This window comes from Somniosus microcephalus, chromosome 28 (genome assembly GCF_052327205.1).
Source record: "Somniosus microcephalus isolate GS21.2 chromosome 28, FLI_Smic_1.0, whole genome shotgun sequence".
Classification (NCBI taxonomy): domain Eukaryota; kingdom Metazoa; phylum Chordata; class Chondrichthyes; order Squaliformes; family Somniosidae; genus Somniosus; species Somniosus microcephalus.
The window spans coordinates 47,158,793-47,299,064 of record NC_141014.1 but is presented as its reverse complement, the minus strand read 5'-3'; the positions used below and the strand labels follow the sequence as shown (position 1 = coordinate 47,299,064).

General features: G+C 47.6%; 9 protein-coding genes across 10 annotated transcripts; all 9 read left to right on the top strand.

The window, feature by feature from the left end:
• The first annotated feature begins 25,028 nt into the window (after positions 1-25,028).
• Positions 25,029-99,134, top strand: LOC147099771 (ferritin heavy chain B-like). Of its 2 annotated transcripts, none has more exons than XM_085969142.1 (3): positions 25,029-25,168; positions 98,073-98,219; positions 98,981-99,134. In XM_085969142.1, the coding sequence occupies exons 1-3, from the start codon at positions 25,067-25,069 to the stop codon at positions 99,116-99,118; spliced, it is 387 nt and encodes a 128-aa protein (XP_085825268.1). In that variant the 5' UTR covers positions 25,029-25,066; the 3' UTR covers positions 99,119-99,134. The 2 variants fall into 2 exon arrangements, with proteins under 2 accessions (XP_085825268.1, XP_085825267.1); XM_085969141.1 differs by lacking the exon at positions 25,029-25,168 and adding an exon at positions 97,178-97,350 and having other exon boundaries at positions 98,981-99,133.
• On the top strand, positions 31,157-34,220 carry LOC147099778 (ferritin heavy chain B-like). Its single transcript, XM_085969162.1, has 4 exons — positions 31,157-31,222; positions 32,926-33,072; positions 33,315-33,440; positions 34,191-34,220. Exons 1-4 carry the CDS (start codon positions 31,157-31,159, stop codon positions 34,218-34,220), a joined length of 369 nt encoding a protein of 122 aa, XP_085825288.1.
• On the top strand, positions 44,381-47,226 carry LOC147099777 (ferritin heavy chain B-like). The gene is made up of 4 exons (XM_085969373.1): positions 44,381-44,551; positions 45,893-46,039; positions 46,435-46,560; positions 46,907-47,226. Exons 1-4 carry the CDS (start codon positions 44,450-44,452, stop codon positions 47,057-47,059), a joined length of 528 nt encoding a protein of 175 aa, XP_085825499.1. The 5' UTR covers positions 44,381-44,449; the 3' UTR covers positions 47,060-47,226.
• On the top strand, positions 50,944-53,997 carry LOC147099776 (ferritin heavy chain B-like). Its single transcript, XM_085969161.1, has 4 exons — positions 50,944-51,009; positions 52,731-52,877; positions 53,083-53,208; positions 53,968-53,997. Exons 1-4 carry the CDS (start codon positions 50,944-50,946, stop codon positions 53,995-53,997), a joined length of 369 nt encoding a protein of 122 aa, XP_085825287.1.
• LOC147099775 (ferritin heavy chain B-like) lies at positions 64,287-67,107 on the top strand. Its single transcript, XM_085969372.1, has 4 exons — positions 64,287-64,446; positions 65,772-65,918; positions 66,305-66,430; positions 66,779-67,107. Exons 1-4 carry the CDS (start codon positions 64,345-64,347, stop codon positions 66,929-66,931), a joined length of 528 nt encoding a protein of 175 aa, XP_085825498.1. The 5' UTR covers positions 64,287-64,344; the 3' UTR covers positions 66,932-67,107.
• LOC147099774 (ferritin heavy chain, oocyte isoform-like) lies at positions 71,368-73,916 on the top strand. Its single transcript, XM_085969160.1, has 4 exons — positions 71,368-71,529; positions 72,615-72,761; positions 73,004-73,129; positions 73,887-73,916. Exons 1-4 carry the CDS (start codon positions 71,428-71,430, stop codon positions 73,914-73,916), a joined length of 405 nt encoding a protein of 134 aa, XP_085825286.1. The 5' UTR covers positions 71,368-71,427.
• Positions 79,463-82,259, top strand: LOC147099773 (ferritin heavy chain, oocyte isoform-like). The gene is made up of 4 exons (XM_085969370.1): positions 79,463-79,603; positions 80,933-81,079; positions 81,463-81,588; positions 81,935-82,259. The coding sequence occupies exons 1-4, from the start codon at positions 79,502-79,504 to the stop codon at positions 82,085-82,087; spliced, it is 528 nt and encodes a 175-aa protein (XP_085825496.1). The 5' UTR covers positions 79,463-79,501; the 3' UTR covers positions 82,088-82,259.
• LOC147099772 (ferritin heavy chain, oocyte isoform-like) lies at positions 86,171-88,342 on the top strand. Its single transcript, XM_085969158.1, has 4 exons — positions 86,171-86,227; positions 87,175-87,321; positions 87,553-87,678; positions 88,050-88,342. The coding sequence occupies exons 1-4, from the start codon at positions 86,171-86,173 to the stop codon at positions 88,203-88,205; spliced, it is 486 nt and encodes a 161-aa protein (XP_085825284.1). The 3' UTR covers positions 88,206-88,342.
• An 18,249-nt stretch (positions 99,135-117,383) lies between the features above and the next one.
• LOC147099770 (ferritin heavy chain B-like) lies at positions 117,384-119,331 on the top strand. Its single transcript, XM_085969369.1, has 3 exons — positions 117,384-117,546; positions 118,270-118,416; positions 119,178-119,331. The coding sequence occupies exons 1-3, from the start codon at positions 117,445-117,447 to the stop codon at positions 119,313-119,315; spliced, it is 387 nt and encodes a 128-aa protein (XP_085825495.1). The 5' UTR covers positions 117,384-117,444; the 3' UTR covers positions 119,316-119,331.
• The last annotated feature ends 20,941 nt before the right edge of the window (positions 119,332-140,272 follow it).

The following is a 140,272-nucleotide window of genomic DNA, read 5'->3' as shown; positions in this document are numbered from 1 at the left end:
AGTTCATTCATTCCCTTTAGATGAACTATTTTTGAACAGCTTTAATGGATGTTTAATTTGTGGATTCTTCAGGAACACTCAGAAACCACCACACACTTTGTGGGTTAAGGGCAGTCTTTTGGAACAGTTGTGGCCATTAGCAATATACCGAATGAATTATCGAAAATAATCTAGCTACTATTTGATCCGAATTAGCTAGTGGATCCCTACTGTCTTGTTTTGCACACTTTGTACAAAAATAATAAATTGCAGGACAACGGATTATTACAATTTAAACTCTTTTAATGAAGCATCAAGTCTGTAAGCTTTCTCAATCAATACAGCACCGTGTGGACAAGATGGAGTTCGGACCCCTGGGTCTTCGGAACAATAGCAGTCCTTACAGATGCCTGCAGGCCAATGACAACGCAACATGTGATCACGTGAATACAATAGGTATTGCTTCGATGCCTGCGGGCCAATGATAATTCAGTATGCAAATGTTACACTTACAACAATGCTGCAGCAATAGAAAGTAAGCTCGTTTTTGGTAGGATTGATATGATTGTGGCAGAGAGCACATAGGGACAGTAACACAATTCACTATGTATAGGCAATGTTATCGCTCCACGTTATGTACGGAACTTGGTTGGGTTATCGGAGCAGGGTCCCTTTAAGAGTCGTCGATTGTGTGTCGATGTCGTAGCCCTGCGACGAGGCCGAGTCCCTCAGTCCATGCGGAGAGTTAATAAAGCTAACACGTGTTTTTCTTTGCTGCTATGAAAGTCTCGCACTCTATTTCCAGTGACTCCTACATGATTACTGATTTAGCTTCACTTTACCCAACACCAACAAACTCCCCGTAGGACACACTACTGCTCGATTCAGACTAGTGCTTTACTTAATCCCCACATCAAGTATTGCCGTCGGTGGGGCTAGAAAAAGAAAGTAACCTGGGAATGAAAATGATAAACAGCAATGATCCTGCCCAAATGGAAGTTTCTAAGATGGCCAACGCTGTACTGTGTACACATGTCACACAGCTTTGGCAATCTAGTGCGTGACTTGTGCCATCAGTCAAATGTAAAGACAGCTCAATAGCAGATCATTCCCCCACCTTTACAGGTAAAAGTCTGAAGCAAGACACCAGGCATGTACTCTCCCTTCTCCTGACTGAAGAGTCACTACTGTCAGCACTAATTCAACCCCCTTCACCCTTGCCCATTTCTTTGTTTTAAACCACCACAGCTTAATGACTGTTTGCTGGCAGATGTTATAAAAAACCCTTTTCAGCAGGAACTGTTACCGAGAGCTCAGAAAACCATTAGAATCCTCTCCAGTGATGATTTGAAGATGTGGGCACAGCCATCCTGGGAGTGACTTCTGTATTTTTAACTTGGATCATATTACACAGCTGTGTATTGTGCAGTGGGATCTTAACCAGATCAGCTATTTAATTAAACAAAGACAAACCAGTTCAATGATGAATAACCTTTATTTCCATGTACTGTGACAGTTAGATGAGAAAACTGGGAAATAATGACAACCAAAGTATTCACCACCAGAAGTTGGTCACACTTCATTTCCAACCTGTATAGAACTAATGGTTCAAGAATCCCATTCAACTCAGGCTGTGCTTGTCAAACAGGTACTCTCCCATGCCATTCTCAGGGGCTCCCAGTCTCTTCAAGTTGGTGATGTGATCTCCAAGCTTCTTGATCATCTTCACTTGCTCATCCAAGTAGTGGGTCTCCAGGAAGTCACACAACTGAAAGTGAAAAACAAAGCACAATTAGCTCAGAGGAGACATCATCAAAGGCCTTCTGAGCTTCACCGCCCATGGAGATGGTCCTTTATCTTCTACTGGATGGGGTAACTGGTACAAGTGCTGCAGAGAAATAGGTGGATTGGACGTCAGATTAGATTTACTCCAGGAGTAATGCATTTACCAATTTAAAATTGGAAAGCAGAACCCCCTTCAGTTACAACTTCTCCTTTGGTGTCCCAATTTCAATCTGCTTTATGCACTGGCCTCATCTCAGTGAGATCCTGATGTTGAAGTCTTTTGTGAAAGATCATCAGAAACCTATTGGGCATGGAGATATTGCTAAAGATCAGTGATCAGATTAAGCTCCCCAGATAGCCTTCAACTCACCCAAAACATGGCAAGTGTCAGCCATGGCTTACTGGTACCACTGCCAGTCAGAAGGCCCTGGGTTGTCCCATTTCAGAGAATTGAGTGAAAACCAACACTTCACTGCAGTACTGAGGGAGAGCTGCAATGTCAGAGGTATTGTCTTTTGGATAAAACAGTACACAAGGTCTTGTCTGCCCACATGGTACTATTTCAAAGAAAACAAACTGGAATGTCAGTGTCCTGGCCAATATTTATCACTAACCAACTTAATAAAACAGACTATCTGGTGATTTCTCTCATTTCTGCAGCAGGATCTTGGTGTGCAGATTGACTGCCATGTTGCAAACATTACAATAATGACACTTCAAGAAGTACTGAATTGGCTGTAGTGTTTTTGGACACCGACGACAAGGAAGGCACTGTAGATATGCAAATCTTTCTTTAAATGAGACATTAGGAACTTACATGAGGGTCAGTGTTCCCAGTGGAGAGTTGGTGTAGATCCAACAGACTCTGGTTGACATCCTTCTCCAGCTGCAGAGCTCTCTGCATCACCACTAGGCCATTGCTCCACTCATCCTGCTCTGGTTTCTGAGAGTTTGTAGGGGTGGGGTATAGAGTAACATTGGAAGAAATTAGTTAACAGACTTGAACATTTCAGGAGTTAGTCAGATCACAACTCAATGTCATTCTTGATATTCTAAGCCAGGATTTTAACCAGACAGTTCATCAAGAATTCTCTTTGGAATGAGTTATTTGACTTGAAATCACAGCACTATAGGCTCTAAAGTGAGATCACCTAAAATGGAGCACAATATTCCAAATGAGGTCTATCTAGCAGTAATTGCAGTAACACTTCCTTGCTTTCTATTCTATGCCAGAACATGAAGCCCACCTTTCAATCAGCCTTTTGTCTCTGCAAGCTAGCTTCTAAATGACATCTGTACTGGGACACACCCCAAATCCCTACACTCTTACATCTGATGTGAACATCAACCACTTCCTTCCAGTCAACCCCCTAGCCAGTCTCCAATTTTGCCCTGGAGCTCACTATAGACCCTAGCTCAGCAGATCACTATTTGCACATTTAGATCATATGCACTAGTCACCATCCAGTGGTCTATTTTATACCAACTGCCTCCTACTCCACCCAGTTTTATTGGGGTCACAAGGTTGCTTCTAATGCACTTCCAATTTCTGCCAGCAATCTCCTGCCTTCTGAAAATCCATGCATACAACAATCATTGAGCCTCCTCTTGGAACAACTTCCATGACTCAGATAATCTAGTATGAGGTAACTAGCCTACTTTTCACAAAACCATGGCAATTCTTCAAAGTTTGCTGAATCTAACCTTGACATCCTCCAGGACAACACGCCCCCCACGCATATTCTGGAATTTCAGCAGTTTCTCAGCATGCTCACGTTCCTCATGTGACTGCTCCTTGAAGAACTCGGCAAAGTGACGCAGGGCAACATCATCCCGGTCAAAGTAATACGACTGCAGGTAGAGAGAAAAATGGAAAAGAGACAATTGAAATCTAGATCTGATCCATGGCCAACTCAAATGGTAGCAACACCAATACTTTCCAAATCCTTTTTGAATATGTTGGAAGCTCCTCATTGAAGTAGCTCAACAGAATAGGAGGTTATGTTACTAGAAAATATTAGCGAGCTTTAATGCTTTTTGGAATAAAGCTCTCAACTACACTTGGTCAAAATATCTGTGGTATCTTCTTTTGTTCCCAGATGAAAGTCTAAAAGCAGAGAAGGAAAAGAGCCAAATCTTTAAAATTAAATAGTTTAACACCATCCTCAGGTGAGAAAGACTAACAGGATTCACTCAATTAGAGGGGGATAAAAACTGGCCAGAACCAGCCAATGTTTCACTAACTAGTCACCCAATTCAATCTAATTGTTGCCATCCAAGTTGGAAGTTGACTAGTTTTAGTGAATCTTCAAGATGAACCCTCCATTACAAACTTGATGAAACCCTGGAGTTAGTTTCAAATATAAACACATCAGAATAGGACAGAGCTATTACAGAGCAGGAAAGAGTCCTTCTGCAAGATCACTGTCTTAAGAGCATTCACTGGATTAAGACTGGGGAGGGCTATAGAGAGACCCTCTAAAGCCCATTCATTGACCTAGAGAAATTCTACCTGCTTAGAATAAAATAACAGCCTTAATTTTGAAATAGGACCCCAAAAATACAAAACTCACCATGGAGAGATAAACATAGGAGGAATAGAGCTCCATGTTGATCTGCTTGTTGACAGCATCCTCACAGTCCTTGTGATAGTTCTGACGCACTTGGGAGGCCATCTTAACTCTTCCTGTTGCAAAGCACTGAGCTCAAACTCCACTGTAGTAACAACCTAACCTCTACCCTCACAAGCTCCTGCATTTCAACAGGGTCTGGCATGATCAATGATGATTGACAATCCCTGTGAGCCAGTCAGGATCTTCCATCAATCCAGGCACCAATTAACAAAGGAGAGGGGGCGGTGTGTGATACCCAGAGCCAATCAGAGCTTTGGAATACAGAGGTTTGGATGATTATTCTGTGATGTCATTGCTGTTGGTTTCTTTGACTTTCCTCAAACTGAATTTGAAAGCGTCTCTGTTCTCAGAATCAGAGTTTCACAACATATCTCAAAGAGCTCGATGAAATTCCACCCTACAGATGGTGTCGAGCACAGCCGGCTCTAAGTTAACCCGTCTCTCGGAGAATTGATGGGCATCTCGGTGGCTCCAGAATGAGTCCGTGATACCAAGGTTCACAATGTTGACCACAATAGATTGAAAGAGACTGACCTACACCAGTCAGTCTGCAGTGGATCTGCAAAGCAGCCCACAACGAGTTGGGGAAATGGAAAGTGGATCAGTGGGGAGCTTCAGACAGAATCTGTTGCTCCGTCACTGTAAAGTGCGATGTGGACTTTTATCCCCATGAAATTTAAGAGCTGTAAAGTCCTGTGGTTAGTTTGCACTGTTTCCTCATCTCCTGCAAACCCCGGGTCTGTTTTGAGGAATGGTTTTATACCAGAAAGGTCAAGTGTCTCGTGTTTTCTCGACCGATGCTGCCTGACCTGCTGAGTGTCTCCAGCGTTTTCTGTTTTTCTTTGAGATTTCCAGTATCATAGAGTCATAGAGTAATACAGCACGGATAGAGGCCCTCGGCCCATCGTGTCCGCGCCGGCCATCAAGCCCTGTCTAATCTAATCCCATATTCCAGCATTTGTTCCGTAGCCTTGTATGCTATGGCATTTCAAGTGCTCATCCAAATGCTTCTTAAATGTTGTGAGGGTTTCTGCCTCCACAACCCTTTCAGGCAGTGAGTTCCAGACTCCAACCACCCTCTGGGTGAAAAAGTTCTTTCTCAAATCCCCTCTGAACCTCCCGCCCTTTACCTTGAATCTATGCCCCCTAGTTATTGACCCCTCTACTAAGGGAAAAAGCTCCTCAGCATCCATCCTATCTATGCCCCTCATCATTTTGTACACCTCAATCATGTCCCCCCTCAGCCTCCTCTGCTCCAAGGAAAACAAACCCAATCTGCCCAGTCTCTCTTCATAGCTGAAGCGCTCCAGCCCTGGTAACATCCTGGTGAACCTCCTCTGCACCCTCTCTAACGCGATCACATCCTTCCTGTAGTGTGGCGACCAGAACTGCACACAGTATTCCAGCTGTGGCCTAACCAGTGTTTTATGCAGCTCCATCATAACCTCCTTGCTCTTATATTCAATGCCTCGGCTAATGAAGGCAAGTATCCCATATGCCTTTTTTACCACCTTATCCACCTGTTCCGCCGCCTTCAGGGATCTGTGTACTCGCACACCCAGATCCCTCTGACCCTCCGTCTTGCCTAGGGTCTTTCCATTCATTGTGTATTCCCTTGCCTTGTTAGTCCCCCCAAAGTGCATCACCTCGCACTTTTCCGGGTTAAATTCCATTTGCCACTGTTCCGCCCATCTGACCAACCCATCTATATCGTCCTGCAGACCGAGGCTACCCTCCTCGCTATTTACCACCCTACCAATTTTTGTATCGTCCGCGAACTTACCGATCATACCCTTTACATTCATATCCAAGTCATTAATGTAGACCACAAACAGCAAGGGACCCAGCACCGATCCCTGTGGTACCCCACTGGCCACAGGCTTCCAGTCACAAAAACAACCTTCGACCATCACCCTCTGCCTTCTGCCACTAAGCCAGTTTTGTATCCAATGTGCCAAGGCACCCTGGATTCCATGGGCTCTTACCTTCTTGACCAGTCTCCTGTGCGGGACTTTATCGAAGGCCTTACTGAAATCCATCTATACCACATCCACTGCGTTACCCTCATCCACACACCTAGTCACCCCCTCAAAAAATTCAATCAAATTAGTCAGACATGATCTTCCCTTGACAAAGCCATGTTGACTATCCCTGATTAATCCTTGCCTCTCCAAGTGGAGACAAATTTTGTCCCTCAGAATTTTTTCCAATAATTTTCCTACCACTGATGTTAGGCTCACTGGCCTGTGGTTCCCCGGTTTTTCCCTACTACCCTTCTTGAATAATGGTACTACATTAGCGGTTCTCCAGTCCTCTGGCACATCCCCTGTGGCCAGAGAGGTCCTGAATATATGTGTTAGAGCCCCCGCAATCTCTTCCTTTGCCTCACCCAGCAGCCTGGGATACATTTCATTCGGGCCTGGGGATTTATCCATTTTTAGGCCAGCTAAAACCGCCAATACCTCCTCCCTCTCGATGTTAATATGTTCGAGCATATCACAGTCCCCCCGCCCTATTTCTATGTCTACATCGTCCTTCTCCATCGTGAAAACAGATGCAAAAAATTCATTTAGAACCCCTCCTACATCTTCCGGCTCCACACACAGATTGCCACTTTTGTCCCTAATGGGCCCTATTTTTTCCCTAGTTATCCTCTTACCCTTAATATACTTACAAAACATCTCAGGATTTTCCTTTATTTTGCTCGCCAGTGTTATTTCATGGCCCCTCCTTGATCTCCTAATTTCTTTTTTAAGTATCCCCCTGCACTTTTTGCACTCCTCGAGGGCTTCCTCCGTCTTTAGCCTTTTGTATCTACCAAAAGCCCTCCTTTTTTTCCTAATCCATTCTCGTATATCCCCTGACATCCAAGGTTCCCTGTGGTTTTTGGAACCACTCTTGACCTTTACGGGAACATGTTGCCATTGTATGATCTCAATCTCCCATTGCTCCGATGCGGATTTTCCTACAAGTAGCTGATCCCAGTCCATTTTGGCCAGATCCTGCCTTATCCTATTAAAATCGGCCTTCCCCCAATTTAGAACCTTTATTTCCGGCCCATCCCTGTCCTTTTCCATGACCACCTTAAATCTTACCATATTATGGTCACTATCACCAAAGTGCTCACCTACTAGCACTTTTTCCACTTGGCCGGCCACATTCCCTAGAATTAGGTCCAGTACCGCCCCCTCTCTTGTAGGACTTTCTACATGCTGGCTCAAAAAGCTCTCCTGGATGCACTTTAAGAATTCTACACCCTCTGAGCCTTTCACACTCTGACTATCCCAGTTAATATTGGGGAAGTTGAAATCCCCCATTATTATTACCCTATTATTTGCACATTTCTCTGAGATTTGCCTACATATCTGTTCCTCTATCTCCCCCTGACTGTTTGGAGGCCTATAGTACACTCCCAGCAAAGTGCTTGCCCCCTTTTTGTTTTTAAGCTCCACCCATATGGCCTCTTTAGAGGAACCTGCTAATATATCACCCCTCCTTACTGCAGTAATTGACTCCTTAATTAATATTGCGACACCCCCTCCTCTTATACCTCCCCCTCTGTCTCGCCTGAAGATTCTGTACCCCGGAATATTGAGCTGCCAGTCTTGCCCCTCCCTCAACCATGTCTCCGTGATAGCAACAATATCATACTCCCATGTGTTTATCAACACCTTCAGTTCATCCACCTTATTTGCAAGACTCCTTGCATTAAAATAGATGCCATCCAGCCTTGCCCTCATATATTTGCCCTGTCTACCAAGCTGACTTGTTTTTTTCTCTATAATTGGCAGCACATCACCCCCTATTTCAGCTCCCCTCTGTATCCCATCCCCCTGCCAAGTTAGTTTAAACCCCCCCCAACAGTGCTAGCAAACCTCCCCGCAAGGATATTTGTCCCGCTCTGGTTCAGGTGCAACCCGTCCGACTTGTACAAGTCCCACCTTTCCCAGAAGCAGGCCCAGTGATCCAGGAAAGTAAAAAACCTCCCCCCTACACCAACTCTTTAGCCACGCATTCATCTGCTCTATCCTCCCTTTCCTATACTTACTAGCACGTGGCACTGGGAGTAATCCAGAGATTACAACCTTCGAGGTCCTGCTCTTTAATCTGTTACCTAGCTCCCTAAATTCTTGATGCAGGACCTCCTCCCCCTTCCTTCCTATGTCGTTGGTCCCAATGTGGACGACGACCTCTGCCTGCTCACCCTCCCCCTTAAGAATGCCCTGTAGCCGCTCAGTGACATCCCAGACCCTGGCCCCAGGGAGGCAACAAACCATCCTGGAGTCACGTTTGCGGCCACAGAAATGCCTATCTGTTCCCCTTACGATAGAATCCCCTACCACTATTGCTCTCCCACTCTTTTTCCTCCCTTTCTGAGCAGCAGAAGCGTCCCTGGTGCCAGGAAGCTGGCTGCTGCTGCCTTCCCCTGGTGAGTCATCCCCCTCAACAGTGTCCAACTTGGTATACTTGTTTGAAAGGGGGATGTCCGCAGGGGTTCCCTGCATTTCCTGCCTGCCTCTGTTGCTCCGCCTGATGGTCACCCGCTGTGCAGCCCTACCCTGAGGCGTGAACAACTCGCTAAATGTGCTATCCATGACCCTCTCAGCATCACGCGTGCTCCAAAATTCATCCACCCGCAGCTCGAGCGCCGCAATGCGTTCGACAAGTAGCTGCAGCTGGATGCATTTCCTGCACACATGGTCGTCAGGAACACTGGCAGCGTCCCTGATTTCCCACATGGAGCAAGAGGAGCAGAACATGGGTCTGAACTCTCCTGCCTGACTTACTCCTTTAACTAATCTAAAAAATTATTCAATACCCCAGTTACAGGTATACTCTAGGGCGCTTTATTTACCAACTGTCCCCACTACACCAGAGACCCTAGAAATTTAACACCACAGAAGTCAAGCTTGTATTGAAAAGAAATACTCACCAACCAATCACTTACCTGCTCCCTGGTGACGTCACACTCTGATTACTTTTTACCTCTCTCCTCTGCTGTTGCTTTGGTATGCCTCAGTATCTGCAGTATTTCGGTTTGTGTTCCTATCCTGTTGTAACTCTGGTCCAACTACCAGGCATTTAATAGGACCACAAAACTGTTATGTTCATTAATAACTAGTTGTTTGTATTAAGAACAGCTAGCTTTTGCTAGACACTTTATTGAGCACATGTGGACTAGGTACAGTATCTGTAGAGGCCTCCATCTTGACTGCTGCCTTGTGGGTGGCCTAGTGCATTGTGGGTAGCCCACTCTTATATACATACAGCACCACCTAGTGTATCATTCCAGAATGACAGGTTACTGATCATTACATACCCCTTTCTTTGAGGCTAAACAAAACCAGTATCAATCAATATCAATCAATAACAACATAAACATCTTCAACAGTCAATACATTTTCAATGTAGTTTTCTTTGTACTCAAAGATTAAGTCTATCAGGCTTTTTCACTTCTCGTGTGGATCTTCTCAGCACAGGTAAGTCTGATGTTTTTTCATGAGAGCCTGTAAGTGTATTTGTGTTAGATTTTTCTGGTGGTGAGTGACAAGATTCAGTTGCGGCATTGTCATCGATTTGCTCTTCGATAGTCTCTTGTGTTTTTAGGAGGGAACGGCGGTTCCTCCTGAGAATATGTCCTTCCTCAGTTCTAACAGTGTATGACCTTGGTCCTACTTCCTCAAGAACTGTAGCTTTCCTGTTCCATGCATCTGGATCCTCAGTCCTGACAACATCATCCCTTGTCAATGGTTTCAGAGTTTTGGATGACTTGTCATAGTATGATTTCTGTTTCAGCTTTAACAGTTGAAGTCTCTGTCTCAGTTCCTTACTCTGCTTTTCTTTTGCACAGCAGGGTAGCGTGGTACGCAACTTGCGACCAATTAGGAGTTCAGCAGGTGAAGAACCAGAGTCTAAAGGCGAGGCTCGGTAGCTCAGCAGGGCGAGATAAGGATCAGACTTGCTTTCTGTCGCTTTCTTCAGTAGCTGCTCGAGAACTTGAACACCATTCTCTGCCTTACCATTCGACTGAGCGTACAAAGGACTGGATGTGATGTGTTGAAAGTCATAATGTGCTGCAAACTGTTGCCACTCCTTACAGTTGAAGCACGGACCATTGTCGCTAACGGCAATCCTGGGAATTCCATGTCTGGCGAAGATGGATTTCACATGCATTATGACACTGCTTGCTGTGGTGCTTGAGAGCAGCGCCATCTCAGGATAGTTAGAATAGTAGTCAATCACTATTAGATAGTCTTTACCATTTAAGTGAAAAAGGTCCATACCAACCTTTTGCCATGGTGCTGTTGGTATGTCAGCTACTATCATTGGTTCCTTTGCTTGTTTGTTTTGGTGTTTCTGACATGTCTCACATTTGCCTATCATGTTCTCAATGTCCTTATTTATACCAGGCCAATAAACAGTGTCTCTTGCTCTCCTTTTGCATTTTTCAATTCCGAGGTGTCCCTCATGAATCCTTTTGAGCATGTCTTGACGTAAAGCCTGTGGAATGACTATTCTGTTCTGTTTTAGTAATAGTCCACTTGCGACACTCAATTCTGACCGTATGTGAAAATATTTTGGACAGGAACCTTTTGGCCAACCATGATGAATGTTCTCTATTACTGTTTGTAATACTGTATCTTTTACTGTTTCTTCTGCTATTTGCTTTGATTTTGTGTCTGACACGGGCAGCGCAGCAGTGACCATACTCACATGAACATCCACGTCTTCTTCAGTAGAGCTCACATGACTCATTGTGGGTGCTCGGGATAGTGCATCTGCTAACACTATGTATTTGCCTGGTGTGCAGATCAGTTCAAAGTCATATCTTTGCAGCTTCATCATGAGTCGTTGAATCCTTGGAGACATCTCATTCAGGTTCTTTTTCATGACGGCAACCAGTGGGCTGTGGTCTGTCTCAACTGTGAAGGTGGGAAGTCCATATATGTAGCCATGAAACTTTTCTAGTCCAACTACCAAGCCTAGACATTCCTTTTCAATCTGGGCGTATCGACACTCAGTATCAGTCATAGACCTGGAGGCATAGGCAACAGGCTTCCAATCTTCACCCTCTGCTTGTAGCAAGACCGCACCTAGGCCATCTTTTGATGCATCTGTTGACACTTTGATTCTTTTTGTTGGGTCAAAGAAGGTGAGTACAGGTGTGGTTGTCAGCACTGTTCTGAGGTTGATCCACTCTCGTTCATGTCTTTCTGTCCATGCGAACTCATTTCTTTTACGTAGCAGGTCTCGCAGACAGGCTGTCTTGGCTGACAAGTTAGGAATGAACTTTCCAATGAAGTTTATCATCCCCATGATGCGTAGCACTCCTTTTTTGTCAGTGGGTCAGTGCATTTTGAGTACGGCGTTTACTTTTTCCATATCTGGCTCTGTTCCTTTACCAGATAGATTATCTCCTAGGAAAGTGACTTCCTGGATGCCAAACTGACACTTGGCTTTGTTGAGCTTCAGTCCATTCCGGCATATGCTCTGTAGCACTTTAGTCAGTCTCTCATTGTGTTCGTTCAGTGTGGAGCCCCAGATGATGATGTCATCAATATAGACCCGAACTCCTTCCAGACCTTCAATTACGTGTTCCATCGCTCTATGAAAGATTTCAGATGCAGATATTATCCCGAAAGGCATTCTGAGGAAACAGTACCTGCCAAATGGTGCGTTGAAGGTACAGTATTTGGTGCTCTCTTCATCCAGTTTTAGTTGCCAAAATCCTTGTGACGCATCGAGCTTTTTAAAGTATCTGGCACCTGACATTTCACTGGTGATTTCTTCTCGCTTGGGAATCTGGTAGTGTTCATGTTTTATGTTTGCATTTAAGTCCTTTGGATCCATGCATATTCTTAGATCATTGTTCTTTTTCTTGACACATACCATGGAGTTAACCCAGTCTGTTGGCTATTCGACTTTCCTGATGACTCCTAGTGTGGTCATTCTGTCCAGTTCATTCTTGAGCCGGTCATGCAGGGGTGCTGGAACACTTCGTGGAGCATGTACCACTGGCTGAGCATCCTCCTTTAGCTGGATCTTGTAAGTGAATGGTAGAACTCCAAATCCTTTAAACACATCCTGGAAATTATTCACTACAGAATCCACCGAGTCATCTGGTCTGCTTATGGCACAGTTTATACGGTAGACTCTCTTGACCAGTTCTAAGTCCTCACAAGCTTTGTCACCCAGTAGTGAATCAAGTCCTTCAGCCACAACAGAAAACATGAGATGATGCACTTTGTCTTTGACTGTCACTTTAAGTCTGCATACACCTAAGCTATCTATTTTCTGTCCATTATAGCCCTTCAGTAGTACTGACTTTTTCTGTATTTTGGGCTTTTCTTTCATATTGTTAATGTCACTCATACTGATTAAGTTTGCTTTTGCCCCAGTGTCTAGTTTCAATGTAACTAATGCTCCATTTACCTGCAGTGGGATCATCCATTTGTCCTCTTTTACTGCATTGACGTTATGTTCAGCATTGTTTATTCCTGAGGGCTGCACATTTTCTGTATCCTTTTCTATATTGTCACATGACACCATTCCTACAAAAAATGTCTCACTTAAATCAGTGTCCTCAATCACATTAACTCGGACTTGTTGCCCTTTCTTTGTTTTAACTTTTGAAAAGCATTGTTTGGCAAAGTGATTCTTTCCATGACATTTTGTGCACATTTTCCCAAACGCTGCACATTGTTTTAACTGGTGTTTGTAACCACAGCGTTTACAATTAAAAATTCCTTCCTCCGATTGCTTTTCACTTCTGTTCTGCCCATGTTTCTTCCCCTTGTAGGACACAGCACCGACAGCAGCACTTACTGCAATCGCATCATCATTGATCTCACTGAAAGTCTTGGCATGCTTTTGAGCTACCTCGCTAGCTTGGCATATTTTCACAGCAATTTCCAATGTCAGTTCGGTTTCTCTCAACAGACGTTCCCTGAATTTTTTTGATCATGAATACCAAACACATCTGGTCACGAATCATGGATGCTTTCAGCTCAGAGAAATTACATGTCTGTGCTTTCAGTTTCAGATCAGTCAAAAAGCTATCAAAAGTCTCATTTTGCTGCTGTGTCCGAGAACGGAAGATGTACCTCTCGTAGGTTTCATTCTTTTTGGGAGAACAATGTGTATCAAACTTCTTTAGCGCATCGTCTAATTTTTCTCTGTTCTCCTCTGGATTAAATACAAATGTATTAAATACCTCTATCGCCTGTGGGCCTGCAACCGTGAGCAGCAATGAATGGAGGAACATGTTCGAGGGGCTCAATGGCCGCCTCCTGTTCCTATCCAGCTCATGTTGTTTATTCTCAACACAAGCAGTGGTCCTAATCCCATGTGGCTGCCCTGTTCCTATACCATGGCATCTAATCTCGTTTAGGTACGTCATTGGAGAGAGGTTCAGTTGTAACTACAGTGGTGTTTGAACTTGGTTCCCACCAGCAGTAAAAGTGAAGGTGGTCTCCCCAGAGTGTCAGAACAATCATGGGTGTGCAAGACACGTGACGCATCAATCAGCTGAGCCATTACAAATGTCCAAAGAGCTTTCATTTCCCTTGTGGTGTGGAAAACCAATGTATTTTCCAGTTTAACTCCTAGAAACAGTCCAGCCAACATTTTATTATGAATCAGTCTATCCATGTATACTCGCTCAGTGCTGGAGAGAATATTTAAAGGGCCCTTGTGGCTTGGTATTTTCAAATGGAGTTCATTCATTCCCTTTAGATGAACTATTTTTGAACAGCTTTAAAGGATGTTTAATTTGTGGATTCTTCAGGAACACTCAGAAATCACCGCACACTTTGTGGGTTAAGGGCAGTCTTTTGGAACAGTTGTGGCCATTAGCAATATACCGAATGAATTAGCGAAAATAATCTAGCTACTATTTGATCAGAATTAGCTAGTGGATCCCTACTATCTTGTTTTGCACACTTTGTACAAAAATAATAAATTGCAGGACAACGGATTATTACAATTTAAACTCTTTTAATGAAGCATCAAGTCTGTAAGCTTTCTCAATCAATGCAGCACCGAGTGGACAAGATGGAGTTAGGACCCCTGGGTCTTCTAAACAATAGCAGTCCTTACAGATGCCTGCAGGCCAATGACATCGCATCACGTGAATACAATAGGTATTGCTTCGATGCCTGCGGGCCAATGATAATTCAGTATGCAAATGTTACACCTACAACAATGCTGCTGCAATAGAAAGTAAGTAAGTTTTTGGTAGAAAAATCATTGGCTTGAATAGGATTTATATGATTGTGGCAGAGACCACATCGGGACAGTAACACAATTCACTATGTATAGGCAATGTTATCGCTCCACGTTATGTACGGAACTTGGTTGGGTTATCGGAGCAGGGTTCCTTTAAGAGTCGTCGATTGTGTGTCGATGTCATAGCCCTGCGACGAGGCCGAGTCCCTCAGTCCATGCGGAGAGTTAATAAAGCTAACACGTGTTTTTCTTTGCTGCTATGAAAGTCTCGCACTCTATTTCCAGTGACTCCTACATGATTACTGATTTAGCTTCACTTTACCCAACACCAACAAACTCCCCGTAGGACACACTACTGCTTGATTCAGACTAGTGCTTTACTTAATCCCAGACATCAAGTATTGCCGTCGGTGGGGCTAGAAAAAGAAAGTAACCTGGGAAAGAAAGAGAATGATAAACAGAAATGATCCTGCCCAAATGGAAGTTTCTAAGATGGCCAACGCTGTACTGTGTACACATGTCACACAGCTTTGGCAATCTAGTGCGTGACTTGTGCCATCAGTCAAATGTAAAGACAGCTCAATAGCAGATCATTCCCCCACCTTTACAGGTAAAAGTCTGAAGCAAGACACCAGGCATGTACTCTCCCTTCTCCTGACTGAAGAGTCACTACTGTCAGCACTAATTCAACCCCCTTCACCATTTCTTTGTTTTAAACCACCACAGCTTAATGACTGTTTGCTGGCAGATGTTATAAAAAACCCTTTTCAGCAGGAACTGTTACCGAGAGCTCAGAAAACCATTAGAATCCTCTCCAGTGATGATTTGAAGATGTGGGCACCGCCATCCTGGGAGTGACTTCTGTATTTTTAACTTGGATCATATTACACAGCTGTGTATTGTGCAGTGGGATCTTAACCAGATCAGCTATTTAATTAAACAAAGACAAACCAGTTCAATGATGAATAACCTTTATTTCCATGTACTGTGACAGTTCGATGAGAAAACTGGGAAATAATGACAACCAAAGTATTCACCACTAGAAGTTGGTCACACTTCATTTCCAACCTGTATAGAACTAATGGTTCAAGAATCCCATTCAACTCAGGCTGTGCTTGTCAAACAGGTACTCTCCCATGCCATTCTCAGGGGCTCCCAGTCTCTTCAAGTTGGTGATGTGATCTCCAAGCTTCTTGATCATCTTCACTTGCTCAGCCAAGTAGTGGGTCTCCAGGAAGTCACACAACTGAAAGTGAAAAACAATCTACAATTAGCTCAGAGGAGACATCATCAAAGGCCTGCTGAGCTTCACCACCCATGGAGGTGGTGCTTTATCCTCTAATGGATGGGGTAACTGGTACAAGTGCTGCAGAGAGATTGGGCATCAGATTCGATTTACTCCAGGAGTAATGCATTTAACAATTTAGAATTGGAAAGCGGAACACCCTTCAGTTACATCTTAATCCTTTGGTGCCCCAATTTCAATCTGCTTTATGCAATGGCCTCATCTCAGCAAGATCATGATGTTGAAGTCTTTTATGAAGCCTACTGGGCAGAGAGATATTTCTAAAGAGATGACACTGCCCCCATAGCCTTCAGCTCACAAAACAAGGCAAATATCAGCAGTGGCTCACTGGTACCACTGCCAGAGTCAGAAGGCCCTGGGTTGTCCCATTTCAGAGAATGGAGTGAAGGCCAACATTTTACAGCAGTACTGAGGGAGAGCTGCAATGTCAGAGGTATTGTCTTTGGGATAAAACAGTACGCAAGGTCTTGTCTGCCCACATGGTACTATTTCAAAGCAAAAAACTGGAATGTCAGTGTCCTGGCCAATATTTATCCTCAACCAACTTAATAATACAGACTATCTGGTGATTTCTCTCATATCTGCATGTGGGATCTTGGTGTGCAGATTGACTGCCATTTTGCCTACATTACAATAATGATACTTCAAGAAGCACTGAATTGGCTGTAAAGTGTTTTTGGACACCAAGGACAGGGAAGGCTCTATAAATATGCAAATCTTTCTTTAAAGAAGACATTAGAACCTTACATGAGGGTCAGTGTTCCCAGTGGAGAGTTTGTGCAGATCCAGCAGACTCTGGTTGACATCCTTCTCCAGCTGCAGAGCTCTCAGCATCACCTCCAGACCATTGCTCCACTCATCCTGCTCTGGTTTCTGAGTGTTTGTTGGGTGGGTGGTGGGGGTCATAAGAGGAAAAAAAAAGTTAGTTATCTAGTCAGCAAATAGAGTAACATTGGAAGAAATTAATTAACAGACTTGAGCATTTCAGGAGTTAGTCAGATCACAACTCAATGTAACTCTTGATATTCTAATCCAGGAGACTCCCTCTCCAGATTTTAACCAGACTGTTCATCCCAAGAATGGTCTTGAAGGCGACGCGGGACGACCCGACGAGCAGCGCCAGCCCCGACCATCTGTCGAGGGCCAGCCGGGTCCTGTGACGACCCTGGCACTTGGCCACAAAATCCCGGAGTTCCCTGACGGAAATGAGGGGGGTCCCGGCGAGGGACGGGAGGTCACCCATCGCCTCATCGGCAACGGAATCCCAGTCATCCTCCGCCCCCACCACCGAGTCCCCGTCCTCCTCCGGGGGGTCGCCATCGGCGGCCGACCCGTCCGTCACGCAGTGCTCAGCGAACGGCTCGGCCGCGACGGCCGGCCCCGCCTCCGCCCGGATCCCACCCCCAGGATCGGTAGCGGAGGATTCCTCCCTGGGCTCCTCTAGGGGCGCCGGGCCAGAAGACGGCGGCAGTTCGGAGCCCCCCTCTGCCCGGGCGTCGGAACGACCGGAGAGATCGGTGAGTATGTAAAAACAAACTCCTCCAAGTCGCCTGGCGCCGGGGACACAGACAGAGGGCCTTCCTCTTCCGTGCCACCGGCCTCCGACCCAGCAGATGGGGTAATTTCAGTTAAACCCTCGACGATGTCGAGCAGCACCTGGGAAATGTCCGGGTCGCTTTGGGCGAGCTCATTTTCCGAGGACTCGCCCGACCCGGACCCCAGGTCACCCAACCCGTAGAGGGGTAACGGCACTGAAAGGGGATCGACTTCGGCCGCGGGTTGTTCCGCGACCCCCCCCCCCACTGGCAGGGTCTCGTCCCCATCCCCGGAAGGCACGAGCCGGGCAGACACCTCTGCCTCAGCCTCCCTAGGGACAGGCGACGCCTGCCGTTCGCCCATGATGGTGACAGCGGTGGGGTGGGGCACAGTACCCGCGGCAGGCGACGACTCCCCCTGACCGGAGGGACCTTCCTCCTCCCGGTCCTCCTCCTCATCTAGGGGGTCGTGCCTTCTTTTAAGTGCGAAGGGGCAGAGGGAGACCTCCATTTCTGCAGGGGCCTCCCCTGCTCCCTCCGGTGGAGCAGGCTCATCGGGTCCCCCGGGCCCAAGCCCGGCCGCAGGTCTTAACACTCCCGCCTCAGCGGTCACGGCCACATGCTCGGGCACGAGGTCCCCCCACTGTCGCCCTCCGTGATCAATGCGGTAATGCTCTCGGGTGTCAGGGGCTCCATGTCATGGGGCACGCCCTCCACGGGGGGACCCGCCTTACGGTGTTTATTTTTCCCCCGCGCCTTCTTCCCGGCCGGACGCACTCCCTCCCCCCCGCCGGAGGCCTCAATGACATCGACGACCGCGCCTCGTTAGTATTTGTTTGGGGCGGGGCGCAGCCAGACACGGGGGGAGGAGCGGCGACGGCGCCAGCTTCAGCCACGCCAGACGATCTGGCGGCCTTGGAGGCGGGGCAGTTCTTACGAATATGCCCCACCTCCTTGCAGGCGTGGCACCGCACACCGTCCGTCATCCAGAAGACGCGGTGAAGGGTCCCCTCGTGGAGGATGGAAAAAAAGCCCCGTCGGTATCCTCCTCCCGCGCCAGCTAAACAAACGCCTGGCGCCGGAAGGAGAAGACATGGCGAAGGCTGGCCTCCCGGCATCCGAGCGGGATCGGCGTGATCCCCGACCTCACCTCCCCAAGTCGGTGCAAGTGGGGGAGGAGGAGCTCACCAGAGATAAAGGGCGGGACGTTAGATAATACGACCCTCTGCGCGGTGGCCTCGAGAGGGTCCACCGGCAGGAAGGTCCCGCCCACGGTGTGCCCCTCGGTGACGGCCAGGGACACCGCCCGCTCTGACTCCAGGAAGAACACAGCCTTCCCATACATCTTCGAGGCGGCGAGGATGGCTGAAGGGCCGACAACACCAGCCACGGCCTTCACACACGCCTCGATCGTCATGTTGGGCTGGGTGTAGCTCTTCACCCCAAGCTTCTTCGTGATAAGTCGGAACGGTGACAGGGCAGCAGAAGGAGCGGGAGCAGCCGTGGCTTTGGCTGTCACCGCCGCATAGGTTCTTGCTGGCCCCGTCACCGCCGAAGATGTCGAAGCCATACTGGGGTAGTTTTTTAGGAGCCACACACACCCCAAGTCACAGGCCCTACGGTGTTAAATGGCCTCGGTAAAGGTTTAAGGTCTTCCACTGAGCAGAGGGAGTTTAAAGCTAATGGCCCGCCTCTCCCCTTGGTGGAATTGATCCTCTTTTTGTGAACCCATAAATTTAGACAAATAAAAACTGTAAATAAACTATAAAACTGTAAATAAACCAATAAAACTTCAAATAAACTTTAATAATCAAATTAAAATTTGGTTCTCCAGCCCAATTATGCACTCCAGTCCCCACGGCGCCCACCAGTCACGAAAGTAATCGAGCGCGCCGGCGGACACCGCGTGCTCCAGCTCCAGGGCCACCCGGGCGCGAACATGGCCACGGAAGAGAGGGAGGCAATCCGGCCGGACGACCCCCTTGACCGCCCGCTGCCTGGACCAATTAATGGCTTTCTTGGCCAGGCCCAGGAGCAGACCCACGAGGAGGTCCTCCAGCCTGTCCGCTCCCCTCCGCACCGGGTGACCGTAGATCAAGAGCGTGGGACTGAAGTGCAACCAAAACTTGAGGAGCAGCCCCTTCAAACAATGGAAGAGGGGCTGCAACCTCTCACAATCGATATAAATATGAAATACGGACTCCTCCAGACCGCAGAACAAACATGCGGTCTGGGAGTCCGTGAACCCACTTAAATACCTATTGCACGGGACCGCCCTGTGCAACACCCTCCAGGCCAAGTCCCCAATAGAACAAGGGAGGACTCCCGCATAGAGAGCCCCCCATTGGGGACCTCCGCCTCCGTCGGAAGGTAAAACGGCACGCCACGGCGTGTCCGGACGGCAGGCGAAGATGGCAAAGTTGAAGGTGTGAAGGAGCAGCCCGTACAGGAAACCTCTCCGTGCGGAATGAAAAGGCACGGAGGGTATTTCCTCGAGACGGCTCAAGTTGTGAGGCGCCGGCTCCCGAGGCGGGGGTCGGGGCTGGGCGCCGACAAGGAATTCCGTCCGAACAGGGGAAAGCTCAGAAGGGATTGCCCCACACGCTTGAGCCGCCTCGATACACCTCGTGGTGCCGGGGCGCACTTTCGCCTTTATCGACTCGATGGCATCGGCCGCGAGCTGGACGTTGACCCAGGACATGCGCCTCACCAACTCCTCCGGCGCCATCCAGCCCGCTCCTCCGCCATCGAGCAGGTCCCCGACTCGAGTCACCTTGCCAGCCACAGCTCTGCGCTCCGCCAGCCACCCGAAACTGCGGACGTGGAGGTGCGGATTCCTGAACAGTGGCTCCCGAAGGACAGCCACCATTCCTGTCGGGGGAGAGCTGTGCCTGGAAGCGACCTGGTTCCAAACCCATAGCAGTTCCTGGTAAAAGACAGGCAGCTCTCGCAGGCTGGCACGCGTGCCACCCACTTTCACAAACAGGAGCTGCGTGTCATAATTGAGGCCGCGCAGCTGGCGGAAAAAATACGTCGCCAGCGCACACCATCTTGGAGGATTCTCAACGTACAGGTATCTCTGCAGCGTCTGAAGACGGAAAGTCGCAGCCTGGGTGCGAAGGCACACCAGCGCCTGACCGCCCTCCCTAAGCGGGAGAGACAGAACCGCGGCAGCGACCCAGTGCATCCTGTTGTTCCAGAAGAAATCGACGAGCTTCTTCTGTATCTTGGCGACAAACGCAGGGGGAGGGATCAGAGTAACCAACCGGTACCACAACATGGCGGCCACCAGTTGGTTTATGACCAACGCCCGACCCCTGTAGGACAACACTCGGAGCAATCCTGTCCAGCGTCCTAAGCGAGTGACGACTTTGGCCTCCAACTCGTGCCAGTTCGCCGGCCAGGCGTCCTCGGCCGGGCAGAGGTAGACTCCCAAGTAGAGGAGGTGCGTAGTGCTCCAGGCGAAGGGCCTGAACTCCTCTGGCAGGGAGTCCACCTGCCACTGACCCACCAGGAGTCCAGAACATTTCCCCCAGTTGATCCTGGCGGAGGATGCGTCCGAGTAAATCTGCTGGCATTCCCGCATCCTCCGCAAGTCAACGGGATCCGTGACCATGAGGAGCACGTCATCGGCGTAAGCCGAAAGGACCACCTCCACGCCCGGCCCTTGCAGAGCCAGTCCCGTCAACCTCTTCCACAAGAGGCGCAGGAAAGGCTCCACGCAAATGGCATATAACTGGCCGGACATGGGGCATCCCTGACGCACCCCCCTCCCGAAGCGAAGGGGCGCCGTCAAGGACCCGTTAACTTTAATCAGACACTCCGCAGCAGCGTACAGAAGTCGGATCCGGGCGACAAAATGCGTCCCGAACCCGAATGCGCGCAGAGTCCCGAAAAGATACTCGTGATCCACCCTGTCGAACGCCTTCTCCTGATCCAGGGAAAGGAAGGCGACCGACAGACCAGCCCTCTGGGAATGGTGGACCAGGTCCCAGACCAGATGGATGTTATCATGGATAGACCGGCCCGGGACCGTGTAGGACTGGTCGGGGTGGATCATGCGGGCCAGCACGGTGCCAAGGCGAGCAGACATGGCCCTGGCAAAAATTTTATAATCCGTGCTGAGGAGGGAGACCGGGCGCCAGTTCTTAAGAAGGCGGAGATCGCCCCTCTTAGGCAGCAGGACAATCACCGCCCTGCGCCAAGAGAGGGGCATCTCCCCGGTCGCCAAACTTTCCCCCAGGACCCGCGCGTAGTCGCCCCCCAGGACGTCCCAGAACGCCCTGTGGAACTCCACGGTCAGCCCGTCCAGCCCCGGGGACTTCCCCCTGGAGAGCTGGCGGAGGGCGCCGGTCAGCTCCTCCAGACACAGGAGCATCCAATTTTTCGGCGCCCTCCAGGCCGACCTTCAGCAGGTCCTCCCACAAAACTCTGTGCGCATCCTCGCTGGACGGATCCGGAGAGAACAGAGCCCCGTAATAGGCGCGGGTCTCCGCGCGGATTCCCTTCAAAGTTCTAATTGGCTCTGGGAGTCATCTCCCCTCCTCCCTTTACTTGATCCTCTTTTGGTAAAACCATAAATTTAGACACATAAAAACTGTAAATAAACCATTAAAACTGTAAATAAACCAATCAAACTGTAATAAACCAATCAAACTTCAAATAAACCTTAATAATCAAATTAAAATTTGGTTCTCCAGCCCAATTAAGCACTCCAGTCCCCGCGGCGCCCACCGGTCACGAAAGTGATCCAGCGCGCCGGCGGACACCGCGTGCTCCAGCTCTAGGGCCACCCGGGCGCGAACATGGCCACGGAAGAGAGGGAGGCAATCCGGCCGGACGACCCCCTCGACCGCCCGCTGCCTGGACCAATTAATGGCCTTCTTCGCCAGGCCCAGGAGCAGACCCACGAGGAGGTCCTCCGACCTGCCCGCTCCCCTCCGCACCGGGTGACCGTAGATCAAGAGCGTGGGACTGAAGTGCAACCAAAACTTGAGGAGCAGCCCCTTCAAATAATGAAAGAGGGGCTGCAACCTCTCACACTCTATATAAATATGAAACACGGACTCCTCCAGACCGCAGAACAAACATGCAGTCTGGGAGTCCGTGAACCTACTTAAATACCTATTGCACGGGACTGCCCTGTGCAACACCCTCCAGGCCAAGTCCCCAATAGAACAAGGGAGGACTCCCGCATAGAGAGCCCCCCATTGGGGACCTCCGCCTCCGTCGGAAGGTAAAACTGCACGCCACGGCGTGTCCGGACGGCAGGCGAAGATGGCAAAGTGGAAGGTGTGCAGGAGCAGCCCGTACAGGAAACCCCTCCGTGCGGAATGAAAAGGCACAGAGGGTATTTCCTCGAGACGGCTCAAGTTGTGAGGCGCCGGCTCCCGAGGGGGGGGTCAGGGCTGGGCGCCGACAAGGAATTCCGTCCGAACGGGGGAAAGCTCAGACGGGATCGCCCCACACGCCTGAGCCGCCTCGATACACCTAGTGGTGCCGGGGCGCACTTTCGCCTTTATCGACTCGATGGCATCGGCCGCGAGCCGGACGTTTACCCAAGACATGCGCCTCGCCAACTCCTCCGGCGCCATCCAGCCCACTCCTCCGCCATCGAGCAGGTCCCCGACTCGAGTCACCTTGCCAGCCACAGCTCTGTGCTCCGCCAGCCACCCGAACCTGCGGACGTGGAGGTGCGGATTCCTGAACAGTGGCTCCCGAAGGACAGCCACCATTCCTGTCGGGGGAGAGCTGCGCCTGGAAGCGACCCGGTTCCAAACCCATAGCAGTTCCTGGTAGAAGACAGGCAGCCCCCGCAGGCTGGCACGCGTGCCACCCACTTCCACAAACAGGAGCTGCGTGTCATAATTGAGGCCACGCAGCTGGCGGAAAAAATACGTCGCCAGCGCGCACCATCTTGGAGGAATCTCAACGTACAGGTATCTCTGCAGCGTCTGAAGATGGAAAGTCGCAGCCTGGGTGCGAAGGCACACCAGCGCCTGACCGCCCTCCCTAAGCGGGAGACTCAGAACCGCGGCAGAGACCCAGTGCATCCTGTTGTTCCAGAAGAAGTCGACGAGCTTCTTCTGTATCTTGGCGACAAACGCAGGGGGAGGGATCAGAGTAACCAACCGGTACCACAACATGGCGGCCACCAGTTGGTTTATGACCAACGCCCGACCCCTGTAGGACAACACTCGGAGCAATCCCGTCCAGCGACCTAAGCGAGTGGCGACTTTGGCCTCCAACTCGTGCCAGTTCGCCGGCCAGGCGTCCTCGGCCGGGCTGAGGTAGACTCCCAAGTAGAGGAGGTGCGTAGTGCTCCAGGCGAAGGGCCTGAACTCCTCCGGCAGGGAGTCCACCTGCCACTGACCCACCAGGAGTCCAGAACATTTCCCCCAGTTGATCCTGGCGGAGGATGCGTCCGAGTAAATCTGCTGGCATTCCCGCATCCTCCGCAAGTCAACGGGATCCGTGACCATGAGGAGCACGTCATCGGCGTAAGCCGAGAGGACCACCTCCACGCCCGGCCCTTGCAGAGCCAGTCCCGTCAACCTCTTCCGCAAGAGGCGCAGGAAAGGCTCCACGCAAATGGCATATAACTGGCCGGACATGGGGCATCCCTGACGCACCCCCCTCCCGAAGCGAAGGGGCGCCGTCAAGGACCCGTTAACTTTAATCAGACACTCCGCGGCAGCGTACAGAAGTCGGATCCGGGCGACAAAATGCGTCCCGAACCCGAATGCGCGCAGAGTCCCGAAAAGATACTCGTGATCCACCCTGTCGAACGCCTTCTCCTGATCCAGGGAAAGGAAGGCGACCGACAGACCAGCCCTCTGGGAATGGTGGACCAGGTCCCAGACCAGATGGATGTTATCATGGATAGACCGGCCCGGGACCGTGTAGGACTGGTCGGGGTGGATCATGCGGGCCAGCACGGTGCCAAGGCGAGCAGACATGGCCCTGGCAAAAATGTTATAATCCGTGCTGAGGAGGGAGACCGGGCGCCAGTTCTTAAGAAGGCGGAGATCGCCCCTCTTAGGCAGCAGGACAATCACCGCCCTGCGCCAAGAGAGGGGCATCTCCCCGGTCGCCAAACTTTCCCCCAGGACCCGCGCGTAGTCGCCCCCCAGGACGTCCCAGAACGCCCTGTGGAACTCCACGGTCAGCCCGTCCAGCCCCGGGGACTTCCCCCTAGAGAGCTGGCGGAGGGCGCCGGTCAGCTCCTCCAGACACAGGAGCATCCAATTTTTCGGCGCCCTCCAGGCCGACCTTCAGCAGGTCCTCCCACAAAACTCTGTGCGCATCCTCGCTGGACGGATCCGGAGAGAACAGAGCCCCGTAATAGGCGCGGGTCTCCGCGCGGATTCCCTTCAAAGTTCTGATTGGCTCTGGGAGTCATCTCCCCTCCTCCCTTTACTTGATTGGTGCCCAGAGAGGCTGCCACTTCTGATTGGGTATTGAGGAATGTCACTCATCATCTAGGCGGCTACACCCTGGATTATCCAGCCGTATAAATACTAGGAGTTTAGGAGGTTGGTTAAATTTCAGTTTCTTACTTCAACAAAGCTTAGATTTTTAAAATAAAACTAATAATTAGGATGGCTTCTCAAGTGTGTCAGAACTACCACAAGGACTGTGAGGATGCTGTCAACAAGCAGATCAACATGGAGCTCTATTCCTCCTATCTTTATCTCTCCATGGTGACTCTTGTATTTCTGACCACTTCATAGTGGAGTCTATGTAATGTTACTTTACTAAATTCTGTGCTGTATCTAGCCCACCCCTCAATCTATGCACAGTAAATTCATTTTTAAAGCTATAATTAATATAATGCAATTTATCATCTTGTGCATTAATTAAAAAACTGCCTCTCTGGTCCTTGCAGTAACTGAACCATATTCTGAGTATCTTAATGACTCTCTCTTTCCTGGGCTCTTGTGAGTGTGGTGTTGAAGTTTATATTTGGAATACACTCTGCATTCAAAGTGTGTAAATCAGAATTGTTATCCTCACTTCTAAATCACTCCATGGCCTTTCCCTACTTCGCTTTTGCAATGAGGGGATGTAATCTTAAAATTAGAAGTAGCCCATTTAGGAGGGAAGTCAGGAGGTACTTTTTCACAAGGGTGGTGGAAATCTGGAACACTTTCTTTACCTGCTTTCTCCTCCCCCCACCTCCTAGCTGTGGATGCTGGGACAATTGGAGCTTTCAAGACAGATGGTTTTGTTGGGTAAGGGTCTCGAGGGGGATGGAGTAAAGCTACAGGTCAGCCATGATCAAATTGAATGGTGAAGTAGGCTTGAGTGGCTGAATGGCCTACTCCTGTTCCTAATATTCTTAATCTCCTAGTTTTAAGTATCAGTTTGTGCCCTTCTGTCTTTTCTCTAACTCCCTTTGCTTTAATGGTGGTAAATCCTTCAGCCACTTTGACCCTACTCAGGGGAACTCTCCCTTAACTCCTCTGCTTTCCTACTTCTTGACCTTGACCAAGCACTTCAAATTCTGAAGGCTTATGAACCTTTATTCCTTGGTATCTGGTTCTCCTCTGAAATGCCTTGATTAGTGTTGAAGTTGCCAAATTAATGCTGCTTGTGGTAATTTTAGTTCCATGGGATGAATGTAGCCAGTAAGACTCAGACCAGTGTCTCCTCTTTGATGTACTACATGATCTGTGCACTGTGACTAGACTTTAATGGGTTTGCTTCTAATGCCCCTTGGCAATAGCTCTGGGCCAATAATTGTAAGTTACTATTTAATCTGCTCCCACCACCCTTTTTCAGGCAGTTCATGCACTTGAGTTTGCTCATGTTGCCTCTTTTTTTTGCCATTTCCATTGGCCAGTTTCCCTATTGCTAGGGGTCAGATTGTCCACTCTACCAGGTTAGTGAAGGAAGTAGGCCTGTGCTAATGTACAACAAGTTCAGTGAGACTTGAACCCTTTGAAAGAAAGCAAAATCCAGGTTGGCTTTATGTACAATAACCATGATAGGTCTGCTATGAGATACACAACGACTTTTCTGATCTCTCCATAGTCCTTCCACTTTGACCGGGATGATGTTGCCCTGCGTCACTTTGCCGAGTTCTTCAAGGAGCAGTCACACGAGGAACTGGAGCACGCGGAGAAACTGATGAAATTCCAGAATCGGCGTGGAGGCCGAATCATCTTGGCGGACATCAAGGTTTGGCTCAATAAACGAGTGACCTTCTGTCTGGAACCCCTCGGACTGATTGTTTCAAATACTTTCTAAAGCAATTGGTTCCAATTTATAACAGGCCAAGTGGGTCCATGACAGAGTTTATACTCCACGAACCAGTTCCCACCGTGTGTCATCTAACCCTATCTGTATATCCTTTTATACACCTCTCCCTAGTACATATCTAGCTTCCCCTTAAATACATCTGTTATTTGACTCCGGTAGTTGTGTTGGCTTAATGCAGTAGTTCTATTTTCTTCTAACACATTGATTCATGGTAAGAGTAGACATTTGCACCCCTAATTTCCTTCAATACTAGTTTGTTTAATCCATTGTACAGTGAACTGTCTGTATTTCCCTTTCCAGAAAGCAGAGCAGGATGAGTGGAGCAATGGTCTGGAGGCGATGCAGAGCGCTCTGCAGCTGGAGAAGAATGTCAACCAGAGTCTGCTGGATCTGCACAAACTCTCCACTGAGAGGACTGACCCTCATGTAAGTTCTTGATGCTGTAATGTGGGCATTTGTTAAATTGGAGGTGGTGGAACCTTGAGCCTATTCAAAAGATCTCCATGCCCAATAGCTTTGTGTTGGTGCTTCTTAGGTTTTTGATTGGTGGGAGCTTGGCCTACTGTGGACATTGACTAGTAAATGTGTCCCAGTGATTCTAGGATCTATGCCCCTATTGTGCAGGAAGTTTAATCTAATGATGCAGTAATTCCATTAATCTCAATTGCACCACTGGACTGTCCTGCAGTCCAAGAGGATTAAACACTCAGGGGAAAGCTAGGATGTTCCTTGAAATCTGCTGCTGGACATAACTAGTTTCCCTCTTTTTCCAGTTGTGTGACTTCCTGGAGACCCACTACTTGGATGAGCAAGTGAAGATGATCAAGAAGCTTGGCGATCACATCACCAACTTGAAGAGACTGGGAGCCCCTGAGAATGGCATGGGAGAGTACCTGTTTGACAAACACAGCCTGGCGGAAGAGTGACTGAAGTGACTGCAGGGATGAAGCCTATTGTGTTTAGTACTTGTATTTATAATTGTGTGTGAGACTCCTGTCCTGTAGGGAATGATGGCTTGTGACTTTGTACAAGAGCTGAGAGACCTGGGCTCTTAATGTGAAATGTCACTAACTGTAAATAAACTGTTCAATATTGGACTGGATTTTGACTCTTTGTAAATTTTAGTAGTTTTTGTTCCAGTTAGCATAACTTGGTGACATTTCCAGTATTACACTCGGCTGTGCAGCAGTGTTGTCATGGGATTCGGTCATAGAATGGTTATAGCACAGGAGGCCATTCGGCCCGTTGAGCCCGTACCGGCTCTCTGCAGGAGCATTTCAGCTCATCCCACTCCCCCACCCTTTCTTCCTGTAGTCCTGCAATTTTTTTCTTTCTGGTATTTTCTAGTTCCCTTTTGAAAGCCACGATTGAATCAGCCTCCACCACCCGCGGGTAGTGCATTCTAGATCCTAACCACTCCCTGCATAAAAATGTTTTTCCTCATGTTGCCTTTGGGCCTCCTGCCAATCACCTTCAATTGGTGGCCTCTGGTTCTTGAACCTTCTGCCAATGGGAACAGTCATATGAATTTTTTTTTTGCTGCTGTAATTTGACTATATTTAACTTGGATATTCAGACACAGGTTGAAAGATCTCCTTTCAATTGTAGGTATTTCTTGCAAATACTTCAATCTTGTGTTGCAAACGAAGGGCAATGATTCAGCATCCACAGTGCTCTGGGGTAGAGAATTCCAAAGATATCTTACTAGGAAAGTGTGAATACCCTATTGGGCTTTGTTCTGGGACCCCTCTCCTCCCCCACCATGGTTGACCAACCTGCCAACACTCATGGTCTTGGGTAAGGTATTGAAGGATGAGGAATCCATGTGGAACTGTATTCCCACAAAATATAATCCTTCTGGAAGGAGTAAATGTATTTCATTAAATGAACAAAGTACAACCCCCAAGTTAAATAGATACTTTTCCTGAAATTCTTTTCCCCCCTCCCTGCCTGTTCCATCAATGTATAAACCCAATACCAGCAGCTCCTCCATAAATGTATTGATTGGTATTCAGGCCCATTGTGCAGTTCATACCAAATAGCAATCATCCTTTCCAAATCCTACTGCATCTCCATTTGTGTCCTTCACCCCCAGGCATGGATTCAACTGTTGATGATGCTGCAGCTGCAACACGCCAGTGTTTACACGTTAATTTAGGAACTTAGCTGAGAACTGCACCGGCTGCAATGAAATTGCCGTCTTCAGCCATTCCACGTTGATGTCTTTGCATCTCTGAGGCATTTCTGGGGTATCGGAGTCCCCACATTTCACACGACGATGAGCCACAATTCTACAAGTCGGGATGAGTTTGACGGCTTCATGTTTCAGACAAAACAAAGTCTTCAGCTCACTCGATGTGAAAAACTTTACAGGCGCCCAAGTTTTAAGAATTACATTGAATTTACAGCACAGAAACAGGCCATTCGGCCCGACTGCTCCGTGCCGGTGTTTATGCTCCACACGAGCCTCCTCCTGCCCTTCTTCATCTAATCCGATCGGCATATTCTTCTATTCCTTTTTTAGCAAACTTCCCCTAAAATGCATCTCTGCTCTTCACCTCAACTACTCCATGTGGTAACGAGTTCCACATTCTAACCACTGAAGAAGTTGCTCCTGAATCCCCTGTTAGATTTATTAGTGACTATCTTATATTTATGGCCGAGTTCTGGACTCCCCCACAAGCGAAAGCATTGCCTGCCTCTGTTCCGCGGCTATGTTCGCACCCGGGTGGCCCTGGAGATGGAGCACGCGGTGTCCGCCGGCACGCTCGAGGCCTTCCGAGACCGGTGGGCGCCGCGGGGACTGGAGTGCATCGTCAGCCCGGCCGGTGTCATTCTAATCTAAGTTGATAAGCCTTATTTGACGTTTTCCTTAAATTTGCAGATAAATTGTACAACCAAAAGGAGGGACAACTGATCCCTGGCCGATGTTACTTTAATTTAAGTTGATAAACTTTACTTGACATTTTCTTAAGCTGCAGATAAATTGTGCAACCACAAAAGACCACAAGTGAAAGCATTTTCTTTCCATCTACCTTATCAAAACACCTTCATCATTTTAAAGGCCTCTATTAGGTCACCCTTCAGCCTTCTTATTTCTAGAGAAAAGAGCCCCAGCCTGTTCAGTCATTCCTGATCGATATAACCTCTCAGTTCTGCTATCATCCTTGTAAATCAAATTTCCACCTCCTCCAGTGCCTCTATATCCTTTTTGTAATATTCTCCTTAGAGCAGAGAAGGCTAAGAGGAGATTTGATAGAGGTGTTTAAAATCATGAAGGGTTTCGATAGAGTAAATAAAGAGAAACTGTTTCCAATGGCTGAAGGGTCGATAACCAGAGGACACAGATTTAAGATGATTCGCAAAAGAACCAGAGGCGACAGGAGGAAAAACTTTGTTGCACAAGGAGTGGTTAGGATTGGGAATGCGCTGCCTGATGGGGCGGTGGATACAGATTCAATAGTGGCCTTCAAAGGGGAATTGGATAAATACTTGAAGTAGAAAAAATTCCAGGTTCCTGGGGAAAGAGCGGGGGAGTGGGACTAACTGGATTGCTCTTTGAACGAGCCGGGACAGACTCGATGGGCCGAATGGCCTCCTTCTGTGCTGCACTATTCTATGATTCTATGGAGACCAGAACCGTGCACCGTACTCCAAGTGTAGTCTAACCGAGGTTCTATACCAATTTAACACGTTGAACTCGGGTGCGGTTCGGCTGCAAGCACTCCCCGCACTGAGGTCAGAACGGCACTAATGGTAACTGTTTGCATCTCACAAAATCTATGAGGTCGACGTTCACCCCGCTCCGTGCCGATACATTTCCTACAGTCTGACTACAAAGAAGCACAGCCCTGGTAGCAGCTCCCCGAGTGACGGGCTAGAAAATACACAGAGAAACATAGAAGATTGGAGCATCAGTCGGCCATTCGGCAACTCGAGCCTGTTCAGCCATTTAATGAGATCGTGGCTGATCATCCAAATTCAGTACCCTGTCCCTGCTTTCTCCCCATATCCCTTGATCCCTTTAGCCTCAAGAAATATATTCAAATCCTTCTTGAATATATTTAATGAATTTTCCTCAACTGCCCTGTGTGGCAGAGAATTTCACAGCTTCACCACTCTCTGGGTGAAGAAATTCCTCCTCATCTCAGTCCTAAATGGCTTCCCACTTATCCTTAGACTGTGACCCCTGGTTCTGGACTCCCCGCCATCGGGAACATGCCTGTTTTTCTGGAAGAGAAATTTCTGTCTTTACATTCGAAGGGATTGTGTGATGGGGAGAAATATTTAATGGAAAGTCAAGCCTCATGGGTCCCGGTTCTACAGAATCTGAAAATGTGAAATGAATAATACTCTGGTGTATGTTCCATAACACACAAAGATGTTTCCAATCAATTGATTCCATTTTTAGAATATTAATTCACGGGATGTGGGCGTCGCTGTCAACGGCCAGAATGTATTGCTCGGCGCGAGTCGCCCTGGAGAAGGTGGGGGTGAGCCGCCTTGAACTCCGTGCGGTGAAGGTACTCCCACAATGCTGTTAGGCAGTGAGTTCCAGGATTTTGACCCAGCGACGATGAAGGAACAATTGTAGGAAAATTCATCGATAGCGAAGGATGATTCTCAGCACCTTGAGCTTTTGGAAAGCAGCAAATTGTCATTTAATTCAAATGAGAGCATCAAACAACGAGAGACTTTCCGATTTGAAGAAGGTCAAGGAACCCAAAAGCAGTGACATCACCGAGACTGATCTCCCAAACCTGCCGGTTTTCCATAGCTCTGATTGGCTCTGGGTCTCACCCCCTCCTCCCCCACACCCCCTCTCCTTTGTTAATTGGTGCCTGGATTCAGGAAAGATTCCTGATTGGCTCTCAGGGATTGTCAATCATTCCTTGTTTGAATGCAGGCTGTCCCAGTAGTATAAATACAAGAGCTTGAGTTAGAAAGGGTTAGTTTTTGAACTTTCTAGGTGCTAGTGAGCAGTAATAGTATAACAGGAAATAGTGAAGATGGCCTCCCAAGTACGTCAGAACTACCACAAGGACTGTGAGGATGCTGTCAACAAGCAAATTAACATGGAGCTCTATTCCTCCTATGTTTATCTTTCCATGGTGAGTCTTGTATTCCTTGTTGCTGTATTCTTAAAAGCTGGACATTCTGTAGTTCCATGAACTGGCTTTCAACTATATTTCTCTTGACTTCCTGACCTGGGGAAGCAATCTTTGAGCAGTGAGTACTTCAGGGTGAGCTTGTTGTGTTGATGGCCTGCTCCTTGTAGCAGCTGCACTCTGTTGAGCAGGTTTAATATATGGAACGAGCTCAGCTGCTGCCTGAGTTTGTAACAGAAGAGCACAAACCTGGTCAAGTGACTGTTGGTGCTTGTTGATATGAAACAAAGTTCAGTTTCAGTGGGGTGACTGTAGTGAGTGACATGATGGCAGGTCCTCACTAGCTTTCTCTTTAACTGGAAGTGAAGTTCTGGGAATCCTGGTGTTGAAGCCTTGTTCACTGTGCCTAGATCTCTTTGGCTACAAGGCACTTTGGGAGGTAGTCAATGAAGTCACCTGTTATGTGGGAAATGCAGCAGCCAATTTGTGCACAGTAAGCTTGCACAAACAATGAGACTCATCAGATCATCTGTTTTGGTTGAGGGATAAATATTGGCCTGGGAATCTGGAGAACTCCCCTGTTCTCTGAAGTAGTGCCTTGAGATCTTTCACATCCACCTGAGGACAGACAGGGCCTCTGTTTAACATCTCATCTGAATGACAGGAAGTAGAGGAGGGACTACTTATCCAGCAGCAGAGTTCAGTTTGACTGGTCATGAAATATAATCCTGAACTGTAGTTTATAGTTTTTATTTGTTGGTTGACTGTTTCATCCTGGTTCTTGGGAGGAGAAGCTGGCCAACATGTTCAGATTAGTGAAGTGAATTGCATTTTGCTAGTTAACCAATGGTATCTTCAGGATCAAGGGAGAAGCCAGGGACAGGGTACTTGTTTGGGTGATCAGCCATGATCTCACTAAACGTTGGAACAGTCTCAAGGGGCCGAATGGCCTACTACTGCTCCTATCTTCTATGGTTCTATCTATTTTTGCAAGATTAAGAACTCACTAGCTAACTAGGGGTAAATATAATCTTGCATTGTATATGAAGATCTAGGTCTGATGAAGCTGTTTAAAATTCTCTCCACAGTCCTATTACTTTGACCGGGATGATGTTGCCCTGCGTCACTTTGCCGAGTTCCTCAAGGAGCAGTCACATGAGAAACACGAGGATGCTGAGAAGCTGATGAAATTCCAGAATCGGCGTGGAGGCCGAATCATCTTGGAGGACATCAAGGTTGGATTCAATAAATGAGTGGCCTTCTGTTGGGTTCCCCTTGTTTCCAATACTTTCTAAAGCATTTAGTTCCAATTTGAATCCATGGTTCTGGTGGCTTAATGCTGTAATTCTATATTCCTGTGACACATTGGTTCATGGTAACATGGATTTCTGGCTGCTTTTCACCCCTGTTTTCCTTGTGCTGTCTTGTGTCTTTTTTGTTTAATTCATTGTAAGTGAACTGTGACTTTCACCTTCAGAAACCAGAGCAGGATGAGTGGAGCAATGGTGTGGAGGTGATGCAGAGAGCTCTGCAGATGGAGAAGAATGTCAACCAGAGTCTGCTGGATCTGCACAAACTCTCCACTGGGAGCACTGACCCTCATGTAAGTTCTTGGTGGGTTTTTGGGTATGTTGGAGGTGGTGGAACCTTGCTGTCCTTGAGCCGATTCAACAATCTACATGCCCAATCGCTTTGTGTTGGGGTGTCTCCTGGGTTCTTAAGGGGGTTGGGGTGAGGATGGGACAGTTGGCCTTATGTGGACATTGAGAATAAGTGTGTCGCAGTGGTTCCAGGATCTAAGCATCTATTGTACAGGAATTACTAGATCATTTGAGCAAATTTACATCATCTCAATTACACCACTTGACTATCCTCCAGTCCAAGAGGATTAAAATACCAACTCTAGAGGAAGTGGGGGGAGCTTGGATGTTCCTTGATATCTGCTACTGGCCATAACTAGTTTCACTGTTTCTTTCAGTTGTGTGACTTCCTGGAGACCCACTACTTGGATGAGCAAGTGAAGATAATCAAGAAGCTTGGAGATCACATCACCAACTTGAAGAGACTGGGAGCCCCTGAGAATGGCATGGGAGAGTACCTGTTTGACAAGCACAGCTTGGGGGAGAGTGACTGAAGCTTATTGTGTTCAGTACTCGTGTTTATATAATTGTGTGGGAGACCCTGTCCTTCAGGGAATGATGGGTTGTGTGACTTTGTACAAAGAGCTGTGAGACCTGGGCTCTAATATCAACTGTCACTAACTGTAAATAAACTGTTCAACATTGGACTGGATTTTGTCTCCTTGTAAATTTGAGTGGTTGCTTATTTTCGGGTAACATTTGGTTGTCTTCAGACAAGAGCTACGCTGGGCTGTGTCCTCTGAGATGGTGTGCGTTGGCGACGTATTTCTTCCACCAGCTGCACGGCCTCAATTACGCCACGCAGCTCCTGTTTGTGAAAGTGGGCGGCATGTGTGCCAGCCTGCGGGAGCTGCCTGTCTTCTACCAGGAACTGCTATGGGTTTGGAACTACGTCGCTTCCAGGCGGAGCTCTCCCCCCGTCGGGAGCGGCGGCTCTCCTGCGGGAGCCGTTGCTCAGGAATCCGCACCTCCACGACTGTGGGTTCGGGTGGCTGGCGGAGTGCAGGGCTGTGCCTGGCAAGGTGACCAGAGTCGGGGATCTGCTCTATGGCGGAGGAGCGGTCTGGATGGTGCCGGAGGAGCTGGCGCGGCGCCTGTCCTGGGCCAACGTCCGGCTCACAGTCAAAGCCACCGAGTCGGTGAAAGTGGCACTGGGCCCCGGCTCCACTAGGTGTATCGAGGCGGCTTAAGCACGGGGGCGATCCCGTCCGAGATTACCCCCGTTCAGACGGAGTTCCTAATCGGCACCCGGCCCCGAAACTTTCCTCGGGAACCGGCTCCTCACAACTTGCGCCGTCTCGAGGAAAGACCCTCCATGCCTTTTCATTCCGCGCGGAGGAGTTTCCTGTACGGGCTGCTCCTGCACACACACTCCACTTGCCGTCTGCTGTCTGCACACGCCATGGCGTGGCGTCTTGCTGACCGGCGGTGGCGGAGGTCCCCAATGGAGGGCTCTCTACGCGGGAGTCCTCCCTTGTTCCATCGGGGACTTGGCCTGGAGGGTGTTGCACGGAGCGGTCCTGTGCAATATGGTTTTAAATAGGTTCACGGACTCCCAGGCCGCCTGCATTTTTTGCGGCCTGGAGGAGTCCGTGTTTCACGTTTACATAGAATGTGAGAGGTTGTAGCCCCTCTTTCATTACCTGAAGGGGCTGCTCCTCGATTTTTTTGGTTGCACTTCAGTCCTACGCTCCTGATCTACAGTCACCCTTGTCGGCCTGGGCCTGGCTAAAAAAGCCATCAATTGGTCCGGGGGGTCGTTCAGCCGGATTGCCTGCCTCTCTTCCGCGGCCATGTTCGCGCCCGGGTGGCCCTGGAGATGGAGCACGCGGTGAACCCGGCACGCTCGAGGCCTCCTGCGACCGGTGGGCCCCGTGGGGACTGGAGTGATTCATCACCCAGCAACCAAATTTCAACTTAATTTGTTAAGTTTCACTTAATGTTTTGAGTTTAGTTAGTCTCTTTGTTTATGGGTTGCTCAAAAAGAGTACACCCAGTGATTGCCTCTCTCTTCCTGCAATCCCCCCAATCCCGTCAGCTTAACTCAAACATCCTTTCCCTGGCGGATAGACCAGACTTACCCCAGTACATGTCAAATACATGGAATGTACTCGTGCAAAAGGTAATATTTAAAACATTACAAAAATACACATACACAGTTAACCATCATTTAAAGCTGGCATAAATCTAATAATGGGGGTGAGGCGGACCTACAAATACAAAGGGATCGGGATAGGTGGGTGGAAAATGGCATATAATGTGGGAAAATACAAAAGAATGAGACTAGGGAAAAGAAAGACTTGAATTTCTATAGCGCCTTTCACGACCACCGGATGTCTCAAAGCACTTGACAGCCCATGAAGTACTTTTTGAAGTGTAGTCACTGTTGTAATGTAGGAAGCATAGCAGCCAATTTGCACACAGCAAGCTCCCACAAACAACAATGTGATAATGACTGGATCATCTGTTTTTGTTATGTTGGTTGAGGGATTAATATTAAAAGAAAGCACAATTTACACTTCATCTAGAGCCATCCTTTGTTTCTTAACCTGTCCCATTACCATCTCCCTTTGCCTTGAATATCTCTCAATGTCTCTTAATCTCTCCTGCCTATCACAGACCGTCCCTTTTGTTCTTTCCTCCCCTCCCCCCTTTCCCAGCCTCTTCACTTGCTTAAGAATCTGTTCCATTTCCGGCTTTTTTCCAGTTCTGACGAAAGGTCATCGACCTGAAACGTTGACTCTGTTTCTCTCTTCACAGACGCTGCCTGACCTGCCGAGTGTCTCCGGCATTTTCTGTTTTTATTTGAGGGATAAATAGGACAACCCAGCCTATCCAATCTTTCCTCATAGCTAAAATTCTTCAGCCCAGGCAACATCCTCGTAAATCTCCTCTGTACCCTCTCTAGTGCAATCACATCCTTCCTGTAATGTGGTGACCAGGACTGCACGCAGTACTCTAGCTGCGGCCTAACCAGTGTTTTATACATTTCAAGCATAACCTCCCTGCTCTTATATTCTATGCCTCGGCTAATAAAGCAAGTATCCCGTATGCCTTCTTAACCACCTTATCTACCTGTCCAGCTAACTTCAGAGATCTGTGGACATGCACTCCAAGGTCCCTCTGATCTTCTGCACTTCTCTGTGTCCTACCATTTAACCCTTGCCTTGTTAGCCCTCCACAAATGCATAACCTCACACTTCTCCAGATTGAATTCCTTTTGCCACTGTTCTGCCCACCTGACCAGTCCATTGATATCTTCCTGCAGTCTTCAGCTTTCTTCATTATCAACCACACAGCCAATTTTTGTATCATCTGCAAACTTTTTAATCATACTTCCTACATTCAAGTCTAAATCATTGATATATACCACAAAAAGCAAAGGACCCATTACTGAGCCCTGCGGAACCCCACTGGAAACAGCCTTCCAGTCACGGAAACACCCTTCGACCATTACCCTTTGTTTCCTGCCTCTGAGCCAATTTTGGATCCAACTTGCCCCTTTGCCTTGGATCTCATGGGCTTTTACTTTTGTGACCAGTCTGCCTTGCAGGACCTTATCAAAAGCCTTGCTAAAATCCATATAGACTACAACAAACGCACTACTCTCATCGACCCTCCTTGTTACCTCCTCAAACAATTCAATGAAGTTAGTCAGACATGACCTTCCCTTAACATATCCATGCTGACTGTCCCTGATTAATCTGTGTCTTTCTAAATGAAGATTTATCCTGTCGCTCAGAAATGTTTCTGTAAAGTCTGTGGGTTGTATAGCGAAGTAATACACAGACTACAAGAGTAACTTAAACAGGACTTTACTATTCGAAGGTCAGGGCGAATCTGCCCAATAAATTCTGCCACAGCACTTATATACCGGTGTGGTCACCGTCGGTATTACAGTATACAGCAGCCAGGATAAAGTAGTGCCACACCTAAAACAGTTCTCTTAAAGGTGGACGGTTACATACAATAGTTCTCTTAAAGGTAGAACAGTTACATACACTACAATCCTCCCTTTTTAGCTTACAACATACTTATTCCCCATTAACATAACATCATAACATATCCAACTTCATGTTACAACAGTTCACAGAGGTAGTCTCTGCGGAAACAGTTTGCAGATTCAGTCTCTGCGGGAAACAGTTCACAGATTCAGTCTCTGATCTTCTTGACTCGGTCCGGACCACGCCTCCGTGGTGTAGTCGGGTCAACTTGCTAGAGGGACTCATCCCATAGTCCTTCCCTAGACTTAACAGCTTTACTTCCATCACTTCTGAACCAGCATTGCTGACTTTTTAAAACAAACAAAAAACAGTTGGATTGCCTTGGGAAATTTTCCTACTTTCCAACTGATTTGGCTCCGTTCGGGGGACCACGTGTGTGATCGGGTAGAGGTAATAATGGTTCAGATGGTTATCATCTTCTGCTTCGTCTTTTCCTTTTTTTGCTTCTTGGAGACTCTCGGGGCTCCATTGTCAGCTGCCAGCTGTAACGCCACCATCTCCCTATGTTCCTTAGACTTTAAGTGATTCATCCTGATTTCGGCACTTTGGGAGTTCTCGGCACAAGCTGGGCAGACCAGGTCCTCGTAATATTCAGTGTCACTCAACAGATCATGGTAATATTCGGTGTCGTCCTGAGCTAGGCCCGCGAGAGGGTCTTCTATTTGCTCCTTACCCAGCTGGACGTTAGCCGACTTTTGTTCCAAATCCCGACATCTGTCCTGAAGAGACTTCATCATGCGTTCAGATTCATCCCGCTTTTTCTGGGCTTCCTGCAAGTCTTTTACTAATGACCTCATTTGTGATTTCAATAATTCAACTTCATTCGGAGATTGATTGATCGGACTATTCAATCCCTCTACTGAAGTAGCTGTTTCAGTATTCTGTTGTTCTACATTGCCGTGCGTCAGCGTACTTTTGGCATCCAAGGGCTGTTCTGCTGCAGACTTCTCAGTCTGGGTTGCCACCTCAGCTCTTCCAATGACTTTTGAGAGCTCCCTTCCCTTTGAAGATTGAGGCTCGTATTTAAGTTTTTCCCATTTTAGAGTTTTATCCCTCAGCATATGAATGAGTTGGCTGACTGTTAACTCTTCTGCCATCATCCCTTTTCCATTAACTACAGGGCTGTTTATAACCTTGCCCTGGACGAGTTGGCTGACTGTTAACTCTTCTGTCCTCATCCCTTTTCCATTAGCTGCAGGGCTGTTTAGAACCTTGTCCTGGGGCTCCTTTGCTGCTTCTACTTCGCCATCATCCGCAGCCCCCATCATTCGAATTTCCACAAATGAATCGTCCGGTGATGCTGCACCCAACTTCAGTAGGAGCTCGGAAGTCATGTCGACCAACTCAGCTTTTTCTGCCTGCAACCTGCTAACCAGTGCCTTCAGTTGCGGCCCATCTTGTTCCACCGGGTTGGAGCACGCCCCTTCAGAAGCCGAATCAGCTTTGATTCGTTTGGCCTCCTCGTGCAGACGGTTTGTGTGCTCCTGCTCCCTTTTCTTCCCCAGCTGCTTCTGTTGTCTTTCCAGATTCTCCCATTCGGTATCATAGAACTTTTTCATTGCTTTCATCTCTTGCTCGAGACGGCAATTCAATTGTTCTAATTGCTGTCGTAATCTGAAATAAGTTTGCGTTCGAGCTCGATGTTCCTCAGTAATATATATGTCTGTAACTTGAACAGACTCAGAATTCTCTGTCAAGCTATGTTGTTGTTGTTCAGAGGAATTCTGTTCTGAAACTTTGTTCTCCTCTGGAGCATAAGCCTTTATGCCCACATTCGTTCTACCAACCGTAGTCAGCAAGTTCATTTTAGACTTGTCTTTCATGCTTGGGCTGGTCTTATCGTCATCCGTTTCAGAGTCTGAGCTGATTGTCTGCCCCGAGTCCTCACTCGTTATTGCTTTGAGGTAGTGCCATTCCATGTCTATTTTCTTGATCCACTCCCGTCCTAGAAGTGGTGGTCCTCCCTCAGGTAGTACGTATAAGTCCATTCCGGGGTGTTCTTTGCCCCTGTCTCTCACCTTGACTCTTATCTTTCCCATGGGGTATACTTTATGCCCCGTGTATGTCTGCAATACGAACTTGGTATCTCTCAAGGGTATATGTGAGAATAGCCGGTTGTAATCCCTTCGATTTATGACTGATAGGGCTGATCCAGTGTCCAATTCCATTCTCACTTGGACTCCGGCTATTTTTAGCATGACCCAGATAGTTTGTAGGTCAGCTTCCTTACTCACATTATGAATTCTCAGACTACCCAGTTCCTGGCCGCTTGGGTCTGAATCCAAATTCTGTTCATCTGAACTCTTCTCAACCACCTTGTGTACTTTGTTGTACTTTTCCTGTGATGGCTTTTTTTTTTTGATTGTTGGTCTTCTTCCCTGACCGGCATACTTTGGCTATGTGACCCAGTTTGCCACATTTCCTACAGTCCTGGTTTTTAAACCAGCATTGGTTCTGGTCGTGTGTTGTCTTCCCACAACGATAACATTTCGTTGCACCCGAAGTAATTTGATCCACACTGAGGACCGCTGCCTTCAGCTGCATTTCCGCAGTTCCTTTCGCTGCGGCTTCGTGTGATGCTGCAATAAGGACAGCCCTATCCAGTGTAAGGTCGTTCTCTTCGAGCAGTCGCTTTTGCGTTCCTTCCTTCGACAACCCGCACACGAACTTGTCTCGCAATGCCTCTGTCAGATTTCCTCCAAACTGGCAGTATTTCGCTAGCCTACGCAGTTCGACCAAGTATTCCGCGTTGCTTTCCTCTTTCCGTTGCGTTCTCGCATAAAATTTGAATCGTTCCGCCAACATCAGCGGTGTGGGGTTCAAGTGATCCTTCAGAACAGCAACAATATTATCGAAGGTTTGATCCGTCGGTTTAACTGGTGCTAGAAGATGTTTCAATAGCCCGTATGTCTTCGCCCCCATCGAGTTTAGCAAGGTTATAGCTTTATCATCATCCTCTATTTTATTGGCCTCACAATATATCTCAATGCGTTCTACATACGTGGCCCAATCTTCTACCTCGGAATCGAAATCGTTGATGTTACCACGCTTAGGCATCTTCACCTCCCTGATAAACAACAACGAAATATTTCTTTAACTCTTTTTTTTTTCCAAGATGGCGGTTTCCCCGCGCTTATCTTCTTTCCCCGCCCCTTTCAAAATGGCGGTTCCCGCTTCTGTCTTTTTCTCCGCCTACTGGCGGCTTCCCGCGGTTTCCCGCGCTTATCTTCTTTCCCCGCCCACTTTCAAGATGGCGGTTCCCGCTTTTCTTCCCCTGGCAGGAGGGGTAAGCTTTTCCCTCGGGCGACAGCCGCTGGCTTTCGGGGTTTGCAGCCTGCGCTTCGGCTTCAGCGCGTTCCCTTCTCTCGGCCGGGCAACCGGCTCTGGGTACAGCTCCTTGACGGCGAACGGTCTCAGCCGCTGGCTGGATCTCGCTCAGTCTCCCTCGCTCGGGCTCTGTCTCTACGGTGCTGGGTACAACCCGTTGACGGCGAACAGTTTCAGCCGCTGGGCTGGATCTCGCTCAGTCTTCCTCGGGCTCTGTCTCTCCCGCTCGCGCGGCTCTCGCTCGGGCTCTGTCTCTCCCGCTCACGCGGCTCTCAATCGCGCCTCCCAGCCCTCTCGCAGTCCGGTGCTTCCCTCCCCGGCTGCGGCTGAGTTCTCCGCGATTTATTTATTTTATCTCTTCCCGCGCCTTACGATCCCGGTCGCAGCGCTTCGTGGCCTCGGTCACTGTCCGACCTTTTTCACCCAATCGTTGCTCCCAGCCTCTCGCAGTCCGGTGCTTCCTCCCCGGCTGCGGATGCGTTCTCCGCGGTTTATTTATTTTTATCTCTTCCCGCGCCTTACGATCCGGTCGCAGCGCTTCGTGGCCTCAGTCACTGTCTGGCCTTTTTCACCCCAATCGCGCCTCCCAGCTTCTCGCAGTCCGGTGCTTTCCTCCCCGGCTGCGGCTGAGTTCTCCGTGGCTTATTTATGTTTATATCTTCCCGCGCCTTACGATCCCGGTCGCAGAGCCTCGTGGTCGCGGTATTTGTCCGGCCTTTTTCGCCGTCGCGGTCTAGTCGTCTCACGACGCTCCCCAGCCCGCTTGTACTGCGGCTTCTGCTCCACGCTGCCCCAGTCTCAGCGCCTCTGGGCCCGACTTCTGTCCGGCTCCTTTCCCCCTTGACCGTGGTCGAGTGCACCGCCCTTATCCTCCGTTTATTTGTTTCTATTTTCCCTTTACTCACAGTCACCGTGGCCGACTTGCTTCTCGTGTTGATCGGCTCACTCACCACCGTGGCAGAAGGGACAATCCGTGCCTGTTGCTGATGGAAGACTTCGTGTTTGAAATCTTCCTCCTTTCTTGGTCTGCAGACTCGAGTTTTCTCTCAGCAAAACGACGAGGGCGGGTGCCTCTTCTCGACGCTCGTTTACTTCTTCAGAAGTATTGTTGCCGCAGGGTAAGATCGAACTCGTCGCCACTGTAAAGTCTGTGGGTTGTATAGCGAAGTAATACACAGACTACAAGAGTAACTTAAACAGGACTTTACTATTCGAAGTCAGGGCGAATCTGCCCAATAAGTTCTGCCACAGCACTTATATACCGGTGTGGTCACCGTCGGTATTACAGTATACCCCAGCCAGGATAAAGTAGTGCCACACCTAATATAGTTCTCTTAAAGGTAGAACAGTTACATACACTACAGTTTCCAATAATTTTCCCAACACCGAGGTTAGGCTGACTGACCTGTAATTATTCAGTCTATCCCATTCTCCATTTTTAAACTTCTTCTTCTTCTTCTTCGGCAGTCCCTCCGAACCGAGGATGACTTGCTTCCACATTAAAAACGAGTTCTCAGGTGACTGATGAGTCCAATGCGGGACCTACAGTCTCTGTCACAGGTGGGGCAGACGGTGGTCGAAGGGGCGGGTGGGTGGGGTGCTTGGGTTGACGTGCGCTCCTTGCGCTGCCTGCGCTTGGCTTCCACTTGCTCCCGGCGAAGAGACTCGATGTGTTCGGCGCCTTCCCGGATTCTTCGACTCCACTTTGTGCGGTCTTGGGCCAGGGATTCCCAGGTGTCGGTGGGGATGTGACACTTTTTCGAGGAGGCTTTGAGGGTGTCCTTGAAGCCTTTCCTCTGCCCACCTGGGGCTCTCTTGCCGTGCCGGAGCTCCGAGTAGAGCGCTTGTTTTGGGAGTCTCGTATCGGGCATGCGGACATTGTGACCCGTCCATCGGAGCTCATCGAGCGTGGTCAAAGCTTCGATGCTGGGGATGTTGGCCTGAGCGAGATCATTGACGTTGGTGCGCCTCTCCTGCCAATGGATTTGCAGGATCTTGCAGAGGCAGCGTTGGTGGTACCTCTCCCGTGCTTTGAGGTGACTGCTGTACATGGTCCCTTTTCAAACATCGGTACCACGTTAGCAGTCCTCCAGTCCTCTGCCAGAGAAAATTGGAAAATGATGGTCAGAGCCTCTGCTATTTCCTCTCTTACTTCTGAGCGCTTGTGTTTGTCACATTCATCACACGCTCTTTCAATTCACCTGACCCGCTTTGCAGACTCACTGATCTGGTTGGATGTTGCCTCAAACCCGCAGATACCTGAAAATGACCAACCCACTGAACCACGCAGAACTATTAAAAAGACACTGACTCGCAAACAACGGAGGATTCAATTAACCCGGGCAAGGTGGCCCCCAACTGGTCCAGGCAGAGCGCGGTCGATGGGGGGGGTATTCGCTCCAGCTGCCCGCCTCCCTTCCGCGGCTACAACCAATGCCTGGGTGTCCCTGAAGAGGGAGCACGCGGTGTCTGATGGTTCCCTTTGAGGCTTTCCATAACCGGTGGGCACCAGAGGGACTGGAGTGCAGAGTGGATCCAGGGAACTCAATTATAATTTTAAAGGTTTTTATGTTGGTTTTGTCATAATTTGGAACTTAATGTTTGTGCCCCTTTAAAAAGGGGCCACTTATGGTTTAAGTGTTTCCGATTGATGATTTAATCGTCCCAATCGATTAGCCTAAAGATAAGCCTGTGATTCCAGATATTCAAACTGTGTTTGAGAAAAGTCAGGGCGATTGGGATCCTTCTTTTTTTTCTATAAATTTAAATTCCCCAGCTGCTGTGGGAATTTAAACCCAGGTCTTGCAGATCATTAGTTCAAGGCCTCTGGATGACTAGTTCAGTAACTTAACCACTAGGCTACCATCCCCTCTCTTTTCATTGGACCCAAATAAAAAAGAAACAATTTCACAAATAAGGTGACAACAACCCAATTACCCTTTTAAATAACCCTCCACCAATCAAATTAAAATTTGGTTGTCCCGATTAACAATGCACTCCAGTCCCCGCGGCGCCCACCGGTCACGAAAGAGCTCGAGCGTGCCGGCGGACACCGCGTGCTCCATCTCTAGGGCCACCCGGGCGCGAACATGACCACGGAAGAGGGGGAGGCAATCCGGTCGGACGACCCCCTCGCTCGCCCGCTGCCAGGCTACCATCCCCTGCCCTTGGGGTCCTTATTGCCTTGTCAGCCAATGACACTCATTTTTCAAAGTTCTGATTGGCTCTGGGAGTCATCTCCCCTCCTCCCTTTACTTGATCCTCTTTTGGTAAAACCATAAATTTAGACAGATAAAAACTGTAAATAAACCATTAAAACTGTAAATAAACCAATAAAACTGTAATAAACCAATAAAACTTCAAATAAACCTTAATAATCAAATTAAAATTTGGTTCTCCAGCCCAATTATGCACTCAAAGTTCTGATTGGCTCTGGGAGTCATCTCCCCTCCTCCCTTTACTTGATTGGTGCTCTGAGAGAGGCTGCCACTTCTGATTGGGTATTGAGGAATGTCACTCATCATCTAGGCAGCCACGCCCTGGATTATCCAGCGGTATAAATACTAGGAGTTTGGGGGGTTGGTTAAATTCCAGCTTCTTACTTCAACAAAGTTTAGATTTAGCAAAAAATAATAATTAGGATGGCTTCTCAAGTGTGTCAGAACTACCACAAGGACTGTGAGGATGCTGTCAACAAGCAGATCAACATGGAGCTCTATTCCTCCTATGTTTATCTCTCCATGGTGAGTCTTGTATTTCTGACCACTTCACAATGGAGACTGTGTAATGTGACTTTACTAAATTCTGTGCTGTGTCTAGCCCACCCCTCAATCTATGCACAGTAAATTCATTTTTTAAAGCTAAAATATAATGCAATTTATCATCTTGTGTGTCCATTAACAAACTGCCTCTCTGGTCCTTGCAGTAACTGAACCATATTCTGAGTATCTTAATGACTCTCTTTCCTGGGCTCTTGAGTGTGTTGTTGAAGTTTATATTTGGATGCAGAGTGTATTCCAATGTGTGGAAATCAGAATTGTTATCCTCACTTCTAAATCACTCCATGACCTTTCCCTACTTTGCTTTTGCAATAAAGGGATGTAATCTTAAAATTAGAAATAGCCCTTTTTAGGAGGGAAGTCAGGAGGCACTTTTTCACAAGGGTGGTGGAGATCTGGAACACTTTTTTTTTTTTTTTTTTTTTTCTTCTTTACCTGCTTTTCCCCCCAGCTGTGGATGCTGGGACAATTGGAGCTTTCAAGACAGATGCTTTTCTTGGGTAAGTGCCTCAAGGGGGATGGAGTAAAGCTACAGGTCAGCCATGATCAAATTGAATGGTGGAGCAGGCTCGAGTGGCTGAATGGCCTACTCATGTTCCTAATATTAACCTTAGTTTTAACTCTCAGTTTGTGCCCTTCTGTCTTTTCGCTAACTCCCTTTGCCGTACTGGTGGTAAATCCGTCAGCCACTTTGACCCTACTCGGGAACTCTCCCTTAACTCTGCTTTCCTACTTCTTGACCTTGACCAAGCACTTCAAATTCTGAAGGTTTATGAACCTTTATTCCTTGGTATGTGCTTCTCCTCTGAAATGCCTTGATTAGTGTTGAAGGTGCCAAATTAATGCTGCTTGTGGTAATTTTAGTTCCATGGGATGAATGTAGCCAGTAAGACTCAGACCAGTTTCTCCTCTTTGATGTACTACATGAATTGTGTACTGTGACTAGACTCTACTCTAATGGGTTTGTTTCTAGTGCCCCTTGCAAATATTGGCCCAGATCTATTGCCAAGTTACTATTTAATCTGCTCCCACCACCCTTTCAGGCAGTGCATGCACTTGAGTTTCCTCCTGTAGCCTCTGGTTCTTTTGCCATTTCCATTGGCCAGTTTCCCTGTTGCCAGGGGTAAGATTGTCCACTTGCTACCAGGTTAGTGAAGTAAGTAGGCCGGTGCTAGTTTCCATGTACCACAAGTTCAGTGAGAATTGAACCCTTTGAATTAAAGCAAAATCCAGGTTGGCTTTATGTACAATACCCATGATAGATCTGCCATGGGATACCCAATGACTTTTCTGATCTCTCCATAGTCCTTCTACTTTGACCGGGATGATGTTGCCCTGCGTCACTTTGCCGAGTTCTTCAAGGAGCAGTCGCACGAGGAACGGGAGCACGCGGAGAAACTGATGAAATTCCAGAATCGGCGTGGAGGCCGAATCATCTTGGAGGACATCAAGGTTTGGCTCAATAAACGAGTGACCTTCTGTCTGGAACCCGTAGACTGATTGTTTCAAATACTTTCTAAAGCCATTGGTTCCAATTTATAACAAACAGGCCATTTGGCCAAGTGGGTCTATGACCGAGTTTATACTCCACGAGCCACCCCCCACTGTGCTTCATCTAGCCCTATCTGCATATCCTTCTATACACCTCTCCCTAGTACTTATCTAGCTTCCCCTTAACTACATCTGTTATTTGACTCCAGTAGTTGTGTTGGCTTAATGCTGTAGTTCTATTTTCTTCTAACACATTGGTTCATGGTAACATTAGATATTTGCACCCCTAATTTCCTTCAATACTTTTTGTTTGTTTATTCCATTGTACAGTGAACTGTCTGAATTTCCCTTTCCAGAAACCAGAGCGGGATGAGTGGAGCAATGGTCTGGAGGCGATGCAGAGAGCTCTGCAGCTGGAGAAGAATGTCAACCAGAGTCTGCTGGATCTGCACAAACTTGCCACTGTTAGGACTGACCCTCATGTAAGTTCTTGAAGCTGTAATGTGGGCATTTGTTAAGTTGGAGGTGGTGGTACCGTGAGCCTATTCAAAAGATCTTCACGCCCAATAGCTTTGTGTTGGTGCCTTTTAGGTTTTTGAGTGGTGGGAGGTTGGCCTACTGTGGACATTGACTAGTGAATGTGCCCCAGTGATTTTAGGATCTATGCCCCTATTCTGCAGGAAGTTTAATCTAATGATGCAGTAATTCCATTAATCTCAATTGCACCACAACACTATCCTGCAGTCCAAGTGGATTGAACTCTTTTGGGAAGCTAGGATGTTCCTTGAAATCTGCTGCTGGACATAACTAGTTTCCCTCTTTTTCCAGTTGTGTGACTTCCTGGAGACCCACTACTTGGATGAGCAAGTGAAGATGATCAAGAAGCTTGGAGATCACATCACCAACCTGAAGAGACTGGGAGCCCCTGAGAATGGCATGGGGGAGTACCTGTTTGACAAGCACACCCTGGGGGAAGAGTGACTGCAGGGATGAAGCCTATTGTGTTTAGTACTTGTATTTATAATTGTGTGCGAGACGCCTGTCCTGTAGGGAATGATGGTTTGTGACTTTGTGCAAGAGCTGAGAGACCTGGGCTCTTAATGTGAAATGTCACTAACTGTAAATAAACTGTTCTATATTTGACTGGATTTTGTCTCCTTGTAAATTTTAGTGGTTTTTGTTCCAGTTAACATAACTTGGTTACATTTCCAGTATTACACTGGGCTGTGCAGCAGTGTTGTCATGGGATTTGGTCATAGAATGGTTACAGCACAAGCGGCCTGTCGAGCCCATGCTGGCTCTCTGCAGGAGCACTTTGGCTAGTACTATACCCTACCCTTTCTGTGGAGCCCTGCTATTTTATCCTTCAGGTACTTGTCTAATTCCCTTTTGAAACAGAGATTGAGTCTGCCACCATCACCCTCTCAGGCAGTGCATTCCACATCCTAACCACTCGCTGCGTTCAGTTTTTCCTCATGTTGTCTTTGGGCCCCCTGCCAATCACCTTAAATCTGTGTCCTCTGGTTCTCGACCCTTCCACCAATGGGAACAGTTGTATTTATTTTTTTGGCAGGGTAATTTTAATCTATTTAACTTTGATATTCTATGTATTTCTAAGAAATTTGTCGATCTTGTGTTGCAAACAAACTGCAATGCTGTAATACAACAGCTTAATGTACAAAGGTGTGTTTAGCCAAATGAGCTAATGGGACCAGGGACCTCTGAAGCTTGGTAAGAAGTAGGTTTTAGAGTCTTAAAGGAGGCAGAGAGGTTTAGGGAGGGCATTTCAAAGCTTGGGCTCTAGGCAGTTAAATAGAAGTACTTGCTGCCATGGTGATGAATATTCCCCCTGCCCTTGAGAGCTTGGAGAGTTATAATTTAGCCACTACAATGAAATACAAGTTATAATAAACACAAGGATGATTTGCTGTGACTGTGTTCTGTCATTTCAGTCCAATGAAGAGAAAGCTCTGGTTTCGCATTCTCTAAGAATTATATTTTCCCTGGGGAAGAGCAGTTTGTATTCAGTAAACTGTTACAGATCCCCATCAGTCATTAGCGGGGGTAACTCCGTTAACAAACTCACCACTGCTGCTATAGCCTTTCTGGGCAGAGAAACAAATAACTGCTGCACAGACCAGCAATGTTGGAGCTCACTGAACTCATGATAAGGGGATTACAATTGATGTGGTGGTGGAGGAGAATCAACAATTGCCATATCGGCTTGCTATCCACATAACCTAATTAGAAGCAGGAGTAGGCCATGCGGCCCTTGAGCCTGCTCCACCATTCAATAAAATCATGGCTGATCTTCAATCTCACCTCTACTTTCCAGCCCGATCTCCATATCCCTTGATCCCACTACAATCTAAAAATCTATCTGAGCCTTGAATATAGTTAATGGTTCAGCATCCACAGCCCTTTGGGGTAGAGAATTTGAAAATATCTTACTGGGAATCTGTGAGTACCCTACTGGGCTTTGTTCTGGGACCACTCTCCTTCCCCCTCCCCCACCATGTTTGACTAACCTGCCAACACTCATGGTCTTGGGTAAGGTATTGAAGGACGAGGAATACGTGCGGAACTGTATTCCCACAAAATATAATCCTTCTGGAAGGAGTAAATGTATTTCATTAAATGCACAAAGTAAAACCCCCAAGTTAAATGGATACTTCTCCTGAAACTCTTTCCCCCTCCCTGCCTGTTCCATCAATGTATAAACCCAATACCGGCAGCTCCTCCATAAATGTATTGATTGGTATTCAGGCCCATTGTGCAGTTCATACCAAATAGCAATCATCCTTTCCAAATCCGACTGCATCTCCATTTGTGTCCTTCACCCCCAGGAATGGATTCATCCGTTGATGATGCTGCAGCTGCAACACGCCAGTGTTTACAAGCTAATTTAGGAACTTCGCTGAGAACTGCAGCAGGTGCAATGAAATTGCCATCTTGAGCCATTCCACGTTCATGTCTTTGCATCTCTCAGAGGCATTTCTGGGGTATCTGAGTCCCCACATTTCACACGACGATGAGCCGCAATTCTACGAGTCGGGATGGGTTTGCGTGCTGACGGGTTTCATGGCTTCATGTTTCAGACAAAACAAAGTCTTCAGCTCACTCGATGTGAAAAACTTTACAGGCGCCCGTGTTTTAAGAATTACATCGAATTTACAGCACAGAAACTGGCCATTCGGCCCGACTGCTCCGTGCCGGTGTTTATGCTCCACACGAGCCTCCTCCCGCCCTTCTTCATCTAATCCGATCAGCATATCCTTCTATTCCCTTCTTTCCAAACTTCCCCTTAAATGCATCTCTGCTCTTCGCCTCAACTACTCCTATGTGGTAGCGAGTTCCACATTCTCACCACTGAAGAAGTTGCTCCTGAATCCCCTGTTAGATTTATTAGTGACTATCTTATATTTATGGCCCTCAGTTCTGGACTCCCCCACAAGTGAAAGCATTTTCTTTCCATCTACCTTATCAAAACACCTTCATAATTTTAAAGACCTCTATTAGGTCACCCTTCAGCCTTCTTATTTCTAGAGAAAAGCGCCCCAGCTTGTTCAGTCATTCCTGATCGATATAACCTCTCAGTTCTGCTATCATCCTTGTAAATCAAATGTGCACCTTCTCCAGTGCCTCTATATCCTTTTTGTAATATTCTCCTTAGAGCAGAAAAGGCTAAGAGGAGATTTGATAGAGGCGTTTAAAATCATGAAGGGTTTCGATAGAGTAAATAAAGAGAAACTGTTTCCAATGGCTGAAGGGTCGATAACCAGAGGACACAGATTTAAGATGATTAGCAAAAGAACCAGAGGCGACAGGAGGAAAAACTTTGTTACACAAGGAGTGGTTAGGATTGGGAATGCGCTGCCTGATGGGGCGGTGGATACAGATTCAATAGTGGCCTTCAAAAGGGAATTGGATAAATACTTGAAGTAGAAAAAAGTTCCAGGTTCCTGGGGAAAGAGCGGGGGAGTGGGACTAACTGGATTGCTCTTTGAACGAGCCGGGACAGACTCGATGGGCCGAATGGCCTCCTTCTGTGCTGCACGATTCTATGGAGACCAGAACCGTGCACCGTACTCCAAGTGTAGTCTAACCGAGGTTCTATACCAATTTAACACGTTGAACTCGGGTGCGGTTCGGCTGCAAGCACTCCCCGCACTGAGGTCAGAACGGCACTAATGGTAACTGTTTGCATCTCACAAAATCTATGAGGTCGACGTTCACCCCGCTCCGTGCCGATACATTTCCTACAGTCTGACTACAAAGAAGCACAGCCCTGGTAGCAGCTCCCCGAGTGACGGGCTAGAAAATACACAGAGAAACATAGAAGATTGGAGCATCAGTCGGCCATTCGGCAACTCGAGCCTGTTCAGCCATTTAATGAGATCGTGGCTGATCATCCAAATTCAGTACCCTGTCCCTGCTTTCTCCCCATATCCCTTGATCCCTTTAGCCTCAAGAAATATATTCAAATCCTTCTTGAATATATTTAATGAATTTTCCTCAACTGCCCTGTGTGGCAGAGAATGTCACAGGTTCACCACTCTCTGGGTGAAGAAATTCCTCCTCATCTCAGTCCTAAATGGCTTCCCACTTATCCTTAGACTGTGACCCCTGGTTCTGGACTCCCCGCCATCGGGAACTTGCCTGTTTTTTCTGGAAGAGAAATTTCTGTCTTTACATCCGAAGGGATTGTGTGATGGGGAGAAATATTTAATGGAAAGTCAAGCCTCATGAGTCCCGGTTCTACAGAATCTGAAAATGTGAAATGAATAATACTCTGGTGTATGTTCCATAACACACAAAGATGTTTCCAATCAATTTATTCCATTTTTAGAATATTAATTCACGGGATGTGGGCGTCGCTGTCAACGGCCAGAATGTATTGCTCGGCGCGAGTCGCACTGGAGAAGGTGGGGGTGAGCCGCCTTCTTGAACTCCGTGCGGTGAAGGTACTCCCACAATGCTGTTAGGCAGTGAGTTCCAGGATTTTGACCCAGCGACGATGAAGGAACGATTGTAGGAAAATTCATCGATAGCGAAGGATGATTCTCAGCACCTTGAGCTTTTGAAAAGCAGCAAATTGTCATTTAATTCAAATGAGAGCGTCGAACAACGAGAGACTTTCCGATTTGAAGAAGGTCAGGGAACCCAAAAGCAATGACATCACCGAGACTGATCTCCCAAACCTGCCGGTTTTCCATAGCTCTGATTGGCTCTGGGTCTCCCCCCCTCCTCCCCCACACCCCCTCTCCTTTGTTAATTGGTGCCTGGATTCAGGAAAGATTCCTGATTGGCTCTCAGGGATTGTCAATCGTCATTGGTGATGTCATTCCTTGTTTGAATGCAGGCTGTCCCAGTAGTATAAATACAAGAGCTTGAGTTAGAAAGGGTTAGTTTTTGAACTTTCTAGGTGCTAGTGAGCAGTAATAGTATAACAGGAAATAGTGAAGATGGCCTCCCAAGTACGTCAGAACTACCACAAGGACTGTGAGGATGCTGTCAACAAGCAAATTAACATGGAGCTCTATTCCTCCTATGTTTATCTTTCCATGGTGAGTCTTGTATTCCTTGTAGCTCTATTCTTAAAAGCTGGACATTCTGTAGTTCCATGAACTGGCTTTAAATTATATTTCTCTTGACTTCCTTACCTGGGAAAGCAATCTTTGAGCAGTGAGTACTTCAGGGTGAGCTTGTTGTGTTGATGGCCTGCTCCTTGTAGCAGCTGCACTCTGTTGACCAGGTTTAATATATGGAACTAGCTCAGCTGCTGCCTGAGTTTGTAACAGAAGAGCACAAACCTGGTCAAGTGACTGTTGGTGCTTGTTGATATGAAACAAAGTTCAGTTTCAGTGGAGTGACTGTAGTGAGTGACATGATGGCAGGTCCTCACTAGCATTCTCTAACTGGAAGTGAAGTTCTGGGAATCCTGGTGTTGAAGCCTTGTTCACTGTGCCTAGATCTCTTTGGCTACAAGGCACTTTGGGAGGTAGTCAATGAAGCCACCTGTTATGTGGGAAATGCAGCAGCCAATTTGTGCACAGTAAGCTTGCACAAACAATGAGACTCATCAGATCATCTGTTTTGGTTGAGGGATAAATATTGGCCTGGGAATCTGGAGAGAACTCCCCTGTTCTCTGAAGTAGTGCCTTGAGATCTTTCACATCCACCTGAGGACAGACAGGGCCTCTGTTTAACATCTCATCTGAATGACAGGAAGTAGAGGAGGGACTACTTATCCAGCAGTAGAGTTTAGTTTGACTGGTCATGAAATATAATCCTGAACTGTAGTTTATAGTTTTTATTTGTTGGTTGACTGTTTCATCCTGGTTCTTGGGAGGAGAAGCTGGCCAACATGTTCAGATTAGTGAAGTGAATTGCATTTTGCTAGTTAACCAATGGTATCTTCAGGATCAAGGGAGAAGCCAGGGACAGGGTACTTGTTTGGATGATCAGCCATGATCTCACTAAACGTTGGAACAGGCTCAAGGGGCCGAATGGCCTACTACTGCTCCTATCTTCTATGGTTCTATCTATTTTTGCAAGATTAAGAACTCACTAGCTAACTAGGGGTAAATATAATCTTGCATTGTATATGAAGATCTAGGTCTGATGAAGCTGTTTAAAATTCTCTCCACAGTCCTATTACTTTGACCGGGATGATGTTGCCCTGCGTCACTTTGCCGAGTTCCTCAAGGAGCAGTCACATGAGAAACACGAGGATGCTGAGAAACTGATGAAATTCCAGAATCGGCGTGGAGGCCGAATCATCTTGGAGGACATCAAGGTTGGAGTCAATAAATGAGTGGCCTTCTGTTGGGTTCCCCTTGTTTCCAATACTTTCTAAAGCAATGCTGTCATTCTATATTCCTGTGACACATTGGTTCATGGTAACATGGATTTCTGGCTGCTTTTCACCCCTGTTTTCCTTGTGCTGTCTTGTGTCTTTTTTATTTAATTCATTGTAAGTGAACTGTGACTTTCACCTTCAGAAACCAGAGCAGGATGAGTGGAGCAATGGTCTGGAGGTGATGCAGAGAGCTCTGCAGATGGAGAAGAATGTCAACCAGAGTCTGCTGGATCTGCACAAACTCTCCACTGGGAGCACTGACCCTCATGTAAGTTCTTGGTGGGTTTTTGGGTATGTTGGAGGTGGTGGAACCTTGCTGTCCTTGAGCCGATTCAACAATCTACATGCCCAATCGCTTTGTGTTGGGGTGTCTCCTGGGGTCTTAAGGGGGTTGGGGTGAGGATGGGACAGTTGGCCTTATGTGGACATTGAGAATAAGTGTGTCGCAGTGGTTCCAGGATCTAAGCATCTATTGTACAGGAATTACTAGATCATTTGAGCAAATTTACATCATCTCAATTACACCACTTGACTATCCTCCAGTCCAAGAGGATTAAAGTCCCAACTCTAGAGGAAGTGGGGGGAGCTTGGATGTTCCTTGATATCTGCTACTGGCCATAACTAGTTTCACTTTTTGTTTCTTTCAGTTGTGTGACTTCCTGGAGACCCACTACTTGGATGAGCAAGTGAAGATAATCAAGAAGCTTGGAGATCACATCACCAACTTGAAGAGACTGGGAGCCCCTGAGAATGGCATGGGAGAGTACTTGTTTGACAAGCACACCCTGGGGGAGAGTGACTGAAGCTTATTGTGTTCAGTACTTGTGTTTATATAACTGTGTGGGAGACCCTGTCCTTTCAGGGACTGATGGGTTGTGTGACTTTGTACAAAGAGCTGTGAGACCTGGGCTCTATGTAATATCAACTGTCACTAACTGTAAATAAACTGTTCAACATTGGACTAGATTTTGTCTCCTTGTAAATTTGAGTGGTTGCTTATTTTCTGATAACATTTGGTTGTCTTCAGACAAGAGCTACGCTGGGCTGTGTCCTCTGAGATGGTGTGCGTTGGCGACGTATTTCTTCCACCAGCTGCACGGCCTCAATTACGCCACGCAGCTCCTGTTTGTGAAAGTGGGCGGCATGCGTGCCAGCCTGCGGGAGCTGCCTGTCTTCTACCAGGAACTGCTATGGGTTTGGAACTACGTCGCTTCCAGGCGGAGCTCTTTTCTCCCCCCCACCCCCCCCCCCCCCCCCCCTCAGGAGCAGCGGCTCTCCTTCGGCAGCCGTTGCTCAGGAATCCGCACCTCCACGACCGTGGGTTCGGGTGGCTGGCGGAGCGCAGGGCTGTGCCTGGCAAGGTGACCAGAGTCGGGGATCTGCTCGATGGCGGAGGAGCGGGCTGGATGGCGCCGGAGGAGCTGGCGCGGCGCCGGTCCTGGGCCAACGTCCGGCTCGTGGTCCAAGCCATTGAGTCGGTGAAAGTGGCACTGGGCCCCGGCTCCACTAGGTGTATCGAGGCGGCTTGAGCACGTGGGGCGATCCCGTCCGAGCTTGCCCCCGTTCAGACGGAGTTCCTAATCGGCGCCCGGCCCCGAAACTCCCCTCGGAAACCGGCTCCTCACAACTTGCGCCGTCTCGAGGAAAGACCCTCCGTGCCTTTTCATTCCGTGCGGAGGAGTTTCCTGTACGGGCTGCTCCTGCGCAGACACCACTTTGCCGTCTGCGTCTGCCATCCGGACACGCCTTGGCGTGGCGTCTTGCTGACTGGCGGAGGTCCCCAATGGAGGGCTCTCTACGCGGGAGTCCTCCCTTGTTCCATCGGGGACTTGGCCTGGAGGGTGTTGCACGGAGCGGTCCCGTGCAATATGGTTTTAAATAGGTTCACGGACTCCCAGGCCGCCTGCATTTTTTGCGGCCTGGAGGAGTCCGTGTTTCATGTTTACATAGAATGTGAGAGGTTGCAGCCCCTCTTTCATTACCTGAAGAGGCTGCTCCTTGATTTTTGGTTGCACTTCAGTCCCACGCTCCTGATCTACGGTCACCCTTGTGGGCCTGGCTTAAAAAAAGCAATCAATTGGTCCGGGGGGTCGTTCAGCCGGATTGCCTGCCTCTCTTCCGCGGCCATGTTCGCGCCCGGGTGGCCCTGGAGATGGAGCACGCGGTGTCCGCCGGCACGCTTGAGTATTTCCGCGACCGGTGGGCGCCGCGGGGACTGGAGTGCCTCGTCAACCCGGAAAACCAAATTTTAATTTGATTTATGTTTCAGTTGAACTTTTGTTAATTTACAGTCAAATTTGTTGTTGGTCCAAACTAAAAGAGTACACTGGGCTGTGTTTACACAGAATGTGAGGTGGCAGTCCTCCTTTCATTATGTGAAAGGAGCTGCTCAATTTTGGGTTGCACTTCAGTCCCACGCTCCTGATCTTCGGTCACCCAGTGTGGAGGGAGCAGGCAGATGAGAGGACCTTCTCGGAGGACTGCTCCTGGGCCTTCCCAAAAAGGCCATTAACTGGTCCAAGCAGCGGGCGGTTGAGTGTTGTTCGGCCCGATTGCCTGTCTGCGCCTGGTTCTCCCTGGAGATGGTGCACGCGGTGTCGGCCAGCATGCTCGAGCCCTTCTGTGACGGGTAGGCTCCGCAGCGACTGGAATGCATCATCGACCCCAGCAACCAAATTTTAAGTTTCATTTGATGTTTTAAGTTGCAGACAATTTGGTTAAACACCCAATCTAGTCTAGTAGAATTGTCCTAATTCAAATCTGGGAGTTCCAACTGGCCTTTATGGGATTCTTTTCTTGGTGAAGATCATTTCTGTTGGTGGGGAGGGGGTGAAGAACAATACTCTCTTCATGGAGTCCCATTGGCTTAGAACCACACTGCACTAGGTTCCTACGGCTAAAGCTGACACTTCTAAGCCTAATGGAGAGTTGGAGAATAGAGCAAGGTAACTATAGGATAAACAATTAGAGACGTGGTCACAGTGTTAGAGCTTTATCTGAGTTTTGACCTTGGGTGAAAATCTGAGGTTATTCTCAACATACCTGTATCACATGAACACGTGTGTCAGTCCACTAGTCCCACTTTTCCTTACTTCATCTTTCATTCAATAGTGTTAGACCTTTGATGTGCTTTCTTAGCCTGTTCCTTCCTGTTGATCCCACAGTGTTGTGGTCCAGACAGGAACACAAGGTATCCATGGAACCCCAGCACCGTCCTTCCCTGACCAGATTGAGGGAAACCTCAGTAACTCTCATCTCAGAATGATTTACAGGACTTCCTGTTCCACCAGAGAAGATTCACCAGTCTCCTCGCCTCTTTCCATTTGTACTTTCCTTCTCGACAGTCAAACATCAAGAGAGATTAATCACTAAAACAAGTCTATAACAGATAGTCTCTTCACATCAGTGGGACAAAGTCTACACAACCAACACTACACACAGTGATTGCCAGCAACTGGGTCCAGGCAGCAGAGGGTCGTTCGGCCGACTGACTGCCGCTCTTCCGTGGCCACGTTCGTGCCCGGGTGTCCTTGGAGATGGAGCACGCGGTGAACCCGGCACGCTCGAGGCCTCCTGCGACCGGTGGGCCCCGTGGGGACTGGAGTGATTCATCACCCAGCAACCAAATTTCAACTTAATTTGTTAAGTTTCACTTAATGTTTTGAGTTTAGTTAGTCTCTTTGTTTATGGGTTGCTCAAAAAGAGTACACACAGTGATTGCCTCTCTCTTCCTGCAATCCCCCCAATCCCGTCAGCTTAACTCAAACATCCTTTCCCCGGCGGATAGACCAGACTTACCCCAGTACATGTCAAATACATGGAATGTACTCGTGCAATAGGTCATATTTAAAACATTACAAAAAACACACATACACAGTTAACCATCATTTAAAGCTGGCATGAATCTAATAATGGGGGTGAGGCGGACCTACAAATACAAAGGGATCGGGATAGGTGGGTGGAAAATGGCATTTAATGTGGGAAAATACAAAAGAATGAGACTAGGGAAAAGAAAGACTTGCATTTCTATAGCGCCTTTTACGACCACCGGACGTCTCAAAGCACTTTACAGCCAATGAAGTACTTTTTGAAGTGTAGTCACTGTTGTAATGTAGGAAACATAGCAGCCAATTTGCACACAGCAAGCTCCCACAAACAACAATGTGATAATGACTGGATCATCTGTTTTTGTTATGTTGGTTGAGGGATTAATATTAAAAAAAAAGCACAATTTACACTTCATCTAGAGCCATCCTTTGTTTCTTAACCTGTCCCATTACCATCTCCCTTTGCCTTGAATATCTCTCAATGGCCCAGTAATTCGGGTCCAAATGCGTGAGTACGGTCTGGGTACTCACGCATCTGGCCGGTGGAAATGCCGGCGTTCAGGAAGCACCGCGCATGCGGGGAACGCCGGCATTTCCAGTCCTCTGAACGAAGGGGTTCAGAGGCACAGCGCGCGCAACTGCACAGGCAGCGCGTGCGCAGTGAAATTCCCTTTTTTTTCCCCAGAGTTGCGCGTGTGTAAAGGCCTCCGATATTTACACACGGAAAAACCACACGTAAGTACTTAGTTTTTCAGGTAAGCGGTCTATTAATACAATTTAGATTTTTTTTTTCCACAGGTTTGTAATTTTTAAGAATTTACAGTAAGGTAAGTTTAGTTTTAGCCCCGATTTTTTATAAAAAAATTTTTTTCAAATTTTAAAATTATTGTTTAAAATAGTTTTTCATAGTTATTTATGGTTCATTTAAGTATTGCAATGTTTTTTTTTAATTTTCTTTCAGGTTTAAGTCGTGTTTTGGGGCCAGCAGTTTTCATGAGTTTGACAGCTCTCACTGTCAAACTTATGAATGAACTTTTGCAACCTCCCATTGGTTGCCCAGTGCCCACGTGATCCCAGCCGGCTCATCGCACTAAGTACGCCGCTGGGTCACGCACGCACAGCGCGGCAGGACCTCAAGCTGGCCAGTCACAGGAATGTCATTGCGGGCCAGATTTCAGATGTCGGCGCGCCGGGTGAGTCCACCTTGGGGCCTTGCACGCGCGGCAATCACCCGAGCCGAATTACTGGGCCAATGTCTCTTAATCTCTCCTGCCTTCCATCCTATCACAGACCTTCCCTTTTGTTCTTTCCTCCCCTCCCCCCTTTCCCAGCCTCTTCACTTGCTTAAGAATCTGTTCCATTTCCGGCTTTTTTCCAGTTCTGACGAAAGGTCATCGACCTGAAACGTTGACTCTGTTTCTCTCTTCACAGACGCTGCCTGACCTGCCGAGTGTCTTGGTAAGTCTGTGTGTTCTAGTTATTGTTAATAAGAATCACTGCACACAGACCACAAGAGTAAATTCAACAGGTCTTTACTAGTCGGAGGTCAGGCTGAACTGCCCAATAAATCATTACACAGCACTTATATACCGGTGTGGTCACCACCGGTATTACAGTATACAGCAGCCAAGATAAAGTAGTGCATCTCTTAAAATAGTTCTCTTAAAGGTGGAACGGTTACATACACCACAATCCTCCCTTTTTAGCTTAACAGTATATATTCCCCATTAAACATAACATAATAACATATATACACAACTTCATGTAAAAACAGTTCACAGATTCAGTCTCTGAGGAGGCCTCCTGATCCGAGACGGATAACGCCTTTCAGGGGTCTCTGGTTCTCGTTGCTGGGGTGACTCATCTAGTTGATCCCCTATGGATAGGACATCATCATCAGGTATATTCACTTCTGAGGTAGATGCTTCAGGTTCACTAACTTCCTCCACGGTTGTCTCTGTCGTAACCATGGGCTCGACCCTTGTTCTCGATCCCACCAGTTGGTCAGCATGACGTCGCATTACATTTTCACCAACATCTACCGTGTACATCAGGGGTCCTTGCCTGGCCCGAATTGTTCCAGATTGCCATTTCTCGTTTTTATAGTCCCTGGCTAACACCGGTTGTCCTATTTCAAAACTCCGAGTGGGCTTGTTATTGATATGGTGGAACTGTTTGTTTTCGACTTCCCTCCGCACATTTGGTTTTAACAAGTCCAACCTGGACCGCAACCTCCTGTTATAGAACATCATGGCAGGACTTTGGTTTGTTGTTGCATGGGTGGCGTTTCGATATGCCAGTAGGAAATTGTCCACCTTGTGTTGCAGTGGAATCTGATCTTCGCTCATGGCCTTTATTGCCTTTTTGAACGTCTGCACAAACCTCTCGGCCAGCCCATTCGTAGCTGGATGATATGGGGCAGAGGTATAATGTTTCACCCCATTCTTCTTCAGGAATTTCTGGAATTCCTCTGACACGAACTGTGGTCCGTTGTCCGAACATATTTGCTCTGGCAATCCATTTCTTGCAAATATCGTTCTTAGCACCGCGATCGTCTTCTCCGAGGTAGTGGTAGTCATTTTAATCACTTCTGGCCATTTAGAATGTGCGTCCACCGCAATTAAAAACATGGAATCCATGAATGGACCAGCAAAGTCAATATGTACACATTGCCATGGGGTTGAAGGCCATTCCCATGGATGCAGCGGTGCAATTGGAGGTGCATTTTGGACTTTTTGGCACCCTGAGCAGCTTTTCGTCAGATCCTCTATCTGTTGGTCGATACCCGGCCACCACACATAAGCCCAGCAAGGCTTTTCATCTTGACTCCCCCCAGATGACCTTCATGTAGTTCTTTTAGAACTCTCTCTCTTAACTTAGGAGGGATAATCACCCTTGTTCCATACATCAATGTTCCCTGACAGATGGACAGCTGTTCTCGTCTTGCTGAGAATGCCGGTAACAGTGGATCACCATGGGCTGGCCATCCCTTTACTGTCAATTCGTAGACCCGGGCCAGTGTCGGGTCATTCCTAGTCTCCCTTTCAATATTTGCATTGGTGACAGGTAAACATTCGATGATGGTCGAGTGAAAGAACTCCACCGGGTCAACCGTCGGTGCCTCCTCCTCAGTAGGTAGTGGCAGGCGCGACAGCCCATCAGCATTACCATGCTGCTTTGTACCTTTGAATTCTATCTGATATTGATGTGCCCCTAGGAAAAGGGACCATCTCTGGAGCCTCTGTGCTGTCATCACCGAAACACCCTTCTTAGGGTTAAAAATGGATACCAACGGCTGGTGGTCTGTCAGCAGTGTAAACTTCTGGCCCTGCAGGTAATGATTAAACTTCTTTACTCCCCACACAAGGCTGAGAGCCTCCCTATCTATCTGAGCATAGTTGCGCTCAGCGGAGGTCAATGATCTGGATGCAAATGCGACTGGCCTTTCCAAGCCATTTGGCAACTTGTGTGAGAGTACTGCTCCAATACCATAAGGAGAAGCATCACAAGCTAAACGAATAGGTAGCGTTGGGTTGAAGTGAGCCAACACTTCCTCTGAGGTGATCAATGCCTTGCTTTTGCGAAAGGCCTTCTTACAGTCCTCGCTCCACTTCCACGGTACTTCTTTCTGCAAAAGAGCGTTCAGCGGGTGCAGCACCGTGATTTGGCAGAAACTTATGGTAATAGTTAATCAACCCTAGGAACGACCTCAACTGGGATAAATTTTCCGGAGCGGGAGCCTTCACAACAGCTTCGATCTTGTCAGGTGACTTGTGCAGCCCCTCCTGGTCAATGACATGACCACAGTACGAGATCCGTTTCTGAAAGAACTCACATTTCTGGCGATTAACTCGAAGTCCATATTCCTTCAATCTGGTGAGCACCAGTTTCAAATTTGCAAGGTGTTCCTCAACGTCATCTCCTGTAATCAGGATATCGTCCAAGTAACATTGAGTGCTTGGAATTCCCTGTAATACCTGCTCCATGGCCCTCTGCCAAATTGCTGGAGCCGAAGCCACTCCAAAAACCAGTCTATTATATCGATACAAGCCTCTGTGCGTGTTGATTGAGAGATACTGGCGCGACTCTTCCTCAACTTCCATCTGTAAGTACGCTTGCGCCAGGTCTATCTTGGTGAAGTGTTTCCCGCCAGACAATGAAGCAAAGATATCGTCAATCCGCGGAAGCGGATATTGCACCGTGTGAAGCACCGGATTAACCGTGATCTTGAAGTCTCCACAGATGCGGACCTTCCCCGGTTCCCCTGGCTTGTTACTCGATGAACGCTTCATGACGGGAACAATGGGCGTGGCCCACTCACTCCAGTCCACCTTAGACAGTACTCCTGAACGTTCTAGCCCTTCCAGCTCAGCTTCCACAGCAGGTCGTATCGCATAAGGTACCGGTCTGGCTTTGAAAAATTTTGGGTTTGCATGTTCTGCAATCATGATTTTTGCCGTAATTCCTCTCAGTGTTCCCAGTCCCTGTTGGAACACCTCTTTAACCTCATCCAATATTCTGGACAATCGTTCAGGTTTGACATCTTTTTTTCCGGAATCTACCGTTATTGCTTTTAGGGAGTGCCAGTCCATATTTATTTTCCTGATCCACTCCCGTCCCAGAAGTGGTGGACCTCCCTCAGGTAGTACATTCCTTGGTGTTCTTTGCCCTTGTGTACCACCTTGACTTTTATCTTTCCGATGGGGTATACTCTTTGCCCCGTGTATGTCTGCAATGCTATCTCCGTATCCCGTAGGGGAATATGTGTGAATAACCTTTTGTAATCTTGCTTATTCATGACCGTCAACGCCGATCCGGTGTCCAATTCCATCTTCACTTGGACTCCTGCTATCTGAAGTGTGACCCAGATGGTTTGTAGGTCAGCTTCCTTACTCACATTGTGAATTCTCAGACTACCCAGTTCCTTGCTGTTGGAGTCTGAATCCGAATTCTGTTCATCCGAACTCTTCTCAGCCACCTTATGTACCTTTCTGCACTTTTCCTGCGGTGACTTTTTGTTGCTGGTCTTCTTTCCTGACCGGCATACTTTAGCTATGTGACCAAGCTTGCCACATTTTCTACATTCCTGATTTTTAAACCAGCATTGGTTCTGATCGTGTGTTGTCTTTCCACAACGATAACATTTCGCTGTACCCAAAGCCATTTGATCTACGCTGAGTACCGCTGCCTTCAGCTGCATTTCCGCAGTGCCTCTCGCTGCGGCTTCGTGCGATGCTGCAATAGTGACAGCCTTATCAAGTGTAAGATCATTCTCTTCAAGCAGCCGCTTTTGTGTTCCTTCTTTCGACAATCCACACACGAATTTGTCTCTCAGTGCCTCTGTCAGTCTTTCCCCAAACTGACAGTATTTCGCTAACTTACGCAGTTCAATTAAATACTCCGCGTTGCTTTCCTCTTTCAGTTGCGTTCTCGCATAAAATTTAAATCGTTCCGCTAACATCAGCGGTGTGGGGTTCAAATGATTTCTCAGGACAGCAACAATATTAGCGAAAGCCTGATCCGCCGGTTTAGCTGGTGATAGAAGGTGCTTCAATAGCCCGTATGTCTTCGCACCCATTGAGTTTAGTAAGGTTAGTGCTTTATCTTCATCTGATATTTTATTTGCCTTACAATAAATCTCTATACGTTCTACATACGTGGCCCAATCTTCAACATCGGGATCGAAATCGTTGATGTTACCACGCTTAGGCATCCTCGCAATCTTCTTGAGAAACAAAAAGAATTTTTTTTTTTTTTTTCAAAATGGCGGTTTCCCGCACTTGTCTTCTTCCCCCGCCTACGAAAATGGCGGCTTCCCGCATTTGGCTTTCTCCCCCGCTGGCTGTAATGGCGATTGCCGTATTGCTGCGTTCGCCCTCCCCAGCGGTTCTCAAATCGTGCCTCCCAGCCCCTCTTGCAGTCCGGTCCTTTCCCCCGGCTGCGGCTGAGTTCTCCGCGTTTTTTTTTTTTTTTTTTTTATCCCACGCCTCGCGGCCTCGGTAGCTGCCCGGCCTTTTTCCCCGGTCGCGGTCGAGCTCTCTCTCGACGCTGTTGCATCTCCCAGCCCGCTTGCAGCCCAGTCTTTTACTCCGGTTGCGTTTGCATTCACCGCGGCTCCCGTGCCTTACGCTGCCCCAGTCTCAGCGCCTCTGGCCCCGACTTCTGTCCGGCTCTTTTCCCCGGCCGTGGTCGAGTTCGCCGCCCTTATATCCTCCGTTTTTCCCTCCCCTACTTCACAGCCAACGTGGCCGACTTGCTGCTCGTCGCTGATCGGCTTACCCACCACCGTGATAGAAGGGATGATCACTGCCTGTTGCTGATGGAAGGCTTCGTGTCAGGATTCTTCCTTGCTCTTCAGACCCGAGTCTTTTCTCAGCAGGATGACGAGGGCGGATGCCTCTTCTCGACGCCCGTTAAACTGCCTTGGATATATCTCTGCCGCAGGGTAAGATCGTCATCGTCGCCACTGTTAAGTCTGTGTGTTCTAGTTATTGTTAATAAGAATCGCTGCACACAGACCACAAGAGTAAATTCAACAGGTCTTTACTAGTCGGAAGTCAGGCTGAACTGCCCAATAAATCATTACACAGCACTTATATACCGGTGTGGTCACCACCGGTATTACAGTATACAGCAGCCAAGATAAAGTAGTGCATCTCTTAAAATAGTTCTCTTAAAGGTGGAACGGTTACATACACCACATGTCTCCGGCATTTTCTGTTTTTATTTGAGGGATAAATAGGACAACCCAGCCTATCCAATCTTTCCTCATAGCTAAAATTCTTCAGCCCAGGCAACATCCTCGTAAATCTCCTCTGTACCCTCTCTAGTGCAATCACATCCTTCCTGTAATGTGGTGACCAGAACTGCACGCAGTACTCTAGCTGCGGCCTAACTAGTGTTTTATACATTTCAAGCATAACCTCCCTGCTCTTATATTCTGTGCCTCGGCTAATAAAGGCAAGTATCCCGTATGCCTTCTTAACCAACTTATCTACCTGTCCAGCTACCTTCAGAGATCTGTGGACATGCACTCCAAGGCCCCTCTGATCTTCTGCACTTCTCAGTGTCCTACCCTTGTGTATTCCCTTGCCTTGTTAGCCCTCCACAAATGCATGACCTCACACTTCTCCAGATTGAATTCCTTTTGCCACTGTTCTGCCCACCTGACCAGTCCATTGATATCTTCCTGCAGTCTTCAGCTTCCTTCATTATCAACCACACAGCCAATTTTTGTATCATCTGCAACCTTCTTAATCATACTTCCTACATTCAAGTCTAAATCTACGCTAGTGTCCCCTTCCTTTGGGATCCTTATTGCCTTGTCAGCCAATGACACTCATTTTTCAAAGTCATGATTGGCTCTGGGTGTCATCTCCCCCTCCTCCCTTTACTTGATTGGTGCTCTGAGAGAGGCTGCCACTTCTGATTGGGTATTGAGGAATGTCACTCATCACCTAGGCGGCCACGCCCTGGATTATCCAGCAGTATAAATACTAGGAGTTTGGGGGGTTGGTTAAATCCCAGCTTCTTACTTCAACAAAGTTTAGATTTAGCAATAAATAATAATAATTAGGATGGCTTCTCAAGTGTGTCAGAACTACCACAAGGACTGTGAGGATGCTGTCAACAAGCAGATCAACATGGAGCTCTATTCCTCCTATGTTTATCTCTCCATGGTGAGTCTTGTATTTCTGACCACTTCACAATGGAGACTATGTAATGTGACTTTACTAAATTCTGTGCTGTATCTAGCCCACCCCTCAATCTATGCACAGTAAATTCATTTTTTAAAGCTATAATAATGCAATTTATCAGCTTGTGTGTTCATCAACAAACTGCCTCTCCTGGTCCTTGCAATAGCTGAACCTTATTCTGAGTATCTTAATGACTCTCTCCTGGGCTCTTGTGAGGGTGTTGAAGTTTATATTTGGAATACACTCTGCATTCAATGTGTGGCATTCAGAATTCTTATCCTCACTTCTAAATCACCCCATGGCTTTTTCCTACCTTGCTTTTGCAATGAGGGGATGTAATCTTCAAATTAGAAGTAGCCCATTTAGGAGGGAAGTCAGGAAGCACTTTTTCACACGAGGGTGGTGGAAATCCGGAACGCTTTCTTTTCCTGCCCTCCCATCCCGCAAGCTGTGGATGCTGGGACAATTGGAGCTTTCAAGACGGATGTTTTGTTGGGTAAGGGTCTCCAGGGGGATGGAGTAAAGCTACAGGTCAGCCATGATCAAATTGAATGGTGGAGCAGGCTTGGGTGGCTGAATGGCCTACTCCTGTTCCTAATATTCTTAACCTCCTAGTTTTAAGTACTAGTTTGTGCCCTTCTGTCTTTTTCTCTAGCTCCCTTTTGCTTTAATGGTGGTAAAGCCTTCAGCCACTTTGACCCTACTCAGTGGAACTCTCCCTTAACTCCTCTGCTTTCCTACTTCTTGACCTTGACCAAGCACTTCAAATTCTGAAGGCTTATGAACCTTTATTCCTTGGTATCTGGTTCTTCTGTGCAATGCCTTGATTAGTGTTGAAGGTGCCAAATTAATGCTGCTTGTGGTAATTTTAGTTCATGGGATGAATGTAGCCAGTAAGACTCAGACCAGTTTCTCTTTGATGTACTACATGAATTGTGCACTGTGACTAGACTCTACTTTAATGGGTTTGTTTAGTGCCCCTTGGCAATAGCTCTGGGCCAATATTTGCAAGTTACTATTTAATCTGCTCCCACCACCCTTTTAGGCAGTACATGCACTTGAGTTTCCTCATGTAGCCTCTGGTTCTTTTGCCATTTCCATTGGCCAGCTTCCCTATTGCTAGGGGTCAGATTGTCCACTCTCTACCAGGTTAGTGAAGTAAGTAGGCCTGTGCTAGTTTTCATGTACAACGAGTTCAGTGAGACGTTAAACCTTTGAAAGAAAGCAAAATCCAGGTTGGCTTTATGTACAATACCCATGATAGATCTGCCATTGGATACCCAACTACTTTTCTGATCTCTCCATAGTCCTTCTACTTTGACCGGGATGATGTTGCCCTGCGTCACTTTGCCGAGTTCTTCAAGGAGCAGTCGCACGAGGAACGGGAGCACGCGGAGAAACTGATGAAATTCCAGAATCGGCGTGGAGGCCGAATCATCTTGGAGGACATCAAGGTTTGGCTCAATAAACGAGTGACCTTCTGTCTGGGACCCGTAGACTGATTGTTTCAAAGACTTTCTAAAGCCATTGGTTCCAATTTAGAACAAACAGGCCATTTGGCCAAGTGGGTCCATGACAGAGTTTATACTCCACGAGCCATGTTTCATCTAACCCTATCTGCATATTGTTCTATCCACCTCTCCCTAGTACTTATCTAGCTTCCCCTTAACTACATCTGTTATTTGACTCCAGTAGTTGTGTTGGCTTAATGCTGTAGTTCTATTTTCTTCTAACACATTGGTTCATGGTAACATTCGATATTTGCACCCCTAATTTCCTTCAATACTTTCTTGTTTGTTTATTCCATTGTACAGTGAACTGTCTGAATTTCCCTTTCCAGAAACCAGAGCGGGATGAGTGGAGCAATGGTCTGGAGGTGATGCAGAGAGCTCTGCAGCTGGAGAAGAATGTCAACCAGAGTCTGCTGGATCTGCACAAACTCGCCACTGTTAGGACTGACCCTCATGTAAGTTCTTGAAGCTGTAATGTGGGCATTTGTTAAGTTGGCGGTGGTGGTACCGTGAGCCTAATCAAAAGATCTTCACGCTCAATAGCTTTGTGTTGGTGCCTTTTAGGTTTTTGAGTGGTGGGAGGTTGGCCTACTGTGGACATTGCCTAGTGAATGTGTCCCAGTGATTTTAGGATCTATGCCCCTATTCTGCAGGAAGTTTAATCTAATGATGCAGTAATTCCTTTAATCTCAATTGCACCACAACACTATCCTGCAGTCCAAGTGGATTGAACTCTTGCGGGGAAGCTAGGATGTTCCTTGAAATCTGCTGCTGGACATAACTAGTTTCCCTCTTTTTTCCAGTTGTGTGACTTCCTGGAGACCCACTACTTGGATGAGCAAGTGAAGATGCTCAAGAAGCTTGGAGATCACATCACCAACTTGAAGAGACTGGGAGCCCCTGAGAATGGCATGGGGGAGTACCTGTTTGACAAGCACACCCTGGGGGAAGAGTGACTAAACTGACCGCAGGGATGAAGCCTATTGTGTTTAGTACTTGTATTTATAATTGTGTGCGAGATGCCTGTCCTGTAGGGAATGATGGTTTGTGACTTTGTGCAAGAGCTGAGAGACCTGGGCTCTTACTGTGAAATGTCACTAACTGTAAATAAACTGTTCTATATTTGACTGGATTTTGTCTCCTTCTAAATTTTAGTGGTTTTTGTTCCAGTTAGCATAACTTGGTTACATTTCCAGTATTACACTGGGCTGTGCAGCAGTGTTGTCATGGGATTTGGTCATAGAATGGTTACAGCACAAGAGGCCTGTCGAGCCCATGCTGGCTCTCTGCAGGAGCACTTCGGCTAGTACTACACCCTGCCCTTTCTCTGGAGCCCTGCCATTTTATCCTTCAGGTACTTGTCTAGTTCCCTTTTTGGAAACAGAGATTGAGTCTGCCACCATCACCCTCTCAGGCAGTGCATTCCAGGTCCTAACCACTCGCTGCGTTCAGTTTTTCCTCAGTCGTCTTTGGGCCCCCTTCCAATCATCTTAAATCTGTGTCCTCTGGTTCTCGACCCTTCCACCAACGGGAACAGTTATATTTTTTGCCGGGGTAATTTTAATCTATTTAACTTTGATATTCTATGTATTTCTTGGAAATTTGTCAATCTTGTGTTGCAAACAAAGTGCAATGCTGTAATACAACAGCTTAATGTACAAAGGTGTGTTCAGCCAAATGAGCTAATGGGACCAGGGACCCCTGAAGCTTGGTAAGAAGTAGGTTTTAGAGTCTTAAAGGAGGCAGAGAGGTTTAGGGAGGGTATTCCAAAGCTTGGGCTCTAGGCAGTTAAATAGAAGTACTTGTTGGCATGGTGATGAATATTTCCCCCTGCCCTTGAGAGCTTGGAGAGTTATAATTTAGCCACTACAATGAAATACAAGTTATAATAAACACAAGGATGATTTGCTGTGACTGTGTTCTGTCATTTCAGTCCAATGAAGAGAAAGCTCTGGTTTCGCATTCTCTAAGAATTATATTTTCCCTGGGGAAGAGCAGTTTGTATTCAGTAAACTGCTACAGATCCCCATCAGTCATTAGTGGGGGTAACTCCGTTAACAAACTCACCACTGCTGCTATAGCCTTTCTGGGCAGAGAAACAAATAACTGCTGCACAGACCAGCAATGTTGGAGCTCACTGAACTCATGATAAGGGGATTACAATTGATGTGGTGGTGGAGGAGAATCAACAATTGCCATATCGGCTTGCTATCCACATAACCTAATTAGAAGCAGGAGTAGGCCATGCGGCCCTTGAGCCTGCTCCACCATTCAATAAAATCATGGCTGATCTTCAATCTCACCTCTACTTTCCAGCCCGATCTCCATATCCCTTGATCCCACTACAATCTAAAAATCTATCTGAGCCTTGAATATAGTTAATGGTTCAGCATCCACAGCCCTTTGGGGTAGAGAATTTGAAAATATCTTACTGGGAAACTGAGTACCCTACTGGGCTTTGTTCTGGGACCACTCTCCTTCCCCCTCCCCCACCATGTTTGACTAACCTGCCAACACTCATGGTCTTGGGTAAGGTATTGAAGGACGAGGAATACGTGCGGAACTGTATTCCCACAAAATATAGTCCTTCTGGAAGGAGTAAATGTATTTCATTAAATGCACAAAGTAAAACCCCCAAGTTAAATAGATACTTCTCCTGAAACTCTTTCCCCCTACCTGCCTGTTCCATCAATGTATAAACCCAATACCGGCAGCTCCTCCATAAATGTATTGATTGGTATTCAGGCCCATTGTGCAGTTCATACCAAATAGCAATCATCCTTTCCAAATCCGACTGCATCTCCATTTGTGTCCTTCACCCCCAGGAATAGATTCATCCGTTGATGATGCTGCAGCTGCAACACGCCAGTGTTTACAAGCTAATTTAGGAACTTAGCTGAGAACTGCAGCGGGTGCAATGAAATTGCCGTCTTGAGCCATTCCACGTTCATGTCTTTGCATCTCTCAGAGGCATTTCTGGGGTATCTGAGTCCCCACATTTCACACGATGATGAGCCGCAATTCTACGAGTCGGGATGGGTTTGCGTGCTGACGGGTTTCATGGCTTCATGTTTCAGACAAAACAAAGTCTTCAGCTCACTCGATGTGAAAAACTTTACAGGCGCCCGTGTTTTAAGAATGACATCGAATTTACAGCACAGAAACTGGCCATTCGGCCCGACTGCTCCGTGCCCGTGTTTATGCTCCACACGAGCCTCCTCCCGCCCTTCTTCATCTAATCCGATCAGCATATCCTTCTATTCCCTTCTTACCAAACTTCCCCTTAAATGCATCTCTGCTCTTCGCCTCAACTACTCCTATGTGGTAGCGAGTTCCACATTCTCACCACTGAAGAAGTTGCTCCTGAATCCCCTGTTAGATTTATTAGTGACTATCTTATATTTATGGCCCTCAGTTCTGGACTCCCCCACAAGTGAAAGCATTTTCTTTCCATCTACCTTATCAAAACACCTTCATAATTTTAAAGACCTCCATTAGGTCACCCTTCAGCCTTCTTATTTCTAGAGAAAAGCGCCCCAGCCTGTTCAGTCATTCCTGATCGATATAACCTCTCAGTTCTGCTATCATCCTTGTAAATCAAATGTGCACCTTCTCCAGTGCCTCTATATCCTTTTTGTAATATTCTCCTTAGAGCAGAAAAGGCTAAGAGGAGATTTGATAGAGGCGTTTAAAATCATGAAGGGTTTCGATAGAGTAAATAAAGAGAAACTGTTTCCAATGGCTGAAGGGTCGATAACCAGAGGACACAGATTTAAGATGATTAGCAAAAGAACCAGAGGCGACAGGAGGAAAAACTTTGTTACACAAGGAGTGGTTAGGATTGGGAATGCGCTGCCTGATGGGGCGGTGGATACAGATTCAATAGTGGCCTTCAAAAGGGAATTGGATAAATACTTGAAGCAGAAAAAAGTTCCAGGTTCCTGGGGAAAGAGCGGGGGAGTGGGACTAACTGGATTGCTCTTTGAACGAGCCGGGACAGACTCGATGGGCCGAATGGCCTCCTTCTGTGCTGCACTATTCTATGATTCTATGGAGACCAGAACCGTGCACCGTACTCCAAGTGTAGTCTAACCGAGGTTCTATACCAATTTAACACGTTGAACTCGGGTGCGGTTCGGCTGCAAGCACTCCCCGCACTGAGGTCAGAACGGCACTAATGGTAACTGTTTGCATCTCACAAAATCTATGAGGTCGACGTTCACCCCGCTCCGTGCCGATACATTTCCTACAGTCTGACTACAAAGAAGCACAGCCCTGGTAGCAGCTCCCCGAGTGACGGGCTGGAAAATACACAGAGAAACATAGAAGATTGGAGCATCAGTCGGCCATTCGGCAACTCGAGCCTGTTCAGCCATTTAATGAGATCGTGGCTGATCATCCAAATTCAGTACCCTGTCCCTGCTTTCTCCCCATATCCCTTGATCCCTTTAGCCTCAAGAAATATATTCAAATCCTTCTTGAATATATTTAATGAATTTTCCTCAACTGCCCTGTGTGGCAGAGAATGTCACAGGTTCACCACTCTCTGGGTGAAGAAATTCCTCCTCATCTCAGTCCTAAATGGCTTCCCACTTATCCTTAGGCTGTGACCCCTGGTTCTGGACTCCCCGCCATCGGGAACTTGCCTGTTTTTTCTGGAAGAGAAATTTCTGTCTTTACATCCGAAGGGATTGTGTGATGGGGAGAAATATTTAATGGAAAGTCAAGCCTCATGGGTCCCGGTTCTACAGAATCTGAAAATGTGAAATGAATAATACTCTGGTGTATGTTCCATAACACACAAAGATGTTTCCAATCAATTTATTCCATTTTTAGAATATTAATTCACGGGATGTGGGCGTCGCTGTCAACGGCCAGAATGTATTGCTCGGCGCGAGTCGCACTGGAGAAGGTGGGGGTGAGCCGCCTTCTTGAACTCCGTGCGGTGAAGGTACTCCCACAATGCTGTTAGGCAGTGAGTTCCAGGATTTTGACCCAGCGACGATGAAGGAACGATTGTAGGAAAATTCATCGATAGCGAAGGATGATTCTCAGCACCTTGAGCTTTTGAAAAGCAGCAAATTGTCATTTAATTCAAATGAGAGCATCAAACAACGAGAGACTTTCCGATTTGAAGAAGGTCAAGGAACCCAAAAGCAGTGACATCACCGAGACTGATCTCCCAAACCTGCCGGTTTTCCATAGCTCTGATTGGCTCTGGGTCTCCCCCCCTCCTCCCCCACACCCCATCTCCTTTGTTAATTGGTGCCTGGATTCAGGAAAGATTCCTGATTGGCTCTCAGGGATTGTCAATCGTCATTGGTGATGTCATTCCTTGTTTGAATGCAGGCTGTCCCAGTAGTATAAATACAAGAGCTTGAGTTAGAAAGGGTTAGTTTTTGAACTTTCTAGGTGCTAGTGAGCAGTAATAGTATAACAGGAAATAGTGAAGATGGCCTCCCAAGTACGTCAGAACTACCACAAGGACTGTGAGGATGCTGTCAACAAGCAAATTAACATGGAGCTCTATTCCTCCTATGTTTATCTTTCCATGGTGAGTCTTGTATTCCTTGTTGCTGTATTCTTAAAAGCTGGACATTCTGTAGTTCCATGAACTGGCTTTCAACTATATTTCTCTTGACTTCCTTACCTGGGGAAGCAATCTTTGAGCAGTGAGTACTTCAGGGTGAGCTTGTTGTGTTGATGGCCTGCTCCTTGTAGCAGCTGCACTCTGTTGAGCAGGTTTAATATATGGAACTAGCTCAGCTGCTGCCTGAGTTTGTAACAGAAGAACACAAACCTGGTCAAGTGACTGTTGGTGCTTGTTGATATGAAACAAAGTTCAGTTTCAGTGGGGTGACTAGTGAGTGACATGATGGCAGGTCCTCACTAGCTTTCTCTTTAACTGGAAGTGAAGTTCTGGGAATCCTGGTGTTGAAGCCTTGTTCACTGTGCCTAGATCTCTTTGACTACCTCCCAAAGTGCCTTGTAGCCAATGAAGCCACCTGTTATGTGGGAAATGCAGCAGCCAATTTGTGCACAGTAAGCTTGCACAAACAATGAGACTCATCAGATCATCTGTTTTGGTTGAGGGATAAATATTGGCCTGGGAATCTGGAGAGAACTCCCCTGTTCTCTGAAGTAGTGCCTTGAGATCTTTCACATCCACCTGAGGACAGACAGGGCCTCTGTTTAATATCTCATCTGAATGACAGGAAGTAGAGGAGGGACTACTTATCCAGCAGTAGAGTTTAGTTTGACTGGTCATGAAATATAATCCTGAACTGTAGTTTATAGTTTATATTTGTTGGTTGACTGTTTCATCCTGGTTCTTGGGAGGAGAAGCTGGCCAACATGTTCAGATTAGTGAAGTGAATTGCATTTTGTTAGTTAACCAATGGTATCTTCAGGATCAAGGGAGAAGCCAGGGACAGGGTACTTGTTTGGATGATCAGCCATGATCTCACTAAACGTTGGAACAGGCTCAAGGGGCCGAATGGCCTACTACTGCTCCTATCTTCTATGGTTCTATCTATTTTTGCAAGATTAAGAACTCACTAGCTAACTAGGGGTAAATATAATCTTGCATTGTATATGAAGATCTAGGTCTGATGAAGCTGTTTAAAATTCTCTCCACAGTCCTATTACTTTGACCGGGATGATGTTGCCCTGCGTCACTTTGCAGAGTTCCTCAAGGAGCAGTCACATGAGAAACACGAGGATGCTGAGAAACTGATGAAATTCCAGAATCGGCGTGGAGGCCGAATCATCTTGGAGGACGTCAAGGTTGGATTCAATAAATGAGTGGCCTTCTGTTGGGTTCCCCTTGTTTCCAATACTTTCTAAAGCAATTAGTTCCAATTTGAATCCATGGTTCTAGTGGCTTAATGCTGTCATTCTATATTCCTGTGACACATTGGTTCATGGTAACATGGATTTCTGGCTGCTTTTCACCCCTGTTTTCCTTGTGCTGTCTTGTGTCTTTTTTGTTTAATTCATTGTAAGTGAACTGTGACTTTCACCTTCAGAAACCAGAGCAGGATGAGTGGAGCAATGGTCTGGAGGTGATGCAGAGAGCTCTGCAGATGGAGAAGAATGTCAACCAGAGTCTGCTGGATCTGCACAAACTCGCCACTGGGAGCACTGACCCTCATGTAAGTGCTTGTTGGGTTTTTGGGTATGTTGGAGGTGGTGGAACCTTGCTGTCCTTGAGCTGATTCAACAATCTACATGCCCAATCGCTTTGTGTTGGGGTGTCTCCTGGGTTCTTAAGGGGGTTGGGGTGAGGATGGGACAGTTGGCCTTATGTGGACATTGAGAATAAGTGTGTCGCAGTGGTTCCAGGATCTAAGCATCTATTGTACAGGAATTACTAGATCATTTGAGCAAATTTACATCATCTCAATTACACCACTTGACTATCCTCCAGTCCAAGAGGATTAAAATCCCAACTCTAGAGGAAGTGGGGGGAGCTTGGATGTTCCTTGATATCTGCTACTGGCCATAACTAGTTTCACTTTTTGTTTCTTTTCAGTTGTGTGACTTCCTGGAGACCCACTACTTGGATGAGCAAGTGAAGATAATCAAGAAGCTTGGAGATCACATCACCAACTTGAAGAGACTGGGAGCCCCTGAGAATGGCATGGGAGAGTACTTGTTTGACAAGCACACCCTGGGGGAGAGTGACTGAAGCTTATTGTGTTCAGTACTCGTGTTTATATAATTGTGTGGGAGACCCTGTCCTTCAGGGAATGATGGGTTGTGTGACTTTGTACAAAGAGCTGTGAGACCTGGGCTCTGTAATATCAACTGTCACTAACTGTAAATAAACTGTCCAACATTGGACTGGATTTTGTCTCCTTGTAAATTTGAGTGGTTGCTTATTTTCTGATAACATTTGGTTGTCTTCAGACAAGAGCTACGCTGGGCTGTGTCCTCTGAGATGGTGTGCGTTGGCGACGTATTTCTTCCACCAGCTGCACGGCCTCAATTACGCCACGCAGCTCCTGTTTGTGAAAGTGGGCGGCATGCGTGCCAGCCTGCGGGAGCTGCCTGTCTTCTACCAGGAACTGCTATGGGTTTGGAACTACGTCGCTTCCAGGCGGAGCTCTTTTTTTCCTCCCCCGCCCCTCAGGAGCAGCGGCTCTCCTTCGGGAGCCGTTGCTCAGGAATCCGCACCTTCACGACCGTGGGTTCGGGTGGCTGGCGGAGCGCAGGGCTGTGCCTGGCAAGGTGACCAGAGTCGGGGATCTGCTCGATGGCGGAGGAGCGGGCTGGATGGCGCCGGAGGAGCTGGCGCGGCGCCTGTCCTGGGCCAACGTCCGGCTCGTGGTCCAAGCCATTGAGTCGGTGAAAGTGGCACTGGGCCCTGGCTCCACTAGGTGTATCGAGGCGGCTTGAGCACGTGGGGCGATCCCGTCCGAGCTTGCCCCCGTTCAGACGGAGTTCCTAATCGGCGCCCGGCCCCGAAACTCCCCTCGGAAACCGGCTCCTCACAACTTGCGCCGTCTCGAGGAAAGACCCTCCGTGCCTTTTCATTCCGTGCGGAGGAGTTTCCTGTACGGGCTGCTCCTGCGCAGACACCACTTTGCCGTCTGCGTCTGCCATCCGGACACGCCTTGGCGTGGCGTCTTGCTGACCGGCGGTGGCGGAGGTCCCCAATGGAGGGCTCTCTACGCGGGAGTCCTCCCTTGTTCCATCGGGGACTTGGCCTGGAGGGTGTTGCACGGAGCGGTCCCGTGCAATATGGTTTTAAATAGGTTCACGGACTCCCAGGCCGCCTGCATTTTTTGCGGCCTGGAGGAGTCCGTGTTTCACGTTTACATAGAATGTGAGAGGTTGCAGCCCCTCTTTCATTACCTGAAGAGGCTGCTCCTTGATTTTTGGTTGCACTTCAGTCCCACGCTCCTGATCTACGGTCACCCTTGTGGGCCTGGCTAAAAAAAGCCATCAATTGGTCCGGGGGGTCGTTCAGCCGGATTGCCTGCCTCTCTTCTGCGGCCATGTTCGCCCCCGGGTGGCCCTGGAGATGGAGCACGCGGTGTCCGCCGGCACGCTTGAGTATTTCCGCGACCGGTGGGCGCCGCGGGGACTGGAGTGCCTCGTCAACCCAGAAAACCAAATTTTAATTTGATTTATGTTTTAGTTGAACTTTTGTTAATTTACAGTCAAATTTGTTGTTGGTCCAAACTAAAAGAGTACACTGGGCTGTGTTTACACAGAATGTGAGGTGGCAGTCCTCCTTTCATTCATTATGTGAAAGGAGCTGCTCAATTTTGGGTTGCACTTCAGTCCCACGCTCCTGATCTTCGGTCACCCAGTGTGGAGGGAGCAGGCAGATGAGAGGACCTTCTCGGAGGACTGCTCCTGGGCCTTCCCAAAAAGGCCATTAACTGGTCCAAGCAGCGGGCGGTTGAGTGTTGTTCGGCCCGATTGCCTGTCTGCGCCTGGTTCTCCCTGGAGATGGAGCACGCGGTGTCGGCCAGCATGCTCGAGCCCTTCTGTGACGGGTAGGCTCCGCAGCGACTGGAATGCATCATCGACCCCAGCAACCAAATTTTAAGTTTCATTTGATGTTTTAAGTTGCAGACAATTTGGTTAAACACCCAATCTAGTCTAGTAGAATTGTCCTAATTCAAATCTGGGAGTTCCAACTGGCCTTTATGGGATTCTTTTCTTGGTGAAGATCATTTCTGTTGGTGGGGAGGGGGTGAAGAACAATACTCTCTTCATGGAGTCCCATTGGCTTAGAACCACACTGCACTAGGTTCCTACGGCTAAAGCTGCCACTTCTAAGCCTAATGGAGAGTTGGAGAATAGAGCAAGGTAACTATAGGATAAACAATTAGAGACGTGGTCACAGTGTTAGAGCTTTATCTGAGTTTTGACCTTGGGTGAAAATCTGAGGTTATTCTCAACATACCTGTATCACATGAACACGTGTGTCAGTCCACTAGTCCCACTTTTCCTTACTTCATCTTTCATTCAATAGTGTTAGACCTTTGATGTGCTTTCTTAGCCTGTTCCTTCCTGTTGATCCCACAGTGTTGTGGTCCAAACAGGAACACAAGGTATCCATGGAACCCCAGCACCGTCCTTCCCTGACCAGATTGAGGGAAACCTCAGTAACTCTCATCTCAGAATGATTTACTGGACTACCTGTTCCACCAGAGAAGATTCACCAGTCTCCTCGCCTCTTTCCATTTGTACTTTCCTTCTCGACAGTCAAACATCAAGAGAGATTAATCACTAAAACAAGTCTATAACAGATAGTCTCTTCACATCAGTGGGACAAAGTCTACACAACCAACACTACACACAGTGATTGCCAGCAACTGGGTCCAGGCAGCAGAGGGTCGTTCGGCCGACTGACTGCCGCTCTTCCGTGGCCACGTTCGTGCCCGGGTGTCCTTGGAGATGGAGCACGCGGTGAACCCGGCACGCTCGAGGCCTCCTGCGACCGGTGGGCCCCGTGGGGACTGGAGTGATTCATCACCCAGCAACCAAATTTCAACTTAATTTGTTAAGTTTCACTTAATGTTTTGAGTTTAGTTAGTCTCTTTGTTTATGGGTTGCTCAAAAAGAGTACACACAGTGATTGCCTCTCTCTTCCTGCAATCCCCCCAATCCCGTCAGCTTAACTCAAACATCCTTTCCCCGGCGGATAGACCAGACTTACCCCAGTACATGTCAAATACATGGAATGTACTCGTGCAAAAGGTAATATTTAAAACATTACAAAAACACACATACACAGTTAACCATCATTTAAAGCTGGCATGAATCTAATAATGGGGGTGAGGCGGACCTACAAATACAAAGGGATTGGGATAGGTGGGTGGAAAATGGCATATAATGTGGGAAAATACAAAAGAATGAGATTAGGGAAAAGAAAGACTTGAATTTCTATAGCGCCTTTTACGACCACCGGACGTCTCAAAGCACTTTACAGCCAATGAAGTACTTTTTGAAGTGTAGTCACTGTTGTAATGTAGGAAACATAGCAGCCAATTTGCACACAGCAAGCTCCCACAAACAACAATGTGATAATGACCGGATCATCTGTTTTTGTTATGTTGGTTGAGGGATTAATATTTAAAAGAAAGCACAATTTACACTTCATCTAGAGCCATCCTTTGTTTCTTAACCTGTCCCATTACCATCTCCCTTTGCCTTGAATATCTCTCAATGTCTCTTAATCTCTCCTGCCGTCCATCCTATCACAGACCGTCCCTTTTGTTCTTTTCCCCCCTTTCCCAACCTCTTCACTTGCTTAAGAATCTGTTCCATTTCCGGCTTTTTTCCAGTTCTGACGAAAGGTCATCGACCTGAAACGTTGACTCTGTTTCTCTCTTCACAGACGCTGCCTGACCTGCCGAGTGTCTCCGGCATTTTCTGTTTTTATTTGAGGGATAAATAGGACAACCCAGCCTATCCAATCTTTCCTCATAGCTAAAATTCTTCAGCCCAGGCAACATCCTCGTAAATCTCCTCTGTACCCTCTCTAGTGCAATCACATCCTTCCTGTAATGTGGTGACCAGGACTGCACGCAGTACTCTAGCTGCGGCCTAACCAGTGTTTTATACATTTCAAGCATAACCTCCCTGCTCTTATATTCTATGCCTCAGCTAATAAAGGCAAGTATCCCGTATGCCTTCTTAACCACCTTATCTACCTGTCCAGCTAACTTCAGAGATCTGTGGACATGCACTCCAAGGTCCCTCTGATCTTCTGCACTTCTCAGTGTCCTACCATTTAACCCTTGCCTTGTTAGCCCTCCACAAATGCATGACCTCACACTTCTCCAGATTGAATTCCTTTTGCCACTGTTCTGCCCACCTGACCAGTCCATTGATATCTTCCTGCAGTCTTCAGCTTTCTTCATTATCAACCACACAGCCAATTTTTGTATCATCTGCAAACTTCTTAATCATACTTCCTACATTCAAGTCTAAATCATTGATATATACCACAAAAAGCAAAGGACCCAGTACTGAGCCCTGCGGAACCCCACTGGAAACAGCCTTCCAGTCACAAAAACACCCTTCGACCATTACCCTTTGTTTCCTGCCTCTGAGCCAATTCTGGATCCAACTTGCCACTTTGCCTTGGATCCCATGGGCTTTAACTTTCGTGACCAGTCTGCCTTGCAGGACATTATCAAAAACCTTGCTAAAATCCATTTACATTGCATCAAATGCACTACCCTCATTCACCCTCCTGGTTACCTCCTCAAAAAATTCAATCAAGTTAGTCAGACACGACCTTCCCTTAACAAATCCATGCTGACTGTCACTGATTAATCCGTGTCTTTCTAAATGAAGATTTATCCTGTCGCTCAGAAATGTTTCCAATAATTTTCCCACCACTGAGGTTAGGCTGACTGGCCTGTAATTATTCGGCCTATCCCTTTCTCCCTTTTTAAACAACGGTACCACATTAGCAGTCCTCCAGTCCTCTGGCACCACACCTGAAGCCAGAGAAGATTGGAAAATGATGGTCAGAGCCTCTGCTATTTCCTCTCTTACTTCTGAGCACTTGTGTTTGTCACATTCATCACACGCACTTTCCATTCTCCTGACCCGCTTTGCAGACTCACTGATCAGTTTGGATGTTCCCTCAAACCCGCAGATACCTGAAAATGACCAACCCACTGAACCACGCAGAACTATTCAAAAGACACTGACTCGCAAACAACGGAGGATTCAATTAACCTGGGCAAGGTGGCCCTCAACTGGTCCAGGCAGAGCGCGGTCGATGCGGGGGGGGTGTTCGCTCCGGCTGCCCACCTCTCTTCCGTGGCTACAACCAATGCCTGGGTGTCCCTGAAGAGGGAGCACGCAGTGTCTGACGGTTCCCTTTGAGGCTTTCCCTAACCGGTGGGCACCAGAGGGACTGGAGTGCGGAGTGGATCCAGGGAACTCAATTATAATTTTTAAAGTTTTTATGTCAGTTTTGTCATAATTTGGAACTTATTGTTTGTGCCCCTTTAAAAAGGGGGGGCACTTATGGTTTAAATGTTTCTGATTGATGATTTAATCGTCCCAATTGATTAGCCTAAAGATAAGCCTGTGATTCCAGATATTCGAACTGTGTTTGAGGAAAGTCAGGGTGATTGGGATCCTTATTTTTTTTTCTCTAAATTTAAATTCCCCAACAGCCGTGGATGGATTTGAACTCAGATCATCAGTCAAATCCTCCGGATTAATTAGTTCACTAAATTTACCACTACGCTAGTGTCCCCTTCCTTTGGGATCCTTATTGCCTTGTCAGCCAATGACACTCATTTTTCAAAGTCATGATTGGCTCTGGGTGTCATCTCCCCCTCCTCCCTTTACTTGATTGGTGCTCTGAGAGAGAGGCTGCCACTTCTGATTGGGTATTGAGGAATGTCACTCATCACCTAGGCGGTCACGCCCTGGATTATCCAGCAGTATAAATACTAGGAGTTTGGGGGGTTGGTTAAATCCCAGCTTCTTACTTCAACAAAGTTTAGATTTAGCAATAAATAATAATAATAATTAGGATGGCTTCTCAAGTGTGTCAGAACTACCACAAGGACTGTGAGGATGCTGTCAACAAGCAGATCAACATGGAGCTCTATTCCTCCTATGTTTATCTCTCCATGGTGAGTCTTGTATTTCTGACCACTTCATAGTGGAGTCTATGTAATGTTACTTTACTAAATTCTGTGCTGTATCTAGCCCACCCCTCAATCTATGCACAGTAAATTCATTTTTAGAGCTAAAATTGCATTATATTAATTAATCATGTGCATTAATTAAAAAAACTGCCTCTCTGGTCCTTGCAGTAACTGAACCATATTCTGAGTATGTTAATGATTCTCTTTCCTGGGCTCTTGTGAGTGTGGTGTTGAAGTTTATATTTGGAATACACTCTGCATTCAAAGTGTGTAAATCAGAATTGTTATCCTCACTTCTAAATCACTCCATGGCCTTTCCCTACTTTTGCTTTTGCAATGAGGGGATGTAATCTTAAAATTAGAAGTAGCCCATTTAGGAGGGAAGTCAGGAGGTACTTTTTCACAAGGGTGGTGGAAATCTGGAACACTTTCTTTACCTGCTTTCTCCTCCCGCCCCCTAGCTGTGGATGCTGGGACAATTGGAGCTTTCAAGACAGATGGTTTTGTTGGGTAAGGGTCTCGAGGGGGATGGAGTAAAGCTACAGGTCAGCTATGATCAAATTGAATGGTGGAGCTGGCTTGAGTGGCTGAATGGCCAACTCCTGTTCCTAATATTCTTAATCTCCTAGTTTTAAGTATCAGTTTGTGCCCTTCTGTCTTTTCTCTAACTCCCTTTGCCGTACTGGTGGTAAATCTGTCAGCCACTTTGACCCTACTCGGGAACTCTCCCTTAACTCCTCTGCTTTCCTACTTCTTGACCTTGACCAAGCACTTCAAATTCTGAAGGTTTATGAACCTTTATTCCTTGGTATCTGGTTCTCCTCTGAAATGCCTTGATTAGTGTTGAAGGTGCCAAATTAATGCTGCTTGTGGTAATTTTAGTTCCATGGGATGAATGTAGCCAGTAAGACTCAGACCAGTGTCTCCTCTTTGATGTACTACATGAACTGTGCACTGTGACTAGACTTTAATGGGTTTGCTTCTAATGCCCCTTGGCAATAGCTCTGGGCCAATAATTGTAAGTTACTATTTAATCTGCTCCCACCACCCTTTTTCAGGCAGTTCATGCACTTGAGTTTGCTCATGTTGCCTCTTTTTTTTTGTTGCCATTTCCATTGGCCAGTTTCCCTATTGCTAGGGGTCAGACTGTCCACTCTACCAGGTTAGTGAAGTAAGTAGGCCTGTGCTAATGTACAACAAGTTCAGTGAGACTTGAACCCTTTGAAAGAAAGCGAAATCCAGGTTGGCTTTATGTACAATACCCATGATGGGTCTGCTATGAGATACACAACGACTTTTCTGATCTCTCCATAGTCCTATTACTTTGACCGGGATGATGTTGCCCTGCGTCACTTTGCCGAGTTCTTCAAGGAGCAGTCACACGAGGAACGGGAGCACGCGGAGAAACTGATGAAATTCCAGAATCGGCGTGGAGGCCGAATCATCTTGGCGGACATCAAGGTTTGGCTCAATAAACGAGTGACCTTCTGTCTGGAACCCCTCGGACTGATTGTTTCAAATACTTTCCAAAGCAATTGGTTCCAATTTATAACACGGGCCAAGTCGGTCCATGACAGAGTTTATACTCCACGAACCAGTTCCCACCGTGTGTCATCTAACCCTATCTGCATATTCTTTTATACACCTCTCCCTAGTACATATCTAGCTTCCCCTTCAATACATCTGTTATTTGACTCCGGGAGTTGTGTTGGCTTAATGCAGTAGTTCTATTTTCTGTTAACACATTGATTCATGGTAACAGTAGACGTTTGCACCCCTAATTTCCTTCAATACTTGTTTGTTTAATCCATTGTACAGTGAACTGTCTGTATTTCCCTTTCCAGAAACCAGAGCAGGATGAGTGGAGCAATGGTCTGGAGGCGATGCAGAGAGCTCTGCAGCTGGAGAAGAATGTCAACCAGAGTCTGCTGGATCTGCACAAAATCTCCACTGAGAGGACTGACCCTCATGTAAGTTCTTGATGCTGTAATGTGGGCATTTTGTTAAGTTGGAGGTGGTGGAACCTTGAGCCTATTCAAAAGATCTCTATGCCCAATAGCTTTGTGTTGGTGCTTTTTAGGTTTTTGATTGGTGGGAGCTTGGCCTACTGTGGACATTGACGAGTAAATGTGTCCCAGTGATTCTAGGATCTATGCCCCTATTGTGCAGGAAGTTTAATCTAATGATGCAGTAATTCCATTAATCTCAATTGCACCACTAGACTATCCTGCAGTCCAAGAGGATTAAACTCTCTGGGAAGCTAGGATGTTCCTTGAAATCTGCTGCTGGACATAACTAGTTTCCCTCTTTTTCCAGTTGTGTGACTTCCTGGAGACCCACTACTTGGATGAGCAAGTGAAGATGATCAAGAAGCTTGGCGATCACATCACCAACTTGAAGAGACTGGGAGCCCCTGAGAATGGCATGGGAGAGTACCTGTTTGATAAGCACACCCTGGGGGAAGAGTGACCTGAAGTGACTGCAGGGATGAAGCCTATTGTGTTTAGTACTTGTATTTATAATTGTGTGTGAGACTCCTGTCCTGTAGGGAATGATGGCTTGTGACTTTGTACAAGAGCTGAGAGACCTGAGCTCTTAATGTGAAATGTCACTAACTGTAAATAAACTGTTCAATATTGGACTGGATTTTGACTCTTTGTAAATTTTAGTAGTTTTTGTTCCAGTTAGCATAACTTGGTGACATTTCCCGTATTACACTAGGCTGTGCAGCAGTGTTGTCATGGGATTCGGTCATAGAATGGTTATAGCACAGGAGGCCCGTCGAGTCCGTACCGGCTCTCTGCAGGAGCATTTCAGCTCATCCCACTCCCCCACCATTTCTTCCTGTAGTCCTGCAATTTTTTTCTTTCTGGTATTTTCTAGTTCCCTTTTGAAAGCCACGATTGAATCAGCCTCCACCGCCCTCGGGTAGTGCATTCTAGATCCTAACCACTCCCTGCATAAAAATGTTTTTCCTCAGGTTGCCTTTGGGCCTCCTGCCAATCACCTTCAATTGGTGGCCTCTGGTTCTTGAACCTTCTGCCAATGGGAACAGTCATATGAATTTTTTTTTTGCTGCTGTAATTTTACAATATTTAACTTGGATATTCAGACACCGGTTGAAAGATCTCCATTCAATTGTATGTATTTCTTGCAAATACTTCAATCTTGTGTTGCAGACGAAGGGCAATGATTCAGCATCCACAGTGCTCTGGGGTAGAGAATTCCAAAGATATCTTACTAGGAAAGTGTGAATACCCTATTGGGCTTTGTTCTGGGACCCCTCTCCTCCCTCTCCCGAGACCATGAGTGTTGACCAGCCTGCCAACACTCATGGTCTTGGGTAAGGTATTGAAGGATGAGGAATGCATGTGGAACTGTATTCCCACAAAATATAATCCTTCTGGAAGGAGTAAATGTATTTCATTAAATGAACAAAGTACAACCCCCAAGTTAAATAGATACTTCTCCTGAAACTCTTTTCCCCCCCTCCCTGCCTGTTCCATCAATGTATAAACCCACTACCAGCAGCTCCTCCATAAATGTATTGATTAGTATTCAGGCCCATTGTGCAGTTCGCAACAAATAGCAATCATCCTTTCCAAATCCTACTGCATCTCCATTTGTGTCCTTCACCCCCAGGAATGGATTCAACCGTTGATGCTGAAGCTACAACACGCCAGTGTTTACAAGCTAATTTAGGAACTTAGCTGAGAACTGCAGCGGGTGCAATGAAATTGCCATCTTCAGCCATTCCACGTTGATGTCTTTGCATCTCTCGGAGGCATTTCTGGGGTATCTGAGTCCCCACATTTCACACGACGATGAGCCGCAATTCTACGAGTCGGGATGGGTTTGCGTGCTGACGGGTTTGATGGCTTCATGTTTCAGACAAAACAAAGTCTTCAGCTCACTCGATGTGAAAAACTTTACAGGCGCCTGTGTTTTAAGAATTACATCAAATTTACAGCACAGAAACTGGCCATTCGGCCCGACTGCTCCGTGCCAGGGTTTATACTCCACACGAGCCTCCTCCCGCCCTTCTTCATCTAATCCGATCAGCATATTCTTCTATTCCTTTCTTACCAAACTTCACCTTAAATGCATCTCTGCTCTTCGCCTCAACTACTCCTATGTGGTAGCGAGTTCCACATTCTCACCACTGAAGAAGTTGCTCCTGAATCCCTTGTTAGATTTGTTAGTGACTATCTTATACTTATGGCCCTGAGTTCTGGACTCCCCCACAAGCGAAAGCATTGCCTGCCTCCGTTCCGCGGCTATGTTCGCGCCCGGGTGGCCCTGGAGATGGAGCACGCGGTGTCCGCCGGCACGCTCGAGGCCTTCCGAGACCGGTGGGTGCCGCGGGGACTGGAGTGCATCGTCACCCCGGCCGATGTCATTCTAATCTAAGTTGATAAGCCTTATTTGACGTTTTCCTTAAATTTGCAGATAAATTGTACAACCAAAAGGAGGGACAACTGATCCCTGGCTGATGTTACTTTAATTTAAGTTGATAAACTTTATTTGACATTTTCTTAAGCTGCAGATAAATTGTGCAACCACAAAAGACCACAAGTGAAAGCATTTTCTCTCCATCTACCTTATCAAAACACCTTCATCATTTTAAAGACCTCTATTAGGTCACCCTTCAGCCTTCTTATTTCTAGAGAAAAGAGCCCCAGCCTGTTCAGTCATTCCTGATCGATATAACCTCTCAGTTCTGCTGTCATTCTTGTAAATCAAATTTCCACCTCCTCCAGTGCCTCTATATCCTTTTTGTAATATTCTCCTTAGAGCAGAGAAGGCTAAGGGGAGATTTGATAGAGGTGTTTAAAATCATGAAGGGTTTCGATAGAGTAAATAAAGAGAAACTGTTTCCAATGGCTGAAGGGTCGCTAACCAGAGGACACAGATTTAAGATGATTCGCAAAAGAACCAGAGGCGACAGGAGGAAAAACGTTGTTACACAAGGAGTGGTTAGGATTGGGAATGAGCTGCTTGATGGGGCGGTGGATACAGATTCAACAGTGGCCTTCAAAAGGGAATTGGATAAATACTTGAAGTAGAAAAAATTCCAGGTTCCTGGGGAAAGAGCGGGGGAGTGGGACTAACTGGATTGCTCTTTGAACGAGCCGGGACAGACTCGATGGGCCGAATGGCCTCCTTCTGTGCTGCACTATTCTATGAATCTATGGAGACCAGAACCGTGCACCGTACTCCAAGTGTAGTCTAACCGAGGTTCTATACCAATTTAACATGTTGAACTCGGGTGCAAGCACTCCCCGCACTGAGGTCAGAACGGCACTAATGGTAACTGTTTGCATCTCACAAAATCTATGAGGTCGATGTTCACCCCGCTCCGTGCCGATACATTTCCTTCAGTCTGACGACAAAGAAGTACAGCCCTGGTAGCAGCTCCCCGAGTGACGGGCTAGAAAATACACCCCTGTTTTTCTGTGAGAAATTCCTGTCTTTACATCCGAAGGGATTGTGTGATGGGGGAAATATTTAATGGAAAGTCAAGCCTCATGGGTCCTGGTTCTACAGAATCTGAAAATGTGAATGAATAATACTCTGGTGTAGGTTCCATAACACACAAAGGTGTTTCCAATCAATTTATTCCATTTTTTGAATATTAATTCATGGGATGTGGGCGTCGCTGTCAACGGCCAGAATTTATTGCCCGGCGCGAGTCTCCCTGGAGAAGGTGGTGGTGAGCCGCCTTCTTGAACCGCTGCAGTCCGAGCGGTGAAGGTACTCCCACAATGCTGTTAGGGAGGGAGTTCCAGGATTTTGACCCAGCGACGACGAAGGAACAATTGTAGGAAAATACATCGATAGCGAAGGATGATTCTCAGCACCTTGAGCTTTTCGAAAGCAGCAAATTGTCATTTAATTCAAATGAGAGCATCAAACAACGAGAGACTTTCCGATTTGAAGAAGGTCAAGGACCCCAAAAGCAGTGACATCACCGAGACTGATCTCCCAAACCTGCCGGTTTTCCATAGCTCTGATTGGCCCTGGGTCTCCCCCTCCTCCCCCACACCCCCTCTCCTTTGTTAATTGGTGCCTGGATTCAGGAACGATTCCTGATTGGCTCTCAGCGATTGTCAATCATCATTGGTGATGTCATTCCTTGTTTGAATGCAGGCTGCCCCACTAGTATAAATACAAGAGCTTGGGTTAAAAAGAGTCAGTTCTTGAATTGTCTAGGTGATAGTGAGCAGTAATAGTATAACAGATAATAGTGAAGATGGCCTCCCAAGTGTGTCAGAACTACCACAAGGACTGTGAGGATGCTGTCAACAAGCAGATCAACATGGAGCTCTATTCCTCCTATGTTTATCTCTCCATGGTGGGTCTTGTATGCCTTGTTGCTGTATTGTGAAAAGTTGGAAATTCTGCAGTTCCATGAACTGGTTTTAAACTATATTTCTCTTGACTTCCTTACCTGGGGAAGCAATCTTTGGGCAGTGAGTACTTCAGGGTGATCTTGTTGAGTTAATGGCTTGCTCCTTGTAGCAGCTGCACTCTGTTGACCAGGTTTAATATATGGAACTAGCTCAGCTGCTGCCTGAGTTTGTAACAGAAGAACACAAACCTAGTCAAGTGACTGTTGGTGCTTGTTGACATGAAACAAAGTTCAGTTTCAGTGGGGTGACTGTAGTGAGTGACATGTTGGCAGGTCCTCACTGGCTTTCTCTTTAACTGGAAGTGAAGTCCTGGGAATCCTGGTGTTGAAGCCTTGCTCACTGAGCCTAGATCTTTTGCACTACATTGTAGTGTAAAACTACTGGAATTGAGGAAGTTTCTCCTTCCATGCCCAATGTTAGTTTAGATTTGGAAAAATAAGCATTTATATAGTGCCTTTTGACTACCTCCCAAAGTGCTTTGTAGCCACCTGTTATGTGGGAAATGGAGCAGCCAATTTGTGCACAGTAAGCTCCCACAAACAATGAGAATGATCAGATCATCTGTTTTAGTGGTGTTGGTTGAGGGATAAATATTGGCCTGGGAATCTGGAGAGAACTCCCCTGTTCTCTGAAGTAGTGCCTTGAGATCTTTCACATCCACCTGAGGACAGACAGGGCCTCTGTTTAACATCTCATCTGAATGACAGGAAGTAGAGGAGGTGCTACTTACCCAGCAGTAGAGTTTAGTTTGACTGGACATGAAATATAATCCTCAACATTAGTTTATAGTTTTGTGTTTTTTGCTAGTTGAATCTTTCATCCTGGTTTTTTTATTGGGAGGAGAAGCTGTCCAACATGTTCAGATTAGTGAAGTGAATTGTATTTTGCTAGTTAACCAATGGCATCTTGAGGCTTAAGGGATATGGGGAGAAAGCAGGGACAGGGTACTGAATTTGGATGATCAGCCATGATCTCATTAAATGGCGGAACATGCTGGAGGGGCCGAATGGCCGACTACTGCTCCTATCTTTTTTTATATCTCTTTTTGCAAGATTAAGAACTCTCTAACTAGATAAGCATAATAATCTTGCATTGTATTTGAAGATCTAGGTCTGATGAAGCTGTTTAAAATTCTCTCCACAGTCCTATTACTTTGACCGGGATGATGTTGCCCTGCGTCACTTTGCCGAGTTCCTCAAGGAGCAGTCACATGAGAAACACGAGGATGCTGAGAAATTGATGAAATTCCAGAATCGGCGTGGAGGCCGAATCATCTTGGAGGACATCAAGGTTGGATTCAATAAATGAGTGGCCTTCTGTTGGGATCCCCTTGTTTCTAAAGCAATTGGTTCCAATTTGATTCCATGGTTCTGGTGGCTTAATGCAGTAATTCTATATTCCTGTGACACATTGGTTCATGGTAACATGGAATTCTGGCTGCATTTCACCCCTGTTTTCCTTGTGCTGTCTTGTGTATTTTTGTTTAATTCATTGTAAGTGAACTGTGACTTTCCCCTTCAGAAACCAGAGCAGGATGAGTGGAGCAATGGTCTGGAGGCGATGCAGAGAGCTCTACAGATGGAGAAGAATGTCAACCAGAGTCTGCTGGATCTGCACAAACTCTCCACTGGGCACACCGACCCTCATGTAAGTTCTTAATGTGGGTTGTTGGGTGTGTTGGAGGTGGTGGAACCTTGCTGTCCTTGAGCCTATTCAATATTCCCCATGCCCAATCGTTTTGTGTTGGTGTCTCTCCTGGGTCCTTAAGTGGGTTGGGGAGAGGACTGGACAGTTGGCCTAATGTGGACATTGAGAATAAAGCTGTTGGTGTTCTTAGCATCTATTGTACAGGAATTACTGGTTCATTGGAGCAAATTTACATCATCTCAATTACACCACTTGACTATCCTCCAGTCCAAGAGGATTAAAATCCCAACTCGTGGTTGGGGGGGAGATCATGTTCCTTGATATCTGCTACTGGCCATAACTAGTTTCACCTTTTTGTTTCTTTCTTTCAGTTGTGTGACTTCCTGGAGACCCACTACTTGGATGAGCAAGTGAAGATGATCAAGAAGCTTGGAGGTCACATCACCAACTTGAAGAGACTGGGAGCCCCTGAGAATGGCATGGGAGAGTACCTGTTTGACAAGCACAGCCTGGGGGAGAGTGACTGAAGCTTATTGTGTTCAGTACTTGTGTTTTATATAATTGTGGGGGAGACCCTGTCCTTCAGGGATGGGTTGTGTGACTTTGTACAAAGAGCTGTGAGACTGTCACTAACTATAAATAAACTGTTCAACATTGGACTGGATTTTGTGTCCTTGTAAATTTGAGTGGTTGCTTATTTTCTGATTAACATTTGGTTGTCTTCAGACAAGAGCTACACTGGGCTGTGTTTACACAGAATGCGAGAGGTTGCAGCCCCTCTTTCATTATTTGAAGGGGCTGCTCAATTTTTGGCTGCACTTCAGTCCCACGCTCTTGATCTTCGGTCACCTGGTGCGGAGGGAGCAGGCAGATTGGAGCACCTCCTCATAGGACTGTTCCTGGGCCTTCCCAAAAAGGCCATTAACTGGTCCAAGCAGCGGGCGGTCGAGGGAGTTCTTCGGCTCACCTGCCTTCCTCTCTTCTGTGGCCATGTTTGTGCCCGGTTCTCCCTGGAGATGGAGCACGCGGTGTCTGCCAGCGCGCTCGAGCCCTTCCATGACCGGTAGGGACTGGAGTGCATCATCACGCCCAACAACCAAATTTTAATTAAGTTTCATTTGATGCTTTAAGTTGCAGACAATTTGTTTAAACACCCAATCTAGTCTAGCGGCATTGTCCTAATTCAAATCGGAGTTCCAACTGGCCTTTATGCGATTCCTTTCTTGAAGAAAATTTGTGGGGGTGGCGGGGGGAGATGAATACTCACTTCATGGAGTCCCATTGGCCTAGAACCACACTGGACTATGTTCCAACTGCCAAAGCTGCCACTTCTAAGCCTAATGGAGAGTTGGAGAATAGAGCAAGGTAACTAAAGGATAACCAATTAGAGACTTGGTCACAGTGTTAGAGCTTTGAGTTTTGACCTACCTTGGGTGAAAATCCAAGGTTATTCTCAACATGCCTGTATCACATGAACACGTGTCAGTCCACCAGTCCCACTTTTCCTTACTTCATCTTTAATTCAATAGTATTCCACCTTTGATGCACTTTCTTAGCCTGTTCTTTGCTGTTGATCCCACAGTGTTTTGATCCTAGCGGGAGCACGAGGTATCCACGGAATCCCAGCACTGTCCTTCCCTCGCCAGATTTAGGGAAACGCCAGTAACTCTCATCTCAATGATTTACTGGACTTCCTGTTCCACCAGAGAAGATTCAACAGTCTCCTCGCCTCTTTGCATTTGTACTTTCCTCCTGGACAGTCAAACATCGAGAGATTAATCACTGAAACAAGTCTATACCAGATAGTCTCTTCTCACAAGTGGGACAATATCTACACAACCAGCACTACACACAGTGATTGCCAGCAACTGGGTCCAGACAGCAGGGGGTCGTTCGGCCCGACTGCCTGTCTCTTGTTCGTGCCCGGGTGGCCCTGGAGATGGAGCACGTAGTGTCCCCGGCACGCTTGAGGCCTCCCGCGACCAGTGGGCGCCGCGGGGACTGGAGTGCATCGTCACCCCCCGGCAACCAAATTTCAATTTAATTTGTTAAGTTTCACTTATTGTTTTGAGTTTAGTTACAGTCTGTTTGTTTATGGGTTGCTCAAAAAGAGTACACCCAGTGATTGCCTCTCTCTTCCTGCAATCCCCCCAATCCTGTCAGCTTAACTCAAACATCCTTTCCCTGGCGGATAGACCAGACTTACCCCAGTACATGTCAAATACATGGAATGTACTCGTGCAAAAGGTAATATTTAAAACATTACAAAAACACACATACGCAGTTAACCATCATTTAAAGCTGGCATAAATCTAATAATGGGGGTGAGGCGGACCTACAAATACAAAGGGATCAGGATAGGTGGGTGGAAAATGGCATATAATGTGGGAAAATACAAAAGAATGAGACTCGGGGGAAAAGAAAGACTTGCATTTCTATAGCGCCTTTTACGACCACCGGATGTCTCAAAGCACTTTACAGCCAATGAAGTACTTTTTGAAGTGTAGTCACTGTTGTAATGTAGGAAGCATAGCAGCCAAATTGCACACAGCAAGCTCCCACAAACAACAATGTGATAATGACCAGATCATCTGTTTTTGTTATGTTGGTTGAGGGATTAATATTAAAAGAAAGCACAATTTACACTTCATCTAGAGCCATCCTTTGTTTCTTAACCTGTCCCATTACCATCTCCCTTTGCCTTGAATATCTCTCAATGTCTCTTAATCTCTCCTGCCTTCCAGCCTATCACAGACCGTCCCTTTTGTTCTTTCCTCCCCTCCCCCCATTCCCAGCCTCTTCACTTGCTTAAGAATCTGTTCCATTTCCGGCTTTTTTCCAGTTCTGACGAAAGGTCATCGACCTGAAACGTTGACTCTGTTTCTCTCTTCACAGACGCTGCCTGACCTGCCGAGTGTCTCCGGCATTTTCTGTTTTTATTTGAGGGATAAATAGGACAACCCAGCCTATCCAATCTTTCCTCATAGCTAAAATTCCCCAGCCCAGGCAACATCCTCGTAAATCTCCTCTGTACCCTCTCTAGTGCAATCACATCCTTCCTGTAATGTGGTGACCAGGACTGCACGCAGTACTCTAGCTGCGGCCTAACCAGTGTTTTATACATTTCAAGCATAACCTCCCTGCTCTTATATTCTATGCCTCGGCTAATAAAGCAAGTATCCCGTATGCCTTCTTAACCACCTTATCTACCTGTCCAGCTAACTTCAGAGATCTGTGGACATGCACTCCAAGGTCCCTCTGATCTTCTGCACTTCTCAGTGTCCTACCATTTAACCCTTGCCTTGTTAGCCCTCCACAAATGCATGACCTCACACTTCTCCAGATTGAATTCCATTTGCCACTGTTCTGCACACCTGACCAGTCCATTGATATCTTCCTGCAGTCTTCAGCTTTCTTCATTATCAACCACACAGCCAATTTTTGTATCATCTGCAAACTTCTTAATCATACTTCCTACATTCAAGTCTAAATCATTGATATATACCACAAAAAGCAAAGGACCCATTACTGAGCCCTGCGGAGCCCCACTGGAAACAGCCTTCCAGTCACAAAAACACCCTTCGACCATTACCCTTTGTTTCCTGCCTCTGAGCCAATTTTGGATCCAACTTGCCCCTTTGCCTTGGATCTCATGGGCTTTTGCTTTTGTGACCAGTCTGCCTTGCAGGACATTATCAAAAGCCTTGCTAAAATCCATATAGGCTACAACAAACGCACTACTCTCATCGACCCTCCTTGTTACCTCCTCAAACAATTCAATGAAGTTAGTCAGACATGACCTTCCCTTAACATATCCACGCTGACTGTCCCTGATTAATCTGTGTCTTTCTAAATGAAGATTTATCCTGTCGCTCAGAAATGTTTCCAATAATTTTCCCAACACCGAGGTTAGGCTGACTGACCTGTAATTATTCAGTCTATCCCATTCTCCATTTTTAAACTTCTTCTTCTTCTTCTTCGGCAGTCCCTCCGAACCGAGGATGACTTGCTTCCACATTAAAAACGAGTTCTCAGGTGACTGATGAGTCCAATGCGGGACCTACAGTCTCTGTCACAGGTGGGGCAGACGGTGGTCGAAGGGGCGGGTGGGTGGGGTGCTTGGGTTGACGTGCGCTCCTTGCGCTGCCTGCGCTTGGCTTCCACTTGTTCCCGGCGAAGAGACTCGATGTGTTCGGCGCCTTCCCGGATTCTTCGACTCCACTTTGTGCGGTCTTGGGCCAGGGATTCCCAGGTGTCGGTGGGGATGTGACACTTTTTCGAGGAGGCTTTGAGGGTGTCCTTGAAGCCTTTCCTCTGCCCACCTGGGGCTCTCTTGCCGTGCCGGAGCTTCGAGTAGAGCGCTTGTTTTGGGAGTCTCGTATCGGGCATGCGGACAATGTGACCAGTCCATCGGAGCTCATCGAGCGTGGTCAAAGCTTCGATGCTGGGGATGTTGGCCTGAGCGAGATCATTGACGTTGGTGCGCCTCTCCTGCCAATGGATTTGCAGGATCTTGCAGAGGCAGCGTTGGTGGTACCTCTCCCGTGCTTTGAGGTGACTGCTGTACATGGTCCCTTTTCAAACATCGGTACCACGTTAGCAGTCCTCCAGTCCTCTGCCAGAGAAAATTGGAAAATGATGGTCAGAGCCTCTGCTATTTCCTCTCTTACTTCTGAGCGCTTGTGTTTGTCACATTCATCACACGCTCTTTCAATTCTCCTGACCCGCTTTGCAGACTCACTGATCTGGTTGGATGTTGCCTCAAACCCGCAGATACCTGAAAATGACCAACCCACTGAACCACGCAGAACTATTAAAAAGACACTGACTCGCAAACAACGGAGGATTCAATTAACCCGGGCAAGGTGGCCCTCAACTGGTCCAGGCAGAGTGCGGTCGATGGGGGGGGTGTTCGCTCCAGCTGCCCGCCTCCCTTCCGCGGCTACAACCAATGCCTGGGTGTCCCTGAAGAGGGAGCACGCGGTGTCTGACGGTTCCCTTTGAGGCTTTCCATAACCGGTGGGCACCAGAGGGACTGGAGTGCAGAGTGGATCCAGGGAACTCAATTATAATTTTAAAGGTTTTTATGTTGGTTTTGTCATAATTTGGAACTTATTGTTTGTGCCCCTTTAAAAAGGGGCCACTTATGGTTTAAGTGTTTCTGATTGATGATTTAATCGTCCCAATCGATTAGCCTAAAGATAAGCCTGTGATTCCAGATATTCAAACTGTGTTTGAGAAAAGTCAGGGCGATTGGGATGCTTCTTTTTTTCCTATAAATTTAAATTCCCCAGCTGCTGTGGGAATTTAAACCCAGGTCTTTCAGATCATTAGTTCAAGGCCTCTGGATGACTAGTTCAGTAACTTAACCACGAGGCTACCATCCCCTCCCCCCCCCCTCTTTTTGTGCAACCAAAAAAAGTTAACAAATAAACTAACAAAAATCCAATAACCCTTTAAATAAACCTTCACCAATCAAATTAAAATTTGGTTGTCTAAACTAATTATGCACTCCAGTCCCCGCGGCGCCCACCGGTCACGAAAAAGCTCGAGCGCGCCGGCGGACACCGCGTGCTCCATCTCTCGGGCCACCCGGGCGCGAACATGGCCACGGAAGAGGGGGAGGCAATCCGGTTGGACGACCCCCTCGACCGCCCGCTGCCTGGACCAATTAATGGCTTTCTTGGCCAGGCCCAGGAGCAGGCCCACGAGGAGGTCCTCCAACCTGCCCGCTCCCCTCCGCACGGGGTGACCGTAGATCAGGAGCGTGGGACTGAAGTGCAACCAAAATTTGAGGAGCAGCCCCCTCAAAAAATGGAAGAGGGGCTGCAACCTCTCACACCCCATATATACGTGAAATACGGACTCCTCCAGACCGCAAAACAAACAGGCGGTCTGGGAGTCCGTAAACCTATTTAAAAATCTATTGCACGGAACTGCTCTGTGCAACACCCTCCAGGCCAAGTCCCCAATAGAACAAGGGAGGACTCCTGCATAGAGAGCCCCCCATTGCGGACCTCCGTCTCCGTCCGGAGGTAAAACGGCATGCCACGGCGTGTCCGGACGGCAGGCGAAGATGGCAAAGTGGAAGGTGTGCAAGAGCAGCCCGTACAGGAAACCCCTCCGCGCAGAATGAAAAAGCACGGAGGGTATTTCCTCGAGACGGCTGAAGTTGTGAGGCACCGATCCCCGAGGGGGGTCTCGGGGCAAGGCGCCGATAAGGAATTCCGTCCGAACGGGAGTAAGCTCGGACGGGATCTCCCCACGTGCCCGAGCCGCCTCGACACACCTCGTGGCGCCGGGGGGTAACATCGCTTTCACCGCCCCGATGGCATTGACCGCGAGCCGGACGTTGTCCCATGACATGCGTCGCGCCAGCTCCTCTGGCGCCATCCAGCCCGCTCCTCCGCCATCGAGTAGGTCCCCGACTCTAGTCACCCTGCCAGGCACAGCCCTGCGCTCCGCCAGCCACCCGAACTTTGGTGATAGTGACCATAATATGGTAAGATTTAAGGTGGTCATGGAAAAGGACAGGGATGGGCCGGAAATAAAGGTTCTAAATTGGGGGAAGGCCGATTTTAATAGGATAAGGCAGGATCTGGCCAAAATGGACTGGGATCAGCTACTTGTAGGAAAATCCGCATCGGAGCAATGGGAGGCTTTCAGAAGGGAGATTGAGATCGTACAATGGCAACATGTTCCCGTAAAGGTCAAGAGTGGTTCCAAAAACCACAGGGAACCTTGGATGTCAGGGGATATACGAGAATGGATTAGGAAAAAAAGGAGGGCTTTTGGTAGATACAAAAGGCTAAAGACGGAGGAAGCCCTAGAGGAGTGCAAAAAGTGCAGGGGGATACTTAAAAAAGAAATTAGGAGATCAAGGAGGGGCCATGAAATAACACTGGCGAGCAAAATAAAGGAAAATCCTAAGATGTTTTATAAGTATATTAAGGGTAAGAGGATAACTAGGGAAAAAATAGGGCCCATTAGGGACAAAAGTGGCAATCTGTGTGTGGAGCCGGAAGATGTAGGAGGGGTTCTAAATGAATTTTTTGCATCTGTTTTCACGATGGAGAAGGACGATGTAGACATAGAAATAGGGCGGGGGGACTGTGATATGCTCGAACATATTAACATCGAGAGGGAGGAGGTATTGGCGGTTTTAGCTGGCCTAAAAATGGATAAATCCCCAGGCCCGAATGAAATGTATCCCAGGCTGCTGGGTGAGGCAAAGGAAGAGATTGCGGGGGCTCTAACACATATATTCAGGACCTCTCTGGCCACAGGGGATGTGCCAGAGGACTGGAGAACCGCTAATGTAGTACCATTATTCAAGAAGGGTAGTAGGGAAAAACCGGGGAACTACAGGCCAGTGAGCCTAACATCAGTGGTAGGAAAATTATTGGAAAAAATTCTGAGGGACAAAATTTGTCTCCACTTGGAGAGGCAAGGATTAATCAGGGATAGTCAACATGGCTTTGTCAAGGGAAGATCATGTCTGACTAATTTGATTGAATTTTTTGAGGGGGTGACTAGGTGTGTGGATGAGGGTAACGCAGTGGATGTGGTATAGATGGATTTCAGTAAGGCCTTCGATAAAGTCCCGCACAGGAGACTGGTCAAGAAGGTAAGAGCCCATGGAATCCAGGGTGCCTTGGCACATTGGATACAAAACTGGCTTAGTGGCAGAAGGCAGAGGGTGATGGTCGAAGGTTGTTTTTGTGACTGGAAGCCTGTGGCCAGTGGGGTACCACAGGGATCGGTGCTGGGTCCCTTGCTGTTTGTGGTCTACATTAATGACTTGGATATGAATGTAAAGGGTATGATCGGTAAGTTCGCGGACGATACAAAAATTGGTAGGGTGGTAAATAGCGAGGAGGGTAGCCTCAGTCTGCAGGACGATATAGATGGGTTGATCAGATGGGCGGAACAGTGGCAAATGGAATTTAACCCGGAAAAGTGCGAGGTGATGCACTTTGGGGGGACTAACAAGGCAAGGGAATACACAATGAATGGAAAGACCCTAGGCAAGACGGAGGGTCAGAGGGATCTGGGTGTGCAAGTACACAGATCCCTGAAGGCGGCGGAACAGGTGGATAAGGTGGTAAAAAAGGCATATGGGATACTTGCCTTCATTAGCCGAGGCATTGAATATAAGAGCAAGGAGGTTATGATGGAGCTGTATAAAACACTGGTTAGGCCACAGCTGGAATACTGTGTGCAGTTCTGGTCGCCACACTACAGGAAGGATGTGATCGCGTTAGAGAGGGTGCAGAGGAGGTTCACCAGGATGTTACCAGGGCTGGAGCGCTTCAGCTATGAAGAGAGACTGGGCAGATTGGGTTTGTTTTCCTTGGAGCAGAGGAGGCTGAGGGGGGACATGATTGAGGTGTACAAAATTATGAGGGGCATAGATAGGATGGATGCTGAGGAGCTTTTTCCCTTAGTAGAGGGGTCAATAACTAGGGGGCATAGATTCAAGGTAAAGGGCGGGAGGTTTAGAGGAGATTTGAGAAAGAACTTTTTCACCCAGAGGGTGGTTGGAGTCTGGAACTCACTGCCTGAAAGGGTTGTGGAGGCAGAAACCCTCACAACATTTAAGAAGCATTTGGAAGAGCACTTGAAATGCCATAGCATACAAGGCTACGGAACAAATGCTGGAATATGGGATTAGATTAGACAGGGCTTGATGGCCGGCGCGGACACGATGGGCCGAGGGCCTCTATCCGTGCTGTATTACTCTATGACTCTATGATACTGGAAATCTCAAAGAAAAACAGAAAACGCTGGAGACACTCAGCAGGTCAGGCAGCATCGGTCGAGAAAACACGAGACACTTGACCTTTCTGGTATAAAACCATTCCTCAAAACAGACCCGGGGTTTGCAGGAGATGAGGAAACAGTGCAAACTAACCACAGGACTTTACAGCTCTTAAATTACATGGGGATAAAAGTCCACATCGCACTTTACAGTGACGGAGCAACAGATTCTGTCTGAAGCTCCCCACTGATCCACTTTCCATTTCCCCAACTCGTTGTGGGCTGCTTTGCAGATCCACTGCAGACTGACTGGTGTAGGTCAGTCTCTTTCAATCTATTGTGGTCAACATTGTGAACCTTGGTATCACGGACTCATTCTGGAGCCACCGAGATGCCCATCAATTCTCCGAGAGACGGGTTAACTTAGAGCCGGCTGTGCTCGACACCATCTGTAGGGTGGAATTTCATCGAGCTCTTTGAGATATGTTGTGAAACTCTGATTCTGAGAACAGAGACGCTTTCAAATTCAGTTTGAGGAAAGTCAAAGAAACCAACAGCAATGACATCACGGAATAATCATCCAAACCTCTGTATTCCAAAGCTCTGATTGGCTCTGGGTATCACACACCGCCCCCTCTCCTTTGTTAATTGGTGCCTGGATTGATGGAAGATCCTGACTGGCTCACAGGGATTGTCAATCATCATTGATCATGCCAGACCCTGTTGAAATGCAGGAGCTTGTGAGGGTAGAGGTTAGGTTGTTACTACAGTGGAGTTTGAGCTCAGTGCTGTGCAACAGGAAGAGTTAAGATGGCCTCCCAAGTGCGTCAGAACTATCACAAGGACTGTGAGGATGCTGTCAACAAGCAGATCAACATGGAGCTCTATTCCTCCTATGTTTATCTCTCCATGGTGAGTTTTGTATTTTTGGGGTCCTATTTCAAAATTAAGGCTGTTATTTTATTCTAAGCAGGTAGAATTTCTCTAGGTCAATGAATGGGCTTTAGAGGGTCTCTCTATAGCCCTCCCCAGTCTTAATCCAGTGAATGCTCTTAAGACAGTGATCTTGCAGAAGGACTCTTTCCTGCTCTGTAATAGCTCTGTCCTATTCTGATGTGTTTATATTTGAAACTAACTCCAGGGTTTCATCAAGTTTGTAATGGAGGGTTCATCTTGAAGATTCACTAAAACTAGTCAACTTCCAACTTGGATGGCAACAATTAGATTGAATTGGGTGACTAGTTAGTGAAACATTGGCTGGTTCTGGCCAGTTTTTATCCCCCTCTAATTGAGTGAATCCTGTTAGTCTTTCTCACCTGAGGATGGTGTTAAACTATTTAATTTTAAAGATTTGGCTCTTTTCCTTCTCTGCTTTTAGACTTTCATCTGGGAACAAAAGAAGATACCACAGATATTTTGACCAAGTGTAGTTGAGAGCTTTATTCCAAAAAGCATTAAAGCTCGCTAATATTTTCTAGTAACATAACCTCCTATTCTGTTGAGCTACTTCAATGAGGAGCTTCCAACATATTCAAAAAGGATTTGGAAAGTATTGGTGTTGCTACCATTTGAGTTGGCCATGGATCAGATCTAGATTTCAATTGTCTCTTTTCCATTTTTCTCTCTACCTGCAGTCGTATTACTTTGACCGGGATGATGTTGCCCTGCGTCACTTTGCCGAGTTCTTCAAGGAGCAGTCACATGAGGAACGTGAGCATGCTGAGAAACTGCTGAAATTCCAGAATCTGCGTGGGGGGCGTGTTGTCCTGGAGGATGTCAAGGTTAGATTCAGCAAACTTTGAAGAATTGCCATGGTTTTGTGAAAAGTAGGCTAGTTACCTCATACTAGATTATCTGAGTCATGGAAGTTGTTCCAAGAGGAGGCTCAATGATTGTTGTATGCATGGATTTTCAGAAGGCAGGAGATTGCTGGCAGAAATTGGAAGTGCATTAGAAGCAACCTTGTGACCCCAATAAAACTGGGTGGAGTAGGAGGCAGTTGGTATAAAATAGACCACTGGATGGTGACTAGTGCATATGATCTAAATGTGCAAATAGTGATCTGCTGAGCTAGGGTCTATAGTGAGCTCCAGGGCAAAATTGGAGACTGGCTAGGGGGTTGACTGGAAGGAAGTGGTTGATGTTCACATCAGATGTAAGAGTGTAGGGATTTGGGGTGTGTCCCAGTACAGATGTCATTTAGAAGCTAGCTTGCAGAGACAAAAGGCTGATTGAAAGGTGGGCTTCATGTTCTGGCATAGAATAGAAAGCAAGGAAGTGTTACTGCAATTACTGCTAGATAGACCTCATTTGGAATATTGTGCTCCATTTTAGGTGATCTCACTTTAGAGCCTATAGTGCTGTGATTTCAAGTCAAATAACTCATTCCAAAGAGAATTCTTGATGAACTGTCTGGTTAAAATCCTGGCTCAGAATATCAAGAATGACATTGAGTTGTGATCTGACTAACTCCTGAAATGTTCAAGTCTGTTAACTAATTTCTTCCAATGTTACTCTATACCCCACCCCTACAAACTCTCAGAAACCAGAGCAGGATGAGTGGAGCAATGGCCTAGTGGTGATGCAGAGAGCTCTGCAGCTGGAGAAGGATGTCAACCAGAGTCTGTTGGATCTACACAAACTCTCCACTGGGAACACTGACCCTCATGTAAGTTCCTAATGTCTCATTTAAAGAAAGATTTGCATATCTACAGTGCCTTCCTTGTCGTCGGTGTCCAAAAACACTACAGCCAATTCAGTACTTCTTGAAGTGTCATTATTGTAATGTTTGCAACATGGCAGTCAATCTGCACACCAAGATCCTGCTGCAGAAATGAGAGAAATCACCAGATAGTCTGTTTTATTAAGTTGGTTAGTGATCAATATTGGCCAGGACACTGACATTCCAGTTTTTTTTCTTTGAAATAGTACCATGTGGGCAGACAAGACCTTGTGTACTGTTTTATCCAAAAGACAATACCTCTGACATTGCAGCTCTCCCTCAGTACTGCAGTGAAGTGTTGGTTTTCACTCAATTCTCTGAAATGGGACAACCCAGGGCCTTCTGACTGGCAGTGGTACCAGTAAGCCATGGCTGACACTTGCCATGTTTTGGGTGAGTTGAAGGCTATCTGGGGAGCTTAATCTGATCACTGATCTTTAGCAATATCTCCATGCCCAATAGGTTTCTGATGATCTTTCACAAAAGACTTCAACATCAGGATCTCACTGAGATGAGGCCAGTGCATAAAGCAGATTGAAATTGGGACACCAAAGGAGAAGTTGTAACTGAAGGGGGTTCTGCTTTCCAATTTTAAATTGGTAAATGCATTACTCCTGGAGTAAATCTAATCTGACGTCCAATCCACCTATTTCTCTGCAGCACTTGTACCAGTTACCCCATCCAGTAGAAGATAAAGGACCATCTCCATGGGCGGTGAAGCTCAGAAGGCCTTTGATGATGTCTCCTCTGAGCTAATTGTGCTTTGTTTTTCACTTTCAGTTGTGTGACTTCCTGGAGACCCACTACTTGGATGAGCAAGTGAAGATGATCAAGAAGCTTGGAGATCACATCACCAACTTGAAGAGACTGGGAGCCCCTGAGAATGGCATGGGAGAGTACCTGTTTGACAAGCACAGCCTGAGTTGAATGGGATTCTTGAACCATTAGTTCTATACAGGTTGCAAATGAAGTGTGACCAACTTCTGGTGGTGAATACTTTGGTTGTCATTATTTCCCAGTTTTCTCATCTAACTGTCACAGTACATGGAAATAAAGGTTATTCATCATTGAACTGGTTTGTCTTTGTTTAATTAAATAGCTGATCTGGTTAAGATCCCACTGCACAATACACAGCTGTGTAATATGATCCAAGTTAAAAATACAGAAGTCACTCCCAGGATGGCTGTGCCCACATCTTCAAATCATCACTGGAGAGGATTCTAATGGTTTTCTGAGCTCTCGGTAACAGTTCCTGCTGAAAAGGGTTTTTTATAACATCTGCCAGCAAACAGTCATTAAGCTGTGGTGGTTTAAAACAAAGAAATGGGGAAGGGTGAAGGGGGTTGAATTAGTGCTGACAGTAGTGACTTCAGTCAGGAGAAGGGAGAGTACATGCCTGGTGTCTTGCTTCAGACTTTTACCTGTAAAGGTGGGGGAATGATCTGCTATTGAGCTGTCTTTACATTTGACTGATGGCACAAGTCACGCACTAGATTGCCAAAGCTGTGTGACATGTGTACACAGTACAGCGTTGGCCATCTTAGAAACTTCCATTTGGGCAGGATCAATTCTGTTTATCATTTTCTTTCCCAGGTTACTTTCTTTTTCTAGCCCCACCGACGGCAATACTTGATGTCTGGGATTAAGTAAAGCACTAGTCTGAATCGAGCAGTAGTGTGTCCTACGGGGAGTTTGTTGGTGTTGGGTAAAGTGAAGCTAAATCAGTAATCATGTAGGAGTCACTGGAAATAGAGTGCGAGACTTTCATAGCAGCAAAGAAAAACACCTGTTAGCTTTATTAACTCTCCGCATGGACTGAGGGACTCGGCCTCGTCGCAGGGCTATGACATCAACACACAATCGACGACTCTAAAAGGGACCCTGCTCTGATAACCCAACCAAGTTCCGTACATAACGTGGAGCGATAACATTGCCGATACATAGTGAATTGTGTTACTGTCCCTATGTGCTCTCTGCCACAATCATATCAATCCTATTCAAGCCAATGATTTTTCTACCAAAAACTAACTTACTTTCTATTGCAGCAGCATTGTTGTAGGTGTAACATTTGCATACTGAATTATCATTGGCCCGCAGGCATCGAAGCAATACCTGTTGTATTCACGTGATCACATGTTGCGTTGTCATTGGCCTGCAGGCATCTGTAAGGACTGCTATTGTTTAGAAGACCCGGTGGTCCGAACTCCATCTTGTCCACACGGTGCTGTATTGATTGAGAAAGCTTACAGACTTGATGCTTCATTAAAAGAGTTTAAATTGTAACACCCACGGACGCAAGTATCCCGCTGGATGTCCACCCAGAATTTATAGTTGGAGCTCCGACTCCACTTGCCGGGATTGTCTGGAGTGGGGTTCGAAACCCTATTCCTTCTGGCCCAGCGGCGGGGATGCTTACTCATACGCAAAAGGCCCACTCCGCACAAAAGGTGACACCCATACGTTTCCTGCGCCTTTTCCCTCCCCGTGACTGGAGCCCTATGCTGCCACTTGAAAGACCAAGCTATCATCTGCCCTTTTTGCAGCGCCTTTGACTTCTCATTACCAATGATGAGCAGGCGCTGCGCCTCCACCTCCTTGAGGAGATTGCTGAGGTCATCATCAGTTCAATTGTGAGTTCTTTTAATGCCGTGAATTGTGCTCATTCCAGCCATTTCACGTTGCTAATCGGACTGGGCCTTTGGCATAGCGGTAGGATCCCCGCCGCTGGGCCAGATCAGGGTAGGGTTTCGAACCCCGCTCCAGACAGTCCCGGCAAGTGGAGTCGGAGCTCCGGCTCTAAATTCTGGGTTGACAACCAGTGGGATATTTGCGTCCGTGGGTGTGGGTGGCCCCCCCTCCTTGTATAGCTTGTGGGAGCCCGTAAAACCCTCCCGCCATAGGACTAACCGCCTTAATGGCTGGTTCAAAGATGGTTATGGTCACGGAATGAGCGTTAATCATGGCCAAAAATCCTTCCACCACTTCATACAGTTCCCCAAAGGGAACAGTGTGAAGACACGTATGACGACGACATTGCTAAATAAATACATGGAATTCAAAAAATTCATTTAGGGCTTTTAAAAGTCTTTAAATTGCTTTAATTCTGTTTAAAACTACTTCAGATTCTTCAAAATAATGTAAACGTTTTTAAAATTTTATAAAAGTTCACAAAACATTCATAAAATAGCAGGTAACTTACTTTCCCTGCAGCTGTGTAACTACAAAGTCCTCTGCAGCTGCTTGGAGAGATTGGGGGCGTGTCCTACTACAATGAGACCTTAAGGGGCTTGTCTCACTTGCACTGCACGCTCCAGGCTTCGCGCTGGCTGCACTCCTGGGGGGCGTGACGTCATACGCTGCCCGGGATTCTTCTTTTTGAAACACCAATTCCAGGCGTCCCTGGAGGTGATCGGCAGGAGCGTCGGGTAAGTGCATATACGGGGCTTGCACGCGCGGCAAGCCCCGTTCACGAATTTCTGGCCCATTAAAATGTTGGCTGGACTGTTTCTAGGAGTTAAACTGGAAAATACATTGGTTTTCCACACCACAAGGGAAATGAAAGCTCTTTGGACATTTGTAATGGCTCAGCCGATTGATGCGTCACGTGTCTTGCACACCCATGATTGTTCTGACACTCTGGGGAGACCACCTTCACTTTTACTGCTGGTGGGAAGCAAGTTCAAACACCACTGTAGTTACAACTGAACCTCTCTCCAATGATGTACCTAAACGAGATTAGATGCCATGGTATAGGAACAGGGCAGCCACATGGGATTAGGACCACTGCTTGTGTAGAGAATAAACATGAGCTGGATAGGAACAGGAGGCGGCCATTGAGCCCCTCGAACATGTTCCTCCATTCATTGAGATCATGGCTGATCTGTGACCTCACTCCATATACCCGCCTTTGCCCCATATCCCTTAATACCTTTGGTTAACAAAAATCTATTAATCTCAGATATAAAATGAACACTTGACCGAGCATCAACTGCTCTTTGCGGAAGAGAGTTGGGCCAAACATCCTATTTCTGTGTTGTATGGTTTATGTAATTCACTCTTCTCTGTTCTGGAGGTTTTTGTAATGATCAGTAACCTGTCATTCTGGAATGGTACTCTAGGTGGTGCTGTCTGTATATAAGAGTGGGCAACCCATGATGCACTAGGCTACACACAAGGCAGCAGTCAAGATGGAGGCCTCTACAGATACTGTACCTAGTCCACATGTGCTCAATAATGTGTCTAGCAAAAGCTAGCTGTTCTTAATAAAAACGACTAGTTATTAATGAACATAACATGGTACCAGGATTGGTAAGATCTGCTGAATATTGTGCAACGCGACATGGAGAATTTGAAGCCACCAGAGCGTTTGAAACTCACAGGAAATGTCGACTACAATTGGCAGACTTTTAAACAACAATTCGAACTCTACATTGCTGCCATCGGGTACGGTGCGAAGCCAGGCACAAGGAAAATTGCGTTGCTGCTCACGGTTGCAGGCCCACAGGTGATAGAGGTATTTAATATATTTGTATTTAATCCAGAGGAGAACAGAGAAAAATTAGACGATGCGCTAAAGATGTTTGATACACATTGTTCTCCCAAAAAGAATGAAACCTACGAGAGGTACATCTTCCGTTCTCGGACACAGCAGCAAAATGAGACTTTTGATAGCTTTTTGACTGATCTGAAACTGAAAGCACGGACATGTAATTTCTCTGAGCTGAAAGCATCCATGATTCGTGACCAGATTGTGTTTGGTATTCATGATAAAAAAAAGTCAGGGAACGTCTGTTGAGAGAAACTGAACTGACATTGGAAATTGCTGTGAAAATATGCCAAGCTAGCGAGCTAGCTCAAAAGCATGCCAAGACTTTCAGTGAAATCAATGATGATGCGATTGCAGTAAGTGCTGCTGTCGGTGCTGTGTCCTACAAGGGGAAGAAACATGGGCAGAACAGAAGTGAAAAGCAATCGGAGGAATGAATTTTTAATTGAAAACGCTGTGGTTACAAACACCAGTTAAAACAATGTGCAGCGTTTGGGAAAATGTGCACAAAATGTCATGGAAAGAATCACTTTGCCAAACAATGCTTTTCAAAAGTAAAAACAAAGAAAGGGCAACAAGTCCGAGTTAATGTGATTGAGGACACTGATTTAAGTGAGACATTTTTTGTAGGAATGGTGTCATGTGACAATATAGAAAAGGATACAGAAAATGTGCAGCCCTCAGGAATAAACAATGCTGAACATAACGTCAATGCAGTAAAAGAGGACAAATGGATGATCCCACTGCAGGTAAATGGAGCATTAGTTACATTGAAACTAGACACTGGGGCAAAAGCAAACTTAATCAGTATGAGTGACATTAACAATATGAAAGAAAAGCCCAAAATACAGAAAAAGTCAGTACTACTGAAGGACTATAATGGACAGAAAATAGATAGCTTAGGTGTATGCAGACTTAAAGTGACAGTCAAAGACAAAGTGCATCATCTCATGTTTTCTGTTGTGGCTGAAGGACTTGATTCACTACTGGGTGACAAAGCTTGTGAGGACTTAGAACTGGTCAAGAGAGTCTACCGTATAAACTGTGCCATAAGCAGACCAGATGACTCGGTGGATTCTGTAGTGAATAATTTCCAGGATGTGTTTAAAGGATTTGCAGTTCTACCATTCACTTACAAGATCCAGCTAAAGGAGGATGCTCAGCCAGTGGTACATGCTCCACGAAGAGTTCCAGCACCCCTGCATGACCAGCTCAAGAATGAACTGGACAGAATGACCACACTAGGAGTCATCGGGAAAGTCGAAGAGCCAACAGACTGGGTTAACTCCATGGTATGTGTCAAGAAAAAGAACAATGATCTAAGAATATGCATGGATCCAAAGGACTTAAATGCAAACATAAAACGTGAACACTACCAGATTCCCAAGCGAGAAGAAATCACCAGTGAAATGTCAAGTGCCAGATACTTTACAAAGCTCGATGCCTCACAAGGATTTTGGCAACTAAAACTGGATGAAGAGAGCACCAAATACTGTACCTTCAACGCACCATTTGGCAGGTATTGTTTCCTCAGAATGCCTTTCGGGATAATATCTGCATCTGAAATCTTTCATAGAGCGATGGAACACATAATTGAAGGTCTGGAAGGAGTTCGGGTCTATGTTGATGATATCATCTTCTGGGGCTCCACACTGAAAGAACACAATGAGAGACTGACTAAAGTGCTACAGAGCATATGCTGGAATGGACTGAAGCTCAACAAAGCCAAGTGTCAGTTTGGCGTCCAGGAAGTCACTTTCCTAGGAGATAATCTATCTGGTAAAGGAATAGAGCCAGATATGGAAAAAGTAAACGCCGTACTCAAAATGCACTGACCCACTGACAAAAAAGGAGTGCCACGCATCATGGGGATGATAAACTTCATTGGAAAGTTCATTCCTAACTTGTCAGCCAAGACAGCCTGTCTGCGAGACCTGCTACATAAAACAAATGAGTTCGCATGGACAGAAAGACATGAACGAGAGTGGATTAACCTCAGAACAGTGCTGACAACCACACCTGTACTCACCTTCTTTGACCCAACAAAAAGAATCAAAGTGTCAACAGATGCATCAAAAGATGGCCTAGGTGCGGTCTTGCTACAAGCAGAGGGTGAAGATTGGAAGCCTGATGCCTATGCCTCCAGGTCTATGACTGATACTGAGTGTCGATACGCCCAGATTGAAAAGGAATGTCTAGGCTTGGTAGTTGGACTAGAAAAGTTTCATGTCTACATATATGGACTTCCCACCTTCACAGTTGAGACAGACCACAGCCCACTGGTTGCCGTCATGAAAAAGAACCTGAATGAGATGTCTCCAAGGATTCAACGACTCATGATTAAGCTGCAAAGATATGACTTTGAACTGATCTGCACACCAGGCAAATACATCGGCCTAGAAATTCAGTTGCGTTAGCCAGCTGTTAGCGCCATAAGAGGGGTAGATTTCGAGCGCTAGGCACTTAGCGCCCGGGCGCAGACCGATCTGCGCCTATGCCCAACTTCAGTTGACAGTTAGCGCCGGCGCAAAGTGTTTGCGCGCGCTCAGCTGCGCTCGCAGCTTATGACGTCATTTCGTCGTGCAACGCTGTTTGTGCGCCCCAGACCGGAACTTCAGTGGCGCCCGCCCAATGTGGGCGTGGCGCTGTTAAGAACTGTGAAGTGGAACGCAGCAGAGGCCCTGCGGGCCTCGGGGAGCGCTAATTAAAGGGCACTTACACTGAACTATAAAGGCCAGCCATTTTGCTGCAATGACTTTAGTGCTTTGGATTTCTGGACAGAGACCAAGGAACAGACCTTACTGATTTGGGACAACATAGGAGAGGTATTTTTGGCTTCTGGCCAGAGCTTGGAAATTTGACTCATTGTGATTTCACTGTTTGCATGTATATTATGGGGGCTGCATGGGGTTGCATCCCTCAGTTCCAGCATTATGTGCGAAGAGCTCGCAGAGGCTGTGTGAGAGGGGCAGCCATGCCTAGATGCAGAGGGGCCATCAGGCATCGGCAACGTAGGCCTTACCCACTCAGGGAATACCGGCAGCAGGTGTCCTATCTCACCATGACTGCCGCGCATTGTGTTAAGAGGCTGCGCTTCAGAAGGGAGGTGGTTGCAGAGATCTGCCAGCTGCTTCACAGAGATCTGCGTCCACAGCTGATGTGCAGGACGTCTCTGTCGGTGGAAGTGAAGGTCACGGTGGCTCTGAACTTTTATGCAAGCGGCTCCTTCCAAGCCGCTGCTGGGGACATAGCGAACATCTCCCAGTTCGCCGTGCATCGCTGCATCCGGCAGGTCACCGATGCCCTTTTCGCAAGGAGACACCAATTCATCTCCTTCCCCATGACCCTAGAGAGGCAGGAGCAGCGTGCAGTCGGATTTGCGAGGATCGCCGACTTCCCCATGGTGCAGGGCGCCATTGACTGCACGCATGTGGCTATGCGGGCACCTATCGACAATGCCGAGGATTACCGCAACCGGAAGGGCTACCATTCCCTCAATGTACAGCTGGTGTGTGACCACAGGCAGCGCATCCTAGCTGTCAATGCCCGCTTTCCAGGAAGCAGCCACGATGCATTTATCCTGCGCCAGACTACTGTGGCTGACATGTTCCAGGCACAGCCTCCCCCAAGAGGATGGCTTATCGGGGACAAGGGCTACCCTTTGTGTACATGGCTCATGACCCCGCTCCGCACGCCCAGGACCCCTGCTGAGGAGGCTTACAACGAAAGCCATCAAGCCACAAGGAACATCATAGAGCAAACGATTGGCGCCCTCAAGCAACGGTTCCGCTGCCTGGATCATTCCGGCGGCTCTCTACAGTATTCGCCGGATAGAGTCTCCCAGTTCGTCGTCGTTTGCTGCATGCTGCACAACCTGGCTATCCGCAGGACTCAGGCACTGCCACCTCGCGTTGGACCACCACCTCAGGAGGACGAGCAGGAGGACCATGAGGAGGAGGAGGAGGAGGAGGAGGAGTACCAGCCCAGGAGGGAGCCACAAGATCCAAGGGCCGTCCGTCGGCGGCTTATTGAACGACACTTCTAGGCCCCCTGTCAGGGAATGGCTTGTGGCAATGAACGCACCTGAATGCAGCCGCTCCGCAAGCCCTCAGCCGATTAACGCAACAACCACTTGAAACATCACACATGGACAAGCTGAATAAATAAAAAGCTTTATTTAACAAACTCAGGGCCCTTCCCACATGAAACACAAAAACAGACAAGACCCCCAAAAAACAGTCAAAAACATATCTTACTCCCACAACCTGGGGAGGAATAACAAAACGTGTCCATCCAATTGGCCTTCATCTTCGGCCTTACCAAAATAAACCCCCCCCATAGAGAACACAAACACCCCCATATAAAAAAATATTTGGCAACACACTCTACTTTGTGTGCCGAGAGGGCGAGTCCTTGTGCAGGCTTCTCCGGCCCCTGGCCGACCTCCTGCTCCGCCTCAACCTGGGCCCTGTGGGTGTTGCAAGGCTGGGGGAATGCTCCTGAGGGGCAGAATGCGTGCCGGCAGATGCCTTTGGGGGTCGGCCTAGACGAGTTCCGGCCCTGGAGGGGCCGGCTGCTGACTGCTGCAGCTGGCCAGCATCAGTCTTTCTAGCAGCTCGTCGCAGCTTTGCTGGGGGAGTGGCAGTGGCGGCTTGAGCAATGGGGGCAAGCTGGCTGATGCCAGGTGCTCGCTGGTCACCAGAGACACTGGCAGTCAGCCGGGCTGGCACTGCAGCAAGCGCAGCAATCTGGTGACGGACAGACCACTGTGCTGCAGCAGCGCGGCGGGTGCCCTGGCGATGCGTCCGTGACACAGCGAGTGTGGCAGAAGTGAGTGCCCGTACTGCCCTGGTCTGTGCCCGCATCAGACCAGCCAGTGTCTGCACGGCACCACTCATGAACTCTCGACTCGCCTCCTGTGATGCCTTGAATTCTGCCCGACTCGCGTCCTGTGATGCCCCGAATTGTTCAACACCCCTGGCCTGCGCTGCCACGAGTTGTTCGAAACCCCTGGTCTGTGAGTCCCCGAAATTGGCCACACTATGAGCCAGGGACTCAATGGCCTGAGGCAACTGTGCCACAACCCCCATGAACTCGGTGTGGCGACGCTCCGAGTCCGCAGACATTTGATCAAGGAGGCGCACCTCCTGGGCGAGGACCGTCTCCGGACTGGAGGGCGGACTCTCCCTCTGGGGAGAAGGCCGCCGAGCTGGCCGACCCTTCCCGCGTGGCTGGACGCCACTGGGCCCAGCAACTGCCCTCCCCTGCAACACTTCCCCCCTCTGGGGAGAAGGCAGCTGTGCTGGCCGACCCTTCCTGCGTGGCTGGACGCCACTGGGCACAGGAGCTACACCCCCCTGCAACACTTCCCCCTGGCTCTCCTCCAGGCAAGACGTGTCCCCTCCATTGCCATCCCCTGGAGCGGCTGAGGGTTCCCCCGATGTGCCGCCTTCCTCTTGCTCCTCATCGTCCTCCTCTTCCGAGGGACTGACACCCGCAGCTTCAGGGACCTCCTCCTCACCAGCTGAAAGCAGGAAGGCACAAGAGTAGCTTTAGAGTGAGGACAGGGCGTCAGCGAGGGAGGCATGAGTGGTGGCATTATGCGCATTGGTGGGACAGTGGCAAAGGATGTAGATCTGAAGTGCAAGGGGACTGAGAGAGGTCCAAACGGTCATGTCCTTACCATTGGGGCCCAGCACAGGGTCGGTATCTCCAATAGCAACGGGGCCAATCACCCGGGCACGCATGAGTCGAGCCACGCACTCCTCCAGGTCACTGAGCTCCTGGAACTGGGAACGGCCAACCCCGGTGACAGTCTGGCTCTTCAGATTCTGCGCCAGCTTGGCCTGCAAGAGAAAGGACGGCCTCTAAGTACAGTGTGGTGCCCTGTTGGTGTGTGCACTGCCTCCCATGGTGGAATAGCTTGGCCAGTGTGGTGCCCTGTTGGTGTGTGCATTGCCTCCCATGGTCGAATAGCTTGGCCAGTGTGGTGCCCTGTTGGTGTGTGCACTGCCTCCCATGGTCGAATAGCTTGGCCAGTGTGGTGCCCTGTTGGTGTGTGCACTGCCTCCCATGGTGGAATAGCTTGGCCAGTGTGGTGCCCTGTTGGTGTGTGCACTGCCTCCCATGGTGGAATAGTTTGGCCAGTGTGGTGCCCTGTTGGTGTGTGCACTGCCTCCCATGGTCGAATAGCTTGGCCAGTGTGGTGCCCTGTTGGTGTGTGCACTGCCTCCCATGGTCGAATAGCTTGGCCAGTGTGTAAAGTGCAGAAAGTGCTATTGATGAGTATGCCAGTGCCATAGCTGCTGGAGCAGGGCTGGCCATTAGGCCTTTGAGGTCCCTTTGCCCATAATGTGAGGTGCACATGCAAGGATGAGGAGGACACTGGAAAGGGTACTCACCCTGACCAACCGAGTGAGGTCGTTAAACTTCTTCCGGCATTGGTCAGCAGTCCTGGGGACATCGCTGTTGGCTGTGACCCTCTGGACGATTTCCCTCCAGGCTCTCCTGTACAGCCTCTTGGGAGCCTTCTTGCCACTGTCCGGGCACAAGATATCTCTTCTCTTCTCCAAACCCCTAAGCATCACCTTCAAATCATGGGCAGAGAAGCGCTGCGCTCGCTCACGGGCCCTCTGCATCGTTGCTGGCGCTATTTCTCTCCAGCAGCAGTGTTTAGGCCTAGCTGGAGGGCTGCAGTATCCAGGGCGTGGCAGCAGACCAAGTCGACCCTTCCCCCTTTAAGAGCTGGCCGGCGTCAGGGTGTCTGCTGTCAATCAAAACATGACCGCACCTGCGCTGCGCCCGGCCTCGGCGGTATCACTCTGCACCGCCGGCTTAGCGCCTAAAGAGAGGGGTGCAACGCCAGTTTTAGCGCTCGCTCAAACTCCTTGGCCAAAGCTACTGAATATCGACGAAGTGGCCTCCACTTTCCGGCGGGCGCAAACTTTAGCGCCCGCCCGACTTTACCGCACCAAAAGTGGCTAGATTGAATTTCTAGGCCATAGTGTTAGCAGATGCGCTATCCCGAGCACCCACAATGAGTCATGTGAGCTCTACTGAAGAAGACGTGGATGTTCATGTGAGTATGGCCACTGCTGCGCTGCCCGTGTCAGACACAAAATCAAAGCAAATAGCAGAAGAAACAGTAAAAGATACAGTATTACAAACAGTAATAGAGAACATTCATCATGGTTGGCCAAAAGGTTCCTGTCCAAAATATTTTCACATAAGGTCAGAATTGAGTGTCGCAAGTGGACTATTACTAAAACAGAACAGAATAGTCATTCCACAGGCTCTACGTCAAGACATGCTCAAAAGGATTCGTGAGGGAAACCTCGGAATTGAAAAATGCAAAAGGAGAGCAAGAGACACTGTTTATTGGCCTGGTATAAATAAGGACATTGAGAACATGATAGGCAAATGTGAGACATGTCAGAAACACCAAAACAAACAAGCAAAGGAACCAATGATAGTAGCTGACATACCAACAGCACCATGGCAAAATGGTAAAAACTATCTAATAGTGATTGACTACTATTCTAACTATCCTGAGATGGCGCTGCTCTCAAGCACCACAGCAAGCAGTGTCATAATGCATGTGAAATCCATCTTCGCCAGACATGGAATTCCCAGGATTGCCGTTAGCGACAATGGTCCGTGCTTCAACTGTAAGGAGTGGCAACAGTTTGCAGCACATTATGACTTTCAACACATCACATCCAGTCCTTTGTACGCTCAGTCGAATGGTAAGGCAGAGAAAGGTGTTCAAGTTCTCGAGCAGCTACTGAAGAAAGCAACAGAAAGCGAGTCTGATCCTTATCTCGCCCTGCTGAGCTACCGAGCCTCGCCTTTAGACTCTGGTTCTTCACCTGCTGAACTCCTAATGGGTCGCAAGTTGCGTACCACGCTACCCTGCTGTGCAAAAGAAAAGCAGAGTAAGGAACTGAGACAGAGACTTCAACTGTTAAAGCTGAAACAGAAATCATACTATGACAAGTCATCCAAAACTCTGAAACCATTGACAAGGGATGATGTTGTCAGGATTGAGGATCCAGATGCATGGAACAGGAAAGCTACAGTTCTTGAGGAAGTAGGGCCAAGGTCATACACTGTTAGAACTGAGGAAGGACATATTCTCAGGAGGAACCGCCGTTCCCTCCTAAAAACACAAGAGACTATCGAAGAGCAAATCGATGACAATGCCGCAACTGAATCTTGTCACTCACCACCAGAACAATCTAACACAAATACACATACAGGCTCTCATGAAAAAACATCAGACTTACCTGTGCTGAGAAGATCCACACGTGAAGTGAAAAAGCCTGATAGACTTAATCTTTGAGTACAAAGATAACGACATTGAAAATGTATTGACTGTTGAAGATGTTTATGTTGTTATTGATTGATATTGATTGATACTGATTTTGTTTAACCTCAAAGAAAGGGGGATGTAATGATCAGTAACCTGTCATTCTGGAATGATACACTAGGTGGTGCTGTATGTATATAAGAGTGGGCTACCCACAATGCACTAGGCCACCCACAAGGCAGCAGTCAAGATGGAGGCCTCTACAGATACTGTACCTAGTCCACATGTGCTCAATAAAGTGTCTAGCAAAAGCTAGCTGTTCTTAATACAAACGACTAGTTATTAATGAACATAACATTTTTGTGGTCCTATTAAATACCTGGTAGTTGGACCAGAGTTACAACAGGATAGGAACACAAACCAAAATACTGCAGATACTGAGGCATACCAAAGCAACAGCAGAGGAGAGAGGTAAAAAGTAATCAGAGTGTGACGTCACCAGGGAGCAGGTAAGTGATTGGTTGGTGAGTATTTCTTTTCAATACAAGCTTGACTTCTGTGGTGTTAAATTTCTAGGGTCTCTGGTGTAGTGGGGACAGTTGGTAAATAAAGTGCCCTAGAGTATACCTGTAACTGGGGTATTGAATAATTTATTAGATTAATTAAAGGAGTAAGTCATGGCAGGAGAGTCCAGACCCGTGTTCTGCTCCTCTTGCTCCATGTGGGAAATCAGGGACGCTGCCAGTGTCCCTGACGACCATGTGTGCGGGAAATGCATCCAGCTGCAGCTACTTGTAGACCGCATTGCGGCGCTCGAGCTGCGGGTGGATGAATTTTGGATCATGCGCGATGCTGAGAGGGTCATGGATAGCACATTTAGCGAGTTGTTCACGCCTTAGGGTAGGGCTGCACAGCGGGTGACCATCAGGCGGAGCAACAGAGGCAGGCAGTAAGTGCAGGGAACCCCGGCGGACATCCCCCTTTCAAACAAGTATACCAAGTTGGACACTGTTGAGGGGGATGACTCACCAGGGGAAGGCAGCAGCAGCCAGCTTCCTGGCACCAGGGACGCTTCTGCTGCTCAGAAAGGGAGGAAAAAGAGTGGGAGAGCAATAGTGGTAGGGGATTCTATCGTAAGGGGAACAGATAGGCATTTCTGTGGCCGCAAACGTGACTCCAGGATGGTTTGTTGCCTCCCTGGGGCCAGGGTCTGGGATGTCACTGAGCGGCTACAGGGCATTCTTAAGGGGGAGGGTGAGCAGGCAGAGGTCGTGGTCCACATTGGGACCAACGACATAGGAAGGAAGGGGGAGGAGGTCCTGCATCAAGAATTTAGGGAGCTAGGTAACAGATTAAAGAGCAGGACCTTGAAGGTTGTAATCTCTGGATTACTCCCAGTGCCACGTGCTAGTAAGTATAGGAATGGGAGGATAGAGCAGATGAATGCGTGGCTAAAGAGTTGGTGTAGGGGGGAGGGTTTTACTTTCCTGGATCACTGGGCCTGCTTCTGGGAAAGGTGGGACTCGTACAAGTCGGACGGGTTGCACCTGAACCAGAGCGGGACAAATATCCTTGCGGGGAGGTTTGCTAGCACTGTTGGGGGGGGTTTAAACTAACTTGGCAGGGGGATGGGATACAGAGGGGAGCTGAAATAGGGGGTGATGTGCTGCCAATTATAGAGAAAAAAACAAGTCAGCTTGGTAGACAGGGCAAATATATGAGGGCAAGGCTGGATGGCATCTATTTTAATGCAAGGAGTCTTGCAAATAAGGTGGATGAACTGAAGGTGTTGATAAACACATGGGAGTATGATATTGTTGCTATCACGGAGACATGGTTGAGGGAGGGGCAAGACTGGCAGCTCAATATTCCGGGGTACAGAATCTTCAGGCGAGACAGAGGGGGAGGTATAAGAGGAGGGGGTGTCGCAATATTAATTAAGGAGTCAATTACTGCAGTAAGGAGGGATGATATATTAGCAGGTTCCTCTAATGAGGCCATATGGGTGGAGCTTAAAAACTAAAAGGGGGCAAGCACTTTGCTGGGAGTGTACTATAGGCCTCCAAACAGTCAGGGGGAGATAGAGGAACAGATATGTAGGCAAATCTCAGAGAAATGTGCAAATAATAGGGTAATAATAATGGGGGATTTCAACTTCCCCAATATTAACTGGGATAGTCAGAGTGTGAAAGGCTCAGAGGGTGTAGAATTCTTAAAGTGCATCCAGGAGAGCTTTTTGAGCCAGCATGTAGAAAGTCCTACAAGAGAGGGGGCGGTACTGGACCTAATTCTAGGGAATGTGGCCGGCCAAGTGGAAAAAGTGCTAGTAGTTGAGCACTTTGGTGATAGTGACCATAATATGGTAAGATTTAAGGTGGTCATGGAAAAGGACAGGGATGGGCCGGAAATAAAGGTTCTAAATTGGGGGAAGGCCGATTTTAATAGGATAAGGCAGGATCTGGCCAAAATGGACTGGGATCAGCTACTTGTAGGAAAATCCGCATCGGAGCAATGGGAGGCTTTCAGAAGGGAGATTGAGATCATGCAATGGCAACATGTTCCCGTAAAGGTCAAGAGTGGTTCCAAAAACCTCAGGGAACCTTGGATGTCAGGGGATATACGAGAATGGATTAGGAAAAAAAGGAGGGCTTTTGGTAGATACAAAAGGCTAAAGACGGAGGAAGCCCTAGAGGAGTGCAAAAAGTGCAGGGGGATACTTAAAAAAGAAATTAGGAGATCAAGGAGGGGCCATGAAATAACACTGGCGAGCATAATAAAGGAAAATCCTAAGATGTTTTATAAGTATATTAAGGGTAAGAGGATAACTAGGGAAAAAATAGGGCCCATTAGGGACAAAAGTGGCAATCTGTGTGTGGAGCCGGAAGATGTAGGAGGGGTTCTAAATGAATTTTTTGCATCTGTTTTCACGATGGAGAAGGACGATGTAGACATAGAAATAGGGCGGGGGGACTGTGATATGCTCGAACATATTAACATCGAGAGGGAGGAGGTATTGGCGGTTTTAGCTGGCCTAAAAATGGATAAATCCCCAGGCCCGAATGAAATGTATCCCAGGCTGCTGGGTGAGGCAAAGGAAGAGATTGCGGGGGCTCTAACACATATATTCAGGACCTCTCTGGCCACAGGGGATGTGCCAGAGGACTGGAGAACCGCTAATGTAGTACCATTATTCAAGAAGGGTAGTAGGGAAAAACTGGGGAACTACAGGCCAGTGAGCCTAACATCAGTGGTAGGAAAATTATTGGAAAAAATTCTGAGGGACAAAATTTGTCTCCACTTGGAGAGGCAAGGATTAATCAGGGATAGTCAACATGGCTTTGTCAAGGGAAGATCATGTCTGACTAATTTGATTGAATTTTTTGAGGGGGTGACGAGGTGTGTGGATGAGGGTAACGCAGTGGATGTGGTACAGATGGATTTCAGTAAGGCCTTCGATAAAGTCCCGCACAGGAGACTGGTCAAGAAGGTAAGAGCCCATGGAATCCAGGGTGCCTTGGCACATTGGATACAAAACTGGCTTAGTGGCAGAAGGCAGAGGGTGATGGTCGAAGGTTGTTTTTGTGACTGGAAGCCTGTGGCCAGTGGGGTACCACAGGGATCGGTGCTGGGTCCCTTGCTGCTTGTGGTCTACATTAATGACTTGGATATGAATGTAAAGGGTATGATCAGTAAGTTCGCGGATGATACAAAAATTGGTAGGGTGGTAAATAGCGAGGAGGGTAGCCTCAGTCTGCAGGACGATATAGATGGGTTGGTCAGATGGGCGGAACAGTGGCAAATGGAATTTAACCCGGAAAAGTGCGAGGTGATGCACTTTGGGGGGACTAACAAGGCAAGGGAATACACAATGAATGGAAAGACCCTAGGCAAGACGGAGGGTCAGAGGGATCTGGGTGTGCGAGTACACAGATCCCTGAAGGCGGCGGAACAGGTGGATAAGGTGGTAAAAAAGGCATATGGCATACTTGCCTTCATTAGCCGAGGCATTGAATATAAGAGCAAGGAGGTTATGATGGAGCTGTATAAAACACTGGTTAGGCCACAGCTGGAATACTGTGTGCAGTTCTGGTCGCCACACTACAGGAAGGATGTGATCGCGTTAGAGAGGGTGCAGAGGAGGGTCACCAGGATGTTACCAGGGCTGGAGCGCTTCAGCTATGAAGAGAGACTGGACAGATTGGGTTTGTTTTCCTTGGAGCAGAGGAGGCTGAGGGGGGACATGATTGAGGTGTACAAAATGATGAGGGGCATAGATAGGATGGATGCTGAGGAGCTTTTTCCCTTAGTAGAGGGGTCAATAACTAGGGGGCATAGATTCAAGGTAAAGGGCGGGAGGTTTAGAGGGGATTTGAGAAAGAACTTTTTCACCCAGAGGGTGGTTGGAGTCTGGAACTCACTGCCTGAAAGAGTTGTGGAGGCAGAAACCCTCACAACATTTAAGAAGCATTTGGATGAGCACTTGAAATGCCATAGCATACAAGGCTACGGAACAAATGCTGCAATATGGGATTAGATTAGACAGGGCTTGATGGCCGGCGCGGACACGATGGGCCGAGGGCCTCTATCCGTGCTGTATTACTCTATGACTCTATGATACTGGAAATCTCAAAGAAAAACAGAAAACGCTGGAGACACTCAGCAGGTCAGGCAGCATCGGTCGAGAAAACACGAGACACTTGACCTTTCTGGTATAAAACCATTCCTCAAAACAGACCCGGGGTTTGCAGGAGATGAGGAAACAGTGCAAACTAACCACAGGACTTTACAGCTCTTAAATTTCATGGGGATAAAAGTCCACATCGCACTTTACAGTGACGGAGCAACAGATTCTGTCTGAAGCTCCCCACTGATCCACTTTCCATTTCCCCAACTCGTTGTGGGCTGCTTTGCAGATCCACTGCAGACTGACTGGTGTAGGTCAGTCTCTTTCAATCTATTGTGGTCAACATTGTGAACCTTGGTATCACGGACTCATTCTGGAGCCACCGAGATGCCCATCAATTCTCCGAGAGACGGGTTAACTTAGAGCCGGCTGTGCTCGACACCATCTGTAGGGTGGAATTTCATCGAGCTCTTTGAGATATGTTGTGAAACTCTGATTCTGAGAACAGAGACGCTTTCAAATTCAGTTTGAGGAAAGTCAAAGAAACCAACAGCAATGACATCACAGAATAATCATCCAAACCTCTGTATTCCAAAGCTCTGATTGGCTCTGGGTATCACACACCGCCCCCTCTCCTTTGTTAATTGGTGCCTGGATTGATGGAAGATCCTGACTGGCTCACAGGGATTGTCAATCATCATTGATCATGCCAGACCCTGTTGAAATGCAGGAGCTTGTGAGGGTAGAGGTTAGGTTGTTACTACAGTGGAGTTTGAGCTCAGTGCTTTGCAACAGGAAGAGTTAAGATGGCCTCCCAAGTGCGTCAGAACTATCACAAGGACTGTGAGGATGCTGTCAACAAGCAGATCAACATGGAGCTCTATTCCTCCTATGTTTATCTCTCCATGGTGAGTTTTGTATTTTTGGGGTCCTATTTCAAAATTAAGGCTGTTATTTTATTCTAAGCAGGTAGAATTTCTCTAGGTCAATGAATGGGCTTTAGAGGGTCTCTCTATAGCCCTCCCCAGTCTTAATCCAGTGAATGCTCTTAAGACAGTGATCTTGCAGAAGGACTCTTTCCTGCTCTGCAATAGCTCTGTCCTATTCTGATGTGTTTTATATTTGAAACTAACTCCAGGGTTTCATCAAGTTTGTAATGGAGGGTTCATCTTGAAGATTCACTAAAACTAGTCAACTTCCAACTTGGATGGCAACAATTAGATTGAATTGGGTGACTAGTTAGTGAAACATTGGCTGGTTCTGGCCAGTTTTTATCCCCCTCTAATTGAGTGAATCCTGTTAGTCTTTCTCACCTGAGGATGGTGTTAAACTATTTAATTTTAAAGATTTGGCTCTTTTCCTTCTCTGCTTTTAGACTTTCATCTGGGAACAAAAGAAGATACCACAGATATTTTGACCAAGTGTAGTTGAGAGCTTTATTCCAAAAAGCATTAAAGCTCGCTAATATTTTCTAGTAACATAACCTCCTATTCTGTTGAGCTACTTCAATGAGGAGCTTCCAACATATTCAAAAAGGATTTGGAAAGTATTGGTGTTGCTACCATTTGAGTTGGCCATGGATCAGATCTAGATTTCAATTGTCTCTTTTCCATTTTTCTCTCTACCTGCAGTCGTATTACTTTGACCGGGATGATGTTGCCCTGCGTCACTTTGCCGAGTTCTTCAAGGAGCAGTCACATGAGGAACGTGAGCATGCTGAGAAACTGCTGAAATTCCAGAATATGCGTGGGGGGCGTGTTGTCCTGGAGGATGTCAAGGTTAGATTCAGCAAACTTTGAAGAATTGCCATGGTTTTGTGAAAAGTAGGCTAGTTACCTCATACTAGATTATCTGAGTCATGGAAGTTGTTCCAAGAGGAGGCTCAATGATTGTTGTATGCATGGATTTTCAGAAGGCAGGAGATTGCTGGCAGAAATTGGAAGTGCATTAGAAGCAACCTTGTGACCCCAATAAAACTGGGTGGAGTAGGAGGCAGTTGGTATAAAATAGACCACTGGATGGTGACTAGTGCATATGATCTAAATGTGCAAATAGTGATCTGCTGAGCTAGGGTCTATAGTGAGCTCCAGGGCAAAATTGGAGACTGGCTAGGGGGTTGACTGGAAGGAAGTGGTTGATGTTCACATCAGATGTAAGAGTGTAGGGATTTGGGGTGTGTCCCAGTACAGATGTCATTTAGAAGCTAGCTTGCAGAGACAAAAGGCTGATTGAAAGGTGGGCTTCATGTTCTGGCATAGAATAGAAAGCAAGGAAGTGTTACTGCAATTACTGCTAGATAGACCTCATTTGGAATATTGTGCTCCATTTTAGGTGATCTCACTTTAGAGCCTATAGTGCTGTGATTTCAAGTCAAATAACTCATTCCAAAGAGAATTCTTGATGAACTGTCTGGTTAAAATCCTGGCTTAGAATATCAAGAATGACATTGAGTTGTGATCTGACTAACTCCTGAAATGTTCAAGTCTGTTAACTAATTTCTTCCAATGTTACTCTATACCCCACCCCTACAAACTCTCAGAAACCAGAGCAGGATGAGTGGAGCAATGGCCTAGTGGTGATGCAGAGAGCTCTGCAGCTGGAGAAGGATGTCAACCAGAGTCTGTTGGATCTACACCAACTCTCCACTGGGAACACTGACCCTCATGTAAGTTCCTAATGTCTCATTTAAAGAAAGATTTGCATATCTACAGTGCCTTCCTTGTCGTCGGTGTCCAAAAACACTACAGCCAATTCAGTACTTCTTGAAGTGTCATTATTGTAATGTTTGCAACATGGCAGTCAATCTGCACACCAAGATCCTGCTGCAGAAATGAGAGAAATCACCAGATAGTCTGTTTTATTAAGTTGGTTAGTGATAAATATTGGCCAGGACACTGACATTCCAGTTTTTTTTCTTTGAAATAGTACCATGTGGGCAGACAAGACCTTGTGTACTGTTTTATCCAAAAGACAATACCTCTGACATTGCAGCTCTCCCTCAGTACTGCAGTGAAGTGTTGCTTTTCACTCAATTCTCTGAAATGCGACAACCCAGGGCCTTCTGACTGGCAGTGGTACCAGTAAGCCATGGCTGACACTTGCCATGTTTTGGGTGAGTTGAAGGCTATCTGGGGAGCTTAATCTGATCACTGATCTTTAGCAATATCTCCATGCCCAATAGGTTTCTGATGATCTTTCACAAAAGACTTCAACATCAGGATCTCACTGAGATGAGGCCAGTGCATAAAGCAGATTGAAATTGGGACAGCAAAGGATAAGTTGTAACTGAAGGGGGTTCTGCTTTCCAATTTTAAATTGGTAAATGCATTACTCCTGGAGTAAATCTAATCTGACGTCCAATCCACCTATTTCTCTGCAGCACTTGTACCAGTTACCCCATCCAGTAGAAGATAAAGGACCATCTCCATGGGCGGTGAAGCTCAGAAGGTCTTTGATGATGTCTCCTCTGAGCTAATTGTGCTTTGTTTTTCACTTTCAGTTGTGTGACTTCCTGGAGACCCACTACTTGGATGAGCAAGTGAAGATGATCAAGAAGCTTGGAGATCACATCACCAACTTGAAGAGACTGGGAGCCCCTGAGAATGGCATGGGAGAGTACCTGTTTGACAAGCACAGCCTGAGTTGAATGGGATTTTTGAACCATTAGTTCTATACAGGTTGGAAATGAAGTGTGACCAACTTCTGGTGGTGAATACTTTGGTTGTCATTATTTCCCAGTTTTCTCATCTAACTGTCACAGTACATGGAAATAAAGGTTATTCATCATTGAACTGGTTTGTCTTTGTTTAATTAAATAGCTGATCTGGTTAAGATCCCACTGCACAATACACAGCTGTGTAATATGATCCAAGTTAAAAATACAGAAGTCACTCCCAGGATGGCTGTGCCCACATCTTCAAATCATCACTGGAGAGGATTCTAATGGTTTTCTGAGCTTTCGGTAACAGTTCCTGCTGAAAAGGGTTTTTTATAACATCTGCCAGCAAACAGTCATTAAGCTGTGGTGGTTTAAAACAAAGAAATGGGCAAGGGTGAAGGGGGTTGAATTAGTGCTGACAGTAGTGACTCTTCAGTCAGGAGAAGGGAGAGTACATGCCTGGTGTCTTGCTTCAGACTTTTACCTGTAAAGGTGGGGGAATGATCTGCTATTGAGCTGTCTTTACATTTGACTGATGGCACAAGTCACGCACTAGATTGCCAAAGCTGTGTGACATGTGTACACAGTACAGCGTTGGCCATCTTAGAAACTTCCATTTGGGCAGGATCATTTCTGTTTATCATTCTCTTTCTTTCCCAGGTTACTTTCTTTTTCTAGCCCCACCGACGGCAATACTTGATGTCTGGGATTAAGTAAAGCACTAGTCTGAATCGAGCAGTAGTGTGTCCTACGGGGAGTTTGTTGGTGTTGGGTAAAGTGAAGCTAAATCAGTAATCATGTAGGAGTCACTGGAAATAGAGTGCGAGACTTTCATAGCAGCAAAGAAAAACACGTGTTAGCTTTATTAACTCTCCGCATGGACTGAGGGACTCGGCCTCGTCGCAGGGCTATGACATCGACACACAATCGACGACTCTTAAAGGGACCCTGCTCCGATAACCCAACCAAGTTCCGTACATAACGTGGAGCGATAACATTGCCTATACATACTGAATTGTGTTACTGTCCCTATGTGCTCTCTGCCGCAATCATATAAATCCTATTCAAGCCAATGATTTTTCTACCAAAAACTAACTTACTTTCTATTGCAGCAGCATTGTTGTAGGTGTAACATTTGCATACTGGATTATCATTGGCCCGCAGGCATCGAAGCAATACCTGTTGTATTCACGTGATCACATGTTGCGTTGTCATTGGCCTGCAGGCATCTGTAAGGACTGCTATTGTTTAGAAGACCCAGGGGTCCGAACTCCATCTTGTCCACACGGTGCTGTATTGATTGAGAAAGCTTACAGACTTGATGCTTCATTAAAAGAGTTTAAATTGTAATAATCTGTTGTCCTGCAATTTATTATTTTTGTACAAAGTGTGCAAAACAAGACAGTAGGGATCCACTAGCTAATTCTGATCAAATAGTAGCTAGATTATTTTCGCTAATTCATTCGGTATATCGCTAATGGCCACAACTGTTCCAAAAGACTGCCCTTAACCCACAAAGTGTGCGGTGATTTCGGAGTGTTCCTGAAGAATCCACAAATTAAACATCCATTAAAGCTGTTCAAAAATAGTTCATCTAAAGGGAATGAATGAACTCCATTTGAAAATACCAAGCCACAAGGGCCCTTTAAATATTCTCTCCAGCACTGAGCGAGTATACATGGATAGACTGATTCATAATAAAATGTTGGCTGGACTGTTTCTAGGAGTTAAACTGGAAAATACATTGGTTTTCCACACCACAAGGGAAATGAAAGCTCTTTGGACATTTGTAATGGCTCAGCCGATTGATGCGTCACGTGTCTTGCACACCCATGATTGTTCTGACACTCTGGGGAGACCACCTTCACTTTTACTGCTGGTGGGAGCCAAGTTCAAACACCACTGTAGTTACAACTGAACCTCTCTCCGATGATGTACCTAAACGAGATTAGATGCCATGGTATAGGAACAGGGCAGACACATGGGATTAGGACCACTGCTTGTGTAGAGAATAAACAACATGAGCTGGATAGGAACAGGAGGCGGCCATTGAGCCCCTCGAACATGTTCCTCCGTTCATTGAGATCATGGTTGATCTGTGACCTCACTCCATATACCCGCCTTTGCCCCATATCCCTTAATACCTTTGGTTAACAAAAATCTATTAATCTCAGATTTAAAATTAACACTTGACCGAGCATCAACTGCTGTTTGCGGAAGAGAGTTGGGCCAAACATCCTACTTCTGTGTTGTATGGTTTATGTAATTCACTCTTCTCTGTTCTGGAGGTTTTTGTAATGATCAGTAACCTGTCATTCTGGAATGGTACTCTAGGTGGTGCTGTCTGTATATAAGAGTGGGCAACCCACGATGCACTAGGCTACCCACAAGGCAGCAGTCAAGATGGAGGCCTGTACAGATACTGTACCTAGTCCACATGTGCTCAATAAAGTGTCTAGCAGAAGCTAGCTGTTCTTAATAAAAACGACTAGTTATTAATGAACATAACATGGTACCAGGATTGGTAAGATCTGCTGAATATTGTGCAACGCGACATGGAGAATTTGAAGCCACCAGAGCATTTGAAACTCACAGGAAATGTCGACTACAATTGGCAGACTTTTGAACAACAATTCGAACTCTACATCGCTGCCATCGGGTATGGTACGAAGCCAGGCACAAGGAAAATAGCATTGCTGCTCACGGTTGCAGGCCCACAGGTGATAGAGGTATTTAATACATTTGTATTTAATCCAGAGGAGAACAGAGAAAAATTAGACGATGCGCTAAAGAAGTTTGATACACATTGTTCTCCCAAAAAGAATGAAACCTACGAGAGGTACATCTTCCGTTCTCGGACACAGCAGCAAAATGAGACTTTTGATAGCTTTTTGACTGATCTGAAACTGAAAGCACAGATGTAAAGTCTGTGGGTTGTATAGCGAAGTAATACACCGACTACAAGAGTAACTTAAACAGGACTTTACTATTCGAAGGTCAGGGCGAATCTGCCCAATAAGTTCTGCCACAGCACTTATATACCGGTGTGGTCACCGTCAGTATTAAAGTATACAGCAGCCAAGATAAAGTAGTGCCACACCTAAAATAGTTCTCTTAAAGGTAAACGGTTACATACAATAGTTCCCTTAAATGTAGAACAGTTACATACACTACAATCCTCCCTTTTTAGCTTACAACATACTTATTTCCCATTAACCATATCATTAGAACATATATACAAATTATGTAAAACAGTTCACAGATTCAGTCTCTCTGGAGGTCTCCTGACTCTCTCCGGATAACGCCTCGGTGGCGTAGTAGTTTTCGGTGGGGTAGTAGGTTCTTCCGGCAAGGCCGATTCAGCTTGAAGGACAGTGTCCGGATCATCTGATTCCAGTATTACCAGATCGGAGGTAGGGGCTCTGGGTATCTCTGTTTCGACATTAGCCGTGTAAGGTTGTGGAGTAGGTTGGCTCTTTGTGGATGACCCTATGATCTGGTCAACATGACGCCTTATGATGCTGTCACCAATGTCCACTGTATACAGCAGCGGCCCTAGCCTTTTTACAATAGTTCCAGGCTGCCATTTCTCGGTACGGTAGTCCCGGGCCAAAACTTGTTGACCTGTCTGAAAAGATCTAGTTGGCCTTTCATTCAGGCCCTGGAATTGCCGGTTCTCTACGTCCCTTCTGACGTTTGGCTTAATCAAATCCAGCCGGCGTCTTAGCCTTCTATTGAAAAAGATCCTGGCGGGAGTTTGATTTGTGACCGCATGTGTTGCATTCCTGTACGCCAACAAGAAGTTATCTACCTTATGTTGTAAGTTGATGTTCTCATTACCCATGGCCTTTATGGCCTTCTTGAAGGTCTGGACAAACCTTTCAGCTAAGCCATTGGTGGCGGGATGGTATAGGGCTGACGTGTAGTGCTTGACCCCATTGCTTTTTAAGAATTTCCTGAATTCTTCGGACACAAATTGTGGTCCATTATCAGAACAGACCTGTTCCGGCAGCCCATTCCTGGCAAACATGGTCCTTAATACTGTGATGGTTTTTTCCGTGGTGGTGGAGGACATCTTTATTACCTCCGGCCACTTGGAGTGTGCATCCACCGCTATTAGAAACATTGAGTCCATAAATGGACCAGCAAAGTCGATGTGTACCCTTTGCCAAGGAGATGAGGGCCACTCCCATGGATGCAGAGGAGCTTGTGGTGGCGCGTTTTGGACCTTCTGGCATCCTAGACAACTCTTGGTTATTTCCTCGATGTCTCCATCAATACCTGGCCACCACACAAACGCTCTTGCTAGGTTCTTCATTTTCACTCCACCCAGATGCCCCTCGTGAAGTTCCTTTAGCACCTTATGCTGAAGTTTGGGTGGAATCACCACTCTCGATCCACACATCATGGTTCCTCGGCACACTGACAGCTGTTCTTTCCGTTGTGAAACTGCTGGCAGTGTTGGTTCGCCATGTGCTGGCCATCCCTCCACTGTTAGATCGTAGACCCGTGAGAGAGTCGGGTCATTTCTTGTTTCATTCTCGATCATCGAATTGGTTACTGGTAGACATTCTACTATGGATGAGTGGAACATCTCTACCGGGTCCATTGTAGCCGCCTCTTCTACTACCGGCAACGGTAGGCGCGATAACCCATCAGCATTTCCATGCTGTTTGGAGCTTTTGTATTCAATGTCATATTGGTGTGCCCCAAGTAACACGGACCACCTCTGTAACCTTTGCGCTGTCATAGTGGAAACGGCCTTGTTAGGGTTGAATATGGACACCAACGGCTGGTGGTCTGTCAGTAATGTGAACTTCTTGCCCTGCAGGTAATGATTGAATTTCTTTACTCCCCACACAAGGCTGAGGGCCTCCCTGTCTATCTGAGCGTAATTTCGCTCCGCGGAGGTCAACGATCGGGACGCAAATGCGACTGGCCTTTCCGAGCCATTTGGTAACTTGTGTGAAAGTACTGCTCCAATTCCATAAGGAGAAGCATCACAAGCTAGACGAAGAGGTAACGTTGGGTTGAAATGAGCCAACACTTCCTCAGAGGTAATCAACGCCTTGCTTCTGCGAAAGGCCTTTTTACAGTCCTCGCTCCACTTCCATGGCACTTCTTTCCGTAACAGAGCATTCAGCGGATGTAGCACAGTGGATAAATTTGGCAGAAACTTGTGATAATAATTAATCAACCCCAGAAACGATCTCAACTGTGAAACGTTTTCCGGAGCGGGGGCCTTCACGACAGCTTCTATCTTGTCAGGCGACTTGTGCAGCCCCTCTTGGTCAATGACATGACCGCAGTACGAGATCCGTTTCTGGAAGAACTCACATTTCTGGCGATTAACTCGAAGGCCATATTCCTTCAACCTGGTGAGCACCAGTTTCAAATTTGTGAGGTGTTCCTCCTCGTCTTCTCCTGTAATCAGGATATCGTCCAAGTAACACTGTGTGCTTGGAACACCTTGTAAGACCTGCTCCATTGCCCTCTGCCAAATTGCTGGAGCCGAAGCTACTCCAAAAACCAGTCTATTATAACGATACAAGCCTCTGTGCGTGTTGATTGTGAGATACTGGCGCGACTCTTCCTCGACTTCCATTTGTAAGTATGCCTGTGCCAGGTCTTTCTTGGTGAAGTGTTGCCCGCCAGACAATGAAGCAAAGATATCCTCAATCCGCGGAAGCGGGTATTGTACCGTGTGAAGCACCGGATTAACTGTGATCTTGAAATCTCCGCAGATGCGGACCTTCCCCAGTCCCCCTGGCTTGTTACTTGATGAAGACTTCATGACGGGAACAATGGGCGTGGCCCATTCACTCCAGTCCACCTTACACAGTACCCCTGAACGTTCAAGCTCTTCCAGTTCTGCCTCCACAGCAGGTCGTATCGCGTAAGGTACCGATCTGGCTTTGAAAAATTTTGGGCTTGCATGTTCTGCAATCTTGATTTTTGCTTTAATTCCTCTCAGTGTTCCCAGTCCTTGCTGGAATACCTCTTTAGCTTCGTCCAATATTCTGGACAACCGTTCAGGTTTGACCTCTTCCTTCCCAGAATCTACCGTCATTGTGTTTAGTGAATGCCAGTCTATCTTTATTTTCCTGATCCACTCCCGTCCCAGAAGTGGTGGACCTCCCTCGGGCAGCACATACAAGTCCATCCTTCGGTGATCTTTGTCTTTGTATCTCACCTTGACTTCTATCTTCCCGATGGGGTATACTTTGTGCCCCGTGTATGTCTGCAATACTATCTGCGTATCCCGTAGGGGAATATGTTTGAATAACTTTTTGTAATCATGCTTATTCATGACCGTCAACGCCGATCCGGTGTCCACTTCCATCTTCACTTGGACTTTTGCAATCTGTAGTGTGATCCAGATAGTTTGTCGGTCAGCTTCTTTACTCACATTATGAATCCTCAGACTACCCAGTGCCTTGCTGTTGGAGTCTGAGTCCGAATTCTGTTCCTCTGGACTCTTCCCAGTCACCTCATGTACCTTTCTGTACTTCTTGTGCGGTGACTTATTATTGTTGTTCTTCTTTCCTGACCGGCATACCTTAGCTATGTGGCCAAGCTTGCCACATGTCCTACAGTCCTGGTTTTTAACCCAGCATTGGTTCTGGTCGTGTGTTGTCTTCCCACAAAGAGAACATTTCGTTGTACCCGAAGTCATTTGATCCACACTGAGTACCGCTGTCTTCCGCTGCATTTCCGCCGTGCCTCTCGCTGCGGCTTCGTGCGATGCTGCAATACGGACAGCCTTATCAAGTGTAAGATCGTTCTCTTCGAGTAGTCGTTTTTGCGTTCCTTCCTTCGACAATCCACACACGAACTTGTCTCGCAATGCCTCTGTCAGATTTCCTCTAAACTGGCAATATTTCGCTAGTCTACGCAGCTCGACCAAGTACTCCGCGTTGCTTTCCTCTTTTCGTTGTGTTCTCCCGTAAAATTTAGATCGTTCCGCTAACATCAGCGGTGCGGGGTTAAAATGATCCTTCAGGACAGCAACAATATTCTCAAAAGACTGATCCACCGGTTTAGCTGGTGATAGAAGATGCTTCAATAACCCGTATGTCCTCGCACCCATTGAATTTAATAAGGTTGGAGCTTTTTCATAATTTGCTCTCTTATTAGCCGTACAATATATCTCGATGCATTCTACATACGTGGGCCATCTTCCACCTCGGCATTGAAACCGTTGCTGTTACTATGCTTAGGCATCTTCACACTCTTCCTGAGAAACAACAACAATATTCTTTAACTTTTTTTTTTCAGATGGCGGTTTCCCGCGCTTATCTTCTTTCCCCGCCCACTTTAAAATGGCGGTTCCCACTTCTGTCTTCTTCCCCGCCTACTGGCGGCTTCCCGCGTTTCTTCCCCTGGCCGGAGGGGGAAGCTTCCCTCGGGCAACGGCCGCTGGCTTTCGGGTTTGCAGCCTGCGCGTCGGCTTCAGCACGTTCCCTTCTCTCGGCAGGGCAGCCGGTGCTGGGTACAACCCGTTGGCGGCGAACAGTTTCAGCCGCTGGGCTGGCTCTCGCTCAGCCTTCCTCGCTCGGGCTCTGTCTCTCCCGCTCGCTCGGCTCCCAGTCGCGCCTCCAGCCCTCTCGCAGTCCGGTGCTTCCCTCCCCGGCTGCGGCTACGTTCTCCGCGGTTTATTTATTTTATATCATCCCGCGCCTTACGATCCGGTCGCAGCGCTTCGTGGCCTCAATCACTATCTGGCCTTTTTCACCCCAATTGCGCCTCCCAGCTTCTCGCAGTCCGGTGCTTTCCTCCCCGGCTGCGGCTGAGTTCTCTGTGGCTTATTTATTTTTATATCTTCCCGCGCCTTACGATCCCGGTCGCAGCGCCTCGTGGTCGCGGTAGTTGTCCGGCCTTTTTCGCCGTCGCGGTCTAGCCGTCTCACGACGCGCCCTCGCCCGCTTGTACCGCGGCTTCTGCTCCACGCTGCCCCAGTCTCAGCGCCTCTGGGCCCGACTTCTGTCCGGCTCCTTTCCCCCTCGACCGTGGTCGAGTGCACCGCCCTTATCCTCCGTTTATTTGTTTCTATTTTCCCTTTAATCACAGTCACCGTGGCCGACTTGCTTCTCGTGTTGATCGGCTCACTCACCACCGTGGCAGAAGGGACAATCCGTGCCTGTTGCTGATGGAAGACTTCGTGTTTGAAATCTTCCTCCTTTCTTGGTCTGCAGACTCGAGTTTTCTCTCAGCAAAACGACGAGGGCGGGTGCCTCTTCTCCACGCTCGTTTATTTCTTCAGAAGTATTGATGCCGCAGGGTAAGATCGAACTCGTCGCCACTGTAAAGTCTGTGGGTTGTATAGCGAAGTAATACACAGACTACAAGAGTAACTTAAAAAGGACTTTACTATTCGAAGGTCAGGGCGAATCTGCCCAATAAGTTCTGCCACAGCACTTATATACCGGTGTGGTCACCGTCGGTATTAGAGTATACAGCAGCCAAGATAAAGTAGTGCCAAACCTAAAATAGTTCTCTTAAAGGTAAACGGTTACATACAATAGCTCTCTTAAAGGTAGAACAGTTACATACACTACAACAGACATGTAATTTCTCTGAGCTGAAAGCATCCATGATTCGTGACCAGATTGTGTTTGGTATTCATGATTAAAAAAAGTCAGGGAACGTCTGTTGAGAGAAACCGAACTGACATTGGAAATTGCTGTGAAAATATGCCAAGCTAGCGAGCTAGCTCAAAAGCATGCCAAGACTTTCAGTGAAATCAATGATGATGCGATTGCAGTAAGTGCTGCTGTCGGTGCTGTGTCCTACAAGGGGAAGAAACATGGGCAGAACAGAAGTGAAAAGCAATCGGAGGAAGGAATTTTTAATTGTAAACGCTGTGGTTACAAACACCAGTTAAAACAATGTGCAGCGTTTGGGAAAATGTGCACAAAATGTCATGGAAAGAGTCACTTTGCCAAACAATGCTTTTCAAAAGTAAAAACAAAGAAAGGGCAACAAGTCCGAGTTAATGTGATTGAGGACACTGATTTAAGTGAGACATTTTTTGTAGGAATGGTGTCATGTGACAATATAGAAAAGGATACAGAAAATGTGCAGCCCTCAGGAATAAACAATGCTGAACATAACGTCAATGCAGTAAAAGAGGACAAATGGATGATCCCACTGCAGGTAAATGGAGCATTAGTTACATTGAAACTAGACACTGGGGCAAAAGCAAACTTAATCAGTATGAGTGACATTAACAATATGAAAGAAAAGCCCAAAATACAGAAAAAGTCAGTACTACTGAAGGACTATAATGGACAGAAAATAGATAGCTTAGGTGTATGCAGACTTAAAGTGACAGTCAAAGACAAAGTGCATCATCTCATGTTTTCTGTTGTGGCTGAAGGACTTGATTCACTACTGGGTGACAAAGCTTGTGAGGACTTAGAACTGGTCAAGAGAGTCTACCGTATAAACTGTGCCATAAGCAGACCAGATGACTCGGTGGATTCTGTAGTGAATAATTTCCAGGATGTGTTTAAAGGATTTGGAGTTCTACCATTCACTTACAAGATCCAGCTAAAGGAGGATGCTCAGCCAGTGGTACATGCTCCACGAAGAGTTCCATCACCCCTGCATGACCGGCTCAAGAATGAACTGGACAGAATGACCACACTAGGAGTCATCAGGAAAGTCGAAGAGCCAACAGACTGGGTTAACTCCATGGTATGTGTCAAGAAAAAGCACAATGATCTAAGAATATGCATGGATCCAAAGGACTTAAATGCAAACATAAAACGTGAACACTACCAGATTCCCAAGCGAGAAGAAATCACCAGTGAAATGTCAGGTGCCAGATACTTTACAAAGCTTGATGCCTCACAAGGATTTTGGCAACTAAAACTGGATGAAGAGAGCACCAAATACTGTACCTTCAACGCACCATTTGGCAGGTATTGTTTCCTCAGAATGCCTTTCGGGATAATATCTGCATCTGAAATCTTTCATAGAGCGATGGAACACATAATTGAAGGTCTGGAAGGAGTTCGGGTCTATGTTGATGACATCATCATCTGGGGCTCCACACTGAAAGAACACAATGAGAGACTGACTAAAGTGCTACAGAGCATATGCCGGAATGGACTGAAGCTCAACAAAGCCAAGTGTCAGTTTGGCGTCCAGGAAGTCACTTTCCTAGGAGATAATCTATCTGGTAAAGGAATAGAGCCAGATATGGAAAAAGTAAACGCCGTACTCAAAATGCACTGACCCACTGACAAAAAAGGAGTGCCACGCATCATGGGGATGATAAACTTCATTGGAAAGTTCATTCCTAACTTGTCAGCCAAGACAGCCTGTCTGCGAGACCTGCTACGTAAAACAAATGAGTTCGCATGGACAGAAAGACATGAACAAGAGTGGATCAACCTCAGAACAGTGCTGACAACCACACCTGTACTCACCTTCTTTGACCCAACAAAAAGAATCAAAGTGTCAACAGATGCATCAAAAGATGGCGTAGGTGCGGTCTTGCTACAAGCAGAGGGTGAAGATTGGAAGCCTGTTGCCTATGCCTCCAGGTCTATGACTGATACTGAGTGTCGATACGCCCAGATTGAAAAGGAATGTCTAGGCTTGGTAGTTGGACTAGAAAAGTTTCATGGCTACATATATGGACGTCCCACCTTCACAGTCGAGGCAGACCACAGCCCACTGGTTGCCGTCATGAAAAAGAACCTGAATGAGATGTCTCCAAGGATTCAACGACTCATGTTAAAGCTGCAAAGATATGACTTTGAACTGATCTGCACACCAGGCAAATACATAGTGTTAGCAGATGCACTATCCCGAGCACCCACAATGAGTCATGTGAGCTCTACTGAAGAAGACGTGGATGTTCATGTGAGTATGGTCACTGCTGCGCTGCCCGTGTCAGACACAAAATCAAAGCAAATAGCAGAAGAAACAGTAAAAGATACAGTATTACAAACAGTAATAGAGAACATTGATCATGGCTGGCCAAAAGGTTCCTGTCCAAAATATTTTCACATACAGTCAGAATTGAGTGTCGCAAGTGGACTATTACTGAAACAGAACAGAATAGTCATTCCACAGGCTCTACGTCAAGACGTGCTCAAAAGGATTCATGAGGGACACCTCGGAATTGAAAAATGCAAAAGGAGAGCAAGAGACACTGTTTATTGGCCTGGTATAAATAAGGACATTGAGAACATGATAGGCAAATGTGAGACATGTCAGAAACACCAAAACAAACAAGCAAAGGAACCAATGATAGTAGCTGACATACCAACAGCACCATGGCAAAAGGTTGGTATGGACCTTTTTCATTTAAATGGTAAAGACTATCTAATAGTGATTGACTACTATTCTAACTATCCTGAGATGGCGCTGCTCTCAAGCACCACAGCAAGCAGTGTCATAATGCATGTGAAATCCATCTTCGCCAGACATGGAATTCCCAGGATTGCCGTTAGCGACAGTGGTCCGTGCTTCAACTGTAAGGAGTGGCAACAGTTTGCAGCACATTATGACTTTCAACACATCACATCCAGTCCTTTGTACGCTCAGTCGAATGGTAAGGCAGAGAAAGGTGTTCAAGTTCTCGAGCAGCTACTGAAGAAAGCGACAGAAAGCAAGTCTGATCCTTATCTCGCCCTGCTGAGCTACCGAGCCTCGCCTTTAGACTCTGGTTCTTCACCTGCTGAACTCCTAATGGGTCGCAAGTTGCGTACCACGCTACCCTGCTGTGCAAAAGAAAAGCAGAGTAAGGAACTGAGACAGAGACTTCAACTGTTAAAGCTGAAACAGAAATCATACTATGACAAGTCATCCAAAACTCTGAAACCATTGACAAGGGATGATGTTGTCAGGATTGAGGATCCAGATGCATGGAACAGGAAAGCTACAGTTCTTGAGGAAGTAGGACCAAGGTCATACACTGTTAGAACTGAGGAAGGACATATTCTCAGGAGGAACCGCCGTTCCCTCCTAAAAACACAAGAGACTATCGAAGAGCAAATCGATGACAATGCCGCAACTGAATCTTGTCACTCACCACCAGAACAATCTAACACAAATACACATACAGGCTCTCATGAAAAAACATCAGACTTACCTGTGCTGAGAAGATCCACACGTGAAGTGAAAAAGCCTGATAGACTTAATCTTTGAGTACAAAGAAAACGACATTGAAAATGTATTGACTGTTGAAGATGTTTATGTTGTTATTGATTGATATTGATTGATACTGATTTTGTTTAACCTCAAAGAAAGGGGGATGTAATGATCAGTGACCTGTCATTCTGGAATGATACACTAGGTGGTGCTGTATGTATATAAGAGTGGGCTACCCACAATGCACTAGGCCACCCACAAGGCAGCAGTCTACAGATACTGTACCTAGTCCACATGTGCTCAATAAAGTGTCTAGCAAAAGCTAGCTGTTCTTAATACAAGCGACCAGTTATTATGAACATAACAGTGTTGTGGTCCTATTAAATGCCTGGTAGTTGGACCAGAGTTACAACAGGATAGGAACACAAACCGAAATACTGCAGATACTGAGGCATACCAAAGCAACAGCAGAGGAGAGAGGTAAAAAGTAATCAGACTGTGACGTCACCAGGGAGCAGGTAAGTGATTGGTTGGTGAGTATTTCTTTTCAATACAAGCTTGACTTCTGTGGTGTTAAATTTCTAGGGTCTCTGGTGTAGTGGGGACAGTTGGTAAATAAAGCGCCCTAGAGTATACCTGTAACTGGGGTATTGAATAATTTTTTAGATTAATTAAAGGAGTAAGTCATGGCAGGAGAGTTCAGACCCGTGTTCTGCTCCTCTTGCTCCATGTGGGAAATCAGGGACGCTGCCAGTGTCCCTGACGACCATGTGTGTGGGAAATGCATCCAGCTGCAGCTACTTGTAGACCGCATTGCGGCGCTCGAGCTGTGGGTGGATGAATTTTGGAGCATGCGCGATGCTGAGAGGGTCATGGATAGCACATTTAGCGAGTTGTTCACGCCTCAGGGTAGGGCTGCACAGCGGGTGACCATCAGGCGGAGCAACAGAGGCAGGCAGGAAGTGCAGGGAACCCCTGCGGACATCCCCCTTTCAAACAAGTATACCAAGTTGGACACTGTTGAGGGGGATGACTCACCAGGGGAAGGCAGCAGCAGCCAGCTTCCTGGCACCAGGGACGCTTCTGCTGCTCAGAAACGGAGGAAAAAGAGTGGGAGAGCAATAGTGGTAGGGGATTCTATCGTAAGGGGAACAGATAGGCATTTCTGTGGCCGCAAACGTGACTCCAGGATGGTTTGTTGCCTCCCTGGGGCCAGGGTCTGGGATGTCACTGAGCGGCTACAGGGCATTCTTAAGGGGGAGGGTGAGCAGGCAGAGGTCGTGGTCCACATTGGGACCAACGACATAGGAAGGAAGGGGGAGGAGGTCCTGCATCAAGAATTTAGGGAGCTAGGTAACAGATTAAAGAGCAGGACCTCGAAGGTTGTAATCTCTGGATTACTCCCAGTGCCACGTGCTAGTAAGTATAGGAATGGGAGGATAGAGCAGATGAATGCGTGGCAAAAGAGTTGGTGTAGGGGGGAGGGTTTTACTTTCCTGGATCACTGGGCCTGCCTCTGGGAAAGGTGGGACTTGTACAAGTCGGACGGGTTGCACCTGAACCAGAGCGGGACAAATATCCTTGCGGGGAGGTTTGCTAGCACTGTTGGGGGGGGTTTAAACTAACTTGGCAGGGGGATGGGATACAGAGGGGAGCTGAAATAGGGGGTGATGTGCTGCCAATTATAGAGGAAAAAACAAGTCAGCTTGGTAGACAGGGCAAATATATGAGGGCAAGGCTGGATGGCATCTATTTTAATGCAAGGAGTCTTGCAAATAAGGTGGATGAACTGAAGGTGTTGATAAACACATGGGAGTATGATATTGTTGCTATCACGGAGACATGGTTGAGGGAGGGGCAAGACTGGCAGCTCAATATTCCGGGGTACAGAATCTTCAGGCGAGACAGAGGGGGAGGTATAAGAGGAGGGGGTGTCACAATATTAATTAAGGAGTCAATTACTGCAGTAAGGAGGGATGATATATTAGCAGGTTCCTCTAATGAGGCCATATGGGTGGAGCTTAAAAACTAAAAGGGGGCAAGCACTTTGCTGGGAGTGTACTATAGGCCTCCAAACAGTCAGGGGGAGATAGAGGAACAGATATGTAGGCAAATCTCAGAGAAATGTGCAAATAATAGGGTAATAATAATGGGGGATTTCAACTTCCCCAATATTAACTGGGATAGTCAGAGTGTGAAAGGCTCAGAGGGTGTAGAATTCTTAAAGTGCATCCAGGAGAGCTTTTTGAGCCAGCATGTAGAAAGTCCTACAAGAGAGGGGGCGGTACTGGACCTAATTCTAGGGAATGTGGCCGGCCAAGTGGAAAAAGTGCTAGTAGGTGAGCACTTTGGTGATAGTGACCATAATATGGTAAGGTTTAAGGTGGTCATGGAAAAGGACAGGGATGGGCCGGAAATAAAGGTTCTAAATTGGGGGAAGGCCGATTTTAATAGGATAAGGCAGGATCTGGCCAAAATGGACTGGGATCAGCTACTTGTAGGAAAATCCGCATCGGAGCAATGGGAGGCTTTCAGAAGGGAGATTGAGATCATACAATGGCAACATGTTCCCGTAAAGGTCAAGAGTGGTTCCAATAACCACAGGGAACCTTGGATGTCAGGGGATATACGAGAATGGATTAGGAAAAAAAGGAGGGCTTTTGGTAGATACAAAAGGCTAAAGACGGAGGAAGCCCTAGAGGAGTGCAAAAAGTGCAGGGGGATACTTAAAAAAGAAATTAGGAGATCAAGGAGGGGCCATGAAATAACACTGGCGAGCAAAATAAAGGAAAATCCTAAGATGTTTTATAAGTATACTAGCTGGGGGAGCCCGGCGGTGCCGAGGCTTTCTCGAGGGCATGTTGTTGTTGGAAGAGAGAGAGGGAGCGACTGGGGGGAAGAGAGAGAGGGAAGGAGAGAGAGAGAGAGAGGGAATGAGAGAGAGGGAAGGAGAGAGAGAGGGAAGGAGAGAGAGAGAGGGAAGGAGAGAGAGAGAGAGAGAGAGGGGGGGGAAGGAGAGAGAGAGAGAGGGGGAAGGAGAGAGAGAGAGATGGAAGGAAAGAGAGAGAGAGATGGAAGGAGAGAGAGACGGAAGGAGAGAGAGGGAAGGAGAAAGAGAGGGAAGGAGAGAGAGGCAGGGAAGGAGAGAGAGAGAGAGAGGGAAGGAGAGAGAGATTGGGAGTGTGAGAGAGAGAGAGATTGGGAGTGTGAGAGAGATTGGGAGTGAGAGAGAGAGAGATTGGGAGTGTGAAAGAGATTGGGAGTGAGAGAGAGAGAGATTGGGAGTGAGAGAGAGATTGGGAGTGTGAGAGAGAGAGAGAGACTGGGCGTGTGAGAGAGAGAGATTGGGTGTGTGAGAGAGAGAGAGATTGGGAGTGTGAGAGAGAGAGATTGGGAGTGTGAGAGAGAGAGAGATTGGGAGTGAGAGAGAGATTGGGAGTGAGAGAGAGAGAGACTGGGAGTGTGAGAGAGAGAGATTGGGAGTGAGAGAGAGAGAGACTGGGAATGTGTGAGAGAGAGAGATTGGGAGTGTGAGAGAGAGAGAGATTGGGAGTGTGAGAGAGAGAGATTGGGAGTGTGAGAGAGAGAGATTGGGAGTGTGAGAGAGAGAGATTGGGAGTGTGAGAGAGAGAGAGAGATTGGGAGTGTGAGAGAGAGAGAGATTGGGAGTATGAGAGAGAGAGAGATTGGGAGTGTGAGAGAGAGAGAGAGATTGGGAGTGTGAGAGAGAGATTGGGAGTGTGAGAGAGAGAGAGATTGGGAGTGTGAGAGAGAGAGATTGGGAGTGTGAGAGAGAGAGATTGGGAGTGTGAGAGAGAGAGATTGGGAGTGTGAGAGAGAGAGATTGGGAGTGTGAGAGAGAGAGATTGGGAGTGTGAGAGAGAGAGACTGGGAGTGTGAGAGAGAGAGACTGGGAGTGTGAGAGAGAGAGATTGGGAGTGAGAGAGAGAGAGACTGGGAGTGAGAGAGAGAGAGATTGGGAATGTGAGAGAGAGAGAGATTGGGAGTGTCAGAGAGAGAGATTGGGAGTGTGTGAGAGAGAGATTGGGAGTGTGAGAGTGAGAGATTGGGAGTGTGAGAGAGAGAGATTGGGAGTGTGAGAGAGAGAGACTGGGAGTGTGAGAGAGAGAGATTGGGAGTGTGAGAGAGAGAGATTGGGAGTGAGATAGAGAGAGACTGGGAGTGAGAGAGAGAGAGAGATTGGGAATGTGAGAGAGAGAGAGATTGGGAGTGTCAGAGAGAGAGATTGGGAGTGTGTGAGAGAGAGATTGGGAGTGTGAGAGAGAGAGAGATTGGCAGTGAGAGAGAGAGATTGGGAGTGTGAGAGAGAGAGAGATTGGGAGTGTGAGAGAGAGAGACTGGGGAGAGAGCGAGAATGGGGAGATAGAGAGAGAGAGAGAGATTGGGAGTGAGAGAGAGAGAGAATGGGGAGATAGAGAGAGAGAGAGAGATTGGGAGTGTGAGAGAGAGACTGGGGAGAGAGAGAGAATGGGGAGATAGGGAGAGAGAGATTGGGAGTGAGAGGGAGAGATTGGGAGTGTGAGAGAGAGAGATTGGGAGTGTGAGAGAGAGAGATTGGGAGTGTGAGAGAGAGAGACTGGGAGTGTGAGAGAGAGAGACTGGGGAGAGAGAGAATGGGGAGATAGAGAGAGAGAGCGACTGAGGGGGAGAGAGAGAGCGACTGATGGGTGAGAGAGAGAGAGATGTGGAGAGAGAGAGAGAGGGAGAGACTGGGGAGATAGAGAGAGAGACTGGGGAGATAGAGAGAGAGACTGAGGGGGGAGAGACAGAGAGACTGAGGGGGGAGAGACAGAGCGACTGAGGGAGAGAGAGAGGGAGACTGGGGGAGAGAGAGATGGGGGAGAGAAAGAGAGAGATAGATGGGGGAGAGAAAGAGAGAGAGAGAGACGGGGGAGAGAGACTTTTTCGAGGGCATGTTGTTGGAAGAGAGAGAGCGAGTGGGGGGGGGAAGAGAGAGAGAGGGAGAGCGAGTGGGGGGGGCGGTGCAGAGGCTTTTTTGAGGGCATGTTGTTGTTGGAAGAGAGAGAGGGAGCGACTGGGGGGGGAAGAGAGAGAACGACTGGGGGGGGAAGCGAAAGAACGACTGGGGGGGAAGCGAGAGAGCGACTGGGGGGAAGAGAGAGAGCGACTGGGGGGGAAGAGAGAGAGCGACTGGGGGGGAAGAGAGAGAGCGACGGGGGGGAAGAGAGAGAGCGACGGGGGGAAGAGAGAGAGCGACGGGGCGGAAGAGAGAGAGCGACGGGGGGGAAGAGAGAGAGCGACGGGGGGAAGAGAGCGAGCGACGGGGGGGAAGAGAGAGAGCGACGGGGGGGAAGAGAGAGAGCGACGGGGGGGAAGAGAGAGAGCGACGGGGGGGAAGAGAGGGAGCGACGGGGGGGAAGAGAGGGAGCGACGGGGGGGAAGAGAGGGAGCGACGGGGGGGAAGAGAGAGAGCGAGGGGGGGAAGAGAGAGCGCGACGGGGGGGAAGAGAGAGAGCGACTGGGGGGGAAGAGAGAGAGCGACTGGGGGGAAGAGAGAGAGCGACTGGGGGAAGAGAGAGAGCGCGACGGGGGGAAGAGAGAGAGCGCGACGGGGGGAAGAGAGAGAGCGCGACGGGGGGAAGAGAGAGAGCGCGACGGGGGGAAGAGAGAGAGCGCGCGACGGGGGGAAGAGAGAGAGCGCGACGGGGGGGAGAGAGCGCGACGGGGGGAAGAGAGAGAGCGCGACGGGGGGAAGAGAGCGCGGCGGGGGGAAGAGAGAGAGCGCGACGGGGGGAAGAGAGAGAGCGCGACGGGGGGAAGAGAGAGAGCGCGACGGGGGAAGAGAGAGAGCGCGACGGGGGGAAGAGAGAGAGCGCGACGGGGGGAAGAGAGAGAGCGCGACGGGGGGAAGAGAGAGAGCGCGACGGGGGGAAGAGAGCGCGACGGGGGGGAAGAGAGCGCGGCGGGGGGAAGAGAGAGAGCGCGACGGGGGGGAAGAGAGAGCGCGACGGTGGAAGAGAGAGAGCGCGACGGGGGGAAGAGAGAGAGCGCGACGGGGGGAAGAGAGAGAGCGCGACGGGGGGAAGAGAGAGAGCGCGACGGGGGGAAGAGAGAGAGCGCGACGGGGGGAAAGAGAGAGAGCGCGACGGGGGGAAAGAGAGAGAGCGCGACGGGGGGAAAGAGAGAGCGCGACGGGGGAAAGAGAGCGCGACGGGGGAAAGAGAGCGCGACGGGGGGAAAGAGAGCGCGCGACGGGGGGGAAGAGAGAGAGCGCGACGGGGGGGAAGAGAGAGAGAGCGACGGGGGGAAGAGAGAGAGCACGACGGGGGGAAGAGAGAGAGCGCGACGGGGGGGAAGAGAGAGAGCGCGATGGGGGAAGAGAGAGAGCGCGACGGGGGAAGAGAGAGAGCGCGACGGGGGGAAAGAGAGAGCGCGACGGGGGAAAGAGAGCGCGACGGGGGAAAGAGAGCGCGACGGGGGGAAAGAGAGCGCGCGACGGGGGGGGAAGAGAGAGAGCGCGACGGGGGGGAAGAGAGAGAGCGCGACGGGGGGGAAGAGAGAGAGCACGACGGGGGGAAGAGAGAGAGCGCGACGGGGGGGAAGAGAGAGAGCGCGACGGGGGGAAGAGAGAGAGCGCGACGGGGGGAAGAGAGAGAGCGCGACGGGGGGAAGAGAGAGAGCGCGACGGGGGGAAAGAGAGAGAGCGCGACGGGGGGAAAGAGAGAGAGCGCGACGGGGGGAAAGAGAGAGCGCGACGGGGGAAAGAGAGCGCGACGGGGGAAAGAGAGCGCGACGGGGGGAAAGAGAGCGCGCGACGGGGGGGGAAGAGAGAGAGCGCGACGGGGGGGAAGAGAGAGAGCGCGACGGGGGGAAGAGAGAGAGCACGACGGGGGGAAGAGAGAGAGCGCGACGGGGGGGAAGAGAGAGAGCGCGACGGGGGAAGAGAGAGAGCGCGACGGGGGGGAAGAGAGAGAGCGTGACGGGGGGGAAGAGAGAGAGCGCGACGGGGGGGAAGAGAGAGAGCGCGACGGGGGGAAGAGAGAGAGCGCGACGGGGGGAAGAGAGAGAGCGCGACGGGGGGGAAGAGAGAGAGCGCGACGGGGGGAAGAGAGAAAGCGCGACGGGGGGAAGAGACAGAGCGCGACGGGGGGAAGAGAGAGAGCACGACGGGGGGAAGAGAGAGAGCGCGACGGGGGGAAGAGAGAGAGCGCGACGGGGGGGAAGAGAGAGAGCGCGACGGGGGCGAAGAGAGAGAGCGCGACGGGGGGGAAGAGAGCGCGACGGGGGGGAAGAGAGAGAGCGCGACGGGGGGGAAGTGAGAGAGCGCGACGGGGGGGAAGAGAAAGAGCGCGACGGGGGGGAAGAGAGAGAGCGCGACGGGGGGGGAAGAGAGAGAGCGCGACGGGGGGGAAGAGAGAGAGCGCGACGGGGGGGAAGAGAGAGAGCGCGACGGGGGGAAGAGAGAGAGCGCGAATGGGGGGGAAGAGAGAGAGCGCGACGGGGGGGAAGAGAGAGAGCGCGACGGGGGGGAAGAGAGAGAGCGCGACGGGGGGGAAGAGAGAGAGCGCGACGGGGGGAAGAGAGAGAGAGCGATGGGGGGAAGAGAGAGAGCGCGACGGGGGGGAAGAGAGAGAGCGCGACGGGGGGGAAGAGAGAGAGCGCGACGGGGGGGAAGAGAGAGAGCGCGACGGGGGGGAAGAGAGAGCGCTCGATGGGGGGGGAAGAGAGAGAGCGCGACGGGGGGAAGAGAGAGAGCGCGACGGGGGGGAAGAGAGAGAGCACGACGGGGGGAAGAGAGAGAGCGCGACGGGGGGAAGAGAGAGAGCGCGACAGGGGGAAGAGATAGAGTGCAACGGGGGGGAAGAGAGAGAGCGCGACGGGGGGAA

What these genes read in the sequence shown, in the direction of transcription:
- LOC147099775 (XM_085969372.1), top strand. Translation starts at nt 64,345, where the DNA reads ATGGCTTCTCAAGTGTGTCAGAACTACCACAAGGACTGTGAGGATGCT. An exon ending in TCATCTTGGAGGACATCAAG is followed by an intron (nt 65,919 to 66,304) that starts GTTTGGCTCAAT and finishes TTCCCTTTCCAG; the next exon opens with AAACCAGAGCGGGATGAGTG. An exon ending in CTGTTAGGACTGACCCTCAT is followed by an intron (nt 66,431 to 66,778) that starts GTAAGTTCTTGA and finishes TCTTTTTTCCAG; the next exon opens with TTGTGTGACTTCCTGGAGAC.
- LOC147099776 (XM_085969161.1), top strand. Translation starts at nt 50,944, where the DNA reads ATGTGGGCGTCGCTGTCAACGGCCAGAATGTATTGCTCGGCGCGAGTC. An exon ending in TCGCACTGGAGAAGGTGGGG is followed by an intron (nt 51,010 to 52,730) that starts GTGAGCCGCCTT and finishes TTCTCTCCACAG; the next exon opens with TCCTATTACTTTGACCGGGA. An exon ending in CTGGGAGCACTGACCCTCAT is followed by an intron (nt 53,209 to 53,967) that starts GTAAGTTCTTGG and finishes GGTTGTCTTCAG; the next exon opens with ACAAGAGCTACGCTGGGCTG.
- LOC147099770 (XM_085969369.1), top strand. Translation starts at nt 117,445, where the DNA reads ATGGCCTCCCAAGTGCGTCAGAACTATCACAAGGACTGTGAGGATGCT. An exon ending in CCTATGTTTATCTCTCCATG is followed by an intron (nt 117,547 to 118,269) that starts GTGAGTTTTGTA and finishes CTCTACCTGCAG; the next exon opens with TCGTATTACTTTGACCGGGA. An exon ending in TTGTCCTGGAGGATGTCAAG is followed by an intron (nt 118,417 to 119,177) that starts GTTAGATTCAGC and finishes ACAAACTCTCAG; the next exon opens with AAACCAGAGCAGGATGAGTG.
- LOC147099773 (XM_085969370.1), top strand. Translation starts at nt 79,502, where the DNA reads ATGGCTTCTCAAGTGTGTCAGAACTACCACAAGGACTGTGAGGATGCT. An exon ending in CCTATGTTTATCTCTCCATG is followed by an intron (nt 79,604 to 80,932) that starts GTGAGTCTTGTA and finishes ATCTCTCCATAG; the next exon opens with TCCTATTACTTTGACCGGGA. An exon ending in CTGAGAGGACTGACCCTCAT is followed by an intron (nt 81,589 to 81,934) that starts GTAAGTTCTTGA and finishes CTCTTTTTCCAG; the next exon opens with TTGTGTGACTTCCTGGAGAC.
- LOC147099774 (XM_085969160.1), top strand. Translation starts at nt 71,428, where the DNA reads ATGGCCTCCCAAGTACGTCAGAACTACCACAAGGACTGTGAGGATGCT. An exon ending in TCATCTTGGAGGACGTCAAG is followed by an intron (nt 72,762 to 73,003) that starts GTTGGATTCAAT and finishes TTTCACCTTCAG; the next exon opens with AAACCAGAGCAGGATGAGTG. An exon ending in CTGGGAGCACTGACCCTCAT is followed by an intron (nt 73,130 to 73,886) that starts GTAAGTGCTTGT and finishes GGTTGTCTTCAG; the next exon opens with ACAAGAGCTACGCTGGGCTG.
- LOC147099778 (XM_085969162.1), top strand. Translation starts at nt 31,157, where the DNA reads ATGTGGGCGTCGCTGTCAACGGCCAGAATGTATTGCTCGGCGCGAGTC. An exon ending in TCGCCCTGGAGAAGGTGGGG is followed by an intron (nt 31,223 to 32,925) that starts GTGAGCCGCCTT and finishes TTCTCTCCACAG; the next exon opens with TCCTATTACTTTGACCGGGA. An exon ending in TCATCTTGGAGGACATCAAG is followed by an intron (nt 33,073 to 33,314) that starts GTTGGATTCAAT and finishes TTTCACCTTCAG; the next exon opens with AAACCAGAGCAGGATGAGTG.
- LOC147099771 (XM_085969142.1), top strand. Translation starts at nt 25,067, where the DNA reads ATGGCTTCTCAAGTGTGTCAGAACTACCACAAGGACTGTGAGGATGCT. An exon ending in CCTATCTTTATCTCTCCATG is followed by an intron (nt 25,169 to 98,072) that starts GTGACTCTTGTA and finishes CTCTACCTGCAG; the next exon opens with TCGTATTACTTTGACCGGGA. An exon ending in TTGTCCTGGAGGATGTCAAG is followed by an intron (nt 98,220 to 98,980) that starts GTTAGATTCAGC and finishes ACAAACTCTCAG; the next exon opens with AAACCAGAGCAGGATGAGTG.
- LOC147099772 (XM_085969158.1), top strand. Translation starts at nt 86,171, where the DNA reads ATGGAACTAGCTCAGCTGCTGCCTGAGTTTGTAACAGAAGAACACAAA. An exon ending in AAGAACACAAACCTAGTCAA is followed by an intron (nt 86,228 to 87,174) that starts GTGACTGTTGGT and finishes TTCTCTCCACAG; the next exon opens with TCCTATTACTTTGACCGGGA. An exon ending in CTGGGCACACCGACCCTCAT is followed by an intron (nt 87,679 to 88,049) that starts GTAAGTTCTTAA and finishes TCTTTCTTTCAG; the next exon opens with TTGTGTGACTTCCTGGAGAC.
- LOC147099777 (XM_085969373.1), top strand. Translation starts at nt 44,450, where the DNA reads ATGGCTTCTCAAGTGTGTCAGAACTACCACAAGGACTGTGAGGATGCT. An exon ending in CCTATGTTTATCTCTCCATG is followed by an intron (nt 44,552 to 45,892) that starts GTGAGTCTTGTA and finishes ATCTCTCCATAG; the next exon opens with TCCTTCTACTTTGACCGGGA. An exon ending in TCATCTTGGAGGACATCAAG is followed by an intron (nt 46,040 to 46,434) that starts GTTTGGCTCAAT and finishes TTCCCTTTCCAG; the next exon opens with AAACCAGAGCGGGATGAGTG.